Source organism: Mytilus trossulus, chromosome 1 (assembly GCF_036588685.1).
Source record: "Mytilus trossulus isolate FHL-02 chromosome 1, PNRI_Mtr1.1.1.hap1, whole genome shotgun sequence".
NCBI classification, from domain to species: domain Eukaryota; kingdom Metazoa; phylum Mollusca; class Bivalvia; order Mytilida; family Mytilidae; genus Mytilus; species Mytilus trossulus.
This window is the reverse complement of record NC_086373.1, coordinates 70606140-70726664: the sequence shown is the minus strand read 5'-3', so window position 1 is coordinate 70726664 and position 120525 is coordinate 70606140. Positions and strand designations below refer to the sequence as shown.

At 31.3% G+C, this 120525-nt stretch overlaps 4 protein-coding genes across 20 annotated transcripts; 2 read left to right on the top strand and 2 right to left on the bottom strand.

The window, feature by feature from the left end:
- Positions 1 to 11049: 11049 nt before the first annotated feature.
- Positions 11050 to 53926, bottom strand: LOC134683475 (guanine nucleotide exchange factor subunit RIC1-like). 5 transcript variants are annotated; one of them, XM_063542792.1, is made up of 32 exons: positions 53689 to 53926; positions 45892 to 45999; positions 45369 to 45457; positions 43768 to 43875; positions 43031 to 43173; positions 42699 to 42832; positions 41256 to 41347; positions 37956 to 38044; positions 34422 to 34566; positions 33845 to 33893; positions 33333 to 33479; positions 32155 to 32322; positions 31333 to 31443; positions 30654 to 30743; positions 26572 to 26737; positions 25081 to 25188; positions 24412 to 24542; positions 23974 to 24102; positions 23402 to 23498; positions 22441 to 22565; positions 20284 to 20330; positions 19673 to 19797; positions 19017 to 19159; positions 18585 to 18671; positions 17722 to 17806; positions 17122 to 17377; positions 16650 to 16823; positions 15817 to 15935; positions 15254 to 15430; positions 14698 to 14869; positions 14238 to 14426; positions 11050 to 13627 (listed from the first exon to the last, which is right to left on the bottom strand). In XM_063542792.1, exons 1-32 carry the CDS (start codon positions 53827 to 53829, stop codon positions 13396 to 13398), a joined length of 4176 nt encoding a protein of 1391 aa, XP_063398862.1. In that variant the 5' UTR covers positions 53830 to 53926; the 3' UTR covers positions 11050 to 13395. The 5 variants fall into 5 exon arrangements, with proteins under 5 accessions (XP_063398862.1, XP_063398867.1, XP_063398879.1 ...); XM_063542797.1 differs by lacking the exons at positions 42699 to 42832; positions 43031 to 43173; positions 43768 to 43875; ... (1 more) ...; positions 45892 to 45999; positions 53689 to 53926 and adding an exon at positions 42583 to 42686; XM_063542809.1 differs by lacking the exons at positions 42699 to 42832; positions 43031 to 43173; positions 43768 to 43875; ... (1 more) ...; positions 45892 to 45999; positions 53689 to 53926 and adding an exon at positions 42351 to 42474.
- A 293-nt stretch (positions 53927 to 54219) lies between these two features.
- On the top strand, positions 54220 to 74266 carry LOC134683405 (dynein light chain Tctex-type 5-B-like). 13 transcript variants are annotated; one of them, XM_063542724.1, is made up of 6 exons: positions 54234 to 54273; positions 64757 to 64870; positions 66054 to 66068; positions 68909 to 68947; positions 69980 to 70193; positions 71710 to 74266. In XM_063542724.1, exons 2-6 carry the CDS (start codon positions 64773 to 64775, stop codon positions 71911 to 71913), a joined length of 570 nt encoding a protein of 189 aa, XP_063398794.1. In that variant the 5' UTR covers positions 54234 to 54273; positions 64757 to 64772; the 3' UTR covers positions 71914 to 74266. The 13 variants fall into 13 exon arrangements, with proteins under 13 accessions (XP_063398760.1, XP_063398836.1, XP_063398794.1 ...); XM_063542715.1 differs by having other exon boundaries at positions 54260 to 54311; XM_063542713.1 differs by lacking the exon at positions 54234 to 54273 and adding an exon at positions 62925 to 63059.
- A 4437-nt stretch (positions 74267 to 78703) lies between these two features.
- Positions 78704 to 96929, bottom strand: LOC134683384 (sorting nexin-7-like). The gene is made up of 11 exons (XM_063542668.1): positions 96773 to 96929; positions 95285 to 95476; positions 94446 to 94556; positions 93670 to 93831; positions 92339 to 92534; positions 91436 to 91566; positions 90940 to 91008; positions 87310 to 87396; positions 85706 to 85810; positions 84993 to 85145; positions 78704 to 84432 (listed from the first exon to the last, which is right to left on the bottom strand). Exons 1-11 carry the CDS (start codon positions 96896 to 96898, stop codon positions 84331 to 84333), a joined length of 1434 nt encoding a protein of 477 aa, XP_063398738.1. The 5' UTR covers positions 96899 to 96929; the 3' UTR covers positions 78704 to 84330.
- Positions 96930 to 96984: 55 nt separating this feature from the next.
- On the top strand, positions 96985 to 110073 carry LOC134683393 (SOSS complex subunit C homolog). Its single transcript, XM_063542679.1, has 5 exons — positions 96985 to 97126; positions 100195 to 100291; positions 103669 to 103714; positions 104347 to 104403; positions 109666 to 110073. Exons 1-5 carry the CDS (start codon positions 97111 to 97113, stop codon positions 109759 to 109761), a joined length of 312 nt encoding a protein of 103 aa, XP_063398749.1. The 5' UTR covers positions 96985 to 97110; the 3' UTR covers positions 109762 to 110073.
- The last annotated feature ends 10452 nt before the right edge of the window (positions 110074 to 120525 follow it).

The window sequence follows — 120525 nt, the reverse complement described above, 5'->3', positions numbered from 1 at the left end:
TTTTTTACTATCCATACGAGCCCCAAGCTTCTTTTTTCACTTGGGGCTCGTATGGATAGTAAAAAAAATATTGTAATCGACTAGCAATGGATTGTTGAGACTTGATATATGTTTATACATTGTAGAAAATTGTAAATGAATAAAAAAAACGCCAAAATTTTATTTTAGTAAGATCAAAAAAAAAAAGGGGGGTCCATTCCCCAAATACCTGTGCTTTATTCACTATAAAGTATTTCCATTTGCTGTTCTGATATTTTCTTTTTACTATCAATGTGCCACCCGAGACAAAAAATAAAAAATGAAAATATCATCATGAAAACGTTAAATTGTGAATATATAATACAAAGGCATTGTATATTATAGGACTAGGGTTCTTGTCTGGCACATTTGATCATATTTGGTTTTCTTAACTTGATTGTTTTGTGATCTTTTGCTATATAAATTAGGCCGTTAGTTTTCTCAGTATTAACGTCAATGAATATGTTCCTGCTCAGTTCAATTATTTCACATTTTTCATGTATGTATTATATATATCAGCTATTCAAAACTACCTTATACAAAACTCAGGGATTTTCTATACTAACCGCTAGTATAGAAACTTACTGACAAAATTTTCATTTATTTTACAACAGAACACGTCCCCTCTGCTATTGAGTTGTCTCATTGGCACTCGATCACACCACATCTTCCTATATCTATATGTCTCTGGCCATTGTAAACTGACCAAGGTGACATATTTGGTAAAGATATGGGTATCAACACATAATAATGAATTTTTATTGACCATCTCAAATGAATAAAAGGAGATGACAATAGGAAACCCATTGATCCCATCCATCAATATTTTTTTTTTAATAAATCTAATCGAAAAGTACATCTTTGAATATGCTATATGCTTACAGCTAATTCTTGACAATATAGCGAGATACAATAGATTTGAACTATAATCAGATTGACTACTAGTATTTAGTGGCATTTAAATGAATATAAAAGATTGTGGCGTATGTCAAATAGACCGTTGAACACTCCAACGACAAATACAAATATTGGCATTATGGCGGCCGCAATAGAATTCTATAGAGGACAAGTTAACATACGGTTGTCATTTCTCTACAGTATTCCAAGTCATATAATATTGTACATGCATTTGTCTGTAGCTCCAAAATGCCTTCGTTTCTGCCTATTAGCAAATATCTTATCTTCAGCACCATTATCCTAAGTGACAAATGTATTGAGACATAACTACTGAGTAATGGATTACTATCACCAATGAAGTTCCTGACTAGTGACAGTAACACGAACTTGTTGCAACTTCAATTAATTGCATCTCAATCCCCTTTTGATTCTGGTCAGTGTAATATCAAAAGGTACACAGACGAACTTGTAACAAAAATTCGGAAAACTGTCATTGTGGCAATCTGAGATTACGACCCGTTTCCATTCTCAATTTCATTTTTACAGAGTTTGTCGTTAGTGCTGTGTGGAGACAGTAGAGTGTCTCGTGCTTCAGGTTTATGCTCTTATGATATACTAGATTATGGAGTGTGTGTCCGAGCGAGGTTCTCTCTAGTTCATTACTTTAGGAATAGTTATCAAAAAGTAGTATTTAAATATTCAGCCCCATTCTACTATTTAGTCAGCCGTCAGTCGCTACCCTTATATACCCTATCTTTTCCGGGTAATTAATACGAATAGCGTTTGACATTTTTAGCCGAACAGATTTATCTTTTTTACATAACTAAATTCAGTGTATGCTGGTTCATATTCTGGACGCCAGTCTTTGCTCCTTTGTAATATATTTCACAAACAAAAAACAAATATGAAGCTTAGAAATGGAAAAATATTAAATACTAAACTCGTTCAAAGGGTATCTACACGTCTCAATCTTCAAAATCGGTTATCTAAAAATACTACCATCGCTAACATTTTTAACAATAAAAAATCGTGGTTACCCTTCTATCGATAAGTGTCATGCCAAAAAATGACTTACTACATGTCCCCGTCTCTCCACCAAAAATACGGTAAGGTCCACTTTAAATGGTCGCACATTTTCTTTGAATTTTGAAACTGATATAACTTGAAAAACAAACAGTATTATTTATTTACTCACATGAAACAAACCGGGATGTGGTATTCAGTACTCAGGCGCGGATCCAGAGGGGGGGGGGGGGGGGCCGGGGTTGGAATCCCCCCTTTTTTTTACGATCAATGTATTTGGATGGGGACATGTAATTGGAACCCCCCCCCCCCCTTTGTCCTGGGTTAGGAACCCCCCCTTTTAAAATGGCTGGATCCGCCCCTGGTACGTAGGTGAAACTGGACGATATTTATATAAACGCACTCACGAACATCTGTATCGTTTTAAAAGACCCAATAAATTCAAAAGTATCATTTATCAACACCTTAAGAAGCACAATCATCCTATTAAATGTTTATCAGTTCAACCTTAAGAAGTAGTAAATAAGCAGCCTGGTGAATCTCATTCAAAGTTTGTACGATCACGGAAAATAATTGAATTAACCTGTTCGTAAAAACCGTTCTCACGGTCTTAGAAAAAATCGCAATCAAAGAAAATTTCGGACCAATCATACCAATATTTCGGACTTAATTTATATTTCAAAAAACAACGGCAGACATTATCTGTTAACAAAGCTCTGTTCATTACCGGTTAATAGGTTAAATAAAATTTTGGAGGATTGCAACACAATTTCATATTGATCGTCCTGAAGATCATAAAAAACATTTTATTAAAATAAAGTACCGGTATATCAATAAAGGTTTTGCTTTTGTAGATATTGCCTGTATATTTAACGACCATTCTGTTAAAGAACAAATTCCTGGATATTTTGACAATACTGAACTCCCTCTTATTTGTTATATTACCAAGAAATCTACTCGAAAATTCAAGTTGTGGTCAATTATAACCAATTGTGTAAAGATGTTAATATCAGTGAAAATACACCTACTTCATGTAATTGTATTAATTCCGCATACATTTATGGACCCATTTCCCATGTTATAACAGGAGATCTTAACATCGTTCAAGACCGAGAGTTAAAATCATTCCTCAGTAAAGGACCTAAATATCGTCCTCCTTCAGTTATTTATTGGAGTGAGTGTCGTAATATCATCCACGACTCACTCCGTACTTACTGTTTGAAATGGATAAAACAGGAAAAAGCTGACAAAAAATCTTTGGACTCTTTTTTTCAATTCAGTAATGAACAATCCATGTTGATATATGTATTCAACATTTTAAAGAACATTTTATTATTAACAAGAACCACAATAAACCTATTTCTCGTATCAAACATAAACTAAAAGAACTAGCCAAAGAATTTGATTTGTCCCGGCCGATAAAGCTGCTAATAATATTATTATTGTTTGACGAAAATTTCACATTGAGGTTCTGAAAAAAAGAAATGACCAATTCACCAACATTCCAACTGACTCCATTTTCAGAAAACGACATCTGTAACAAACATACACTTTTAGCTTCCGCTTTACAAGCAGAACCAAATACAATGAAAGTCCCAACTATATGTATTGGCTTCCGAAGCTCCACAAAATACCTTACAAATATAGATTTATTTTGTCTTCAAGCCATTGTTCCACAACTAAATTGTCTATTCTTCTTACCAGTACACTTGGTACAATAAAAAACCTGATCATAAATTGTTCAAATAAGGCTTTCGAAAATAGTGGAATTAATTACTTTTGGAGTGTCAAGAACTCGTTGGAAGTACTTGACAAATTGCACATGCTTTTATTGGTGATTTTGAATCTGTTCAAAGTTTTGATGTTTCTACCCTGTATACCACATTGCCTCACATTCTCATTAAGAAAAATTCACCCACCTAATTAATTGGGCATTTAAAAAGTCAGAATGTGAATATATATGTGCAAACTCTTTTAGGTCATTTTTTAGTAGCAATAAACAAAAAACTATGTCAATTGGACAGGTTTTGATACTATATATGCCCTTGAATTTTTACTAGAAAACATTTTTGTTGGCTTTGGAGATTCTGTATATCGCCAGGTTATCGGAATTCCAATGGGGACTAACTGTGCACCACTTATTGCGGACCTGTTTTTGTATTGCTGTGAGTTACAATTTATGACAAAAATCAGCAAAGACCCATCGAAACAACATCTGATAAACAAATTTAATAATACTTTTAGATATTTGGATGACATGTTGGCTCTCAATAATGACGACTTCAGTATGTATACTAAAGAAATTTATCCTGTTGAATTTACTTTAAATAAAGCTAATACTAACAATGACCACTGCCCTTTCCTCGATCTTGATATCTAATATCACTAACGGAAAGCTTAATACTAAAATTTATGATAAAAGAGATAATTTTTTATTTGCTATCGTTAATTATCAATTTTTAGATGGTGACGTTCCCTTGTCACCATCTTACGGTGTTTATATATCTCAACTTGTACGATTCGCTCGTGTATTTAACAATGTTTTAGATTTTAACGAGAGAAATTTATATATAACTGAAAAATTATTACACCAGGGTTTTCGATATCACATACTAGTAAAAACATTTACTAAATTTTATCATCGGTATAAGGACATCATTCGTACATATAGCTCAACATGCAGACTTCTTATACGTTTAGGTATTTCACATCCAATTTTTTATGGAAATATTCTTTAAAAAGCACAAAAATGTCAGTATTCACCGCAGAAACTAACAACACCCTTAAATAGACTTATTAAGAAGGGATATAGTTACGATACTGTTGTCAGGTCATTAAAGAGTGCATATTTTGGCGTTAATATTGATTCACTTATAGGGTCTTTGCATCGGAACTAAACACATTTATTCAAAAACAGTTGTTGGCATGACACGGGTTATGTTCTTCTCATATATGTTATGATGGTATGATACTAAACCCCCAACGAGAACGATTGTGCCTGATATTCATATGATGAAATCATAATCTTTCAATCAGTTTAATTGAAGTCTGGAGCTGGCATGTCAGTTAACTGCTAGTAGTCTGTTGTTATTTATGTATAATTGTTATTTTGTTTATTTTCTTTGGTTACATCTTCTGACATCAGACTCGGACTTCTCTTAAATTGAATTTTAAATGTACGTATTGTTATGCGTTTACTTTTCTACATTGGCTAGAGGTATAGGGGGAGGGTTGAGATCTCATAAACATGTTTAACCCCGCCGCATTTTTGCGCCTGTCCTAAGTCAGGAGCCTCTGGTCTTTGTTAGTCTTGTATTAATTTAATTTTAGTTTCTTGTGTACAATTTGGAAATTAGTATGGCGTTCATTATCACTGGAGTAGTATATATTTGTTTAGGGGCCAGCTGAAGGACGCCTCCGGGTGCGGGAATTTCTCGTTACATTGAAAACCTGTTGGTGACCTTCTGTTGTTGTTTTTTCTATGGTCGGGTTGTTTTCTCTTTGATACATTCCCCATTTCCATTCTTAAATTTTTTATATTGGAAAAAAATTTCTGAGAAAAGTGCCTGTGTTCCACACAGAGGAAGAGTAGAGAAAGCATGCATGCAGTGCCCTTTCGTTGATGCCATTGAACTTGAAAACACATTTACGGAATTGTCAACATTCATGAACTTCCAGTACTAAAACATAAAGTAAAATATATATTTTTTCTTAAGTACATGCAGTTTATTTTCAAAAGTTACTATCATTGTAATTACATTTGAAACACCTATTTCGATGGAACGATGGGTCGTCAAATACACACGCTACTGATTCATCTAACCAGATCTAAACAACAAATGCAATTTTCAAGTTCAGTTAAGCCATAAACACATTTACGTATCTATGTCTCTATAGTTAAATTCTTAAACATAAATCGCTTCACATAAATGCATTTATTGTTTTGTCATTTCCTGCAGAGAAATATATACTAGTATAATATATTATATGTCTCTGCTTCCTGTTCGTTGTGTATTTGTACTTATAAAAAAATCCAAGTCGAGACATCAAGTTAAAATAAATGTTCAGTAAACTTCTAAATCTTACCAAACTCTTAATGGACTGTGAAAAAAAATGACATATAAAAAATATGCCATTCCTGTAAATCTCATCATTCAAGTTATCATAAAAACGCAGGACACTAGCTTTGAAATCCCCTCGGTAACAACTTCCGTCATGTCCAAAGATAACAGGAATTCATTTAAGCTGGTTTAAAAGTAGGAATTCCACAATACAAGAAAGGAATGTGTTTTTATGCCTACAGAAACTGCATAGTACATGTTTAATTTAATTTGTTGCAAATAAAATATTTGTCACTAATATTCGTGACGCCGATAGTTTTATTGTAAGGACAAACAATCTGTTTTAAATTTAACTGATTATAGTTTTATTTTGGTTTTCAATTATTTGTTTATAAATTCCGTGGAACGTTACTATATAGCTTATTTTCAAGTCCAATGTCTAAAGGTTTGAACAAGGTTTCATCATAGCTTTTTATTCACTATAAAAAATGTCGAGAATACATGTTAACCGACAGAGACATGTCTCTGATCTGAGACTACTATGTGTTATAGTAGTCTGAGCTCTGATGTATATAACCAAAAATGATTTGTGTCATAATATTATCTTAGAAGAATTGTTTTCTGCGAAGTTAAAGTCGTAAAATACAAATAAATAATTGTATGTGAAAATCACATCTTCATCATTGTCCTATTCCTTCCTCATCGCTATTATTCTCATCGTCACCATCGTCATCTCATCGTCGCAATCATCATTATCGCCATCTCATCGTCACCATCATCATTATCGTCATCTCATCGTAGTCATCATTATGATCTCATCATCGCCATCATCATTATCGTCATCATTATGATCTCATCGTCGCCATCATCATTATCGCCATTGTCTCAGGCCGCAGTGGCGTTGTTGTCATTTTGGTCGTAATCATTGGCTATTCTGTTTCCACTAAGTTGAATACTTTACATGTCAGGGGTTAAACTGCTGAAACTGTATCAAATACCTTCAATCTTACGGTTACAGAGGACATTCAGAAAGTATTGTATTTTCCAGTGGTGTTCAGCAAGAAAATAAACCAATTTAATATGATATCAAAAGCCTCCTTACAAACGTTTATCTTTTTGCAATAAAAAGGTTCTTTAAAGTTATTTACACTATACTCCAATTTTCGTTTTGTTCATAAACTCAAAATTATATTAAATGTCTAATTATTTTATTGTCTACTTTTGAAAAATCGATTATTATTTAAACATCTCATCTGACTGTTAAAATTCTGAATTGGGAATGGATACATGAAATTAAAAATAAAAACTTTGGATTGAAGCATATTTTAAGGCATGCCAATGCTCCACATGTTAAGAAAGAAATTCTTGTTCCAACTTGGAACTTAGTGTTAAGATGTTTTCAGATATGTCAAGAACTTTCTACACTAAGTTAGCATAGATAGTACCTGGGTATGTGTGCTTGTGTATAAATCATTCATCTTGTTTGGCTAAACAAAAACTCCTCATCCAAACTCGACGTAAATGCTCTTGTACCTTTTAGAAAGCATGGCATACTCAAAAACATATATCAAATTTAACATGCAGAATTCAAGTCTCTGTGCTTTTAAAGTCAGAATATTAAATTAAATTTTCTTACTTAGAAAGATTTTGCCATTAGAAAGGTTTTGCTATTTTACAATATCAATGTGCAAAAATACTTTTCGAAGTTGACAGATCAACAGAGGAAAAATTTAAGCCCATTTTTTAGTATGAAGAAAGTGCTCTTAATAAAAACTATTGTTACCATGTCATTATAGGAATGCATTTCCGTTTTACATGAGCAGACTCTGGAAGAGTTGCTCAGCTTATTATTAGGAAAACTAATTCACTTCAAAAGTGTGACTTTTTGATACGAAAAACTTCTATCAATATGACAGTTGAGAAAAGTTTGATATAAGCATTTTTCTTTGGTTATACATTATGGTTTAAAAGTGTTCTAAATAAAAAAAAAATGAAATTGATTCGTTTTTTAAGTGAATATTAAAACTGAAAACATATCAAAGGGAGACAATTTAAGTTGTGCTTGCATTACAAGTACATATCATTGATCTCCCTTTGATATAAATTCAATAGGAACTACTGCAACTTTGAAAATTCTTTTAGCCTGACTTTTTTGCTTAAAATCTAATAACTATTTGTTTTGAATAGAAAACTATATGGCAAACATCTACCATTTCTATTCAGTTTCAGTCATTCTATAATAGATTTCAAGGTTTAGGTAAAAACTATTAAAATGTGTCAAAATCCTCATAGTAATAACTATCATCGGCAATAACACCTATGGGGAGACAACTCATAAATTTGGTCATGGTGACTTAAGTGTCAATATTGCCTTTCTCTATACTTTATAAAGATTTTAGATCCCATGTAATGCCATACTGACAATAATGAGTAAAAACTCAACATTGAAAGGCATAAACACCTGTATTAAGGAGCAGGTAAATGGTTTTGTTCATATTTCTTTGTACCAGTAGATCTTATTTTTCTGTTTCAAGTATCTCTCCATTAAATATACCATAGTTTTGTACAAAATTGCAAGTTTGGAAAATTATTGTCATTAAATTGCCAACAACTCCTATCTGAATAGACTAGTGTTTTCAGCAATCCTTGTCTTGCTTTCTAATATTTCTCTTTATCGGTTATTGTTATAAAGAATACAGCTAAAGTGATACAAATTTGTCAGTTAATGATAATAACTCCTTTGAGGAGTCTACTTACTCATCATTTTTGTAATTTGCAAAATGTGGTTTAAAGTTAATAATAGCAAGAACACATACAGATGACCATCATCATTAAAGAGAAATAACTCCTTCAAGGTAAAAATAAATGATAGATCTTGATATTATAAATCCTGTTTTCTGCCAGATTTAGTTTTTTAATATTTAAAAGATATCAGCTCTTACTCACATTAAAGCTCTATGTTCTACTGTTATCCTTGGTCACCTTTTTTGTTGTAAGGCATTAGGATTGAACATATTTTAAATACTACATACCTTAAGGATGAGTGTGACCAAGTTCAGTTCCAGTTGGCTAAGTAGTTCATACAAAAATTTTTGTAAAAGTTATAGGTTTGCTCAAAATGAAAAATAGCAAAAGCTCTTGCAGGCATTTCTGCACTTGTTAGATTAAATGAGAATTTTCTCCTATTAACTAGTTATACCAAACTTCATATGTTTTGTCAAAAAGAAAGATGAGTTATGCTAAGATTAAATAATTTTCTGATTTATCTTTTATTTCATACAAGTTCTGTGTCAGATTTTGATAATTTACAAGTGAGAATGTTGACAGGATTGAGTTTGTATTCCGATATTCAGCCAACCTCAGGGTGTGAGATCTTCTCACTGTGTTAAAGACCCATTTGTGGCCTTGTGCTGTTTTCTACTCTTTGATTGCGTTTTTGTCTCTTTGACACATTCCCCATTACCATTCTCAATTTTAGATATAACTGTTTCTATTGAATTATTCAGAACATATGAAGTCAAGATTGGTATCATTACATGTTTGTTCATTGCTACAGGCAGTTGTGATTCTTAAATTTCATAAAGGTTCCATTGAACCCTGCATCTCATCAAAAATTGTAAAAATTGTTAATATTTCATAAGCATAAGACAAACACCTGCAAATTTCATTTTAATGAAATCTGAATATATTTTGATATGTACAATTATTTTACAGAAACACATACATAATCTATCAATAAACACATTTATCTGACAGAAGGATAAACTTTTCATTGTAAATGCAATGTAATGAAATTATCGATTACCCTATGACTGATCATAAAGCTATAATGGGTATGGTTATAAAATAATTTTGAATAGTCTGCAGTGTTCTTTCAGTAAATTAAAATGTTGAAAACCTGAGGTAAAATCCTTGCTGTAAATACATTTGAGGTTTACATGAATAAATTTGAAGGTTTGCGTGCATCGATCATTTCCCAGTGCATTTATGGACATCAATTTACGATAATAATCACTATTTTGATTTGGTGGGGAATGTCTTTCATATTGTGTAAAATGTTGTTGTAATTTATTTTGCAGAAACTGATTTTTTTTATTTATGGTGTTTTTGTGCCATGATAGTTGTTTAGACCACCAAAAACCATTCTGAGGATGCATTTGGATTATGTAAGCAGTTTGTTTCAGTGGTTTCAAATTTTCAAATATGGTTCCAAACTTGGGAGTGTCAACGTAACATGGTGGAAACTTATAACTGAGAGGTGGAGGTGAGGACTTTTTACGGGAATTGGGGATTTGACATTTATTTTCTCAGGAATATGGGATGAGAACACCTCCTACCTTCCCTACTACTAACCTTAAAAATGAGATTTTTACCTTTCCATTAAAATTTGTGCAAACTAGATTTTACACTTTTCGGTTTTTCTTGTTACGAAGTGGTGAGATTTCAACCATTCTCACTCCTAGTTTTGTAATACTGAACATAGGTTAATATCATTTAATGAGAAAGAGATAGATAAAATATACTATAAGGTAATCTTTGCTAAATGCCAATGCCATCATTTCAGATTGCAAATGTTAGTCATATTATTTTGGAATACACTTATCATACTCAGTCAGAAATCAATCAAACAGAAAACTTGATTTGATATTTGAAGCATTATTTTTGTTCTTTGACTACTGACTAAAGTTTTATGACTGAAAAACATAGATAACAAATGAAATTGGCAGATTTTGTTGGACAAAAGTGACATTTGATAAAAATTTAAGAAGTTTATATGATTCTTATAGTTATATTTTACTTCTCAAATACTTAAGTTTTTCTATTCAAAGATTTCATGTTGTAAAATGGAAGGCACTGTAAATTAATTTTGTTTCTTTTGAAAGATAATAGAACACAGTCCTTTGACCAAATTTAATTTTTGAAAGCATTTTGTTTTATCATTTATCTTTTTTTTCAAGTCATAAATATTTGTATTTTATCATGTTACGGTAATCCAATATAATATAAAATTTTGCACAATCTGTAGCTTGAAAACCAGCTCAGAAACATATAGATTTTATAATTTTATTGAGAACAGCACAATACGTGTAGAAATTACATTTTGGCAAAATATATACAAAGTTGACAATGCTTTGTTGATTTTCCTTCCCTACAGTAAGGTAAAAGAAATGAGTAAATGGATAGATAAATAAATAATATTACAAACATAATGCCTTCTTAAAAACACCAGATAACTAGAAAATTTATATGGCAAACTAATGGTTCTAATAATGAATGCATGTACAGCAACTAAGATAAATATTTCACTCAAATTTCAAGCATAAAATATAGGCTATGGTGACCTAATTGATATTTAACTGATTTACACTTAAAAATGAAATATGATTTTTTTGTATAAAACATTTATAAGGGCAAACTATAGAAATAATATTGTGCTTTTAGCTGTCAATTTGGTTCTATTTTGTAAGAATAAGTTCAAAAACATCACAAATGTACTATTGGCTTGCAAATTAATATTTGTTTATGTATTCTGGACTATTTCTTAATTAAAAATTAATGAAATAAATGTTGTAACTTAAAACAAGAATGTGTCCATAGTACACGGATGCCCCACTCACACTATCATTTTCTGTGTTCAGTGGACTGTGAAAATTGGGGACAGAACTTTAATTTGGAATTAAAATTAGAAATTTCATGTCATAGGGAACATGTGTACTAAGTTTCAAGTTGATGTAACTTTAACTTCATCAAAATCTACCTTGACCAAAAACTTTAACCTGAACTTTGCACTATCATTTTCTATGTTCAGTGGACCATGTAATTGGAGTCAAAACTATAATTTGGCATTAAAATTAGAAAGATCATATCATGGGGAACATGTGTACTAAGTTTCAAATTGATTGGACTTCAACTTCCTCAAAAACTACCTCGACCAAAAACTTTAACCTGAAGCGGGACGAACGGACTCACAGACGAACGAACGAACGGAGGCACAGACCAGAAAACATAATGCCCCTCTACTTTCATAGGTGGGGCATAATTAGTAGATAGTACAAAGGGCAAGTTTAATACTGTAGCTGAATACAAAACATCCATGTACACAATTTGTACTGTATAGATCCCTCATAAATAAATGTAAGACTGGCTATATCTGGTCCATTTACTCCTTTACCTGAATTATCATAATGAGCAATTTTAGTGTCATGTTCAATTGATTCTATTTAGTATTGATATCAAGATGGGAAAATTCTAAAAATGAAAACCGGAATCTTACAAAAGAAAAATATCTCAAGTACATTTGTAATTTGATTGATTATAATTCTTTAGTACAAGTATCTTTTGGTTTAGTTAAAAAAACATTTATGTAATAGCTGAAAATATTCATAATATATAAAATTGTGACTTTTATCAAGTGTTAAAACTCCTATTTGGCACATGTTAACAATACCATTACCCTTTTCTAAAGGTTTCATCTTAAATATAATTTTACACATATTAAAATGACAATAAAACCAATACAATATATTTATTTTCATTATTTATACAGAATCCATTGAAAGCCTTAAAAATGTGTGAAAGTTCCAAGTTAATAAAGCACATAATGACTACATTTCTTCATGTAAATGGTTGAAGATTGTATGAACACAACACTTTATTTTGAGTTCTAAAACTTCCTCTTATAAATCATATTTTCTCTCAACACATTGAGATGAAGATTTCCTTATATTTTTTTTTTCAGTTAAAAACTATTAATTTACAACCTTTTGTCTACAGAAATAATTATCCTGCACATAAAAGCTTAAATTCAAATTCCCCATTATAGTAACATTACCCAGTTTAGACCACCACAGATGAGTCTCATATACAGATGAAGCTCACCTCTAGAATCTGGATAAAGCTTGGTATATTTGATGAATTTTCACCAGAGAAATTATTCATCTTATTTATTTGTCATGCAAATGGTCAATACTACAAGTTGTGTGAATAGATAAGTTCTGTGATAAACAAATCTCTATTGTCTATTGTAGGTATTTTCACATTCTCAAAATAACTTTTAATATGAAATCCTATTCATGCAGCTCCATTTGATTACACTTTATCTTATCACATACATATACATTACTAGAGTCACTGAATTGTCCTTATCACAGTTTTTAAATGCATGAGCATTTATCTTCCATTATGAGAATATTTCAACAACAAATTTAATACCATGTATGCAACTTTAAGATAAATGTAGATTTAGAAAAAAAACAAAAGGCATAATAACAATATAAATGTATTAACTTGGAACTTTCTCACTTAATATCACATTTGACTTATTGTCATGGAAGAATGCACTTATTCTGGTCCATAAACCACATAAACAATATACATTTAAAACAATAACAAATAACTATGATACGGCACATTCACTAGGTTTATCTTCCTTTGTTTTCTCCAAGTCCTTTTCTGGTGAATCTTTGTCTAACGTCCGTATTTCCTGTGGTACTGGTGACAACTGTTCCTCACTTATCGGTGACGGATCAATCGGTTCAAGATGTAATGTCGGTGGAGTTTGTTCTACTAGTTTTGTTAACACTTGAATTTGTCCTCTAATGGCATGAAAAAATGGCTTGTATCCAACACTGCAAAAAAGAGAAAATATCTCAATTAGGAAACAAATTATTAGATAACTACAATCTAAAGTAAATAATTTACTTCATACAATATAAACTACTTTCTTGATAATTTGCAACATTATTAGGAATGTAAGATAGATAACTTGTTTTGTTTTTAATAAATGTCCGCTGACAAATTAAGTACATATTCAGGCTGAGAACATGTGAATGTAGTAAGAATAGTAACCTTGCCTAATTCTAAGCCAAACAAAAAGTTGGAAGGAAGATATTTCACCCTACTGGACATATTATTCTAACTCCAAGCTGACTTGCCTTTTATCTTACACCTAATTGTACTGTGCTTATAAGAAAACAGAATAAAATAATTTGGAAGTCCTTGGTTTGACCCATACCTCTTCCATACTTGATGTGAGAACAATAACACGAGACCACTGAAGCTCTGCTAGGAATGAAGAAATTTATGAAATGAAACAGAAAATTTTACATTGAAAAAATGAATAATCATATATAGATATTCATTTAAGTTAGAAAGAATAGGAAGATTAATCATATAAAATTGAAATAAGTCCAGACACTCTTTAAAATTGTATAAAAACAACTAAGATAATACTCTTACCATTCTGTATCTGACCACAACTCTAGATATGAAAGTCCCTCTCTCATTCTTCCTACTATTTCTAATGGTGTGTCCGTCATACTGGCCGTATTTACTGTCCGGACAACAGCTAAAGCATCTCTTATCACAATAGATACTAACAAACCCCATTCCAAACAACCTGCTTCTAACATGATCTGTAGCAAATATCTGAAATGTTAAAGTTACCATATAAATAGAATAAATCCTAGAAAATATCTTTCTAATGATGGATAAAAATATTTCCATTTTTTTTAGACATACTACATTACTGATTTAATTTCTGTACTTTTAATTCTGCAACTCATTTTATTATTGGCATCAGACTTTTTTATGATTGAGTGTTGTCTCATTGATATTGTTTTAAATGGCACTGTATTCTTGAAAGGTTTCAGTGCTCTATTACATTCAAACTAATGAAGTTGCAGAACATTATTCTTACCTGAGTTCCAGCTCAGACTGATGTGGTCCTTTGTTAGCTATTTCTTGTGACAAAAGTTCTAATTCAGGAGAAAGAGATTCTGATTGTGAGCTGTTTTCTATCATGTAATCAAATTCTCCTAACAATGAACTGTTATCTGATATTTCCATGGTGGCTAAACTACTTTCTTCAGCTGAAAAAAATTCACAATTTATTCAAAAATACTAATTAGGAGGTTCAATGCATCCAAAACCACACAGTAAACAAAAAGTCAACAATTGATTTAAAATAAGTTTTTTTTGGTCAGTGTATATAATTTTTTTAATGTATTATTATCCAAAGTCGCAGTTAATGTAAAATTTGGATTAAAATTAACAAAAAAGATTTACATTTGAATATCACAATACCATCTGCAGTAAACATTTAACATTTTTGAATGAAATTTTAACATACGAAGTTATTATTGTAATGTTATTATAAGGAATAAAATAAAACCTATTTTAAGATTTTCTCTTGTGTGCATATTTATCAAAGTTGTATACAACTGTATGTAGAATAATAAAACTTAAAGACTTACTTCTAGACACCTGTGGCTTGAGGAATATATCATCAGTGAGTGATTGTGACATGTTAGGATCACTCATTTGAGATTTTAACCTGCCTGGATGTGAAGTTTGTTCATTTTCCATTGTCTTTGTGGAGTCTAATATATCATCATCTAATAGTGACAAAGATCCTAAACTAGACGTGGAAACTGAAATGTAGAAAAAAATATCATTCCATTTTCTATTTCATCACAACTCTTATAATATAGTAAAATATTTTTATCAGAATGCTTTTATTAACATTAGAAGAGAATATCAAACAATTTTGATACAAAATGTACAAAGCACAGTGTTATTCCAATCTAAATGACATATTGGTTCATATAAATTTCTATTTTATTTCAATTTTTTTTATTAGGTAATCTAGGTAGCAAATTTTACTAAGTAAATATTTACATTAAAATTACAAATTGAAGTAAAAGATCAGAATTTTAATTTATTTGATACAAAGTTAATGTTCTCAATATATGTTTTCTACATACAATAAAACTGCACACTATTTATTAAAAACATAAAGACAAAAATTTCAGCTTACAATTCTTAAACTTCATTTGTTGAAACTGAGCATATGATAATACAGGTAATGGCCACTGAAACTGATGATGTAGATCTCGTAAAGCTGTGACAAAGTCTTCAACTTTTCCACCTTTTAATCTAAAATGGAAATTTCAAAACTTTGATATCATGGTAATGAAAAATCATAAAAGTCATTACTGCAAGCTGAACATCATTAAAACCAAAACACAACATGTGATATTTTTTTTTAAAACCTGCTAAGTTTCAACTTATTTTTTATAGCTGGCACTGTTTAACTAACTGGTAGGTATTGAAATAATTAAATGAAGAATTAAAATAGTTGTATTTCTGTTGAGATCATGACATGAATTGCATCACAATGACATTATACTGTAAATTCAGAAATTATTGCGTGCATTTATTATTGCGATTTTGTCATTTTACACTTGAATGCGATTTTAATTTTTACGATTTTGAAAAAAATCATGCTTAATTCAGTTAAAATATTACAAAATGCAAGTTTTAATTATTGCGTTTACAACTCAGTCGCATTATTCGCAATTATAAAAACCTCGCAATAATTTCTGAATTTACAGTACTTATTTTATTCTGTAAATCAATTAATTAAATATAGAAAATAAACACATATACCTATATCTTTAGTACTAAACATATTAAGTTGTGCTCTTGTTCAATGTTTTGTAATTCAATTAATGCAAGATATTGGAGACCAAATGAGGTTCCAAAAATAATCATGGCTTTATTTCTCTTTAGAAATATATAAACATTATGGACAACAAAAGAGTTTATGTTCACAATAAGACAATTTGCACTGACTTATAACTAACTTACCTTTCCTGTTTCAGCCACGTAACAAAATGAAAGCCCTCCACATTACCAGCAAAGAATCCTAAATCTCTCAATCTATTTTCTTCTAAAAGTTTTCGAGCATGTCTACACAATAAAGCATCTATAAACATCTGATCTGATGGTTGTTCCTCTTTGTTTTTAGATGACTGTCGTATACTGTAAAAAGAAAACAGGAAACTGGTGTTTATATATCCTATACTGACTTTTTTAGTAAACCAAATCTTACTTATGTACTTTCAGGAAATTAATTTGACATGAATGTTTTACAACAGAAATTAGAATTTTACAATTATCAAAACCACTTTCTATTTTTTTGGACATGAGCTGTTGGTCATTTATGATTGTTAGTCCATTTGGTGCTTTCCAAATTACTCAACATAAGTATGTTGGTTGTTCCTATTCCCCTCCAAATTAGCACTTATTCTACTGATCTATATAATCACTAATTTCCTACCTTCTGAACAATGGATTATCTGATTTGGTATGTTTCAGTTTTTCTTTGCCTTTAGGAACATTCTGTACTTCAGATCCTGTCACACTTGAACTTCGAACTCTATTCAAATTACTGACATTACTGACACTACTAAAGCTAAAGCCATCTGTATCGGGAGGTGTGATTGGTGGACTAGAATAACTTGAGGGGTAGGATGAGCCACTGTTGACACGACTTAAAGAACTAGATAGCTGGTAGGACTCAACTTCAGCTGGATCTGAAATACACATACATAAAACCATAATCATATAAAGATGCACAAATTTTCTTTTTATGAAATCTAAGATTTACACTAACTTATACAGGATTGATTGTTTAAAATGTATATAGAGTATTCATTTAGTAAAATTACATACATTTTAAAGAAACCACTTTTTAAAATTTTTATTGAACTCAAAATGTGCAGCATTAGTGCATTTTAATATGACAATCATGATCATCAAATTTTCTACTCCCATTTATTTCAAACAGTAAATTATGGATCATAAGTAGTACACATATCTTAATTAAAGTGCACTAGAGTTGTATACAAATACCAGTACAACATATGTTCTACCTTACCTATAGCTTTAAGGAATCTAATTATATCTCTTGCCAGCTCCCATTTACCATTTTCTAATGAAGAATCCAGTAATAGTGTGGCATGCTAAAAAGGTAAAAGCATCTTTAAATATATTTACAAATTATGAATTAGCAGTAAGCATATAGGTGAATGTATTATTAGTAGGCTGAGTCATATTATTATTTCATTTTAATGGTGTTTAACACTACTCAACTGCTGTGCTCCATTTATATGAACTCTCAAATTGACAACTGATATAATAGAACCTATGCACACATGCATGTTGTCTTTTGAAAAATAATGAAAACAGACAGTCAATTGTTGGAATTGGATGGTAAGAATAGTTTCTATAAACCTGAACTTTTTCTTATATAAATCAAATTATATTATAGGTGGCTGCCAACTTTACAAGAAAAAAATATGAACTTATTGTCTGAGATTTATGGTACATCTTTTTATATTCAAATGTGATAAATGCTAACAATCTAAATGTTTAATACAGCTATAATTCAATAAAACTTTTACCCAATGCAGAAAATAATTTTACATTCAACCAAAATAAAAAGAAATTCAACTGAACTAAATTCTGATGACTAAAAGAGTCAGGAATGCAAAGCAAAGTATGATTACAAAATAGAAAACATCCTTTCTCTTTAATTTCAGACCAGAAATTTAAAACTGATTGCATCTTAAGCACAATGCCTAAATTTTTGTCAATTCTTAAGACTGTAATCACTTTTCCTTTAAATGATTTACAATGATGGAATATATTTGTGATTTTCTAACATTGCAAAAAAGAATTTGTGTATTTTGTGTTCTGTGTAAAATTCATGAATGTGTCAAGTATTTGAAATGAACTTACCTGTTTACTTATAATTGGTCTTTCTAAGTTTTGTAATATTATAAGATAAGAAGCTGCAGTCTCTAACTGGTTATCTACTAAGCATACCTGCAATTATAAAATATTTCAATTATACATAGTACACACGAAAGTTTTATAAGGATAAACATTTGGTTATAAATAAAGTATTATCCTCAAGCTTAATATTCTCACGATTATCCCCCCTAACTAAATAGTTCAAAGGATTATCTCCCCTAAGTTAATTGTAAAGAGGGTTATCTGATACAATTTTGAAAACCAACACTCTGAGATGATTATTGCCAATTTCTTCAAAATATGACAATAGATGTGATTAACTGAAGCACTCACATAAGCCCTTTGGACAAGTAAGATTATGTATGCAGTTCTGTTACATAAAATGAGTGATGAAAAATATGATATTAGCCAACATACTTCAAACAGATCTTTTGGATTACCAACTGTGGAGAAAAGATAAGGCCATAATGCCACTTCTGTCTTCCTGGCACAATGTACAACTGTTTGTAGATATTCTGGGAACTCTTGTATAAATGCTACTACACGTGGCAGTAATGGATCTGTAAAATACACAAAATTGAGTTTTAATGATCATCTGTCTTACTATTTGCAGGTAAACATTTAGCTGTGAAAAGATACTTCATTAAAATATTTACACAAATGTACAATATTTAAACATAAAATGAATGAATAGATTTAAAATGAAATACTCTTCTAAAAAATTTCATTTGAAAACTATGATTTTTTTGTAAAATTATTTGTCTTCTATTACTTTGTGTTTTTTGTTTGTTTTGGGGTCTCAGTATCATTATCTCTCTTCTCAACTTGTTTTGACTAGAAATGATATAAATTAGACACTGCCTAATGTTGACGACCATCTCTAAATGTCCTTGTGTTTATTTTTATATTCCAGTTCTTTTATATACAATTCAATAATTACTTACTTTTGCATTTACATTTATTGTTTTACAAAAAATTATGGTTTCCAAATGCTGATAAAGTATGAATAATATCACCATAAATATTGGTTTAGCTTGTACTATACAACATTATCATATTTAGCTTGTACCTACCAGGTATTGGTTCTTTGGATGTAGCCTCTGCCTCTAGCACTTCATGTAACAATAGCTCTAATACGTGAGGAAAATAAGGAAGCTCTGTACAACATCTGGCTATGTCTAATGCATTTACACCAAGACTGAAATAGAAAGGAAATCTTTACAATGAAAGGAAAACAATTTGACGATAAAAAAAACTAAATATTTTACAAAGTTATAATGCTTTTTGCAATTAAATTATCAAACATAACAACATATTTTTGAGGAAAAGATGCAATTAGACTTCGCCAACATGATTTTTTTCTCCATTTGTCAACAAATATTCAGGATAAGTAATACATGTACTGAAAGCATCACCAAAGGCCTTACTAACAGATTTTTGAAAGCATATGTGGGATATTTAATATTGATGGGACAAAGGATTCAGAAACAGTTTGGCGTTGCTTTATGAATCAAATATTTACTTTCAAATTCCAAAACTGTAAATCGATAACAGAAATCCTGGAGCTAATTGGTGTTAGGGTGTAAACGGAGATGAATGTGGCACTCACCGTACTGTCCTTTTTCCATTTAGTTTGCAGAATTTGTAACAATAATATTGAAAATTAAGAAACACTAAAACTTACTTTCTTCGTAACAACTGTCTTAATATGTGATGTAAATAAATCTGACTCTGAAATAGATAAATATCACAGTTCCTTTAAACATTTTGTTTTTGAATATAATATATATTTTCAACTAGAAAATTTAGAGAATGTATTTATATGTGATGTAATCAGGCATGGTCGCTTTTAATTATGGTCTGAGTACACAGTTAATTTGTAGTGCATTTCCTTTAGACAATAAAGGAAAATAATTTTTACAATGTGTATTACTACTTTTGGGACAAATCATATCAAAATTATAGAAAACTACATCGGCTCTAACTCAAATTATAAACGATTTTATGCTAAGAGGGTCTTGAAATCTTTTGACAGGCTTTTTCAGCTGGACCAATTCACTACTTTACTTAAAATTTCATGAACCAAATTTTTTTACAGTGTCATTTCATCCCCCTTCTTGCTATTTAAGGCATAAAACATTAAACAATACATTTGGAAGGGGTATAAAAACAAGAGGCTCTCAAGAGCCTGAATCGCTCACCTTAATTTTTTTGGTTAAATCTCACATCAATGATTATTTTGGCTTTTCAACTTATTTAAATGTTCTTTGAATCGTCCTATTTTCTTCAAAAGCAAAAAAAAAATCATTTTCTCCTATGTTCTATTTTAGCCATAGGAGCTATGTTTCTTGACATACAAGGAAATAAAATATAAAATTTATACTAGATACTCTGAAACTTATTTAGCCTAAGTTTGGCTGAAATTGATACAGCAGTTTCAAAGGAAATGATTTTTAAGTAAGTCAACATGATGAACAAATTGTGAAAAAAGTCTTTAAAGGGCAATAACTCCTTAAGGGGTCAATTGACAATTTTGGTCAAATTGACTTATTTGTAGATCATACTTTGAGTTACATTTTAGCTATTAACAGTTTATCTGTATCTATAATAATATTCAAGACAATAACCAAAAACTGCAAAATTTCTTTAAAATCATCAATTCAGGGGCATTAAACCTGCAAAACCAGTTACCCGATTTGGCTGAAAATTTCAGGACAGGTAGACCTTGACCTACTAAATACTTTAACTTCTTGTCTTATTTGCTCTAAATGCTGGAGTTTTTGAGATATAAGCCAAAAACTGCATTTTAACCTGTGTTCTATTTTTAGCCATGAAGGCCATGTTTTTTGATGAAATAGAAAATAAAACACAAACTTTATTTTATACACCCTACTGATAATTCAGTTGAAGTTTGGTTGAATTTGGCTGAGTAGTTTTAGAGGAGAAGATTTTTTAAAGTTAGCAAATATGATGAACAAATTGTGAAAAATTGTCATTAAAGGACAATAACCCCTTAAGTTTATCTCTATCTATAATAATATTCAAGATAATGACCAAAAACTGCAAAATTTCCTTAAAATTACCAATTAAGTGGCAGCAACCCAACAATGGGTTGTTTGATTCATCTGAAAATGTCAGGGCTGATAGATCTTGACCTAATGAACATTTTTACCCCGTCAGATTTGCTCTAAATGCTTTAGTTTTTGAGATATAAGCCAAAAACTGCATTTGACCCCTATGTTCTATTTTTAGCAATGGCGACCATGTTTGTTGATAGATCAAAACTTCGGATACAATTTATAAACTAGATACCCTAAGGAACATTCAGTTAAAGTTTGGAAGTATTTGGCCTAGTAGTTTCAGAGGAGAAGATTCTTGAAATAGTTTACGACGACAGACGACGACGACAGACGACGACGGAAGTGATGGCATAAGCTCACATGGCTATGCCAGGTGAGCTAAAAATGGCAAGTAACACAGTGTCCACACTAAGGACTCTATTAGTAGACAATGAAAATCAAAGGACGATAACTTTGTACTCTGACCTCATGACGTTACAAAAGGAAATTAGAAGAAACCAAGAAAATTGATGTAATAATTGAATTTTAACCAATTATTTGCAGAATACAAAGATTTCTCTAGAGATGATTAATATTTTTCTCACACAAATCGAGAAATGTATAAAAAGCATGAAAAGAAGAGATTTTTTTTCCAAGACTAACTATCAGAATGATCGGAAAAAGGTATAAAGGATGTACATAAAGGCTACTATTTAAGTTTGATTTATATTTATAACAACATAAAAGCTTCAGGTAGATTATGGTAATATCTGAATATTTACAGTTCGTTCAATTGTGGAGAAAGGTAGATTATGCATAGCATGTCCTGGTTCTCCAGGTGACTTGTAGTTGTATGTCACAGCATCTGTAGCAGCACCAAGTATCACAGCATCTTCAAATAACACAGCTAAAAAAACATACATAAATACTTGCATTAAATTAAACAGCTCAAAACAACACAAGTTATCTGAATATAATACAGCCACAAGAATGTGTCTATAGTACATGGATGCCCACTCATGCTATCCTTTTCAATGTTCAGTGAACTATAAAATTTGAGGTCAAAACTTTAATTCGACATTTAAATTAGAAAGATCATATCATTAGGAAAATGTGAACTAAGTTTCAAGTAGATTGGACTTCAACTTCATCAAAAATTATCTGACCAAAACTTTAACCAGACAGACAGACAGACGTACGCACAGACGGAAAACATAATGCCCTAGGTGGGGCATAAAAAACACAAATTGTAAACTTACTTTTTGTAAAGAAAGTAATTACAGCAAAATATAAATAAATATACATTGTAACCTGTCTTATCCTATACACTGTGGGGACCAGAAATAAATGTTGGGCTAAGAACGGTGTTGGAATTTTTTTTTTTTTAAATGATTAGCATGTTTTGGGACCATGAAAATGTGTTGTTTCAAGCAGGATGTTTGAATACTCATGTGTCAAATTAGGCAGGTTACACTGAAATACTTGTCATAAGATTGATTAGTTGGTGTTTGCTTTACATAGCCCAAGCATACAAAAGCTATTTAGAGTGACTTTTGTCATAACATTTCTTGATCTTATCATCACTTAAAATATTTGTTAATTAAGAAATTAGTAATTTAGTTATACGTTAAAATTTGTGGTTCCCCTGTTCCCACAAAATTGTTATCCAACAAAGAATAATGAAACAACAATATTTTTTGTGTTTTTTAGTTGCTTCTATCAAGTTGTAACAGTAAAACTTACCTAGGGGATGTATATCTACTCTAAATGGAAGCATAATTCTCTTAGACATGAAGTTATGGTTTTTTGATTCATCTCTTGGGTATAGAGGCAACCAAACCTACAACAAGAAAATAAAACAGAATAAATATGCAGACAGTCAAACCAATTTAAAGATTGATTGATTGTTGGTTGCTTTACGCCGCATTAGCACAAAAAGGCTATATCGCGGCGAACCAATTTAATGTAAAGTGTGACTTCTTTTTTCCTTTAAGTTACATCAAAAGTAAATAACTGTTATCACAGAGGTTTGTCTTGCTTTTTCTGTAAATTCGATAATGCAAATGTTGAAATTTAAATAGCAACGACGCCTGAAACAGCATACTCGTCTCGCTTTTTTACCATTAAATGATACAAAAAGAAATTGTAAGATTTTTTTCCCTTATTTGTTATGAAATTGATAGAAAAAAGGTTTTAGAATTCCTCACCTTAAAGATCTGACAAAAACAGTTTATTTCATCTACTCACCTTCATTCCTTGTGCACCACATAAAGCTTCCATTAACTGAGCCTTTTCTACATTGACTCTAGACTCACCTTCATTCCTTGTGCACCACAACTTAACCATAAAGCTTCCATTAACTGAGCCTTTTCTACATTGACTCTCGATGATGTCCACATGTTTTCAACATTTGTGGCAACCATTGCTGGTGGGCAAAATGGCAACTGTTTAAAAATAAGCAAATCATTCTGATGACAATAACATATCTAGTTTTATTTTAGAAATATGACCATTTATCAAAGACAAGAAGTAAACTAAATTATACCACTTATCACTGTTAAACCATGTGTCCAATGGGTATGTTCATCTTATAAGCCTTATTAGATAAGATAAGATTCCAAGGATTAAAAAATAAGATCTGACACATGTTCACATACTTTTTAAAACGTACAAACTTCAAACAAAATGAGACTGCTAATGATGAATATAAGGATATAACTATAACTATAACTATAACAACTGTGTTAACTTACTGGTTTATTTTTTGGTAGGTTGTTTTCTTTGATTTGAGGACCAGTATTATCACGTGGAAACATTAACAATTTACCAGCAACATTTAACAATAAACTTTCAGCTTCTTTGGCAATATGCTGATTCTTAGCACCTGCAAGAGAAAATCTGTTATTGTGTGCTGCTTCTTAAAATACCAATACAAACCCATTTACTTTCAAGCAGTTGATTCATGTGAGAAACTGATGATGGATGGGATAATGACAAAATTAGCTTTTTAATTAGTTTGTACTACAAGTAGAAAACCATAATGGTAATAAGGTCACAAACACCTCTGTCACATTTAATATGAATACATGGTTGTTTTTTATTCCTTTTTCTGACTTTCCTATTAATTTTCCATCTATAATATTGATACTAAAAAGAAAAGAAAAAAAATCATCCTAACAATCTTTTATTAATCTAGTAAATAAACATAGCTTTTTAAAACTTTCAGCTTATTTTATGAACCACTTTAGTACCAGTGTTCCTTCCATTTTTTTTTTTATATATAGCAACAATTATTTTATCCTATAGAGTATAGAAATACATGTTATTGAGAAATCAGACTTACCATACTCTGTTTTGAGGGAAGAAAGTGCCAACCCTGTGACACAGACAGGATGTGGTACGTAATTGTTAATCAGACTTACCATACTCTGTTTTGAGGGAAGAGAGTGCCAACCCTGTGACACAGACAGGATGTGGTACGTAATTGTTCAATGAGACTTCCTGTCTTTTGTTGATATCTAATGCCGGATCTACAATTAATCAAAAGATAAAGATTTTATTTTAATCACTAACAATTTTAACTATAAATTACCTTTAGATAATCATTTTCAGTTGAAGACAACTTAAAAGTATGCAGACAGATCTTGATGCTAAAGCAGGTAGCCTTTAACCTTGTCATGTGAGAAGATGAAGAAGTTAAAACACAAAACACAATTTTAAAACTAGATACATCAATGATGATTGTGGCAAAGTTTGGTAAAATTTGGCCCAGTAGTTTCAGAGGAGAAGATTTTTGTAAAAGTCAACGACGGACGACAGACCACGGCAACAGACGGCGGACGACGGACGCCAAGTGATGAGAAAAGCTCACTTGGCCTTTTAGTTTTATTTTTACAAAATTTACTTCTGGATACTATCTTATGATCAAAAACAAGCTTCTGTCCAGGTGTGGTAGAAATCCAGTATAGTTTAAAAAAGTTATTAAATTTTCAAAAACTTTAACCACAGAGTGAATATTTGTGGACACTGCTGCCACCGCCACCGCCGACAGAATGTAGGATTGCTTAGTCTCGCTTTTTCGACTCAAGTCGAAGGCTGGACAAAAATGATAGAATTTGTTCATACTTTGCCAAAACGTAGTATCTATTGATATATGTTCAAAAATATAATAAAAGTGATAGGTCAGCGTGTATTTTCTCAAGCTACAGGTTGTGACAAAATGACACATTTTGTATGGATTATACAGCATTTTGTGATTAGAAACTAAACAAAATAATAGAATTGTAAAATATCAAAACAAACCCATTTACTTTCAAGCAGTTGATTCATTTTAGAAACTGATAATGGATGTGATAATGACAAAATTTGCTTTTTAATTAGGAAAAGATAGCTTTCATATAATGCTTTGAGAATATCAAAAGGAAAGGTAGGATCACCATACGTTATTTCACGCTATAATACAAAATAGGAAAATTCAATGTAGATTCCTTCAGAAAATGCCCTGTTTTAGAGTTACCTCCCCTTAAAATGCCAATTTAAAAACATTTAACAACAACCAAAAATAATCTACACTTTAAGTTATATTCTTATAAATTGGTGCTTTTAATTGAAAATTCACATTAAATATCTGCATTCCTGCATCAAATTTCGCTAATTTGATAGAAAATCTGGCTCTTAGGTTCTCCGTTTTTATCAATCCAAGATGGCAAAAGACACCCACCTTAAAATTTGCAAAATTGAAGATAATTAACAAAATCACTGATGATCATGAATCACATTTTATCTCTTTTGAATTTGGATAAAGTAGAAAACACTAATTTTAACAAATTGTTGTCACTGCTGCCAGACACCTTACATAAGAAAATATTTTTGACTCTGTCAAGACGTGACTAAAACAACTACACTATACTTACTAGACTGAGTATTCTTTCTCTCCAAATTAAATAACATTATATGAGAGTCTATGCAGAAAACAATGAGTATATCCCTGAATATATTTAGTAATAAAATCTGTGACGGCACTTTCACTGACATGGAAAATGTATTGTCTAATTTACAACCTCGTGGATAGCACCTTATCTGGAAAATGAAGAAAAAACATAGAAAATGTATTATCTAATTTACAACCTCATGGATAGCACCTTAAGTGTAAAATGAAGAAAAAACATATGTGAATAACTCTTAAACTAACAAAAAACTTTTGATTGTTTTATCTTTTTATTTTCTAGAGTAAAACTGTTGATTTGTTTCAGACTCCAATATGGTATGGAAACTTGTGTATGAAATGTTGAACTCTAGATGTCTTTGTAGTTTTACTGTGTTCTTTCTTCTTGGTGTTTTGCCAAAATTTACCAGATGCTTCGCAGGGCGTAGCTTTATACGACCGCAGAGGTTGAACCCTGAACGGTTGGGGCAAGTATGGACACAACATTCAAGCTGGATTCAGCTCTAAATTTGGATTGTGATTAAATAGTTGACACAGCATAGGTTTCTGACACAGAACGAATGTGTTCTAATGAACTTAAAATTTTTGTTTTCTTTTAGAGCAATTCACTATGCTGTTCAATATTAATCCTCTCAAAATAATGTTGGAAGAAATTTTCTTTTTATTTATGAAATTTCAAATGAGAAAAATTGAACCCAATTTTTTAATCACATCCCCCTTTCCCTTATTCCAAAACTAATCTCAATTAAAATATTCTAATGAAGTTTGCAACAATAACTACTCATTTAAATACATCATAAAATAAACTGTAAATAAAATGTAAAAAAACTGCTTGTTATCACTGAATGGTAAAGATTATTTAAATTTATCAGTTGGTAGTAAAAAGTTAATATACATTGTATATTGTATATAACAAAGATTTAAGTTGATTCTGGACAAAGAAAGATAACTCCAATTAAAAAAAATTCTTGCAATAAGATATTTCTTGCTTACTATTTTGGACAAAGAAAGATAACTCTAATTAAAAAAAAATTTGCTATTTCACAATATTGTGAAATTAGATATTTCTTGCCATTGCACAATACTGTGCAATTGAAAAGACTTGCTATAATCAATACTTAATATAATAATTTTAGATCCTGATTTGGACCAACTTGAAAACTGGGCCCATAATAAAAAATCTAAGTACATGTTTAGATTCAGCATATCAAAGAGGCCCAAGAATTTAATTTTTGTTAAAATCAAACTAGTTTAATTTTGGACTCTTTGGACCTTAATGTAGTCCAATTTGAAAACGGGACCAAAAATGAAGAATCTACATACACAGTTAGATTTGGCATATCAAAGAACCCAATTTATTCAATTTTTGATGAAATCAAAAAAGTTTAATTTTGGACCCCGATTTGGGCCAACTTGAAAACTGGGCCAATAATAAAAAATCTAAGTTCATTTTTAGATTCAGCATATCAAAGAACCCCAAGGATTCAATATTTGTTAAAATCAAACTAAGTGTAATTTTGGACCCTTTGGACCTTAATGTAGACCTATTTGAAAACGGGACCAAAAGTTAAGAATCTACATACACAGTTAGATTCGGCATATCAAAGAACCCCAATTATTCAATTTTGATGAAATCAAACAAAGTTTAATTTTGGACCCTTTGGGCCCCTTTTTCCTAAACTGTTGGGACCAAAACTCCCAAAATCAATACCAATCTTCCTTTTTGTGGTCATAAACATTATGTTTAAATTTCATTGATTTCTATTTACTTAAACTAGGTTATTGTGCGAAAACCCAGAATAATGCTTATTTGGGCCCTTTTTTGGCCCCTAATTCCTAAACTGTTTAAACCAAAACTCCCAAAATCAATCCCAACCTTTCTTTTGTGGTCATCAACCTTGTGTCAAAATTTCATAGATTTCTATTAACTTAAACTAAAGTTATAGTGCGAAAACCAAGAAAATGCTTATTTGGGCCCTTTTTGGCCCCTAATTCCTAAAATGTTAGGATCAAAACTCCCAATATCAGTACCAACCTTCCTTTTATGGTCATAAACCTTGTGTTTAAATTTCATAGATTTCTATTCAGTTTTACTAAAGTTAGAGTGCGAAAACTAAAAGTATTCGGACGACGACGACGACGACGCCGACGACGACGCCGACGACGCCAACGTGATAGCAATATACGACGAAAATTTTTTCAAAATTTGCGGTCGTATAAAAATTGAACCCAATTTTTTATTTACATCCCCCTTTCCCTTATTCCAAAACTAATTTCAATTAAAATATTCTAATGAAGTTTGCAACAATTACTACTCATTTAAAAACATCATAAAATATTAAGATGTAAAAAAACTGCTTGTTATCACTGAATGGTAAAGATTATTTAAATTTATCAGTTGGTAGAAAAAGTGAATATACATTGTATATTGTATATAACAAAGATTTAAGTTGATTCTGGACAAAGAAAGATAACTCCAATTAAAAAAAATTCTTGCAGATATTTCTTGCTTACTATATTGGACAAAGAAAGATAACTCTTAATTAAAAAAAAATTTGCTATTTCACAATATTGTGAAATTAGATATTTCTTGCCATTGCACAATACTGTGCAATTGAAAAGACTTGCTATTGCACAATACTTAATATAATAATTTTAGATCCTGATTTGGACCAACTTGAAAACTGGGCCCATAATCAAAAATCTAAGTACATGTTTAGATTCAGCATATCAAAGAGACCCAAGAATTTAATTTTTGTTAAAATCAAACTTAGTTTAATTTTGGACCCTTTGCACTTTAATTTAAACCAATTTTAAAACTGGACCAAAAATTAAAAAAAATCTACATACACAGTTAGATTTGGCATATCAAAGAACCCCAATTATTCAATTTTTGATGAAATCAAACAATGTTTAATTTTGGACCTCGATTTGGGCCAACTTGAAAACTGGGCCAAAAATCAAAAATCTAAGTACATTTTTAGATTCAGCATATCAAAGAACCCCAAGGTTTCAATTTTTGTTAAAATCAAACTAAGTTTAATTTTGGACCCTTTGGACCTTAATGTAGACCAATTTGAAAACGGGACCAAAAATTAAGAATCTACATACACAGTTAGATTCGGCATATTAAAGAACCCCAATTATTCAATTTTGATGAAATCAAACAAAGTTTAATTTTGGACCCTTTGGGCCCCTTTTTCCTTAACTGTTGGGACCAAAACTCCCAAAATCAATACCAACCTTCCTTTTATAGTCATAAACCTTGTGTTTAAATTTCATAGATTTCTATTAACTTATACTAACGCTATGGTGCGAAAACCAAGAAAAATGCTTATTTGGGTCCCTTTTTGGCCCCTAATTCCTAAACTGTTGGGACCGAAACTCCCAAAATCAATCCCAACCTTTCTTTTGTGGTCATAAACATTGTGTTTAAATTTCATTGATTTCTATTTACTTTAACTAAAGTTATTGTGCGAAAACCAAGAATAATGCTTATTTGGGCCCTTTTTTGGCCCCTAATTCCTAAACTGTTGAAACCAAAACTCCCAAAATCAATCCCAACCTTTCTTTTGTGGTCATAAACCTTGTGTCAAAATTTCATAGATTTCTATTAACTTAAACTAAAGTTATAGTGCGAAAACCAAGAAAATGCTTATTTGGGCCCTTTTTGGCCCCTAATTCCTAAAATGTTGGGACCAACACTCCCAAAATCAATACCAGCCTTCCTTTTATGGTCATAAACATTGTGTTAAAATTTCATAGATTTCTATTCACTTTTACTAAAGTTAGAGTGCGAAAACTAAAAGTATTCGGACGACGACGACGACGACGACGCCAACGTGATAGCAATATACGACGAAAATTTTTTCAAAATTTGCGGTCGTATAATAAATAAGGATGAAAATATTCAACATTCAGAAGAGATAAAGGAGTTTTCACCGGATTCAATGGTAATATAAATGTCTGTTTACAACTATTCCAGAATTCTTGAAAATTAAAATAAAACAACAATCAAATTTTCAAAAAAATGACTATTTGTTAACATACTTCATCTCTTTGTCCCACAATATTGTAACAGGCAACACATATAAAATCTTTCCACCATGACATTCCTCCAGATACTACTAAATCTCTCTCCTGATAATAAAGTAACAGTAGTATATATAATGCAACAATCAATTCTGAATTTATGATTAATTAACTGAACAAAATATATTAAAGGTCAAAAGGAAACTAAACTTTTAGTTCTTTAATTAGAGCATTTTACATTTCAAATGTTGCAATAACAAAAACATAAATTCTTAGTTTAGAAATGATAAAAAAAACCTTCTTTTTTACAAGTAAATAGATGAAACAATTGACTAGACTTCTGATTTAGATTAAGAACTTTATGGTGTGTGCAAGCAAAGTTAAACTGTGTGAAAGCGCACTATCATAGTTCATGATGAACATGTACCACAAAACTTCCAGGGGCCTCAGTGGCCGAGTGGTCTGAGTAGTTACTACTGTAATCACTAGCCAGTCAACACTGAGGTTTGAGTTCGAACCCCAAATATTGTCAGTTATCCAATCAAAGGTGGGTGGTTTTCTCTGGGAAATCCGGAGTGGCTTTTTCCACCAATAAAAACTGGCAACCACAAAATAGCCTAAATGTGATACTTTAAAGTGGCGTTAAACACCACAAAATCAAAATCAAATCACAAAACTTCCACATTTACGCACATACCTGTGTTTCATTACCAAATAACTTCCATTTCCTATTAGAACATGTATAATGTGCCAGCCCTGTCTTCCCTGCTACAGCTACACACTGACCAGTTTTATCTACAGCTGCATACTAAAATATCAAATTAAAAAAATGAAGTTCTTGAACTCCAAAGAAGTTGTCTCCTTCACATATGCTGGCCGCAACTATAGATTTCATCTATGCACGATAAAAGTCATCACAGTAGATGAGTGGCCATTAATAATTACTTGCAAGTACAGTCTCAAAAAATCAATACTGCTAAATTTGATTGTTCTAAGGTGCAATATCTGCACATAAAATGAGAAGGATTTGTATTTAATAACTATCTTCTATTCTCAGTAATGTATTTGCTCCAGTTGTTTCTAAGATCCAGATTTTCTAAAAGTTATTGCATATAAGTCATCTTATGACAATAGCTCACTAGCATTCTGGGCAAGGTAAAATAAACTAGCTGTCTTAGTACTGAACTAAGTTCTCGTTTGAATTGTTTTACATTGTCTTATTGGGGCCTTTTATAGCGGACTATGCAGTATGGGCTTTGCTCATTGTTGAAGGCCGTACAGTTACCTATAGGTGTTAATGTCTGTGTCATTTTGGTGTTTTGTTGATAGTTGTCTCATTGGCAATCATACCACATCTTCTTTTTTATAAGCCAAAAATATGAATAAAGTGACTCAGCTTGCTCTAACATTACATAAAACACAAGTTTTATTGTTAATACCTGAATATACTTACTTTTCAAACAAACTTTTGACATATATGTGCATTATCTTTTCATCTAACTTATAAACCACAACATACCCTAATAGGCCAATTTGAGGCAAGATAGCTGTGTGATATAGGAATCATCTGCCAGAGTTTGTTGCCCACTGACACATGAGATTCTAAATGACTAGGCTTCTGAGAACTATCTCCCATATTTAAATAAATCTTATCTTCTCCTTGTAAAAACACATGTTCATGGTTTGCCTGCAATTATAAAATTAATTAAAATAATTAAAATACAAGTTTTCAAAACATCCCCAGTAATAATCCAGTATCATATAAACAAAAGATGTACTAAACCACAGTTTAAACACCCATGCCATGGCTTTATTTTTTTACAAATATATATTGTAAGTAAAAACAATTGAATCTTTGATCTACTGCTCACTAATATACCCCTGCCCACTATAACAGTATAAGGTAAACAGGAAGTTATTGAGTGATGAATCCGAAAAAGCATCATACAGTAAAGCTGACTCATAGAAACTCTGAAATCCTTGTAATGTTGTTCCTGAGAAAAATGTGACAAAAAATATGCATGGGACAACAGACGGACAGAGGGCAGTAATATTAAAGTTAGAAATTTCGGAATTGTGTATAAAATAATTCAAAATATGCACTAAAACTGCACCATTATTCTTGATTGTTTTATCACTGAGTGTCCAGAAATATTTCACATAACTTCATTAATTTCAGAGGTCTGGTATCAAGTCTAGAGGAGAGTTCTAATGATATATTGACAATTCAATAAAATACATTTTTTTTTTATGAATATTATTATAAAAGAAATTTTCATGAAAAATAATTTTCCAGTTAAGGTGGTACCTAACACTACAGGGAGATAACTCTGTAAAGTCAGCTAAACGTTTTAATTACATTGTGTTGTAAAGGGAATTATAAGCTTCTCAAAGATCAAAATTGGTGTTTGTCAAACTGCTATATAACCAGTGTAGTTTTTCTGACAAAACGGTTGGTTCAAAATTTTCAAAATTTTTATATTTTTGTTTAAGGGTCAAAGTAAATACTTTGTCAAAATTTTATAAAAATAAAACGAGCCAAATTAATTTTAGTGAAAGTGTTAGGTACCACCTTAAAGGAAGATATAATATTTTCTAAACATGTAGTCTCCTTAAAAATTGGCATGGCAATGAAATGTATCCCTTAGTTTACAGTTATATCATATGTTTTTTCAAGCCTCACTAATTGTAACTTACTGAACAAGGATTGACAGTGAGAGCACTTTTGACAAAGTGAAGCTGCATGGCATGTGAACACTGTGTATTATCATTGTAATCAGTCTGATGAGCCTCTTTCTGGTCACCACAAACCATCCACAACTGATAACCCTCTAAACCCCACTCCTGTAAAGTAAACAATATACATGTACTTACAATGGTAATTATAAAACACTCAATTACATTATATCAAATGACAGGGAAAAAAAATCAAATAGATCTACCAATAATAAATGAAGTTAAATTAGGAAATATTGCCAATGTACTGAGTACTAAAGTAGAAATTGTAATAAAAAGACAAACAGACCTCTCAACTCTCAAGACAAGATAGCTATTTTCTAGGCTTTTTCTATAAACCAAAAAAGCAACATGAAACTGCACCTTGGGCTTTAAACAATTTTTTGCAATTCATTGTTACTACATTTTAAAGTTTGAAATCAAAGAACAATATTATTACTGTAAGTCAAAACTTTAATTGACTTAAATCTTACCATAGCTTTGACTGGTGGTGGAAATAAATGCACACTGTCATAGGGAAAACTGTAAAATGAAACATATACTGATATTATATCATGGAGGAAGTCACTTGTCATTCAAAAATGTTATTTTATAGTTACAGCAACTTTTTAACAGGTAACAGATATATTCAAATAATTCTTATGATTTGCAAAACTACAAACACTTGCATTTGATTTGGTCCATTTGCATTTTTCACTTTGTTTACACTTCAGTAGACCATATCACCAAAACTTTTTTTGCCAGCTTCATTGTGATCTATTCTTGAGCAATACAGATGCATGGGATAGAGGGGTTCAAGCAAAAGAAGATAGAAAATTATAAAAAAAATATTGTTATTTCTATTCTTAATGAATAACAAATGGAAAAGAAAAAAAAAATTGTAAAATTTCATCAATGAGCTTGGCACATGAACTTGATGTCATACGAATGAAAACTCTCAAGATGAAGATTATTTTCCTTTTCTTGTATGCTTCAAATTTAAATAATATCTCAACAATGAAAGTTAAATAAATACATCAATTTCTTTTTAAATTATGTCATAACACACACCTATATTCACCAGCTAAAGAACACACTAATAATGAACCAAACACACTCCATAAGGAATAACCACCATTCTGCCAACATAAAGCTAAAGCAGTGCCATCTGGTGTCCATTTCATACAATGAACAGAACCAGCTGTTTGAGCTGCATCTGAAATAAAAATCAACAACATAAAATAAATATATCAAAACTTTTGACTTTTTTAAAATGTTGAAATAAATATAGAAAGCTAACAAAAAAGCTCACAAGTAACTATTTGTTTTTCTGAAACCAAAACATTCATGTATTATTTAACATTAGTTTAACCAATTACTGATAAAACAATTAAGGAGTATTTGACAGGCTCTTCTAGTCACTTCTATGCAGAATTTTATGAAATTTGTCTCAATGGTGAAGAAAGAATAATCTGGTTTTGAATATAAAATGGTTCTAAAAATATGTTCCCTTTGTTTTTGAGCCTCAGTGGACATATGATATGCACCAATCAAGAGGCATTTTTACTCTTTAATGTATTTCTATTTCATTTCAGTAAGGCATTCATTTTGTCTTGTAGTTATAGAGAGAAATGTGAAATTAAGCAATCTAACATATTGATTAAAACATTTATTTTTCTTCAATTCATATTTTCAGAAATTATTCAATAATGTATTTGACTGAATAAATTCAATAGAAAGGTTGGCAATGTTAGATGTAAATAACATTATCATAACTATAATTGGTGGCAACAGTTCCAATGGCCATATAAGTTGTATCTGATACGCATTCAAAACTACAATAATTCATCCAATAAAATCCTTTCAATTACTTCAGTAATGGTTGTATTTAACCAATAATCTGCAGAAAACAGCTGTGCTATATTAATCTGTTATTGTACACACAATTTGTAAAGTTGAAAGAAAAGCAAATTTTGACATCTGCTTGTTAATCAATATATGGTAGTTTTTAAAAAGCATATGTCACAAAATATATATTAACATAAAAAATTTAAGCTTAAAAAAAGAAATTCAAAACAATATCAAACCTTAAAAAAAAAAATTGATAACAAAAATAAGTTGGTTTACAGTAGTCTTTATTAAACACCAATAAATTATATGACACTTTACCTCATTTATCAAAATGTACAAGTCAAACTTACCAGGAAAGTCTTTACTTGACACAGATAATGTGTACAACACTTCTAAAGTACCCTCGACCTCATTAATCACATCTACAACTCAAACTAACCAGGAAAGTCTTTACTTGACACAGATAACTTGTACGACACTTCTAAAGTACCCTTGACCTCATTTATCACATCTACAAGTCAAACTTACCAGGAAAGTCTTTACTTGACACAGATAATGTGTACGACACTTCTAAAGTACCCTTGACCTCATTTATCACATCTACAAGTCAAACTTACCAGGAAAGTCTTTACTTGACACAGATAACTTGTATGACACTTCTAAAGTACCCTTGACCTCATTTATCACATCTACAAGTCAAACTTACCAGGAAAGTCTTTACTTGACACAGATAATGTGTACGACACTTCTAAAGTACCCTTGACCTCATTTATCACATCTACAACTCAAACTTACCAGGATAGTCTTTACTTGACACAGATAATGTGTACGACACTTCTAAAGTACCCTTGACCTCATTTATCACATCTACAAGTCAAACTTACCAGGAAAGTCTTTACTTGACACAGATAACTTGTACGACACTTCTAAAGTACCCTTGACCTCATTTATCACATCTACAAGTCAAACTTACCAGGAAAGTCTTTACTTGACACAGATAACTTGTACGACACTTCTAAAGTACCCTTGACCTCATTTATCACATCTACAAGTCAAACTTACCAGGATAATCTTTACTTGACACAGATAATGTGTACGACACTTCTAAAGTACCCTTGACCTCATTTATCACATCTACAACTCAAACTTACCAGGAAAGTCTTTACTTGACACAGATAACTTGTACGACACTTCTAAAGTACCCTTGACCTCATTTATCACATCTACAAGTCAAACTTACCAGGAAAGTCTTTACTTGACACAGATAACTTGTATGACACTTCTAAAGTACCCTCGACCTCATTTATCACATCTACAAGTCAAACTTACCAGGAAAGTCTTTACTTGACACAGATAACTTGTATGACACTTCTAAAGTACCATTGACCTCATTTATCACATCTACAACTCAAACTTACCAGGATAGTCTTTACTTGACACAGACAACTTGTATAACACTTCTAAAGTACCCTTGACCTCATTTATCACATCTACAACTCAAACTTACCAGGATAGTCTTTACTTGACACAGACAACTTGTATGACACTTCTTAAGTACCCTCGACCTCATTTATCACATCTACAAGTCAAACTTACCAGGAAAGGCTTTACTTGACAAAGATAACTTGTATGACACTTCTAAAGTACCCTTGACCTCATTTATCACATCTACAACTCAAACTTACCAGGATAGTCTTTACTTGACACAGACAACTTGTATAACACTTCTAAAGTACCCTTGACATCATTTATCATATCTACAACTCAAACTTACCAGGATAATCTTTACTTGACACAGACAACTTGTATGACACTTCTAAAGTACCCTCGACCTCATTTATCACATCTACAAGTCAAACTTACCAGGAAAGTCTTTACTTGACACAGATAATGTGTACAACACTTCTAAAGTACCCTTGACCTCATTTATCACATCTACAACTCAAACTTACCAGGATAATCTTTACTTGACAAAGATAATGTGTACGACACTTCTAAAGTACCCGTGACCTCATTTATCACATCTACAACTCAAACTTACCAGGATAATCTTTACTTGACACAGACAACTTGTATGACACTTCTAAAGTACCCTTGACCTCATTTATCCCATCTACAACTCAAACTTACCAGGAAAGTCTTTACTTGACAAAGATAATGTGTACGACACTTCTAAAGTACCCTTGACCTCATTTATCACATCTACAACTCAAACTTACCAGGATAGTCTTTACTTGACACAGACAACTTGTATGACACTTCTAAAGTACCATTGACATCATTTATCACATCTACAACTCAAACTTACCAGGATAATCTTTACTTGACACAGACAACTTGTAGGACACTTCTAAAGTACCCTTGACCTCATTTATCACATCTACAACTCAAACTTACCAGGATAATCTTTACTTGACACAGATAACTTGTATGACACTTCTAAAGTACCCTCGACCTCATTTATCCCAATAAAACAACTCAAACTTACCAGAATAGTGTTCACTTGACACAGATAACTTGTATGACACTTCTTAAGTACCCTTGACCTCATTTATCACATCTACAACTCAAACTTACCAGGATAATCTTTACTTGACACAGATAACTTGTATGACACTTTTAAAGTACCCTTGACATCATTTATCTCATTGACACTTCCAATTACCAGGAAAGTCTTTACTTGACACAGACAATGTGTATGACACTTCTAAAGTACCCTTGACCTCATTTATCCCATCTACAACTCAAACTTACCAGGATAGTCTTTACTTGACACAGATAACTTGTATGACACTTCTAAAGTACCCTCGACTTCATTTATCACATAGACAACTCCAGCACCACTGCAAATAATCATTTTATTAGTAAAACATCACAATATAACAAAATTCAAGAACAGAGCATGTAATAAATAAATGTCCCTGCTTGCATATAGTGTTGTAAAGAGACATAACTCAGAACAGTGAAAGTTATGTCACCCAAATCTAAAGTGATCTTTGTTTTATGGTAAAAAGGATTGTGTTTCAAAACATTTGGTTGAAGCAAACTGAAGTTAGAGAACGAAACGAAAAATTCAATGGTTCCATTTGTAAACATGGTAAAGGAGCATATCATTAGTCAGTAAAAGTGATGCACCCAAATTTAAACTTGATCTGTGTTTTGTGGTAATTGGCACTGTGTACAAGTATCATAACATTTGGTTACGCTAAACTAAAGTTAGAGAACTGAAACTAATTTTGAAATGTATGTGCATACAGACGTACAGACAAACTGACTTACAGACAAGTGTAACACACAATGCCCCTCTGCTTCCTTGGCAGGAACGGAAATAAAAAGTGTTAAATTTAAATCTGTTTTTAATCATACTTTATCCTGTAAATGCATACCTTTTTCCACTTACTGTAAACCAACTTATTTTAGAGGATACTTTATTTCGCGTTTGACCCTTTCTTGACCACTTCACGGCTATTTATTTTCGCAATTATCTGATTTACTCGATGAAATTTATTAAGGAAAGATCAAAGATTGTCATATTCGCGACAATTTATATTTGTGTTAATTTTTTACTGACGAAAGTCGCAAAAATAAATCGCTCGTGAAAATAAGTTGGTTTACAGTATTAAGATGACAATTGTATATCTGAATGATTTATGTTTTAAAATAATGATGTAATCCATCTCATGGTATAATTCAGCTACATGTATTACAAAACCAGATGCTCCGCAGGGCGCAGCTTTATACGACCGCAGAGGTTGAACCCTGAACGGTTGGGGCAAGTATGGACACAACATTCAAGCTGGATTCAGTTCTAAATTTGGATTGTGATTAAATACTTGACACAGCATAGGTTTCTGACACAGAATGAATGTGGTCTAATGAACTTAAAAAAATGTTTTTGCCTTTGAGCAATTCACTATGCTGTTGACTATTAATCCTCTCAAAAAAATGTTTGAAGAAATTTTCTTTTTAATTATGAAATCTGAAATGAAAAAAATTGACCCCCCAATTTTTTTTTCACATCCCCCTTTCCCTTATTTCAAAACTGATCTCAATTCAAATTTCTAATGAAGTTTGCAACAATAACCACTCAATTAAATACATCATAAAATATTAAAATGTAAAAAAAAGTGCTTGACATGTTATCGCTGAATGGTAAAGATTGTTTTAATCTATCAGTTGGTAGTTAAAGTGAATATACATTGTATATTGTATAAAACAATGATTTAAGTTGATTCAACTACTATTCTGGACAAAGAAAGATAACTCCAATTGAAATCCAATTGGAATTTCTTGCTATTGCACAATATTATGCAATTAAATATTTCTTGCTATTGTGCAATACTGTGGAATTGAAAATATTTGCTATTGCACAATACTGTGCAATTGAAGATTTCTTGCTATTGCACAATACTGTGCAATTGAAGATTTCTTGCTATTGCTGAATACTGTGCAATTGAAAATTTCTTGCTTAAGCACAATACTTAATATAATAATTTTGGATCCTAATTTGGACCAACTTGAAAACTGGGCCCATAATCAAAAATCTAAGTACATGTTTAGATTCAGCATATCAAAGAGGCCCAAGAATTCAATTTTTGTTAAAATCAAACTTAGTTTAATTTTGGACCCTTTGGACTTTAATGTAGACCAATTTTAAAACGGGACCAAAAATTAAGAATCTACATACACAGTTAGATTTGGCATATCAAAGAACCCCAATTATTCAATTTTTGATGAAATCAAACAAAGTTTGAATTTGGACCCCGATTTGGACCAACTTGAAAACTGGGCCAATAATAAAAAAATCTATGTACATTTTTAGATTCAGCATATCAAAAAACCCCAAGAATTCAATTTTTGTTAAAATCAAACTAAGTTTAATTTCGGACCCTTTGGACCTTAATGTAGACCAATTTGAAAACGGAACCGAAAATTAAGAATCTACATACACAGTTAGCGTCGGCATATCAAATAACCCAAATTATTCAATTTTTGATGAAATCAAACAAAGTTTAATTTTGGGCCCTTTGGGCCCTTTATTCCTAAACTGTTTGGACCCAAACTCTCAAAATCAATACCAACCTTCCTTTTATGGTCATTAACCTTGTGTTTAAATTTCATAGATTTCTATTTACTTATACTAAAGTTATGGTGTGAAAACCAAGAAAAATGCTTATTTGGGTCCCTTTTTGGCCCCTAATTCCTAAACTGTTGGGACCTCAACTCCCAAAATCAATATCAAAATTCATTTTGTGGTCATAAACATTGTGTTTAAAATTCATTGATTTCTATTTACTTAAACTAAAGTTATTGTGCGAAAACCAAGAATAATGCTTATTTGGGCCCTTTTTTGGCCCCCAATTCCTAAACTGTTGGAACCAAAACTCCCAAAATCAATCCCAACCTTTCTTTTGTGGTCATAAACCATTTGTCAAAATTTCATAGATTTCTATTAACTTAAACTAAGGTTAGAGTGCGAAAACCAAGAAAATGCTTATTTGGGACCTTTTTGGCCCCTAATTCCTAAAATGATGGGACCAAAACTCCCAAAATCAATCCCCACCTTCCTTTTGTGGTCATAAACCTTGTGTTAAAATTTCGTAGATTTCTATTCACTTTTACTAAAGTTAGAGTACGAAAACTAAAAGTATTCGGACGACGACAACGACGACGACGACGACGACGACGACGACGACGACGCCAGCGTGATAGCAATATACGACGAAAATTTTTTCAAAATTTGCGGTCGTATAAAAATGTTGTGAAACATAACTTTTACACAAAACAATGAATTATCTTTATTATACAAGTTTTATAATGATTTTTTATTTATTACAATATAGGCAAACAAGATGTCAAATCCCATCATTTCTCAAAAGTCAGAATGGAACTAAAGTTTGTTGAAGTGTGAAACATGGTCAAAAGCTTTTTGGTACATATGGTCAACTATAATTTCAATTGCTCATCTTTTACATACATAAAGTCTGCACTCTGTTAATAGATTTTTTGTAACTCTTCACTTTCAAATATCACCATCACCAGTCTATATATTACCTTTTACAACCAAATGCCATAAGTCTGTATCTATGGTTAACAGCCAGACAAACTGTATCTTTAAGATCCTTTACCCATACACCTTGAGCAACCTATTAAAACATGATTGATAGATATTTAGTATTCATATATGTAAATTTAAGATAACAGAAGAATGTGTCTGAGAACATGAACGTCCCCACTCAATTTTCCAAGTTAAAAAGGGGCAACTCTAGAATAGTGAAATGAATCACAACCCAATTTTCAACACTGTCTGTGTGTTGTGGTCCTTAGCATTGAGGATGAGTATGAGTTTATAAAATTTAATGACACAAACTTAAGTTTGAGTACAGAAGAAAACTTGGGACAGAAAGAGGGACAGACAGACAGTCAAGAGTAACACTTAATGCCCTATTGGCTACAGCAGGGACACAAATATTCAAATACAATCATGACAGAAGTAAAATTCCAACTATACATTGTAAGACAAACTAAATGTTATGTGAAGTTGATGGAAATTTTCTAGAAGAGGTTTCTTTATACACCTGAATCATTTCTGTATGGATTAACAGTAAGCTAAATGAGAAGTGGTTTGTCATAGTATGCAAAGACCATTTCCAATCATTATTGCATATTGACTTTCTATGCTCATTTGTTATTAAATAAAATCAAAATATTGTCAAACAGGAAGTGACTGCCTGGCAGATCTGTAAAACTTATTAAAATGTTATATAGTGAAAGACCAATGTCAATTCATTATTCAAAAGGAGTAATATGTAATGAAGTTGAGGAGGGACAAATGAACTTTCAAAACTAAAGGATGGGAACATAAACACACAAGTTCATTGCAATATATCCTCCACTAGTAAGGGGTCAAATATATGGAAAATATTCTGTTGAAGAAATTTACCAGCAGACTCCAGTGAGGGTTGAAAATAAAATCACCAAATATTGTAAATTAAATTCAATATTTTAATAACATAATAAGATTAAAACTAGCCCCATTATCTGCTTTGGTAGAAGGTGGTATTACAAACATGGCCCTTCCAGAGGAAAGAACCATAACGTAACCTCCAATGATAGGGCTATATTCCATGTGTACAACATAACACTTACCCCATTATCTGCTTTGGTAGAGGGTTGTATTACAAACATGGCCCTTCCAGAGGAAAGAACCATAACGTAACCTCCAATGATAGGGCTATATTCCATGTGTACAACATAACACTTACCCCATTATCTGCTTTGGTAGAGGGTTGTATTACAAACATGGCCCTTCCAGAGGAAAGAACCATAACGTAACCTCCAATGATAGGGCTATATTCCATGTGTACAACATAACACTTACCCCATTATCTGCTTTGGTAGAGGGTGGTATTACAAACATGGCCCTTTCAGAGGAAAGAACCATAACGTAACCTCCAACAATAGGGCTATTTTCCATGTGTACAACATAACACTTACCCCATTATCTGCTTTGGTAGAGGGTGGTATTACAAACATGGCCCTTCCAGAGGAAAGAACCATAACGTAACCTCCAATGATAGGGCTATATTCCATATGTACAACATAACCATCTGATTCTGTTAGTTTGGCAGCTAAAACAAAAATGTCCAAGCTTTAATAACATATAACAAAATTCTATTTTTTTGTTTTTTACTCTTGATATAAAGTCCACAATGTAATGTTATATATTACTATTTCAAATGTTTTGAAAAATATCAATTAAGCAATTTCATCTTTGATAATATTTTACCATTATTTGGCAATTAGTTTTATCAGTTACTTCCCCTTACCTTTTGTGTTTTGGAAATCCATAGAGACAGGAAAATCTCTGATGAACAATGAATTCTTTTCACTCTTAGTGCCATTCCATTTGATTCTATTTAAATGCCCATCTGATGTAGCAATGACTAGATCTTCACGAACACACAAACAACTATAAAAGTCAAATATGTTAATCAAATCACAAAATACTATAAACAAGAATGTGTCCATAGTACATGGATGCCTCACTCACACTATCATGCTCTAATTACACATGGTTCTTCAAAGTTTTATATGATAACCTCCAATCTACAGAAAAGATTAATTAAACTCCCTGAACCTTTTTACAATTGAAATTTATTCCATCATGTCTAATTGCCCTAATTTGCAGCATAGAAAAATGTAAAGCAATTTTTTTCAATTTTGAGAAATTTCAACAAATTTTCCGTGATAAATTTTTTTTTTTGCAATTGCCTGGAAAGGGGTATTATTTTAAGACATTGTTATCTATAAATCTTTGTAGTGACATAATTAGTTCAAATTTTTGTCTTTTGGGTGTAAGGGCATTAAAACTTTGGTTGTAGAAACATTTAACGATTTCTGTATTACTGTTGTATTATTGACATCAGTAATTTCGGAGAGCAGATCAACTTTGATGTTACTTTTATACCAAGAAACAATGGCCTCTAAATTGAGCTCAGCACACGGTCCATAAACACTGTATATAATTTTAAACGTATATATAATTAGGAAACAGTACCCTTACCATGTTATACTGGCCTCTAAATCAAGCTGAGAACATGGTCCAATTTTTATTGCTGGAACACTGTCACTATCAGGTATTCCATTTAAATCTTTCTTTGTATTATAAAGTCTGAAAATATAAACATCTCAATGGTATGTTTATTTACATTAAATTTACGTTAAGTTTATCTGAGAAACTTATTAAGGTTGTAGTCTTATTTTATAGCATATATTTACAATAATAAGAATACCTGTATATGGTGGTTTAAAACAAAATATATCAAAATTTGATAATTTGACTAACTTTTTTACATACATGTATTCCAAAAATTATACTTTGGGGACAAAATCAGAAAAAAACACATTATTATATTGCTTACAATCAATTAGAAAATAAGGCTTATGAACTTTCAATTTATTTTTTTATCATCGACTGAAATCTTTTTTTACTGATATTTTATAGCAAAAATATTCTGAATTTACAGTCAAAAGCAGGTAAAGCACAAAAAAGAAGCTCAATCATGTCTTAAGTAATCCGTTTAAAACAAACAGATTTATGCTGGTACAGCCTTTGTCTAAGCAATGCTTCACAAGAAAAGAGAACCAAGAATTAACTACAGTATTTTTTTTGTACAGTAAACATATTTTAATCCTCTTATTATGGAACCAATTAGACAACATGATTTGCAAAATAATACATGTAATGATTATGATTATCCTTTAAAACAAACAGGTGTCTATTGATTTTACCAGTGTCTTTATCTGATCAAAACAGCATTAACTACAATCTATAGAAATAATTGTCTAGCAAAGCATTTTAACAACATCATCACACTGTACAATTCTTATATCAGTGCACTAAATTTTACCTGATTCTAATTTTGTTTTTCCTCAGCCTAAAATTAAGAATTTAAATTAGGATACAGATGAACATTTTTATCCAAAAATAATTGATATACAGTGTAACCTGTGTAATGTGACACACTGGGGGATTAAGCAGGGTGTTGGAAATACTCAGGTTTTTTTCTGCAAGGATATGCATATTTTAGGACCATGAATATGTGTAGGTTAAAGCAGTATGTTGGGATACTCAGATCTCTGATTATGCAGGTTACACTGTAATTTTCTTTCTTTAACTATAAAAGTAATAATCAGTTAATAAAATCTTTTCAACAAAGAATTACAGAAACTATTGATTGTCTAGTACTGTTTAATACCTATTATTATATTTTAAGGAGGATAATTTTCGTAGATACAAATTTGGCATTGAATTACTTGTACATGATTTCAAAACACAAACTTCCTAAAAAAAACTTAAATCTAAGCAAAGTTAATTAACCATATGTATGTTAACTTTTATGATCTAATTTTAAAAAGCAACCAGGTCGTTTTAAGATGCACACCATTAACTTTTAGTGCAAAACTAGACAAGCTAATGTCAGTACATAAATATAAAATAGACAAAGTGCACCGCAGCAGCACTATTCTGCACTATAGATACCAGCTAATTGAAGGCTAAGTGATTCAAAGAACACCAAAAGAATTTTTACTGGTAAATGAACAAATGATTATAGCAAGGACAATTCAGTTCCAATTATATGTTATGGATCTGTATATACTTACTTCCCTTCCTGCTGTACATATAGACAGTGATGATTTGGTACAGATATATCTAAATCTACTTTGAAAAATATCACATGATGTTTACTTGTCTGCAAAGAGAGAGCAAAAATACATATCTACCAGACATAATCTAAATCATACATCACAACATCAATATCTTTGTTAAATCACTAATGAACATTTGACACAGAGACAATTCAAAAGCCTTACTTTATGAAACAGGCATCAATAGAAAGTGTGTCAGGATGGAAAAATTCATTTATATTCTATTATAATCCTTTTTTCAACAAAAGTTAACATTAATTAGCTACTGCATTCCTGTTAAACTTTATTCAGATACTACAGTTAATTCTATCTTTATTCAGATACTACAGTTCATCCTATCTTTATTCAGATACTACAGTTTGTCCTATCTTTATTCAGATACTACAGTTTGTCCTATCTTTATTCAGATACTACAGTTTGTCCTATCTTTATTCAGATACTACAGTTTGTCCTATCTTTATTCAGGATTCTTACTTACCATAACAGCTATCATTGAAGAGTCAGGCTTCCATTCTGCTAATGTGTATGCCCCAAATTTGTCTAAATCTCTCTGTGATTGTGTGTAATTTACTATCTGAACTGGTGGCTGAAATTAAAAATACAACTGTAAAAAACATTAGAAAAAAAATCTATTATACTCTTAATGATTTGTTACTATATGACCAGTCAGCAACATTACAAAATGTCCTCTCAAAATGTTTTGATGAAACAAATGTTAAATAGATTTCAACTATTTCTGCAAAATTTTCATTTTCAAACCATTGATGTGTTACGAAATAGTCCCCTTAATATATTCAATCATAGTCTCGTTACAGATTTTCTATTTGGATTTGGTATGATTGCCAATGAGATAATTAACCACCAGAGACCAAATATTGCTGATGTTAGTAACATTAAGTCTTTGTTACCCCTTCAACAATGAGAATTTAATTTAGATTTTTGTAGTTTGATTTACCATCATTAGGGTTTGAAGTATACTTTAATTGCAACTGTTTGATATGGTGACAGTCACAAAACCTGTAGATCTAATGACTGAGATAAAGTTAAGTCAAATTTATGACTATATGGTCAGTGTTGACCCATAGAGATTTCATTTCTTAAATGTTCAGCAGAAAAACACAATTTTATGATTCTAACAATATTCATAATCTTAAAAAGAATCCAAATTAAATTTTCAACAACAATCTTGTCAACAGGGTTTGCACTAGTACAACATTACACATAGGAAGTTAGGATCACCTTTATATAAGTATCAAACTTATTTTTATAATAATATGTAAAGTGTTTGATTCTGTTATATAACTATTCAAATGCATAAACATGAGATATTATGCATGTAAATTAAGTGACATATTTAAGTCAAATCTTGCAATAAGCTGAATATTGAATACCAAATTTTAAAGCTATAAATCATTCTTATTAATGACTGATTCATGTTATTTGCAGATAATTGCTGTTTCCTTTAAAGGTGCATCATATCAGCAACCACGAAATAAACATAAAATCTGACAGAAAATTGCATCGCATTTCATACATGTAGGTCAGGAAAACTTTCTATAGAATATAAGTTATAAAAGGTGAGAGTTCAAACATCATTTCATTCCATGTAAATAAGAATTCTTGAAAGTCTACTTTATCAAGAAGGTATTGTTAATCTATATTGGACAGCACAAGTATAGTTTGATCAGATGGTAACTTCAAACCAAAAAGACCAAGGAATTCAATTTCCTAAACTAATAAATTCAAGCCAATGAAACTTAAGTCATCTAAGTGTTTTGTTGAGCATTGTATTTTGAACACTTTCTTGTCTGAGTACATTATGGATATATACTTCATTAATCAACAGATGAGGAGAACAATTGTTCAGTACCAGGTAATTAAATCCTTAAAATTAGGTTGAACCCATTTGTCCCCCATTAAACAGGACACCAATTTAGTGTCAATATCATTATTTATATACAGATTTTTAGGAAGTAACAATAGACACATAAAACATTGTAGTTGTACCAGTATGCTCATTTCCAAAACCAATATCTATTTCTCACTTTCAACCTCAAAATGTGGTTTTAAATTTTAAACATTTATATGTTTCAAAAGTACAGGTTTATACCTTTTTTTACATAAAACAAATGTATTGTATAATGAAGTATGACAAAGTAACTCCATCTGTCAAAACCGTATGTAAAGACATCAATCATCTACAAAGGGTTTAATGTGGCAATAAATATTGCTAAACATACACCTATAGTAGGTTTGTATGAAAAAAACATGGAACTAAAATAGGGAAATGACAGAATCATAACAAAATATCAAAATAAAAATTTTCTGACCTAAAGTAAACAGATCAGATCCTGAGAACAATTCAATCATATATATATTAATATGATTTTGTTTCTAATACAATTGTGTTAATAATAACATCAATATTTTTGTTTAGATTTTTCTGATTGCATTATTTATATCAGCAAATAAGCCATACACATGAATTTAAAATGTATAAAATAAATGGGTTATCTGTTCTTGCTTATCTAATTATACATTTAATTGTACATGTATGAAAGAACACAATTCTAAAAGAGACAATGCTACCAACTGAATGACCACTTGATGGGAATTGGAACTATGTGTAATTATTTCTCCTGAAGGACACATTTTAAGTGGAACATACATGGTCACTGGTCTCATATTAGAGAAAGACAATTGTATATTTTAATAAAAGAAAATGTTTGGTGTAACTCAAATACCTAGCTCTCCAACAAAATATAAACAGGACACACTTAAATGTCTCACCTACTTTACTGATCATGATTGAAATTATGGTGAATGTCTTAAACAAAAAGAATATACTACAATGTACAAGTATTACATAAAAGGAAACATTGACCAATGAACCAGAAAAAAAGGTCAAGGTCAGATAAACCCTGCCAGTCTGACATGACCCATTACATTCATTCCATACACCAAAATGTATTTTACAAATTGCTTATAGTACAAAAATGTATCTGTAAAATGGACTTAAACACAAAAACTTAACATTGACCAATGAACCTTAAATATGAGGTCAAGGTCATATGAAACCAGCAAGACATATATACACCTTACAATCATTTCATACCAAAAATAGTTGACCTGCTTAAGGTATCTGATATACTACATGTAGTATATAACTTAATACAAAAACTTAACCTTTGGATCATGCCTAACCAGGTCAAGGACAATGCTTATGGACATATGACAGAGGTATACTTTGTAACATAAGACATTGGTATGCAAGTTTAAAGCAGCTTGGTCTTCTACCAAATGAAATATAAAGCTCCTCCAAATAATTTATGACATTTCTGATGTAAGCAACCCTATGTCTCACATTCTGCACGAGAATATTTGATAATAATAAATATTTGGAGGTTAATACAGTCAAAAACAACAAGTACATGTACATGCTGTGGTGTTTTTTTATTTGGTCGGGTTGTTGTCTCTTTGACACATTCTCCATTTCCATTCTCAATTTTATCTGTCTGATTTGTTAGTATCTAGTTTACCTAAAGTCTAAACAATAAATAAAACAGGGAAAACATATTCCAAAAAATACCACTTTAATTTGTTGTACGTATATATTCCCACTGTTACAAATGAAGAGCAAACTCTCTTTAATGTGAATTTTTTTCTTGTATATTATTATACAGAAACAAGACAGAAAACCAAAACAGAATCTGTCTTAATACCTTTAATTTAACATAAAAAAAAACAGACAAAATACTTGTAAATACTATTACCTTAAATATGATAAAAAGCTACAACCATGTAAAGGCAAAACTTCTCGTATCAATTAATTGTAATTCATTTAAGTTTAGGATTGTTATTAGGTTAAAATATAATACTGTTTACTGGAAGTTTTCTTTTTGAAATTATTTCACATTTTATCACCCCATGGCCTTTTATAGTTTATCATGTTTACTGAATATAAGGCTGGTTTTGCATATAATTTTTAATGCTGTATGATGACCAATAGTCGTTATTATAATATCCTTGTACTTTGGTGATCTTTGGTAGATATTTGTCTCTCTAGCAAAAACAACCTCCTTTTGATTTCTTAATATTATTTTTGAGATATCTGTATGTATATACATGTAGGCCAAGGCCTAACTCTAAAAATTCATATAAAATATTTTGCTACAAGATGTTTTTAACAAAGTATTCATGTTTTTACATAAGGCCTTGGATTTTACATATTTGGTTAAAAAATTACATGTAAAATTACTACTTTAGGTCATATGTCAGTGTAGTCAAATTTATATTATCATAGTGACTGGCATAAAATTTGTGAATTTGACCATTTTGCACTTTTTTGTCCGATTTATATATATATTAGCCTGTATATTATCAATAAAAATTACTTTTAAAAGGCTTTGATAACGGATCTTTCCTTGAATTTAAAGGGGGAAACCGCCCTCCCTCAATAGGATTGGTGATTGATTGTTGGTGTTTTAACACCGAATTTGAGCTATTTCATGGCGGCCAAATCTTATTGGTGGAGAATGCCAGACAAAACCACAGACCTTTAATAGGAAAAACTGACAATCCTAGCCAATTAAGATTGGAGTCGAGTGGCCTGCATGTGCAGGTCGGAACTCACAACCTCAGTGTTGATGGCTAGTGATTACAGTAGTGGAACTACTAAGACTCCTTGGCCACAGAGTGGTTGGAAGAAAGGAAAGAATGGACAATAATCTAGAGGTAATATCTAAACATGATTGTATTATATATGTGAAATATTTAGCCTAAAAAATTTACCCGTAAGTTATTGTTAAAATATATCTTGTAAAAGTAAAATAGTCTGAAGCAATATAGTTTCTCAAGAAGGTGATTTTACATCTTTCATGACTTATAATGCCCAGTAATAATAGGTAATCAGGATAAACCTCAGGACTTTATCTCACGTAATCTCCTTAGGCATTTAACTTGTACATACCATAGTATGAAGAGTATCTAAATTACATAACAAAGTAATAACAAAAACATGAAAACTGACTTCTGATGTACAATGTATGTGAATAAAGACTCAAAACAAAAAGACAGCAACCTTTGAAAATTTGAAACAATATTGAAATTCATGAAAAATGCTTGTGTTGGCACCTTTTTAGTCCCTAATTCCTAAACAGTTGGGACCAACATCCCCAAAATCAATCCCAACCTCCCTTTTGTGGTACTGAACCTCCATCTTATATTTCATAGAGATCCTTAAACTAAAGTTATTGTCTGGAAACCAAACGTGTCTACCTACAACGACATCATACATTTTTAGTACCATTATACGATCCCAAATATTTTTTGGAGGTCGCATAAAAATGGGTGTTTGAAAGAAATAAAATATTTTTTGATGCTACAAGTGGTTAGTAGCAAGGTAAAAGAAAATTAGATTTGTGGAATAAAAAACTATCTTATGTGCTTAAAAATGTAGCTTTTACCATTTTCAGATGGAAACTTGCTGCTTCAGATCTGGGTCAGAAATTCTATCATGTATTGTTTTCAATAAACATTTTACATTACACATTGATATTCCATCATGCCATGGCCCCAAATTATTTAGAAATGGCTTTGATTTGCCATAGCAATATCAGACTACAAATTAGGACACCACATAAAACTTTTATCAATGGTCTCAAGAATTTCATATCAATCAACTGCAATTGAAATTGATGGAAACCATGACCTTGCATATAGATCTACACTATCTTAAATTGTACCCTGCACACATCAGTCTTGAATTATACTTAAATTGAACTGTATTGTGATTCTACAATCATCTATCCTGCTGAAACTTGTCATGACGTCAATGATATATTAAAATATCTACAAAATGGTTATAACATGGCAATTTTTGTTGAATTTATAACGTACTAACTTTTGTTGAATTTATGACATGCCAATTTTTGTTGAAATTATAACATTTGTAATGTTAATTGTATTAGGCCTTTTAAGAAGGTCAACAGTAAATGATTCTGTTTTCTGACAGATGACAAAAATTCACAACAAGTGTTCTTTTGTAAAGTACTAGTTGGATTTTATAAGAGCATGAAGGTAAATTTTCAGAGATAAGTGTCTCTAGGTCTGGTAGGTCTTTTCACCCCTGAACACGACTATGTTAGGCAGCAGACAACGGAACACTCCCCCAAATTTTTTTCTTACCTTTTATCGTTATACATGTTATAAATGTGACCTAAATTTAATGTTTAAGTTATTAATCAACAAATAATAAGATTAAAGAGACCAAATATCTACATCCAACTATCAAAATCTAACCAAATGAACAAAGATCGAGGATACTTGAACAGATTTATAATTATGAACATGATGAATATATAATGTATATGCACACCGAAAAATAGGGTGAATCCATTAACAGTACTTAAAAGGATGCACATAAAAATCTAATACATTGTATGATTTGATTTATCTTAACGTTTTGTTGTATAATATCACTGTTTTTCATAGTGATTGGTGGTGTACTGTTCTTCTTCTTCCAGTAAGTAGTCATACTTGAGTGATTAACTTACTCTGCTCCGTATAAAAGGAGTCTTTTTCATTGAATAAAAGTAAATATTAACCAAACATTTAAAACTATTATACATAGTACAATTTGGCGAGGTGTTTTTTTTACGTTCGGCGGTTTTAGTAAGTATGTGGTTGATTTCTGTAGTGTAAAGACCCACCTGTCTTTGTAGCCACAATAGTCGCCAATTAACAATTTGATTCTAATATTATACACTTTTTAAACGATTTACCTCCCTTTGTCAATCATAAGACTGGTTCTATACGGGACAAAATTGGCTATTGTGTTAATGCAAAGCATGCTGAATTGAAAGTGATATATCGGCGGTTCAAATAGTTTTCATGAAAAATAATTTCTGATGTCAAAGGTATTAATCAGAACAACAAATTAATGTAATTAAAAGATTTGAAAACCTTAAAGATTACTCAGATTACGCACAGGTAAATTCGCTCCTTCTGCTTGCTCCCCATTATAAATAAAAATTTATATACGTCATAAGAGAGCCAACTGAAAAAGGGATCTCTAAATATACACATGTAGGGTCAAAACGGGAATTGGCAAATGGACGATTCATGAGGGGGATAGGACCTTTATTAGGACTCTGGGATCAGGTGTGTTTAAGCTCGGGATTTCGGGATTGACCCTTTCGGGATTTACCTTTTTGAGATCCGGAAATTCTTTATTCGAATTTCAGGAACCTCGGAATTTCATGTTTTTAAGTCTGGGATTTAGGGATTTCATGTTTTTAAGCCCTGGATTTCGGGATCAGGACCCCTCCTATCCTTCCTCATTCATGTGTTAAAAGGAATGGGTATCGGGATTGTTCGCCCTGATTACATGTTCGCCCTAGGTTTGTTCACACTGAGTTGGTTCGCCCTGATAGTCCGATAGCCCTGGGTTCGTTCGCCCTATATTCATTTATGATATGTATATGTTACATCAATGAAAGAAATATACATACATATTAAAATTTATGTATATCTATTTAGAGTTAAATACAAAATATTTGCCAAATTTATATTAATTAAATAAAATTCTTGGCTGCATTGTTACACTTTATTCTATAATTACTTTTAATTACTGTTGATTGAATTTTGATTGCTGATTAGGTTTCATTTGAAACCTTTGATATCACTGATTGTTATAAAAATTGTCTTTGATTGATTGATAATGAGAATAACATTTTTCTCAAATAAAATAGTCAGCTTGGATGAGTAAAATTCAGTTTGAAATATAAAAAATAAAAAAAAGGATGGGTAAAAACACTGATATATTTCCTAGTAATGTAATTACATACAGATACAAACTTAGTCCTCAATACCTTGAAGTCACAATATCTTGTAGTCCTGAAATGTTCTGAAACTTATAACTTAGTGTAGCAGCTAGCTTTTATAGACAAGTTAACACGAAACATCGTAAATATTCGGCGAAATTGTAGACTGACTTCAACACATTCAATTATATTCACACAACGCAACACTATACTATAAAATAAAATCAAGGTGAACGGACTCAGGGCAAACAGGTATAAGGGCGAACAGAAACTAGGGCGAACCAGAATCAGGGCGGACGCAAAATGCAGTACACCCAACTGGATATTCATTGATATATACACAAAAGTATCCATGTATCTGGTTTTTTAATTTGACAAAAATAAAGGTTACAAATAAAAGTTCAAAGTTTTAGGATTTGACACCTTCTGACGCATTTTAAAAATGTATTTACCTTACAGTACCATATACTGATGGTGTCTTCGCACAGAATGGCAAACAACATTCTATCGCAGCTACTAATAATATACTGCAGTGGTGGGGAATCATGTTGTGTTTCTTTAAGATATTTTGGCCAGCCTACTGGAAAATACATAATGTTTTCTCAATATTTTGACATTTAAGTTATCAACGTCACTTTTTAGATGCCATCTTGATAATTCTAAATCGGTAAGATAAAAGTAAACTGATTGGATGAAATGGAAACCCTATGTCCAATGAAAAATTATCTTACTGTCATATTTCATAAATAGTACAAAGGTATTTTCCCAAAAATGTGATTCGGATGGCCATTTAAAATCAATTCCGATTTCAAAAGAAGGACTACTTTCACTTTTTTGTAATGAGAATAATAGAAATAAAAAAATAAAATATATTTTGAAATAAACTTTTAAACGATTTCAAAGAGTTTTATAGTATGATTTAACAAATTTTGAAACAAAATTGCTTCAACGGGCACCTGCTCGGAACTAATTGGTAATTTTTACCATAAAGTGCACAAAAAAAGCATTATAGTCACCTGGCAACTACATTTGCACATGTAAGACGAAATTTCTTTTTAAATACAAAATAGTTGAGGTAAGAACTTCATAAACAGGATATAACTAAATCATGTATTCCTCTCTTTAATGATATAAGATAAAAAGATTTTTCAGAACTACAAAAAAATGTAGCTGTCAACACTGCAGTGCAATATTATCATACTTGAAACACCCTCAGGTATAACCGATGGACCATCTCTAGTAAATTTAAGTTATTGGTGGCCAAGTTTGTTATATACTGAAACTATATATAGCTACTTATGGTTGTCTCAGTGGTATTGATAGTTTTACGCCTCAAACCGAGCCGACCCCAAGGTGATCCACCGTCATAATTATCCTCGTGTCATATGTTTTCGAATTTACCACATTTCGTCGGTTCCGACTGCATACGTGTACGTTGGGGCCTGTTTTACGTTGTTTATATTTAGAACAACAATCCCACTACAACTTGACAAAACTCGAACATATTCAACGTCGCTTTTTTAAGACGTTAGAACAGATTTAATAAAACTGACCTATTTAGCCATTTTTATTTTATGTCAAAAATATGCATCACTAGAATTGTTGTGAAAACAAATTCTGAAGGGTTAAAAAAAAAAGTCCAGATATGTTTTTTTGCCTTTAAGACACCCGATCTTCAAGACATCTGACTGTCATGGTGTTTTTTGGCCGTTTTAATTACAAACCAGCAGGTTAAAATTAACCTGGGTTCTTAAATAAAATGGTTATTCAAAATCCAATTGTTCAATATTTTATTGTCAGTTTTTTGTATATACATCCTTGATATGTGAAGATGAAAACAGTCTTAACTTTTGATATTTAATCATAAATTTTGAAAACTGCATTTTATTTTAGAAAAAAATAATGTATTTTGTACAAACCAGGTGCAAATCTGAAATTAATCAAAACCTAACAATTTCAGCACATGAAACACCAATCTGAAACTATTTACTAGTAACTATTTTCATTTCTGAAAAGTATTAAATAACTTTTTTTATGATTCAAGCGATCACCAGAACCATAACTTTAGAAAATATTGATTTACGGATTTTATAGTCATTCCTTTCCGTTTAAAGATCTTATTTTTATTTCATACAGAAACATATGACGCCCTTTTTTTTACATACAAAAATTGCAAAGTAATCAGAAACAGTCAAAAATCATAGTAAGCCTTGACAAAAAACTAGATACATAAAATCAATCTACAGGACATGCTTTTTAAACTTGAGTTATCACCTGAATTAAAACTCAACAGTGAAAACTGAAAGCAGTGAAAATTGTTATTAGTACGAAAACACATTACATGATGATAAGCTTATCATGGGGTATGATCCCTGAGCTTTTGAGACGCAACTACCATATTTCCATGACGGCCCTAGGATGTGTCAGCCATACATTCACATGGGAACAAGCCAAATCTGCTCCTGGTCAAATCAACACCCATAGAAAAAGTCAATTGGCCCCTGGTTGAATCGGCATTTGGTCAAATCAGCACCTATTTAAAGTCAATTCGGCATCCACTTATTTATCAATATAATATATGTATAAATAATTTCAAAAAATGTGTAAATTCATGACCTATTTTGGGGGTTGGATATGTGCATTATATCGTTGAAAAGCATCAAGCAGTGAAGCAGATAGAAAAAATAAGTTAATTATTTAAAGTTTTCCCAACATTCTATGACTGATGTTTTGATAAGTTTTCTTTTCAATCAACTTTAATCAAGTACATTGTACATAGTTAATATGTTTGTTGTTATAACTCAACAGTATACAGGAAGTTTTTGATGTTTTATTCTTCAAAAACTTCACAAGAAACAACGAAGCCCTTATACAACCTGTTGTTTAAGATCGTTTAACAAAAAGATAATTAGAAGCAATAAAATGGAAAACTATAAGTCCTTTTCAAAAATTCAAACTTTCATGCAAAATATAAAGGTTTTTTTTTTTTCAGGGAAAGTTTAAACAGCATTAAATCAACAATCCTGCAAAATGCTCAACTTTAAAATAATGCATAAACAATATCCAATACTTCATATATATATATATATATAACTAAAAATACACATTTAGTTGAGAGAAAAAATACATGTATATACATCAACTCCAAAAAATGTGAATAAAATGAAGTGAATATTTCTGGACAACCCCTTCCTTATTTAACTCTTATTACTCAAATACTGAAACTAAATTACTGATAAAAACTGTATATTAACATATCTATCATGGACATGCCAAATTGACTATTCATTGTATCAAGTGCCGATATAACCAGATGCCAATTTGACTAGGTGGCGATTTGACTATACCGTATGGCCGTTTTTGTCCTATGGCCGTCACGTCCTGCATCGATCCCTGATGCAATTTTCTGTGTCCTGCCTAACTTGGTTTCTCCGTTTTCATGCTAAATTATATGACTTTTATGTTTCATGTTAAAAAAAGGCTAATATCCTGCATCATGCTAAGACCCCAATGAGACCCACTATCAGGTTAAAGTTGATCCTTCCCACGTCAATACGGTCCCATCATTAAATGAACAATTTATTTAAACTTCAGAGGATTTGGTTAAATATTTGAATCAGGGTAAATGGAATTTGTTAAAAATATCAATGATTAATGACATGTGACAGCAGAGATAAATTATTTCAAATTGATATGAAAATGAGTATTCTTGGAACTGGTTAAAGCATCATCAGCATATGAAGTTATTTTCCATGAAACCTTGGGAAATCATTGGGGATTTTTTTGTTCACACATGAATTAAAGAGATGAATAGATATTTACAATCCAATGGAACATATAATTATGACTTGTTTAAAAATGAAATCAGTATAGTCTATTATTGGATTGATTAGTCAACAGATGTAATGATCAGGCTATTTATTCTGTTTTCTTTAGAAAATTGACATGCAACTATGATTAGTATAGTGTCTATGAATAAAATTGCAAATGAAATATTCACTGAAGTGACAATGATGGAAGTAAATGGGAGTTGGCTAGTTTACTGGACCTGTGCTTACCATGTCATTTGCATGTCAGGGTATCAGAGTCCACCAAGATGTTAACCATGTTGAAGATGAATTAAAAATTTAAATCTTGTCACAAGAAAGAGGCAAATCAAAATTTATGCAACTGGTGTATACCTAGTTTGTGTAATCAACCCCTCTAACAGTTTAACCCAGATCCCTGAAACTCCCCAGGAAGATTGAACATATCTTGAAGTTGTGCCCTTTCAATAATTCAATTGTTTGAGGATTCTTTTTGCATTTTTCCAGATTTGGAAACTAAGTATTGTTTTCCATAAAAAATGATTATAGAGGGTAAAAGTTTTGTGTAATAAAGGTACATGTTTTGATCCAGATCGCTGAAACTTCACAGTTTTGCATTGAAGTTCTGGACCTGCTAGTCATGTATTATGGAATTGTTTGAGGATTTTTTCTGTTTTTGTTTCAATTTTCAAACATTTTCTACATACTCAGTATAGAAGTTTCCCCTAATGTTGTTTAAAAAACATTCTGCATAATCTGGCCATTTTGAACCAGCTTTTTATACCCCCGCTTTAAATTATACCCCCGCTTTAAAAAAGGGGGGTATACTGTTTTACCTCTGTCTGTCCATCAGTCCTTCAGTCCGTCCGTCAGTCCTTCAGTCCGTCCGTCAGTCAGTCCGTCCCATGAAACTTTCATCACATTTTTCTCAGGAACTACAATACAAGGATTTCTGAAATTTGGTTTCATGGTTTATCTGAGTCAGCTATACCGTGTGATGCGTTTTCAGATTGATCACTTGACTACTTCCTGTTTACCGAACACTTGTATGATTTTACACATGATAGCCAAGTTGAAAATTTTCGTCACATTTTTCTCAGGAACTACAATACAAGGATTTCTGAAATTTGGTTTCAGGGTTTATCTAAGTCAGCTATACCGTGTGATGCGTTTTCAGATTGATCACTTGACTACTTCCTGTTTACCGAACACTTGTATGATTTTACACATGATAGCCAAGTTGAAAATTTTCGTCACATTTTTCTCAGGAACTACAATACAAGGATTTCTGAAATTTGGTTTCAGGGTTTATCTAAGTCAGCTATACGGTGTGATGCGTTTTCAGATTGATCACTTGACAACTTCCTGTTTACCGAACACTTGTACGATTTTACACATGATAGCCAAGTTGAAAATTTTCGTCACATTTTACTCAGGAACTACAATACAAGGATTTCTGAAATTTTGTTTCAGGATTTATATAAGTCAGCTATACCGTGTGATGCGTTTTCAGATTGATCACTTGACAACTTCCTGTTTACCGAACACTTGCATATTTTTACACTATTAATATTATCGCATATTTTTACACTATTAATATTATCCACTTGCGGCGGGGGTATCATCAGTGAGCAGTAGCTCGCAGTTTACTTGTTTATATTGATTATTTTAAGAATTGATGATTTTCCATAATTAATACCCAATGTATGTTACTTAAATTGTTGAAAAAAATACACATATGGTCTGATATAAATATAGTTTGCATATCGTTTCTTCACAAATTTGTAATTTTTTTCACAACATGTCATGCTTATTATAATACCATAATATGGTGTCAAAAATTTTTAAAATCTGAAGATTTTTGGAATTATCATACCAGAGGTCATTGGATTATTTTTTTCAAATACAGACAGTTTCTTGTTTATCTTTTGCAATGCCTAGTTATTTTTGCCTTATCCTGTAAATTGTATACCAGTCTAATAACCTGTCAATGATACTTTCCTGATACTTAATTTATTGTCTCTCCTGCGATTTTAGGAGACTTAGAGATCACAATACGGCAATGTATCAAGCTTTAGATTACAGAAGTTTCTGCCTGTCATATTTATTTGTCCTTGACCTCATTTTCATGGTTCAACACTGTTGCAATAAAAGTTTTTTTTTGTTATTATGTGTCAGGCAGGGTTCATCTGACCTTGACCTCATTTCATAGAAAGGAAATCAAGGTTCAGTTTACATGATAGGTCTGTTTCTCAGATACTGATATATAGCAGTATATCAACGGTGTTTCACTTTGGTGTATGAATTGATTGTACATGTCAGCTTGCCAGGTTAATCTGAATTTGACCTCATTTTCACAGTTCATTTTGTTTCAGATTTGTGTATTGGTCTATTAACTATAAGCAATAGGTCAACTATAATTGGTGTATGAAATGATTGTATTAGGGGTACATTTCTGTCTGCAGCATTCATCTTACCTTGACCCCATTTTCATGAATCGTTGGTCAATGTTAACTTTTCCAAGTTAAGTATCTTTCTCATGTATACTATAAGTCTCAAGGTCAACTATGTTTATATTGTAAGATGTACATGTCTGTTTTGGCAGATTTCATTTGACCTTGAAAAGTGTTTTTTTTTTCAAATTTTGCCTTGGCTCTGTCAGTTGTGTTCAACTCACAAGTTTGAATGTTCCTTTTTTCATCTTTTGACTCTCTTTTGTAGTAAAATTCTATCTATTATAATTAGAAAACAGGCAAGACATTTGAGTATGTGCACTCTTGATTTACAGACATATTGTGTGGATTTATCAGACATAAATGGCTTTAAAAAAAGGGGGTTTAGTGGGGGGGGGGGGGGGGGGGGGGGGGGGTTGAAGTGATCATGGTGCAGCTGTTCATTAGAATATAAATAAAGAGTCACATTTGAGAGAATTCTATAAAGTTTGTTCTATGTTGTAGTATTTAAACATTGTAAAATAAATGTAAATTTTGATTCAATTTTTTGAAAATCTGTGTGAAAACTTGCCATGCTTATAGTATCTTTTATAAAAGTTGATTTGATAAATGTAAATTAAATCAGATTAGAGTCTTACTGTCTTTATCCTGTAGAATATATGTCATTTATCTGTCGATACAGCATGATCAAAGATTTAGCATGATGTTCATATAGAATCTACAAGTAATATAGATTTCATAACCATATATGGTCACATAGAAACCATAGCTTATTTATTTAAAAAACATGTCAAAAATTCAATGTAACGTGCCAGATTATAGATACAGGACTTGATAAACAGGATTTGTATAAAATGATGTTTCATTATAGATACAAAAAAATACATTTGCTTTAAACTAGTTATTTCCTAGTTAGTGATAACACTACTCATGCTACTTGTACTTATATTGTCATATTGATATTATATTGAGTACTGTGTAGCTAAAAAATGTTTAGAGGCGGATTTAGGTGGGCCCCCTCCTGGTTGATTATATAGGGAATCAATGAAGCATGATGGGAGCAGGCCCCTCTTAGGCAGCCAGTGGGCCCCCAATTATGAAAATTTCTAGATCAGCCACTGATGTTCTTTTTTCAAAATAAGTGACAATAAAATTTCCCACTAAAACCAGCATTTTTAACATGTTTCACCCTGCCACATTATTTATGTATGTGCCTGTCCAAAGTCAGGAGCCTGTAATTCAGTGGTTGTCGTTTGTTTATGTGTTACATATTTGTTTTCCGTTCATTATTTTACATAAATAAGGCCGTTAGTTTTCTCGCTTGAATTGTTTTACATTGTCTTATCGGAGCCTTTTATAGCTGAATATATGTGGTATGGGCTTTGCTCATTGTTGAAGGCCGTACGGTGACCTATAATTAACAGTCTATTATTTGAACTTGGAATTATTTTTAAATATGGAATTTGCTTGATTTCTTGTTATTGAATTTTTTAATAAATTCCATGCTTATTCAGTACTGAAATGTTCTGTGCTGCGCACAACACTTTCTATTATAAAGAAAATAGCATATTTTCAATAGAATGTACTGTGCCGCGCACAACACTATCTAACCAAAATACATTATATGGAAAGTGTTATTAACCGCTCAAAAGATCATAATACCAAATAAACATGAAATTTATTAAAAAATTTAAACACAAGAAATTATGCAAATTCCATAATTAAAAATAATTCCAAGTTCAAATAATAGCCTGTTAATTGTTAATGTTTGTGTCATTTTGGTCTTTTGTGGATAGTTGTCTCATTGGCAATCATACCACATCTTCTTTTTTATATTTATCTTTTTTGTTAGACTTTACTTTATTGCCTTGTTTTGTCCTCTGTTAATCTTTATTTTTATTCACCATTTATTATAAAAATGTAACAATATTAGTTCACTTTGATCTATATCTTATACTTTATTGACAATTAAGTTTTATGTCCTACTATATATAGCTAGTGTACCTTTAAAAAAGTTAAATAGTGCATTTAAGATATCAAAACAAAAACAAAAAAGTTGGCCACCCTGCCCCACATGCATAGCATTTTGATATTTTTTAACAGTTTAAAATTAGAGTAAGTTATTTGGATGCATAGATCTACAATGTATTGCTTGTAGTCGGCTTACATTCCATCAGATCTATTCTTTCCATCTTACATTAAGTCCTTTACATTTTGAAGTGAAATGTATCTTACATGTATAAAGTTATTTTAAACAAAACATAACATTATTAAATGCAGGTGGAGAAACTATGTTAAGTAATCAGAAATTAAGGGGGAAAAAGAAATAAACATGTTTTTTTTTACAATTTACATGTGCTTGATCACTTGTATTGATATTTTAAAGGGAACTTATTAAATCTGTTTTTCTCTGGAAATAGATTGTTGTCAATGAGAAAGATACATCAAGTCCATTCTGAGACTGTCATTGTTATACCATTTTTATCAAACCAAATATTTACCTTGTCAGTTTTATCTACCTGTAAAATTCTTTGAAGTATTTTAGGTGTTCCTTAGTACATGTATTTAAATTGTCAATTAAATCAGGTGATAAAAGTAATGAAAAATATCTCCTGCAAAGCTGCAAATATAAAGCTTTAGTGTTGTATGGATAATTTTGTTTCATTGTTTGAGAACCCCTTGTCTTATGTTTAAACCTTACCTAATGATCATATACTGAATAGCACAAATAACACAACACTTCTGTCAATTTGTATTTGTCTAGTTGCATTATCTGCACAATACTCACGTTATTTGCTCAGTTGAGAATATTTGAAGAGGATTAATTGCTATAATAAATATATTTTTATGTTATCATTTCCCTTGCCTGGATGATTTTTACTTCAATACAATTTTTTTTTCATTCATGGTCTCATCTACTTTGATAAAAAGAATAAACTAATATTGAAAATTGAAAACTGAAAACTAAACACTAGGAAATCTTATTCTCTATGAAAAAGAAGATTTACTTGATAAGAAAACAATCTTATATTCATTATGAGAAATTTGTTTATATGGTTTGTAAATCTATGCAATATTTCCAGTCTTGAGTATATACATGTATAGCTGAGTATCTGAATAAACTTTGAATAATCTCAATATGTCATAAGTGACTTGCTAGTAAGGCTTTTTGGTCATAAAAGGAGGTAGTTATTTATAGGAGATGCAGTTATTTATAGATAATGAATGTAGACATAAAATTTTAATTAAATATATTTTACATACAAATTGTTTCAATTAAATTCTTACTAAAAAAACACATTTTCTTCTAGGTTACTATGTAAAAGATAGTTTTGAATGACATAAAATTTGTAATAGGGATTTTATAGTTTTCTTATCGATCATAAAAATTCTTTTAAAAAGTTTTAATCGGATGATTTAAAACCCACTTTCATCAAGTCATTAAGCTTGAAAATTTAATACACTTGGTAGCAAGTAGAAACCTATTTATAATAGTTTAAGGTATACTTTCCACACCATTTGAATAAAGGATTCTCTCTATATCAACTGCATTTTATCTAGGAGGTAAGGATTTTTTTTATCTTTGATTTTAAATTTCACAGTTCTAAGTATATATTCCAAAACTAGAAAAATAATGTAACTTTCTGACTTATTAAATAATGATAACAATGGAAAAGATTCTAGACTTCTAGTAATTACTTGATTTTGAATAAAAATTATGTTGTCCCTAGAACATAGTTGTAATGCAGATCATGATGAAATGTATATTCTTATTACTTGCCATATATTTTCTTTTAATGTTTCAAGTGTATGTTTTAAGAATTAATATGAATTTAAAAGATTTAAAAAAAAACCTATCAATGTTGTATATGTTTTGCTTTAAGGGCTCTTTTCAGATATATTTATACGACCGCAAAATTGTGTTGGGGTTCGTATAATGCTATGATAATACTGATGTCTTTAACATCCTCTGCGTCGTCTTCCCAAGACACATTTTGTTTCAGGACAATAACTTTAGTTAATGAGAATGGATCTCTTATAATGAAATTTAAGGTTTAAACAATCAACTAGGATTAATCTACAGCATTTAGAAATAGGCCCCTCCCCCCCTTAACCCTTAAACTGACAGTATAATGTGTTGGAATCTAGACCGGATTCAGAACAGATGCAGAATAGCATCTGACCTACTCTGCTCGGAATGCAGTCTAAAAACCAGTGAATCCAGTTGGGTACTAGTAAAACAAACACATGTTTGGGAAAAGAACCACAGTTTAATGCTTAGTTTTTCATATTAATAAAACCACAAACAACAGTACAGTTTTCAAACAATACACAAATTAATAAAATTTTCTAACTGCAAAAATATAATGCTTCTGCTTCATGCAACTGAATTAGCTTGAATGCCTATAAAGACGCGCAATTGTTAGAACAAAGACCCAACATTAATTAATGAACTATCTGATTAGACATTTTTGAAATGAGCGCTCTATTTTGATTGGTTCTCTTACTAAATCTCACTAAACAATTAGGGAACGAGATTTCAACCGCAGCAACTAAGAAACCCCATCTTCTCATTGGTCTAAAAGTTTGCATTAACATACAAAGCTAGGGGTACACTCATTTCCATAAATGACCGTATCCTGATATAAAGTAACTTAATATGTTGTAGATAAACGGCAATGCAATCTCAAGGATGAATTACATTTCACTATACTGTGTATTAATACTCAATTTTTTATTTAACAAAAATACCACGTTTAAAAGTATTATGAATAAGGTCAGGTATGTGATTTAAAATATTTAGAGAAAAATCAGTTTTACCTTAAGTGTATATGTATTTGTTCAGTTTAAATATGGTAATGTTGGGTTTACAAAACGAGACAGCAACCCAATAAAACAAATAACAAAAAGATAAGTGACATTAGTGCAAGAATCAAAGTTTTTTTAGTTAATGATACAACTCTCATCAGTCACTGGTAAACTCAAGGCTGTACTTCTATTCTAATTTGCAGTAAGTGGAATGCACCTAAGGAATTTCCTGTCATAGCAGTGATAGTCTGAAGTGTTTGGTTATATATGTCAGGATTAAAAACACTGTCAAACTGTATGTCATAAACGTCATGAACATATACTGAAAGTTAAAATAATTGAAACATTGTAACCATATTAACATTTTAGTTATGAAAGCTTTTAAAATTATAAACATCATTTTAAAACATGAACTTTGTAAATAATTATCCTATTTTTATATATTTTTACAGCTATTCAAACTTGACAATGACAGACGCTCAATCAAAAGCAGCCAGACTGCTGAGAAAACAGGGATCAGTGTCATCACTGTCCAGTAGTGATGTGTACAAAGTCCATAAAGTTGGGTAAGATCCTTTATAACTCAGTTATACTGTATTAATGCCTTTTGTGAAGTAATGTTTATTTAGAAGGAGAACATGTTATTAAAATACGTTGACCTAACTGTAACTACATAAAATTATTATTTACCAAAAGTCCTGTATTGTATGAGAATAGAGAAAGGTATTATTAAGGTATAGATAATTATATAGAGAAAAACACTTTTACATAAAGATATAGAGATAACATAGTCATAATGTATTATTATAGATTTAAATACATCCATATTGAACTTTTTTAAATTGGCCAAAAACATAATGAGACATGTGGATAAAGCCCAATTGTATTCATTGTAATACCTACATCAAGTGATTAGGATGAAATATGTTCCTGTATATATCACATAATTGTCAAGGCCTTAATGATAATATTTGAAAAATTACACACATTTATTAATTTGCCTTGAAGAGGATATGGTGCAGTCAATTTAAGTTAAAGTTTGTTTTTGCTAATTTGTGTAAAAATCTACGCATGACCATTTATAACAATCAGCACAAATATTTTGTTTGTTCCAGTGTTAATGGCGGGGACGATACATGTCTATAATTATAAAAGTTTTGAACTTTGTAGTCCATACCCAGAACTTCTGCTTAGCAGGAGAAATAGTGAACTGAAGGAGGATGAGGGGAGGTAGAAAGTTTTCAGTACTGTTATGACCACAACAACTTTCACATGTAGTGCTTCTCCTTAAAACACTGAGAGGTTCAAAAAGTTAAATGGGTTGACAGTTGATTGTGTTTCTCTTTTATAATTGTTTTAAGTTGCTGGCAGTCTGAAAATGTTCCTTAGCATCATTAAAAATTGAGCTAAAAGAACTGAAAAATAGTTTTGCAAATTTGTTTAGGAGACACTACATGTATCTTTTCTTTTTATAGATTTTGGGTGTACATGTTGTATTTATTTATTTTATAATTCAACCCTATAAAGTATGATAGAGTATACAGGCTTTTCATCATATTTGTTCAATTGGTATTACTTAGAAAAGATTTTTGCATTCTGAAATATACCAGGAACATTTATGTACATTTATGTATCACTTTAAAGGGTTGAATATGAGTGATTTTTTTGTCCTTTCAAATTGAACAGCATGTGGTCTAGATATTCTTTTTTATTTTATCTACTTTCTTAAAAGGAAATGTTCTTTTCTAGTCGTCATTCACAGAGGTAACAATAAATCACAAAATATCAGACAAAATATATCCTGCATGTACATTAGTCTTATAAATACATATAAAAACAAGGCTTAAGGGTTTACACATTGCACCGCAATAGCTTTCGCATGTTTTTTCAAGCTTAGATTTTTCCTGTTCAAAATTTATATTTGAAATGAACAATATTTGACTTTATATCTGTCAATTATTCCAGCTGATTGTAAGTTGGATATTTTATACAGAAATGAACTAAGATAGGTTTGTTGGCATCTTGTGTGATTTTTTTAATATTTTATTTGTTTTGAAGTTAGTATTGCTGAAAATGCTTGGTAACATCAATGTGAGAGTGTTTGTAGAAATGATAGTTGATACGGTACTTACAATTTACAAAAAAAGCAATGTCTATGAAGTTTTGAGTTGATGTGAAAGAAACCTAATATGTTAGTGTCTCTGACAATAATACGAAAATGCTTTTTAAGTTAACTGTTTGAGGCTTTTGAATATATATAGAAATGTGCAACATCAAGATTTGGCTGAAATGATAGAGGGACAAAGGTAGGCTTTGCCAGTTTGGGATTTGAAGCAATTTTTTTTTACGTTTAAATATTAGAATGATAGTTTTGTTGTGCTTGTATTGTGACTTGTTATGAAGATATTTATGAAATTTTCAAAGCATTTATTGTATGCATTACAGCAGGAATTGTACTAGTACATACAAAAGTTTTTTTGTTTTGAAATTTTTAAATAAAACCATGGTCCAATCACAATAACTTTAGATGTTTTAAAAAGTTATGACATTTCAACCCATATTAAAAGTTTAACCACATTTATTTACCAGATCATCTGTAAAAATGAGCATTGTGACGTCAAACTCTATTGACATAAGGGATGGTTTAGAAGTGAATTTTATTAAATTAAACATGTGCAGCATTATAATAGTACTATCTACAGTGCTTATATTAAGATGTGAGGCCTGATGTCCTTTATCACTTTTTCATTTCAGTGCTGCCTAAATTGAGGAATTTTAATGTAAACAGGGGACTTTTATAGCTGACTATGCCGCATTGGCTTTGCTCATTGTTAAAGGCTATACAGTGACTGATAGTTGTTAATTTCTGTGTCATTTGTTTTCATGTAAAGAAATTTCTCATTGGCAATCATACCACATCTTCTTTTTTTATATAAAATTTATATTAGATAATAACGTACCAGTAGATATAAATATTGCCTACAAATGGTAAAAAGATTATGAAACCCTTGATATACATAAACCACTTGAAACATGTATTACTAAATTGTTTTTTAATAACCAGTACTTGTTTTAAAAAGGAATTGTATGGTATAGAAATATATAAGCTATTGTAAAGAGACTTTAAAATATTTGTTTTCTTCAAACTAAGTGTAAAGCAGGGGTTCAAATAAGTCATTTTAGAAAATGTACTTTTAAAATTTAATTTTGCACAAATAATTTGCATAGGAGGCAGAAAGCCAACTATGTAGACAAAACAAATTGTGAAATTATATACCGTACAACAATAAACAAATATTTCATTTTTTTGAATTGAGTTTGGTTAGAAGTAGTTCTTTAACTCCAGTCTGCAGATTTATTTGTAACAGATATTGATATTTGTATCAAATTAAGGCTTTCAGATATGGTTTTCTGGAAATTTTATTAGTTTCCATGGATATCTTCAAAAGACACACATAAGCAGAACAAAACTATCAGTCAAATACAGCAAGCTAGTGTTAATTGTTTTTTAAATGTAGCATACAGTTCTTTTTGAATTTGACTTTTCACAAGATAATTATATTTCTAGTGGTGATGTAGGGACAAAGAGGTCTAAGGAGTTTTTAAAGCCAGGGTAAAACATGGTTTAATGGCATGGTGTGGTTACTAATTACAAATAGAGTAGTAGACTTAAATAAAACATCAAAATATGATGATTCATTTTAGATTCTCATTTCAAACAACTAGCATGATTAATGAAATTTGTTGCATGATCTTAAACTAAAACTTTAAAATGATTGAAATAATAGAATGTAAATTGTAATGACACTTGTAATAAGAATCTAAAATGTATAAAACTTTGATCTAAGTTTCATACAAGATAAAACCAAGAGTATTGTGATATTGGTGTGGGAACTTTGTGTAGTAATTTTTCTATTGAACGTTGGGCTAGTCTGTTCTTAAATACTATACTATATTAATCTATGGTTTATATTTTTTGTAAAATTTTGAATACATTTTCAGATGCACACATTTTGAAATTGATTATATTACATTGGAACCATTCAAAAATTCTTCTTCATTTTCATTATTTATCTGTGTTACAGACATTTTGGCATTTTTAAGAAATATTTATCTTAATATTTTAATGATAAATCTATTTAAAGAGATAGGCAAACCAGGAAATCAAATACCCACGCAAAATTAAAGTTTTCCACAATCCACAAAATTGATATCGAAAAATATACAAAGTAAAAGTTATCCATTTTTTTTTAAGGGAAAATTAATAAAGCAAATGTGTCAAAGGTGGCTTTGAAATGATGCAAAATAACCTCATTTCGAAAAATACAAAATCTCAATTTCCTGGTTACGAATTGATCTGTCTGATACTGCTGTTTACCATTACCAGTAGTTTTGAGGTTGTGTTATTAGCAGATAAAATTTTGAAAATTACATAATATTTCCTTGGTAAATGATATATTAAGGTCTGAAGTCGATGATAAAGGTATTAGGTAAGTGATACAGGCAGTCGATAATTTCTATTTTACAGAATAATTTCCAACGTGTATCAGGAATTGAATCCTTGTAATATTAATGTTCTTTAAAAAAATTAGTTTTATTTACAGGTCAGCAGATGGATTAAAAAAAAATCAAAATTCAGTTTTGTATGTTGATTTCCCCCCTAAAATATAATTGGTTTTGCTAGTGTAGATGAGAGTAGACTTGATTGGAGTTGAGAAACTGCTAGAAACCCTGTCTTCCCATCATTTACCTCGACAATCCTGTCCATGTCACCTATGGGGTCAGCTTTGCTTTCATAATTATTTTTTCAAATACTCAGTACTTACTTACTGTTTATATATTTATTTTACCACTAGCTTTTTCAATAATTGACATGTTTTGAAACCAATAAGGCTCAGGTAGATCGCAGGTAAATTTAAGGTAAAAAAATCACCAAATTAAGTTGTTTCATATGTTTTTATTTCAACATACATCAGTCCATTAAATTGACCTTGGTATCATTTAAATTTGAAACGATTCATTTCAAGAAAACTTGATAAGATGAATCGTAAATGGTTTTTGCAGTAATTTAATTTTTTTTGTTAAATTCACACTGAATCTTATAGACCCTGGGTGATCTAAAGGCTTTCATGTTGTATTTGCACTTTACCATCATTGAAACCCACAAGATTGTGTCAGTTCTTTAAGTCTTCTGTATAAATTGGCTTAACTCAACTTATTTTTCATTTATCAGTATATAAATTTGGCTTCTAACCTTCAACTTTTAGCAAATGTATAATCTGAGAAACAATATTATTGTTACAGCATTTATTTTGCACAATTTTCATCTCTTTTTATTGGCTGTATATATTCCTCACTTGATCAGTGAATTCATAGTTAGACTTAGATTTTCCATCAGCCAGTAGTTGTATATAAAGTGCTAGTCTGAATTTGAATTATTCACATATGTATATATAGTAAATTTTAACATGAACCATGAGATCTTTCAATTTTAAGATTATCTATTACACTGTTCATTTAAAATTCTTCTAAAAATATAAAATTTTCTTCATTTAAGACAAACCATACATCTTGTCATATAATTTATGGTCATCTACTAAATATATGAATTATAGAAAGCAAACAAATAATTTATCAGTGTAAACATTTTTATCATTAACAATTGTATTTAACAGGTCGATGAGTACAGTATCATTTATGGATGACCCTGGACATGATGACCATTTCAGACCAGCCATGAAATTTGAAAACAGTTACCAAATGACACCAGGCAGAAAATTTCCCTCTGGAAAAGTCAAAAATATCATTAAAGATGTTTTAGAAGGGTACCTTGCTGAAGAGAAATATGAACCAGAACTATGCAAACAAATGTCTAAGACAATATCTGAAGTGAGTCTAGAATAAGTACCCTAATCAATTTGTCCATAGAATCTCTGCCAGACAAGGATTAATTGAGGCAAAAAACAAAAAAGAAAGTTTCACTTTTTGTTGATACATTTGTATTACCCCCATCTGTGAGCTTCAATACACAGATGGTGCATTTGCAACATTCAACAAAGATTAGTTGACTTAAGGTGGTACCCAACACTTTAATTTAATTAAATTTGGCTCATTTAATTTTCTTAAAATTTTGACAAAGTATTTACTTTGACCCTTTGACAAAAATATAAAAATTTCAAAAAATTTGAACCAACCGTTTCATCAGAAAAATTACACTGGTTATATAGCAGTTTGACAAACAATTATTTTGATCTTTGAGAAGCTTAATATTCCCTTAACAACACAACGTAATTAAAATGTTTAGCTGATTTTACAGAGTTATCTCTCTGTAGTGTAAGGTACCACCCTAAACTTGTAAAAGCCTTTAAAACTAGAAATCAGTGTTTAAAGGAATGTAATACATTGATTCAGTGATTTTCGAGATAATAATACCCAGTAAAGAAGAAGTGTGAAAATGCTGTATGAAATTAGCATACCTGTCAACTCACCCGTTTTTTGCGGGTGACACCCGTTATTTTCACCTCTCACCCGGGAGTTTTTCTTTACCCGGCGGGTCCCGGGAATTTCTAACATTACCCGTTTCACCCGGATTTCTGACCGGAATTGTTTCTGGTATTTAGAAGTAATACGACCTTCGGTTTTATCGGTCTTTTTCAATGTAACCAAAAGTCAAAATGTAGGACTGTTTACCTGAGCTACGTAACGATATTTTCAACAAGCTACAAGATGAGTTCAGTGACTATTATCAGTTGACCCCATTAGATGAACTTCCACTTTGCACTTCCCCTGAAACTGACATTGGTACATTTTGGGGAGAAATGTCCAAGTTGCATGACATTTTTCTTAACAAGCCAAGATTTTTTGTTTTGTCAAAACTTGCTAAAACATTACTGGTTTTGCCAAACAGCAATGCAGACAGTGAGAGGGCATTTTCTTTAGTAAAGAAAATAGCTACAGAGTTTAGGGCTGATCTTAATAAGGATACACTGTGTGCTCTTCTTTCTTGTAAAATGAATACACATTTGCATTGCTATGAACTGAAACCAAGTGCAGTTCTTTTAAAGAATGCCAAGTCTGCTACTATGGAATATAACAATAGTCTGAAATAAACTTGTATACATGTTCTAACTGTTTCATATACATATTGACTATATAAATTATATGTAAACATATTTTTGTTCTTCAATTGAGCCCGCAAAATGTCGTACGCGTTATGACCTGAGATTTTTTTTCTCAATGCAGGTCATGACCTGACTTTTCATTTTCAGAGGTTGACAGGTATGAATTAGTTATGTTGCATGTCAATATTCCATTAATGACAAACATATCTGTTTAACCAGATGATTGAAATATATATGATATGTTGAAGTGTAACTAATTATTTCTTTCTTTTTTCCATTTATAGGTGATCAAAGCTAGAGTTAAAGAATTGATGATTCCCCGATTTAAGATCATCTGTATTGTAGATATCGGACAATCTAATAATCAAGCCTTGTTAATGGGCAGTCGATGTTTGTGGGATTCGGCCAATGATACATACTCCTCAGCAGAATTCAGGAACAATTCCTTGTTTGCTATAGCCCAAGTCTATGGTGTTTATTATGAATAAATATTATATATAAGTATTGTTATCATCATGTGTATGTTTCAACCAATGTCAGATATATCTTATGTTTGTTTCAAAAGATATCATGACGAAGAGAATAATTGTTATTGGTTTTGAAATTTATTGTTATTGTTTAGATATAAGTCGGAACCATTTTCATTATAAAGGGGCTTGTCTAAAAAAGGTTAAATTAATAAGGTTTGATAAAAACCTAAAACTCTGCTTGGTGTTTGAGTTAAAAAAATGTGGCCTTATAGTTCTTTGTTTCGCTTACATATTACAAGCTTTTGTTTTGAAAAAAGATATCTGTGATTTTAACAACATTGATCATTTATGTTAAGCAATAAGTGAGTTACTTTGTATGTCTTTGAATGCATAACACAAAGAAAATAATATTCAGAAATAATGAATAATCATTTAATTTCACAAATACATATATTTTGTCTTAAAAAATTCACTTTACATTTTTACCGTGACAAAAATATTGTCTTGAGAATAATAAACATCATGCACATTTCTTGTAGATAAAGTACTGTTTACCATGTATTTATAAACTGTATATTTGTAGAAGAGTATAATTGGATTTATAATTACTTTTCAAATTGGATGTAGAAAAAAAAACAGAATTTATTAGTCTTTAGATTAATATGATTTTGACATACAAGAATTTTGGAGATTTAAGGTCATTTTCTTGTGGTTTCAAATTGCATAGATGATTAAATTTACTACCTACATTCAAATATTAAATGATGGAAGAGATTAATAAAATGTGTAAGGAAATTATACATACTTTCATTTTCAATGTAGATATTATAAAATATGCTGCAATAATGCATGACAATCTCTATATCATATTCTGTATATGTTTGGCCTTATCACTTTGCACTAGTCTTGCATTTATACATAATTTATACAATATATTGTTTATATTATGTAGTTGTTTAGTGGGATCCATTTTGAAGAGAGTTGTGCAATGTCCACATGTTTACAACTTTACATGTATCTTTTCATTATATTTACTCACCTAGAATAGAATATGTTTTTATCACTGGTGAAAAAATGGAGCTATTGTTTTGTTATTAAATGCTTTTTTGATGATATTTAATTATTAAAAATAAAACATTTTGTAACTGTAAACCTGAAATTATTTATTGAATTTAAGTTTTGATATATGATATTTCCATTTGTGAAATTCTGCTTTAAGATAGAATAAATGAACATGAAAATTATTTCAAAGCACAAGAAGATGAAAATATTACTAAGAAAACCTTTTTTTTTTTTTTTTTATAGTTTATTACAAAACGTTTGTGTACTGCAATCTTGAAAATACTTGAAAAAAATCTTGTGTTATGTTTTTTAATCATACAGTTTTGTTGTTGTTCAAAAATTACACTCAGAAATTTTTGTAAAAAAAATATGTAAGCTGTCCAAGTAACTGATATCTACTCATGCTTAGTTTGCATTGTTTTTATAAATTTATATTATCATTATTTTGAATCCGTCCAGATTTTTTGAAATGCCTTTATTGAGACACTGCTGACCTGTTATTTGCAATACTTTTTTGATGTTATTTATTCCATATTTTGTATTTGTCTTATATTATATATATATAGTTAAGTATAACATTTTTGACTGCTATGTTCTATAGGTGCTAAAATCTTCTCTTTTAAGGCCATAATAAACATATTTCTAGGTTGTCATCTGTATCTCCAAATATATTATCTACTGTATCTTTCTTCCCCCCCCCCCCCCCCTCCCCATTTTATATACCTGAACAAGAAAAATGTTATGGAAGTTTATTCTATAAAAAAAGTATCAGATTTAAAAAAGTAACTGACCCAATAGAATTAAAATGAATAGATGATTATCAATGAATAATTTTATTATGGCCTTAGTATGAAAGAAAACTGATTGTGCTGCTGACTAAAATTTTAGACCAAAAAGCTGCGACCAAATCTGCTTTAGGTTATTTTTCTTTAAAGTGATCATCTTGAGAGAAAAACCATTCAGGACAAACAAAGTTCTAAGTGAAAAGAGGACATTATTGAAAATTGATTTAGAAAAAAGAAATTTGGGCCATAGAATAGATTAAGACTTATTTTTGGTTTGATATTTCTTTAAGATTACTTCAAATTTCCAAATAGAGATGAATATAGAAATCCCAATCCTTGTTTTAGAATAATTACCAAATATTTTGGATATTTGTTTGTAATCTGTGTTTCAATATTTGGGTTGTAAAAAGTTAAATACCTGGTAAATTTAATGCAGTATAAGTTTCTATCTCAATATTTTCCTGACTTAATATTTTTTCTAATTTCTTTCAAATGTCATTTATTTTAAAGAAATAGTTCTCTTTTCTTTAATAAAACACAGAAAATTCTTAATTGTATTGTAATCTTTTGCCCATATTCCATCAAGACTTTTCAGTTTTACTGATATAGGAAGTTTGAACATTAACTACAGCAGCATAGGACAAAAGGAAGACATTTAATGGAAACATAGAAGAACCAGAACTTTCAGTTACAATTAAAGATTACTAATTGAATACAGGGCATGGTGATCTATGGACAAATTTTTGTTTCATTTTGTGACAACTACTTTTGTCTAGTGTGATTAGGGCATGGTGATCTATGGACAAATTTTTGTTTCATTTTGTGACAACTACTATAGTCTTGTGTGTACAGGGCATGGTATTATATGGACAAATTCTTTTTTTCATTTTATGACAGCTACTATTAGTAGTGTGAACAGGGCATGATGTTCTATTGAAACAATCTTGTTTTATTTTATGACAACTACCGTAGCAGTGTGAACAGGGCATTGTGTTCTATGGACAAATTCTTGTTTCATTTTGTGACAACTACTTTTGTCTAGTGTGATTAGGGCATGGTGTTCTATGGACAAATTTTGTTTTATTTTATGACAGCTACTATAGTCTTGTGTGTACAGGGCATGGTATTATATGGACAAATTCTTTTTTTCATTTTATGACAGCTACTATTAGTAGTGTGAACAGGGCATGATGTTCTATTGAAACAATCTTGTTTTATTTTATGACAACTACCGTAGCAGTGTGAACAGGGCATTGTGTTCTATGGACAAATTCTTGTTTCATTTTGTGACAACTACTTTTGTCTAGTGTGATTAGGGCATGGTGTTCTATGGACAAATTTTGTTTTATTTTATGACAGCTACTATAGTCTTGTGTGTACAGGGCATGGTATTATATGGACAAATTCTTTTTTTCATTTTATGACAGCTACTATTAGTAGTGTGAACAGGGCATGATGTTCTATTGAAACAATCTTGTTTTATTTTATGACAACTACCGTAGCAGTGTGAACAGGGCATTGTGTTCTATGGACAAATTCTTGTTTCATTTTGTGACAACTACTTTTGTCTAGTGTGATTAGTGCATGGTGTTCTATGGACAAATTCTTGTTTCATTTTGTGACAACTACTTTTGTCTAGTGTGATTAGGGCATGGTGTTCTATGGACAAATTCTTGTTTCATTTTGTGACAACTACTTTTGTCTAGTGTGATTAGGGCATGGTGTTCTATGGACAAATTCTTGTTTCATTTTGTGACAACTACTTTTGTCTAGTGTGATTAGGGCATGGTGTTCTATGGACAAATTCTTGTTTCATTTTGTGACAACTACTTTTGTCTAGTGTGATTAGGGCATGGTGTTCTGTGGACAAATTCTTGTTTCATTTTGTGACAACTACTTTTGTCTAGTGTGATTAGGGCATGGTGTTCTATGGACAAATTCTTGTTTCATTTTGTGACAACTACTTTTGTCTAGTGTGATTAGGGCATGGTGTTCTATGGACAAATTATTATTTTATTTTGTGACAACTACTTTTGTCTAGTGTGATTAGGGCATGGTGTTCTATGGACAAATTATTATTTTATTTTGTGACAACTACTTTAGTCTAGTGTGATTAGGGCATGGTGTTCTATGGACAAATTATTATTTTATTTTGTGACAACTACTTTAGTCTAGTGTGATTAGGGCATGGTGTTCTATGGACAAATTATTATTTTATTTTGTGACAACTACTTTTGTCTAGTGTCATTAGGGCATGGTGTTCTATGGACAAATTCTTATTTTATTTTGTGACAACTACTTTTGTCTAGTGTCATTAGGGCATGGTGTTCTATGGACAAATTATTATTTTATTTTGTGACAACTACTTTTGTCTAGTGTCATTAGGGCATGGTGTTCTATGGACAAATTCTTGTTTCATTTTGTGACAACTACTTTTGTCTAGTGTGATTAGGGCATGGTGTTCTATGGACAAATTATTATTTTATTTTGTGACAACTACTTTTGTCTAGTGTCATTAGGGCATGGTGTTCTATGGACAAATTATTATTTTATTTTGTGACAACTACTTTAGTCTAGTGTGATTAGGGCATGGTGTTCTATGGACAAATTATTATTTTATTTTGTGACAACTACTTTAGTCTAGTGTCATTAGGGCATGGTGTTCTATGGACAAATTCTTGTTTCATTTCATGACAGTTACAATAAGTTAGTGTGAAGAGGCATGTTTTTTTTATGGACAAGATGCTTTTTATGACAGTTACTGTAGTAGTGTGAACAGGGATGGTGTTCTATGGACAAATTCTTGTTCCTTATTATGACAGTTACTGTAGTAGTGTGAACATGACATGGTTTTCTATGAACAAATTCTTGTTTCAATTTGTGACAGCTACTGGAGAATTGTGTGGGTAGAGCATGGGATTCCATGAACACATATTCTAGTTTCATTATGTGATACTGATTTTGTAGTCTAGTGTGAGCAGGGCAAGGAGTTCTATAAACACATATTTTTGTTTCATTCATAGTCTAGAGTTGTCAAGGCAAGATGTTTAATGGACATATTTTGGTTTCATTTCGTGACCACATTGTAGTCTAGTGTGAGCAGGACACCATGGTGTTCTAGGGACACATATTCTGTAAAGTTCTAGTTGACTTATTGCTTATAGCATCTGATAAACTGCCAAAAGTGTTGAAGATTAATGAACCATAAAAATGAGGTCACTGTTATATAACTGACATATGTACATCTCACAATTATTCATTACAACAGATATAATTGATCTATTGGGATACTATCTGAGAAATAATCTTTCCACAGCTTATAGTATCTGGGATATGGTCTTGACCACATAACTTCAACCTTGATCACTGGTCCATAGAATAAGGTTGAGGATGGCTGAACCATACCTTAAGAACTTGTAGATGTTGGAAGTAACATATGCATCAAATGTAGTTATCCTATTTCTATTTAACAAAATAAATATTTTCCAAGCAGTCACTGAACCGGGAAAATGAGATAAAAAAAACCATGGACACATGACAGAAGGAAACTTCATGACATAAGGTATCTTCACACAAGGTATAAAGATCCAGGTCTTCTACATTCAGAAACACATAGTTTTATACCCTTTGCACCTGATGAGCTAAAATTTATAAACATAATTCTGTATATTGTCCGTATTTCATTGGCATAATTAGAAAGAAGCAATATTTATAGATTATTGGTGATTATCTCAACGAGATTGATTTTCTCGCTTGAGCCAGGACGGCGAAAGCGAGAAAGGCAATCGAGTTGAGATGAACAATGTCAATTTCATGTCAATTTTGTTATCAATGCCAGGTGCATGCTTAGTTTCTAGCGATAATTTTCCATCTCAAGCAAGTAGCCTGATGTGAAAATTATCACAAAAAAATAGTACGGTCAAAATAGCGATACGAATGTTTATCACTCACATTCATTATCAATTTCTTTGTATGGAGCACAGGAGGGTAAAAATGCTGAAAAGAAAATAGTGTTATTCAAAATCAAATTCACTGCCATGCCCTTAGTGCATAAATGAAGGATTGGCAGGCACACCAGTAGCTGCCCTTCTTCAATGCACTTGTTGAAGGCCGTACTTTAACCTATAATGGTTTACTTTTTAAATTGTTATTTGGATGGAGAGTTGTCTCATTGGCACTCACACCACATCTTCCTATATCTACTTCTCTTGTGGACGGAATAAACTTGTCACACGTTGATGTAAAACGAAGGCAGCGCTCCTCTCTTGGCGATAGTTTTTTGTGGTCTACAAGATTTCGACCTATCCTGTGCAGTTGCAATTTGTCGATATCTGTTTGTTAGTCTCTAAACTGTTGAGTTATGCACATTAAATCAAGCCACGACATCAGCAACACTCTTGTCGCCGTCAATAATTCCAAGACCTTTCTGACAATCAATTTTTCGGGGATGCCTAGTAGACGGCTAATGCATTTTTTTCTTACCAATAGTGTGTGTCTGAACGTTAGTGAAAAAAGAAATTTAGATTTCGTTTTAAAAGTACAGGTACAGAAGGTAAAACATCAATTTCACGTACGAAGCTGAAATGGCACAAAACCAATCGATAAAAAAGTACAGCTGTCTAAAATAACAGGTCCACCTCAGGATTATATCAATGATGTTTAAATATTTTTTTGGCAAAAACAACCAAATTTTTTTTTTTTAAAGTGTTGCTAAACTTTTGACTCAGTATATATATCCTCATGACATGAAAACTTGCAATATTTTTTTATGGATATATTTAGTTGATACAAGTACATTTGTACATAATTATTCATATGAGTGTTTCCCACAACTCCCAATTTATAGCAACTGATATTGAAGCTTTCCAGTGCGTCCTGTCTTATTTTCTGAGTATCCAGTAATTGAGACAAATGTTAGTCTAAATCAAAATGCTGTGGCAATATTATTAAGACAAATCAAAACAAATTCTGACATTTTATTGAATAATTTATTCAAAGTCAAACATCATTGACAGGTGAACAGTTGGTTCTTGTTTTCAGACTACATGTACAAATAAGATTCACATATAATTTTTCAAACAAACTCACAAGAATATTTAAATTGGTAGTTAACTTAAAAGCTTTACACCAATTTTTAAGAAAACGTGATGAAAAAGTTCCTTATGGGGGATTTAGCACCCTTGACTTGCTATAAGGGTAACTCCTATGTTTTTTTTTAAAAAATATCCCGGGTAACTCCTATGCTTTTTTTTTTAAAGAATATCCCGAATAATTATTAGAAAACTTTTACCAGGTTCTTTTAATCTCTTCATAGTCCTCATAGTTATGGATTCACAGAAATTCAAATTTCTGCTTCAAAGGGGAGATAACAAAGATAATTTGTTATGATGTATGATGTAATGAAAACATTTGGTGACCCCATATTTTTTTTTAATGTTCAAAAGAATTATCTTCTCACATTTAATTTCAATATACATATTTTTGTTTTCTGTTTTCACATAATAATTCATAATTCTGATGGAATATGTCTTTTTATGCACAACCTTAGCTTGGAAACAATATAGGTGAACTACTTTTTATATGTTTTTGATTGAGTATAAAAAAAATATCACTTTTTGTTAATACCTAGATTTACTTATAGCATGTGTAAAATAAATAATATAAACATTTGTGAGCAAGTAATAAAAATAAATAAATAAAAATTGAATTTCATTTTGGCAGACACTAGCATAACATGAGGAAAGTGGCATTTCTTATTTTCATACAAGTATTATAAATGTTTATGTGAAAAATATGCAGGATTTTAATGAAAGCATGTGAACAAAAAACCTGATGAGGGTTCAAGTTGGAACTTAGCATACAAAAAAAAAAGTTGATTACTTTTGAAACTAATCCTTTTAACTTTTGCAGTAACAAATCTAGCTGTAATATATCTGTACTTAAATTACTTGTTACTTTAAAAATAACTCCAATATGAAAGAATCAATTAATACAGGCCAACTAATCTACAAAAAACTTTATGCATATGTAAATTGGTAGGCATAAAATGTATGATATCTGTCAGATAAGAGAGTCTTGTTTTGTGTTTGAAGAAAAATATTTTATAGCTACATTACAACATTTCTTTTACTAACCAATTGAATATATAATTTGTATGAACCAAATAATAATTTTAAATATGCATATCTCAGAATATATTATGTCTATAAGGACTTCATGGGAGGAAGATGCATACATTCACATAAAATTCCTGTCAACCCTTTTTCAACAAACCTACAACCTCATTAAACATTTTAATTTAAAATGGAAAATAGAAGTAAATAAATGGATACTTGTGAGTTATCTCCCCTATTTTGGAGTTATTTTTAATTTTTAAATATATTTCATAGTTTGTTTTTCAGTGATGTTATATAGGTAGTTAGAATGCATTCTTGTTTGGTCACTTGCCAGCATACTGAAAATATACATAAGACATTGTTGGACTATATTGGAATCTTGTGTTCATGCTTGTTTCTGTCTTAAATAAAGTAACAAATAAATTAAAATTACAAAAATGACAAGACATAAACAGACAAAATAAATAAAATTAAACAACTGGTCCCATAAACATAACAAAAATATTCATAAAAAAATAAATTCAGTGTCAAACATTGCCTAAAACTTTTATAATGATCATTCATAAACAAGAACTTTAAATCTTGAATTACATTCAACATATTAATTCAAAAGACAGAATGGACTAAACATGTAGTTATAACTGTAACACAATCAATTGCACTTTGCCCTTTTATATATACATTGTATTTGAAATACTGTCTAACCAATGAAAATTTAAGACTTTCTATTAAAAGATAACTGGCATTTATCAAATTGCTAAAGAAAATGCAGGATCTTAGATTAAGCAAAATACTGCAAGAGTAGGGATTCATCAAAGTGCTAGTCAGCACTGAATGGTAAAGATTGCTTTAATTTATCAGTGGGAAGTAAAATTAATACTAAAGCGTTGGCAATAGTTGATTCAACTACAATTCTGGACAATGGGAGATAACTCCAATTTTTAAAGATGGCTTTAATAATGATATCATTTATATTTTTGGAACAGATATTAGATTCCTGCCCCTTGCAAAAGTTATGTAGTTTTCTTAATAGGTGTAGCATTATTTTGTGACTGGAGTATATGATCATATATTACAGTGATTAATTACTGAAAATGTTCATGGATAGGATGTAAAGAATGTTACAATCAATGCACTATATTTTGTGTATCAAAAAGGTAGTGATAAGCCTTGGAAGATTTAAATATAAAGTCAGTAACATAGGGTTTTGATTGCATTTCATGCAATCTTTACACAAAAACACTTATCAATGTAAGTATCAGTATAAAATTGGAAACTAAACTTATGCTAGGGATGTAGAAAATACACACACTTTTCTGCATCACATCATTTTACTGACTATAAGCACTGTAGATGCAATAGGTAAAACAGATCAAAATCACTATTACATACACTGTATTTGAATTGCAATGAAAATATAGCTGACAAATTAAAACAAACTAGATTTATCTTAATATGTCCTTTAAGTGTCTATTTGGGTAATAGTAACACATAAAGGAAGGCAAGCCAGTTTTCACACAGCTAAAAGAAGACAATTTATTGCTATATTTAACTTATGAAAATGTCAGGTTCCCAGCATAACACATGGGAACTTTAAACAAATAAATGTGCATGTTTAACATTTCGCTATAAAAGTATAAATATGTATGATATGTGAATACAATAACAATAGTTTCTAATGACAACACAACCTAGTAGCTTTGATATTATTCATACATGTACTCACATATCCCTAACATTTAGATATAGCAACACATATGACAGTAACATATACATGAAAATGAATGTGATGTGAATGATATTTGAAGTATTATACAAGAATATGTCATGACTTAGTTTTTTGGTTGGTTTTATAACACATGATATATAGAGAATTTCAATTTATAACATTTAATTTTCTATTCAAGGGTCATTATTTTGAGATTTAATGTATCTTTTATACAATACAAATACCATGAAGTTCAGGAAACAACAGAGCTATTTACTTAATTTTGAGTAAAAAGTAAAGTATAAATTTATAAATATTACATTTTGTGAACCACAAAAGAAGTTATCACTAACAAATAAATTATTCCTTTACAACCTTCAAGAAATAATCATACAATTTTTGACATTTACTTTTAGACTACTATAATGAAATGTGTCACTTGATATACAGCTTTAACTTCAAACATTGCTGAAAATTTCATACTTTATAGCAATAAATATAGTATCAATGCATTATATTTAATTCCAATAAAACACATAGAATTACATCAATACAATGTAATTAATTTGTTTTGAGTATTGTGTATCTTATCATGATCAAATGCCCTTGAATTCAATATGACATCAAAAAGGGTACATTTCCTGCATCAATTAATCATTTTTATACAGAAATTGACACACTTACCACTGACAAAATCAGATGGCTTGCATACAAATGGAATGTTAGCAAATATCCAAGAAATTGATATAATATATTATTTTGATTTCTAAATGCCTTTTTAAAATTAAAATAAACTTTCCATCCTACTGAGGTATGCTAACAAAATCTGAATTGGAACTTTATAAATATCTCTGGCTTTGTATCAAAGTTTGGAACTACATAAAACTTCAAGTGAAAATTTTCAATCAATAAATTATGTATCCAATTCAATTTTGTATGACACATACTATTTTTAAGTTTAGTTTACTTTCAGGCTCTCATTAAAAGATCACTTTTGGTGTTTTATTGTCAGGTACAAAATTTGGAACAAATTTAATATTGATTATGACCTCTATGTGCCACTATTTTCTCTTTCACTAGAGTAACCAAGAGTTACATTGAAACATAAAACTAGAGGCTCTAAAGAGCCTGTGTCGCTCACCTTGGTATATGTAAATTAAACAAAGGAAGCAGGCAGTTCATGACAAAATTGTGTTTAGGTGATTGTGATGTGTTTGTACATCTTACTTTACTGAACATTCTTGCTGCTTACAATTATCTCTATCTATAATGAACTTGTCCGTGTAGTTTCAGTGGAAAATGTTCGTAAAAATTTACAAATTTTATGAAAATTGTTAAAAAATGATTATAAAGGACAATAACTTCTGAGGGGGTCAATTGACCATTTTGATCATTTTGACTTATTTTTGAGTCTTAAATTGCTGTACATTAATTTATTGCTGTTTACAGTTTATCTCTATCGATAATAATATTCAAGATTATAACCCGAAACAGCAAAATTTCCTTAAAATTACCAATTTAGGGGCAGCAACCAATTTTATCAGGGCAGATAGATCTTGACAAGATAAACATTTTAACCTTGTCAGATTTGCTCTAAATGCTTTGGTTTTTGAGTTATAAGGCAAAAACTGCGTTTTCCCCCTATGTTCTGTTTTTAGCTGTAGCGGCCATCTTGGTTGGTTTGTCCGGTCACAAAACACAATTTTTAAACTAGATAGCCTAATAATGATTCTGGCTATGTTTGGTAAAATTTGGCCCAGTAGTTTCAGAGGAGAAGATTTTTGTAAAAGTTAACTAAGATTTACGAAAAATGGTTAAAAATTGACTATAAAGAGCAATAACTCCTAAAGGGGTCAACTGACCATTTTGGTCCTGTTGACTTATTTGTAAATCTTACTTTGCTGAACATTATTGCTGTTTACAGTTTATCTCTATCCATAAAAATATTCAAGATAATAACCAAAAACAGCAAAATTTCCTTAAAATTACCAATTTAGGGGCAGCAACCCAACAATGGGTTGTCTGATTCATCTGAAAATTTCAGGGCAGATGGATCTTGACCTGATAAACAATTTTACCCCATGTCAGATTTGCTCTAAATGCTTTGGTTTTTGAGTTATAAGCCAAAAACTGCATTTTACCCCTATGTACTTTTTTTAGCCATGGCGGCTATGTTTTTTAATGAAATGGGAATTAAAACACAAACTTTATTCTAGATACCCTAGGAATCAATCAGGTGAAGTTTGGTTTGAATTGGTTCAGTAGTTTAAGAGGAGAAGATTTTTGTAAAAGTTAACGACGACGGACGACGGACGCCAAGTGATGAGAAAAGCTCACTTGGCCTTTTGGCCAGGTAGGCTAAAAATTCCTTGACTTTTACTGTTAATTCAGATATAATTGCATTTGTTTAATGGGAAAGAATCATATAAATATTTTTTTTATCCATTTAACATGTTTTAAATCATTTCTAAAATAACTTTCCTATTTAAGTAGAAATGTAGGAAAGGTTCATATATTCACTTACAAATTTGCAGTAATTGAAAGTGCATTCTGACTTACTGTGTTTAACAAAGCTTTGATAAAGACATACATAAGGTGCGTAACAAAACAACAGATGCGTTTGAATGAATAAATGCAATAATAATGGTCACCTAGATAGGTTTCATTTGATTGTACTTCATATCAACAATGGTTTCTGAGTAATGTTTTATATCACAAGTCTTGAAATGAATAACATGTACAATGGCATGACTAGATACTGTGACTAGGAATCTGGTTGAGTCGGCTCTTCTGGAACTTCTGTAGTTATATATTCTAAATCTTTTGCTTGTATTTTCCTTATTGCACCTTCCCATGATTTTAAACACTAAAATAACAAGTAGAGATATTTTTCATGACTTATTCTACAAAATGTTTTATGGTAAAAAAAATTCTGCTTCATTGATAAAAATAATTGCTTTATAATAAACACAAGATAATACTTCAACAATTTAACACAACTAACTGATCACAGATTTTATTTGTGATTCATCAATGAAGTATGTCTGAAGTTTTTATTTGTCTGGATTTATCAAGAGATCCTCAGTTAGTCCTTAAATTCTAAATAAAGTATACTTTGTCTTAATTCTGATTGACTTAGTAAAAAGTTGGAATAGCTAACAGATACAATTCAAACTCCACTTAAAGCCAAATAAAATGCAATAAAATACAATGCAATGCAATATGTGTTTATTCCAATTAAGGTACACCAAGAGAAAATATGAAGATACAATCATTATTCAGTAATACAAAAAATACTGACTATGTTTGCATTAGTGTGACCCAAGGGGAGACAAACTATTTTGGTATATTAATTGATGCTGCTGATTGTCTATACCAGTTCATCCCTTTTGAATTGGACAATAAAACAAAATAAAAATATTTTACCTTTTCATAATATTTAATTTGTCTATCAGCTTGAGACATAAATAATTCCTTGAGATCTTTTTGTTTATTTTTATGCCATCTTTCCATATCAGCCCTGAGATCAGTGTCTGCACATACGGTTTTATCATTTAATTCTTCCATTTGCTTTGTTAGCTGTAACATAAAATAGAACACCTTTGATAACCAAATTATTGTCATTCAACATTATTACAAAGACAATTTTATCTGATGAAATATATTTTTCAGCTAAGTGTTTTTCATAAATTGAAAAATCATTGTTATTCAGTTTTATATATGAGTTATGTTTTATACTGTTACTTCTCCATTTTATCTCCCCAAAATCTCAGCTTTAAGTTGAGATCTAAATCTACCTTTGAAAAGCATACTTTTACATATATTAATCCTTTATCTTGATAGCCTCTGTTGTAAATTATTTTCTTATAATAAATAAAAATCTGGATGTTGTTTAGAACACTATTTATGTAACAACAAATACTTAGCGATGATATTTGTGATCATATGTAGTTTAGATAAAGAAGACGTTCTTCATTATATCATTTAAAATATGTGATAGCCTGTTTACTACTGTATATAAAACATATAAGCTAAGATAATAGTATGCTAATGCATGGAAAGCATAATGAGAAACCTAAAAAAAAAAATTTAATGGAGTATTTCTACTGCATGTACCAAGTTTAAAAAAAAATGTGTACCTCCTCTATATTATGTTCTAATTTGTCTTGTTTCTGTTGTTTAACATCTTCTGGATCTTTGCCAAGGAATGCACCAATAGAATAAGTCTGATCAGAGATCTTTAACTGCAATAAAAAAACAAGTGAAACTGCGAGCTACTGCTCACTGATGATACCCCCGCCGCAAGTGGATAATATTAATAGTGTAAAAATATGCAAGTGTTCGGTAAACAGGAAGTTGTCAAGTGATCAATCTGAAAACGCATCACATGGTATAGCTGACTTATATAAATCCTGAAACCAAATTTCAGAAATCCTTGTACTGTAGTTCCCGAGAAAAATGTGACGAAAATTTTCAACTTGGCTATCATGTGTAAAATCATACAAGTGTTTGGTAATCAGGAAGTTGTCAAGTGATCAATCTGAAAACGCATCACACGGTATAGCTGACTTAGATAAACCCTGAAACCAAATTTCAGAAATCCTTGTACTGTAGTTCCTGAGAAAAATGTGACGAAAATTTTCAACTTGGTTATCATGTGTAAAATCATACAAGTGTTTGGTAAACAGGAAGTTGTCAAGTGATGAATATGAAAATGCATCACACAGTATGGCTGACATATATAAATATTGATACCAAATTACAGAAAGGGTGGATGTGTAGTTCCTGAGAAAAATGTGACGAAAGTTTCATGGGACGGACTGACTGACGGACGGACTGACGGACGGACTGACAGAGGTAAAACAGTATACCCCCCTTTTTTAAAGCGGGGGTATAAAAAGACCTTTTAATTAGTACATGAGACATTACAGGTCTAAATAAAAGCAGTTCTAAAGGTAGATGCACACAAAAATGAAGCATTCTGTTTCAGGGCCAAGTTCTAAATCACATTTTCAAATAATTACTTGTTTCAAAGTTCATGCTTATAGACTTATGGAAACCTTTGGTCAACCCTTTGTAAGAAAAATTGATTTTAAACAGTTTTAAGGGGAGACAATTCATATAGTTTTTTTATAGACATCAGTAGCAGGAAATTTTCAAGAAAGATATAAATGACAATTGAGAAAGGTAGGTTACATTTCATATTTATGCTTATACATTTTGTTTTGAAGTACATTTAACAAACAAAAATAATCATTAAGCCTTTACATGAACAACTAAAAACAATTTGATAGAGAAAATTATGGCCATATTTATAACAAAGCAATTTATGAAAAACAATTATGAGTTTATGACAGACATCAACAAACAACATATGCTGTCTTTACTGTACATAATGTGTCAACAAAAACCAAACTCATACTTTTGTTCTCTGAATTGTCTCCCTTTGAACAACTATAGTAATTTTTGTTCCGATTTCCAATGGTGTAATCGTTCTTTGATTTGAATATAAGTGTAATCTTCGGGCTTGTAGTTCAACTTATTAACACATTTTTAAAGATGCTTTATACTTATCTCAATTGGCAAAGTTACATCAAAGAAATTTCAGTATTTATCACACATAAACGATAAAGAGAGTTTGCTTGAAAGAAATTTATTCTGTATATTCCAAATCCATGTGATAAAGTTTTAAAAGCTACAATCATTGTTAGAAATCTGTTTTAGCACTTATGGTTTTATATACCTGTTCCCTTTCATCTTTTTTTCTATTGAGCTCATCAACAGTAGCATCAAATTCCATTTGTATAGCATCACGTCTTCGTAAAACAGCCTAAAAGAAAGTTAGAAATTGGTTAAATCTAGTCATTATTGAAAAGTTATCTTTCTCTCATTTTTTTAATGACTTTTTATTAACTATTTATCTAATAATTGTGGGAATAGAACAACTATCTGTCATGATCACTGAGTGGAAGGGCATTAGTAGACTAATACTTATAATGCAGTGTTTTGAATGGAATAAAATTGAGAATGGAAATGGGGAATGTGTCAAAGAGACAACAACCCGACCAAAATAAAAAAAACACAACAGCAGAAGGTCACCAACAGGTCTTCAATGTAGCGAGAAATTCCCGCACCCGGAGGCGTCCTTCAGCTGGCCCCTAAACAAATATATACTAGTTCAGTGATAATGAACGCCATACTAATTTCCAAATTGTACACAAGAAACTAAAATTTAAATAATACAAGACTAACAAAGGCCAGAGGCTCCTGACTTGGGACAGGCGCAAAAATGCGGCGGGGTTAAACATGTTTGTGAGATCTCAACCCTCCCCCTATACCTCTAACCAGTGTAGAAAAGTAAAAGCATAACAATACGCACATTAAAATTCAGTTCAAGAGAAGTCCGAGTCTGATGTCAGAAGATGTAACCAAAGAAAATAAACAAAATGACAATAATACATAAATAACAACAGACTACTAGCAGTTAACTGACATGCCAGCTCCAGACTTCAATTAAACTGACTGAAAGATTATGATTTCATCATATGAACATCAGGCACAATCCTTCCCGTAAGGGGTTTAGTATCATACCATCATAACATATATGAGAAGAACATAACCCGTGTCATGCCAACAACTGTTTTTAGAATAAATGTGTTTAGTTCCGACGCAAAGACCTTATCAGTGACTCAATATTAACGCCAAAATATGCAATCTTTAATGACTTGACAACAGTATCGTAATTATATCCCTTCTTAATAAGTCTATTCAAAGGTTTTGTAAGTTTATGAGGTGAATACTGACACCTTTGTGCTTTATAAAGAATATTTCCATAAAAAATTGGATGTGAAATACCTGAACGTATAAAAAGTCTGCATGTTGAGCTATATTTACGAATGATGTCTTTATACCGATGATAAAATTTAGAAAATGTTTTGACTAGTTTGTGATATCGAAAACCCTGGTGTAATAATTTTTCAGTAATACATAAATTTCTCTCGTTAAAATCTAAAACATTGTTACATACACGAGCGAATCGTACAAGTTGAGATATATAAACACCGTAAGATGGTGACAAGGGAACGTCACCATCTAAAAACGGATAATTAACGATAGGAAATGAAAAATCATCCCTTTTATCATAAATTTTAGTATTCAGCTTTCCGTTAGTGATATAGATATCAAGATCGAGGAAAGGGCAGTGGTCATTGTTAGTATTAGCTTTATTTAAAGTGAGTTCACCAGGATAAATTTCATTAATATACATACTGAAGTCGTCATTATTGAGAGCCAAAATATCATCCAAATATCTAAAAGTATTATTAAATTTGTTTATCAGATGTTGTTTTGATGGGTCTTTGCTTATTTTTGTCATAAATTGTAACTCGTAACAATACAAAAAGAGGTCCGCAATAAGTGGTGCACAGTTAGTCCCCATTGGAATTCCGATAATCTGACGATATACGGAATCCCCAAAGCGAACAAAAAAGCATTGTTTAGGATCTTGTAGTTCAACTCATTTACACAATTTTGGGGAATGCTTCATACTTTTCTGCATTTGCAAAGGGTAAAGGCAACCATATGACCTTACACAATGAGAAATCCTATACTGTAGGTTATAAAAGGCCCCTACATGAAAAATATGAAACAATTCAATTGAGAAAACTAATGATCTAATTTAGAAAATAGTCAAAATTTGATCTTCCCTTTCTAAATTGACTTTACAAATATGTGTGGTGTGTTGCTAATGACATTTCTAAGCACCATAGTTATTCATTTTTTTCCCTAAATGTCTATTTTAAACTGAGTTTCCCAATTTGTTAAAAATTAAATCTCACTGCCTACCCCAGAAAACTAAAAATAACCACATCTTCCAGGGCTCACGCTACCAGGCGAAGTGGGCAAAGAAGTCGCTTTCCCGACTGTCACTTCACTTTCCCCGACCCCCAAAAGCGAAAAGAAGTCTCCCTGTTCTTGACAATACATGCTTTCAGTCGCTTCCGTCATTGGACATTTTCAATTTTTACCAAGTTGATGAAACATCAACTTTTTATTGATATTAAAGAAATTTAGACATAAACGATTCATTATCTTAAGAAAAGAGGTTGAAGCATTGTCTTTGAAGTCTGTAGCAGGTTATTTGATAAAAATACAACTTGTTATCACTTCGTGCATTTCCGCTTGTTCCGGTGCTTGTTACTCGAAAACGTACATCAACCTATATTTCAGCGGCAAAATAAGTTTGTTTCTTCATTTAAACATGATACAAGTTGCCTCCAGTAAGTGTTTAATCCATTTATTGCATTATAAACGTAATGTTCCCTTCCAAATAACTTGTCAAACATCGTTTATTTTTGTAAATTTTCTTGCATTCGTCCGCCATTGACCGATTTCTAAACTACGGATCTCAACCGGACCAGCTATGACTGAAATCCATACTTTTACAATAATTACTACGGACGCACGGATGGAACAGCTGACAGAAGAATATTGATGCCAAAGGGGAAAATTACGTATTCCACACGAATTAAAAGACTTTTGGTTACATCTAATTGATTGGTGTATATAGTTCTCTATATTTTTATGGATTGTTTCAAACTATTGATTAAAGTTGTTTAACTCTGAGACTATCATGACTATTATACTATTATCAATATATTATGGCCCAGCTTGATAACTTTTATTTTTTTTTATGAAAAACACTGATTTTCATACACAAGATAGTTTTGAATTAAATTGTAATTGAAATATTATAATTTCTTTACCTTTTTAAGATAACAAATTTTTTTTTTTAGTGCTAGATACTAAATATTTAATTGGTAGTTTCTCACAAGAACCTGAGTAAAACTTAACAACTTTTAATTTGAAATGTTGCTTTAATTGTATACTCAGATATGAATTGAACATTATAAAAAGAACATTATTTACATATGACCCTTTATACTATACATGCTATAGTATAATCCAAACATTGTAGCGCACCGCGCGAAAGAGCACTTCTCTTTCAAATCTCACCACTTCTCCCTATCAGTTTCAAAAAGAGAAGTCACTTCTCCCTATAATTCTGAAGTAGTGTGAGCCCTGATCTTCGAAAATGGCTAAGCTTCATAAGAAGACATCATACATATCCAAGTTTAGGTTATTGACAGGAAAATAGAGGAAAGGCAACAGTTGTTGTCTATCTCAAATGAATTGAGTATCTTGACCCCCAAATATAAAGAGTTGTATTTTTAATAAAGAAGTGGTATTACAGTTTATGGTCATTAAAGCTGTTTTTCATTTGTGGGATAGATGTTTCTTTCGATAGTTGTGTCCTTTTCAATAGGTTGTCATTCTGTTGCAATATAAATAACCCAAGTAATAAGATAGATACCTTAATTGCATCTGTAAATAATATATATTCTTTTAATGGTTGGGCAAAATCATCATCATTTGCATCAATCTAAAATGTATAAAGATTAAAAATCATAATGATATAAAAATGCTAGAATGTGTATGAAAAACACAAATGCTGATTTACACTATTTATGGAAAAGTCCTTGATTTCAGGAATCCTTCAAATGTGAGTCAATAGTTTATCTATAGAAATGGTCATTTTGTTCTGTTTAAAAATAATAGGGGGAATAATGCCCCATGTTTCGCCCAATTCTATGAAAATTTTAAGGAAAATGTATATAACATTATATTTCTCTAATATGACAAAAGTTAAAGTATTTCAGAAAATAAAAACAATTTTCAAATTCGATGAGTTACCATGGCAACCAAATTTGAATCACTTTACAGAGAACTAGGAATTTAAATATTCAAGTTAAATATCAATGATGAGAATTTTGTAAAAAAAGCTTTATAAAAATGACATTGATACATACCACTTCCCTCATATACTGACAACATTTGTCTACTGCATCTGACATGGCAAGCAAAGAGGGAACCAGTTCTTCTTCAGAATTAGACCAAAGTGTGTATATTGGACCCCATTCACTTAGTTCTATTAAATGCTCTGGAAAAAAACCATTTCAGTAAATCATTCAATCTTCAAAATTTCAGAAAATAAAAATATGGACCACTAAATATACAATATTAATGCCTACTTTTTTATAGACAGAGCATTAAATTTGTTACTGATCCTAGACTGAGTATTCTCTCATCTTATTCACTGACATTTGGGAATATTTCTACTCCTATCACAGTGTTAGTCATTAGAATAGATTTAAGATTCGCACAGTAAAATGCAATACCAAATACATCTTAAAAAGCAAGAATATTATAATTCACAAACACAAAGAAAAATAAACATTTTTATTAAATCTTGAACATGAAAAGAGTAACAATCAGTATTAATTCATTATCAAAGTCAATAACTCTGATCAATTGATCAGCAATATTGACCTGTTTAACCTGTAGATCATAATGGTATGGTAATTTTTACTATGTAAAGTTTCTTTTATAACAGATTCAAGGCAATAATAAAACAACATGATTATTCACTTTTTCAGGACTTTAAAACAGGTTGCCATATTTTTCTGTGAAGGTCATTGGAGATATTTACCTTAACATGCTAACATCATCAATTGTGCTTAAACTGCTTTAGTTTTGAGATATGAGCTAAAATCCACATATCTATTTCAAACTAGATTCCCTTATAAACATTCAAGTCAAGATTTTATAACATTTGGCCAAAAAGTTTCAGAGGGGAGATCTTGGAAAAGGTTTATGAAGACAGGCAGAAAGGGCTAGCTAAGTTAAAATGTTTTCTTAACAATAAATGTTACCTGCTTGTTCTTTTGAAACCCTCTGACATATCCTGTCCATAACATTAATCTTTTCTGACAAGGCATGTATATAGTCATACATGATAACAAATTCTGGAGGTCTGTTCTTATTCATGTATGAAGCACTTATGTTATGTAATGAATCTGTCACTCTGCCTAATAAACCTGTTCCTTGTTTCTTATATGCTTGGAATTCCTGAAACAAAAAACAGAAGACTTGTAAATTGCTATACATAAATGTACATGTATTATTCATATTGAAAATGAATCAACAGTAATTTCATTTAAGTGAAAAAGGTAAATATCTGACTACTAGTTTCTTATTTTCAGAAGTTATTAAAAAAGTATGAAGTAAATAATGAACTGTAATTCAGTGGTTGTCGTTTGTTTATGTGTTACATATTTGTTTTTAGTCCATTTTTTTACATAAATAATGCCGTTAGTTTTCTCGTTTGAATTGTTTTACATTGTCTTATCGGGGCCTTTTATAGCTGACTATATGCGGTATGGGCTTTGCTCATTGTTGAAGGCTGTGCAGTGACCTCTAATTGTTAATGTTTGTGTCATTTTGGTCTTTTGTGGATAGTTGTCTCATTGGCAATCATACCACATCTTCTTTTTTATATGGTTATAATAAACTAGATCTGCTGTATAATCAGTAATATCTCAAAAATTGAGAATATCACCCTGGTAACAAAACTGCTGTTATGAATAGTCATACAATTATAATAAACATAATGCATTCTATAATTCATATTTTTTTCATTTAGAGCCATGGTGTTGTTAGTTTTCCTCCCAATTTATGATCATGAGTTTGAATGTCCTTCTGGTATCTTCCTGCCCTCTTTTACTTCAATTTGTAAATGGTGTGGTTTTTTTTCTTTTTCCAATTGGGAAATATCATATACATGTATAATATTAGTTACACAGTGTGCAATTGTCCTAATACAAGAATTCATCGGGTCAATAAAATTCATATCGGGTGAGGTGAAGCCAAACCCGATATGAATTTTATTGACACAATAAATTCCGTATTAGGACAATTGCACACTGTGTAACGAATTTATCCTTATTTTGTTATATTACAAATTAATATATTCAACTTCAATAATTAGGACAATATCAACCAAATATAATTATACATTAATCTAAAACTGTGAAAAATATTTAGACTATAAAGCAACTAAAAAAAAAATATTATTAAGTCAACGTTATAAGGGAGATAATTCCAACTGACATAATGAAAATTGGTATTGAAATTTATTACATCAATATTAGTCAATCAAATTGCGAGAAATAAATAGGGATAAGATGATTTATCATACACATACCCATGCTTTTGCTGTAAGAAATACTTGAAAACTCTTATCAAAGGACAAAACAGGATGGTCAGCTATGCGTTTCAGAAATTTCTGTAATGCTGCTTGTCTAACTCTTAGAAATTCTGGGCTGAAACGGTCCAATCTTCTCAAACTATGCTTCTCAGGAAGTGGCTACAACATTCAAATCAATTATATATATCAATGTAAAGTTATAAACCATAAAACTTGGGACTGCAATTTCCAAATCATTAATGTGCATTATTAATTTAAAAATAAAATCATTGTGGGTGAAATATCCAAATCATTTTAATATGTTCACCAAAGTAAACCAGAATACTAGTGACTACAATATTCAAATCAATTATGTACACCAATTCAAACCACATTTCATTTTTATTTTTTTAAATGGTCGTACCATAGTAAACTGTATACAGAACTATCTAATTTTGCATCAAACATGTACAATTAATATCTTTTGTAAAACACTACATTTGTACATAATAGTCAATGATAAAACACTACAGAGAGTTCATTATCTGTGTAGAAAGAATGTCTGAAAAATAAATTTGTCATTTGCAATACAATCACTCTGATAAACAAATAAAGACATGCATTTAAACTCTTATTTCTTGCATGTAATTTGAAAAATTCTGTTTTTGTTTTTTACATCTCATTACAGTAAATAAAGATAATTTTCAAGTGAGCCTTAAACATGAGATACAGTGTGTATTGCCATTATATAAGTAAATTAAATGAAGCTTCACACAATCAGACAAAAATCTTACAGGAACTAAATGTGTTGGGTATGTTTCTTCCAGTCTCTGTCTCAGCCATAAAAAGTCATTATATCGTCTTCTTACTGAATATTCACTGTCATCATATTCACTTCGAGTTGTCTGCAAATCAAACATTAACCAATTTACTTTATACAGATATTTTAAAATTGATAAATTATCATATTGTTGGGACTTATAAAAGTACAGCTAAAATTCTGAATCCCTCATGGAACTAAAAAGTAAACTAAATCAATAGAATTTCCAAATTTCACTAATTTTGTATGTAATTACCTAACAGACCTTGTTTGAGTCCCACATAAACATTTCACTAAACTCAATTATTGTTAATAATCTATATCAACATGATCAACTAATGATTATACATGTACACTTTATAAGCAATTTACAGACTTGTCTATTTTAAGTTGACATCTTGTTTCATTTGAAATCTCTTAAGAGTTTTTTAAGCATAGTTCATCTATCTAGTGCAAGATAATATCTGCAATACAGGCAAGGTGCATTTAAATATTAATTTACAATAATATTAAATGTGAACCTGCTAGATAACTCTGAAGAAACTACATGTACAACATAAACATGATACAGGAGTTCTTTTGTTTCATAAATTTGCATGATTCAAGAACAGAGAAAATGTATCATGAATTATTCCTGGGTTATATTCCACTGTTTATAGCTAGATACTAACAAAGAATAAAGAACACATTGATGATATTTAATGTAATGCCAGTAAAAATAATGATGATATTTAAAAGAAGATTTATTTTACCCTTAAACTATATATTTTCATTGCGTTCAAAGGGAGATTTTGTATAAAATTCTACACCTACTTTAGCATTAACTCTAAATGTAACATAGGATTCCATAGTACCAGTATGCTTTTCTGGGTCATCAACATTAACAAATAGGTCGTGTGTGTCATCCTCTGCATCTTCAAAATGACTCAAATTGGCTATTAGACTAGAACTTCTGGAAATACTGAGGTCTGACTTTCCAGATGCATCCAAACTTAAACTCTCCATCTGGAAAACAAAAGACAGATTGTGTAATATTATGAAGAGAGTGGAAACTGGCTAAATACAAACACATATTTAAAAATCAAATAATAAATTAGCATGATTAGTGAAGTAACTGTCAATATTTTCATCAAATGATATCAAATAAAAGTCAATATACATAACAAAGGACCTAAAAACAATAAATATAACTGAGTTATGGCCCTTTTTATGCAATGTACAAAAATTGTGCAGCAAACCTTTGGACTTTTTTTTGGTAGATTTTGCAATTGTTGTGGGTGTAAAATGTCTTTCTCAAAATTTGTGTTCACATAAAACCAAAAGTTACCATATTTTGGAAATCATGATTTACTGTAAACTATTAAAGGCACTTGCCTTTTATTTAAAACCTATGTAATGTCTAGATGTTTTTTTTTTTTTTTCTTGTTTCATTGAGTTGCTGTTTTATTTGACATGGAATAATAACTGTTTTTTTAAACGCAGTCACCCCCAAAAACTAACAGGTGAAGGCAACATTGGACACCTTCTGTAAGAACCATATTTTTTCGAACAATAATTCAGCATCACATATATATATATAATGCATGTAACTTTTATATATCTTATTCCAGCTATGCTCAAATATAGGTGCATATACATATTCTAATTTCAGCCATACATGTATTTGTCAATAGTCATGTAAGGACATTTACAAATAATTATAATGTCTTGGCAGTCGATGTAAGGTGTCAAAGAAAAAAATATAATAATATTTCATTATGTCATAATTATTTTGACTAAACTGACATAAGTGTAATAGTCAGATACAAATTTAGGAATTATAGTTATCTTTTACCATTGCAAACTTGTACCTATGTCAACTCCTACCATAGTAAACTATTTCTTATAACGATTTCAATTCTTTTTTATAAAGCATTTGTATATTGTATATATTTTTAATGGTAAGAGTTCTGACTAGTTTGTTTTCGCAGTGGAGTGTTTACTTAATATAGTAGTACTAGTTGGCATGGTACAAGTTTGCAATGGTACAAATTTACAATGGTAGGAGTTAACTTCCTTTGCAAATTTAGAAGCTATAACTTAAGAGAATCATATCTGACATAAGTTAAATAGATACAAATTAAGACAGTGGCAACTATAATTTGTCCATGACATACATAACTTCTTATATATTTTTCAATTGGGATATAATTTATTTAAACATTAAGCTAGAGTAAACATCCTAGTTAGTAAATATCCGCCCATCATTTATTAACATAAATTATGTTTGATGAAAACAGTAAAGTCTGAGAAGTAACAAACATCAGCATCATCTGTGATATCTAGACCACTGATCAAAGGGTCTTTAAAAGCTCTTTTTTCTTCTGATTTTGTAGGAGAGTCGTTTTCCTCATCTTTGGAGCCTGAACTGTAGCCTGTATCTGCCATATTTTTCTAATATCTCTTACGATATTATAAATATGCCATAATTTGACAAAATGTTAAGTTATCTCTGATTGGACTATTTTGGTAGAACAGCCAATCATTTTCGTTTTAACAGGAGCAAACAAATATTTTTCAATGGTGTAAGCGGTACTTAATTATTTGTTTGTACATCTTCCAAAAAAGAGCCCAAAAGGCAGTGCTATCAGATCCTTACAATGTCTATGGGACAAGGTGATCTTAATATAGAAATAAGCTTACGTTTTCCACAATAGTATAAGAGAAAAGTTGAAAAGGGAGAGAAGAAAGTTGCAAATGATAGTACTAGAATAGAAAAGAATATTTTTTATTTTCCAAATTACATGGCCCTATAAAGGTCATAAATTCAGATACAATAGACTACTTCGAGTTCATCTGTCGCAATAAAAAAATTAGTCAATTATGCATGCCTTTATAATGTCATTTACCAGATAGAGGGACCGCCTGTATCCCTGCAATGTAGTCGAAAACAATTTTTTTCTTTCAATTTTAGCAAATTACTTACATGTATAGTAGCAGCTGAGGGTAAAACTAACATTTTTTTTGTCCTCAGGCTCAAACACAAATTATTTTTTTCTCCAAAAACTGGAAACAAACTTTTTTTTCTGAAAAAATTCCATAACCCCCCTGAAATCAAATGGTTGCTGCCTTAGTGATCGTCTTTGTGCAAGATAAACTAGAATTAATATTTGTTCTATAGGTACTTAATCATGTGTACAACTTCCTAATGACAGAAGTGTCGAAAGACAACTACATGTATGATAATTCAGTTTGCCAAATAATTTGGGCAATGTAGCTTTATAGATTTCCAACCTATCGCACAACATTGGAACAGAAGTGACAATGCCCCTTAATTAAATGCACAAATGATGTTCACTAAAACTAAAGTATTTGACAGAAATGCATGGAGGTCCAAAGTGGTCTATTGATTGAGATAATTGGTAATTGCAACAATAGACATCACAATGTACATGAAAATATATATTTAATATATAAGAATTTGTCAGAATCAGAGCCAATTTAACAAAATATATATTATGAATAAAAAAATAAAATTACTCAAATATGCATTCATTCTAAAACTATTATATACAAACCTGCTCTCCTTAATTCAAAACAGTGACCAACATAACAGCCCATTTTTATACGGCCGCAAAAATTGAAAATGTTTTTGGTCGTATATTGGTATGACGTCATCGTCGTAGCCATCGTCCGAAAACATTTGGTTTTTGCACTATAATTACTTTAGTGTAAGTTTGTAGAAATTTTTGAAATTTAAACACAAGGTTTATGACCATAAAAGGAAGGTTGGGATTGATTCTGGGAGTTTTTGGTTCAACAGTTTAGGAATTAGGGGCCAAAAAGGTCCCAAATAAGCATTTTTCTTGGTTTTTGCATAATAACTTAAGTATTTATATAGTAAATAGGAATCTATGAAATTTTAACTAAATTTAAGTAAATTCTTAATTTTTGGTCCTGATTTCAAATTGGTCTACATTAAGGTCCAAAGGGTCTCAAATTAAACTTAGTTTGATTTTGACAAAAACTGCATTCTTGGGGTTCTTTGATATATGCTGAATCTAAACATGTACTTAGATTTTTGATTATGGGCACAGTTTTCAAGTTGGTCCAAATCTGGGTCCAAAATTGAACTATGTTTGATTTCAACAAAATATGGGGTTCTTCAATTTGTTGAATATAGCTATGTATTTAGATTTTTAATATTTGGGCCCGGTTATCAAATTGATCCACATTCAAATGACATTGAGGTCTAAAGGATCTAAAATTGAACTTTGTTTGATTTTATCAAAAAATGAATTCTTGGGGTTCTATGATATGCTGAATCTGATCATGTATTTAGATTTTGGATATTGGACTATAATAAGTTAAATGTCCAATTTAAAGTTCTTAAGTTTAAGTTCTTAGACCACATTCATTCTATGTCAGAAACCCTATGTTGTGTCAACTATTTAATCACAATCCAAATTCGGAGCTGTATCTAGCTTAAATATTATGTCCATACTTGCCCTAACTGTTCATGGTTCGACCTCTGTGGTCATATAAAGCCTACCCTGCGGAGCATCTGATTCCATGAGAAAAACATTTTCTTGGGTCAGTAGCTTTGATAGCTTTTACGACATGCCAACTGCTTTGAATGAAACATTTGTAAAGAAATGATTTATATGCAAGGAAAAAATACTTTTGTTGTCAAGTCAGATTAGCTGGTTTATGGATTTGATGGTGCTTTTATTTTGTTTAAAATGATATTAAAGTAAGATGTTATATTATCATAATAATAGGTATTCAAATCTATAAAAAAAAAACCACAAATAAAACAATCTATCATTCCACTATACATTTAACAGTTAATTTCTCTTCCTTTTCGATTCTTCATCTCTGATTATATAATGTATACAAAAAAACTTCAACTGGCTGGTGAGTGGTGATTTCTTTCTGGTGCGCTTGCCTGGTTTAACAGTGTACAATGTCTTGATAATTACAATTTTTTTTTTTTTAATTTCATAATAACTTTCAATTCTTATATTTTTTAATTGTTGATACAGTGTATAAGATTAAAATAAGATACAGATTACGAATGTAGGTATTTGTAAGGATCAAGGAGAATTTCTCTGGCGAGTTTCTCAGTTTCTCTTTAAACAGTGTTGAAACACTCAGTTGTGGTGTTGCAGGCTATTGTTTGAAACAATAAAGGTAGACTATATTGGATTTTGTTGAAAATCAGATCAGTAAATTCATTTTAAGGTTCTTTCTACATTTAAGATGGGGAGGTGTCTCTGTTTGCTTTAACACTAAATTGCATAGATTTCTGTTTGCAGTAATTCACTTATCTGTTCATTTTGATGTGGTTGATTTATTGATTATAAAATCCTGTGGTTAAATCAGGAAAGAATCCTGCTAGCATAAAGTACTGTATAAAAACAAGATGATAAAGGTTCTGCCATGTAATACTCATTGTATTGGTTTATATACATGTATATTATACAGTGAACTGTTATACAATGTATCCACAATCACTTAAATATGTTGAAATCAGTCAATTATTTAGTGTATTTGTGTAATGTTTTAATTTCTAATAAATGTACATGAAAAGACAATATTTGAAATCGAATCATCTCGGTGGATTGGTTTTCTACACTCTATCATCAACTTGCATATTCTTTAGAAACAAAAGGGAGGAAAAGAACATGTAATTGGTACATTGCATTGTACCTTACCATTATATCAATATATATTTTTTTTAGAACAAAAGAACAGAAAAATTCTTGAACAGTTAGAAGAACAAAAGAAAAGATTGAGGATGGGAGGACATCCAGGTCCTGCTAATCCTATAGCCATCAGGTTAGACATGTTATAGGGTAACTAATTTATGAAAATAGAATAAAACTGAATGTTGGTTTATCTTTCTGTGGATTGTTACTTTTTTGGCTAGAATGTCAAGATATGTCCTAGTCTAGAATGAAGTGTGATTCATATTACATGATATTATTCGTATCCTAAAAAAAGGATGATAGATTGTAATCTACTGGTTGTTTAAAAAAAATCATCCATCAAAACAAGCAATGTTTGAAAACATTCTATTTAGAATAGTATATTCAAACATTATGTACAATTTGGAGTTAAGTATGGTATTCATTATCACTGAACTAGTATATATTTGTTTAGGGGCCAGCTGAAGGAGGCCTCTGTGTGCAGGAATTTTTCGCTACATTGAAGACCTGATGGTGATCTTCTGCTGTTGTTTTTTCTATGGTCGGGTTGTTGTCTCTTTGACACATTCACCATTTTCATTCTCAATTTTATTATGACCAAAATGTTTGCTCAATCCTACAGTTAAGTAAAAAAATATTTATTGTGAGGTCTGTACTCTGAGGTAATGCGAATAATACAATAAATTAGTAAGTATTACAATAATAAAAACTGGTAAGCAAAATTAGAAATTGCAATAACTAATCAAGCAGTTTTGACCATTCTTCAAACATGCTATGATAAAGGCATTCAATTATTTCTAAATTTTACAGATACGAAATTGAACTTTAAAGATTCTTTATATGAAATGTATGAGCATTATTATTTAAATCCTCATTTTATTTTTTTTTCATATTCCTTGTTATATGGAAACACTGCAAGATGAATATAAATGAGCTAATACAAAAGTTTAGTGATGAGCCATATGATTCCTGTTATATTAGTCTTAAAGTTAACTGGGCAAAAAATGACACTGTTTCACAAAGAGCTTCTAACTAATTTCACTGAAGGTTCATTACTATATTTGACCGACAGTGCAAGGGCTGTATAACAAGTCGATGTCGTTACAAACTTACATCATCATTTATACTATAATTTAGTTTCCTTCATCTTGTGTAGTAAGATTAAGAATTATCACTGTTCGTAACTACATGTACCATTAAGATATAAAGTACATCATAAGTAATTTCATCAACATAGTGTGTAGTATTGTATATTCATATAATATACCAGTTCTGTACACCATCTCATTTTTTGCTAGTTGTTAAATTACACAAATATAAATCATTTCAAATATGTAAAACTGGAATATTCTGTTGTTTAAATACATCAAGTGAATTTTCAATCATGAAATTAAATCAGCTAGAAAGGACTAAACAAGAAATAAAGCATGCACGAAAAAAGTTGATTAACAGAATTTTATTAATTAGTTGACCTCTAATAGTTATTGACTGGTCATTTGATCAAGGATTTGTGACGGAGGACTACATTCACAGGTTGTTATAAATTTATGATGATATTAACGGACTTGTGACTAAATCTAAGACTCTAGGTAAGAAGCATACTACATGACTTCAGTTTTTATACGACCGCAAAATTTGAAAAAAATTTCGTCGTATATTGCTATCACGTTGGCGTCGTCGTCGTGGTCGTCGTCGTCCGAATACTTTTAGTTTTCGCACTCTAAGTTTAGTAAAAGTGAATAGAAATCTATGAAATTTTAACACAAGGTTTATGACCACAAAAGGAAGGTTGGGATTGATTTTGGGAGTTTTGGTCCCAACATTTTAGGAATTAGGGGCCAAAAAGGGCCCAAATAAGCATTTTCTTGGTTTTCGCACTATAACTTTAGTTTATGTTAATAGAAATCTATGAAATTTTGACACAAGGTTTATGACCACAAAAGAAAGGTTGGGATTGATTTTGGGAGTTTTGGTTTCAACAGTTTAGGAATTAGGGGCCAAAAAAGGGCCCAAATAAGCATTATTCTTGGTTTTCGCACAATAACTTTAGTTTAAGTAAATAGAAATCAATGAAATTTAAACACAATGTTTATGATCATAAAAGGAAGGTTGGTTTTGATTTTGGGAGTTTTGGTCCCAACAGTTTAGGAATAAGGGGCCCAAAGGGTCCAAAATTAAACTTTGTTTGATTTCATCAAAATTGAATAATCGGGGTTCTTTGATATGCCGAATCTAACTGTGTATGTAGATTTTTAACTTTTGATCCCGTTTTCTTATTGGTCTACATTAAGGTCCAAAGGGTCCAAAATTAAACTTAGTTTGATTTTGACAAAAAATGAATTGGTTGGGTTCTTTGATATGCTGAATCTAAAAATGTACTTAGATTCTTGATTTTTGGCCCAGTTTTCATGTTGGTCCAAATCGGGGTCCAAAATTAAACTTTGTTTGATTTCATCAAAAATTGAATAAATGGGGTTCTTTGATATGCCAAATCTAACTGTGTATGTAGATTCTTCATTTTTGGTCATGTTTTCAAATTGGTCTACATTAAAGTCCAAAGGGTCCAAAATTAAACTTAGTTTGATTTTAACAAAAATTGAAATCTTGGGGTTCTTTGATATGCTGAATCCAAACATGTACTTAGATTTTTGATTATGGGCCCAGTTTTCAAGTTGGTCCAAATCAGGATCTAAAATTATTATATTTTAGTATTGTACAATAGCAAGTCTTTTCAATTGCAAAGTATTGCACAATGGCAAGAAATAACTTATTGCACAATATTGTGAAATAGCAATTTTTTTTTTAATTAGAGTTATCTTTCTTTGTCCAGAATAGTAAGCAATAAATATCTAATTGCAAAATATTGTGCAATAGCAAGATTTTTTTTAATTAGAGATATCTTTCTTTGTCCAGAATCAACTTAAATCTTTGTTATATACAATATACAATGTATGTTCACTTTTTACTACCAACTGATAAATTAAAATAATCTTTACCATTCAGTGATAACAAGCATTTTTTTTACATCTTAATATTTTATGATGCATTTAAATGAGTAGTTATTGTTGCAAACTCCATTAGAAATTTTAATTGAGATTAGTTTTGGAATAAGGGAAAGGGGGATGTGATTAAAAAAATTGGGTTCAATTTTTCTCATTTGAAATTTCATAAATAAAAAGAAAATTTCTTCAAACAAATTTTTTGAGAGGATTAATATTCAACAGCATAGTGAATTGCTCTAAGAGAAAACAAAAATTTTAAATTCATTAGAACACATTCATTCTGTGTCAGAAACCTATGCTGTGTCAACTATTTAATCACAATCCAAATTTAGAGTTGAATCCAGCTTGAATGTTGTGTCCATGCTTGCCCCAACCGTTCAGGGTTCAACCTCTGCGGTCGTATAAAGCTACGCCCTGCGGAGCATCTGGTTTGACATTACATATATTTTAAGCCTTACATCCTACATTTGATATCTTACTTATGATAGCCCTGACTTTATTTTAGTACTCCTCCTGCAGTTCAGCAGCCAGCCTTACCAGCCAATCCTTCTGTGAGTAAAACCCTTTGCACTCTTCATATAAGTCAGAAAGTGATTACTTTTTCATTCTGGCAAAGATTGGATAAAATTTAGTCCTTTTCTTTATGTCTGATATTCAAGGCAATTTAAGGTTAAAACCTTTATATTTTTTTTAGTAATTAGTATATTTTTTTTAAAAATCAAAAAGAAAAAACAAATTATATCAAAACATTGTACAAAAGTTTAAGGGAATGTCTCTATTTTAAAGATTAAATCAGTAATTGAGAAAAAAAAATAACCTGCGTTATATGACACACTGGATGGACCCGGAAAAAAAAATCAGGTCAAGCAAGGTGTAGGAATACTTAGGTATTTTCTGCAAGAATAATCATATTTTAGGACCATGAAAATGTGTCGGTTAAAGCAGGATGTTGGAATACTCAATTGTTGGATAAGGCAGGATACACTGTATATGGTAAAAACTTAATGTATACAAGACAACCTCAGATAATAAGTAATGATAAAAGCAGAGCAAAATAGCTACTTCTATTATAAGATAGGAAATGTGAAATGATACAAATATCCATAAAGACAAAAGTATAATAATATGTTAATTTAATGCTGTTTAAGTCAAATAACTAATATTCTGACATTGTTTATTCTAGTCAACACTTGTAATGGAGACTCACAACATGACACCAGCTCAAAGGGCAGCATTACAGGTACAATACACTTAATTAATTTTATTGCAAAAGAAATTTTCCACAAAATCATTTGCATCTTACCTGTCAATTTAAGCTTTAATGATTTTTTTTTGTCCAATTGAACAAATACAATAGCTTTTGTTCTCTATGTTTTTGTTTCCATCACTCATTCATTTATTTACACACAAATTTGTTTTTAAGATGAAAATACTTGTATCAGCCCACCAAACTGCAAATAATGTTGTATTTTTATACGACCGCAAAATTTCAATTTTTTTGTCGTATATTGCTATCACGTTGGCGTCGTCGTCGTCGTCGTCATCGTCCGAATACTTTTAGTTTTCGCACTCTAACTTTAGTAAAAGTGAATTGAAATCTTTGAAATTTAAACACAAGGTTTATGACCACAAAATGAAGGTTGGTATTGATTTTGGGAGTTTTGGTCCCAACATTTTAGGAATTAGGGGCCAAAAAGGGCCCAAATAAGCATTTTCTTGGTTTTCGCACTATAACTTTAGTTTAAGTGAATAGAAATCTATGAAATTTTGACACAAGGTTTATGACCACAAAAGAAAGGTGGGGATTGATTTTGGGAGTTTTGGTTTCATCAGTTTAGGAATCAGGGGCCAAAAAAGGGCCCAAATAAGCATTATTCTTGGGTTTTGCACAATAACTTTAGTTTAAGTAAATAGAAATCAATGAAATTTAAACACAATGTTTATGACCACAAAAGGAAGGTTGGTATTGATTTTGGGAGTTTAGGTCCCAACAGTTAAGGAATTAGGGGCCAAAAAGGGACCCAAATAAGCATTTTTCTTGGTTTTCGCACCATAACGTTAGTATAAGTAAATAGAAATCTATGAAATTTAAACACAAGGTTTATGACCATAAAAGGAAGGTTGGTATTGATTTTGGGAGTTTTGGTCCCAACAGAATAAGGGGCCCAAAGGGTCCAAAATTAAACTTTGTTTGATTTCATCAAAATTGAATAATTGGGGTTCTTTGATATGCCGAATCTAACTGTGTATGTAGATTCTTACCTTTTGGTCCCGTTTTCAAATTAGTCTACATTAAGGTCCAAAGGGTCCAAAATTAAACTTAGTTTGATTTTGACAAAAAATGAATGGGTTGGGTTCTTTGATATACTGAATCTAAAAATGTACTTAGATTCTTGATTATTGGCCCAGTTTTCAAGTTGGTTAAAATCAGGGTCCAAAATTAAACTTTGTTTGATTTCATCAAAAATTGAATAAATGGGGTTCTTTGATATGCCAAATCTAACTGTGTATGTAGATTCTTTATTTTTGGTCCTGTTTTCAAATTGGTCTACATTAAAGTCCAAAGGGTCCAAAATTAAACTTAGTTTGATTTTAACAAAAATTGAAATCTTGGGGTTCTTTGATATGCTGAATCCAAACATGTACTTTTTTTGTAATTATTTTATTTTTGATGATGAAACATGTGAAATTACATACTACAGTATTCGATACACATTTTAAAATAAAGTAATACTTGATAAATCAATTAAGTCATATGGATATAATAAGATATAGATATGAATATTACAAAAAGATTTTGTTAATTAATCAAATAAATTAAATAAAAGCTGCTTCTAACAAATGCCATTTCTGATCATTTTTACTTTTTGTACAGGGGTTAAGAAACATACAGAGTATTTTTCTATATTAATCCAATATTTTAAATATTCTACCCCACCACATTTTGTGGGGAATATGTTCTTACATCTACATTTGTATATATAATATTTGAAATACAACAAAATATTGTTAACTATTTTACTGTTGACAAAATCTTCAGACACACCTAAAATGACTTCTTTTGCACTGAAAGGCAGGAGAATGCCATAATTTTTAATCCAATCTTTAACGGATAGCCAGAAGTTTTGTGATACATTACATTCCCAAAAAATGTGAAAAATATTTTCTTTAATTTCTGAACAAAAAGTACAAAGTTCAGTTTCTTTTAATTTACACTTCAATAAAAATGAATTACATGGTAGAATCCTATGAACAATCTTAGATTGGAAGTTTTGCAAAAAAGAGTTTCTGGTTATGATGAAGGGCATGGAATAAATAGCATTCCAATCCTCAATCTGCATATCTAAATCTCTATCCCATTTTTCACGGGAAGATAAAGATAACACTTTATTATCCTCCAAAAATAATGTATAGAAAAATTTACAACATTTTGGTTCCTTTTTAACTTTATCTATTAATTTATTTTCAATAATTTCCAGTTTTGAACTACCTTCTATTATACTTTTCCATCTCTTTGGAATCGCACTTAAAATACTATAAAATTCTACAAAGTTAGTATTGATATCATACTTTTTTTAAAATTCATCATATGAGAATAATGTATTATTATCTGACATAAGATCATTAATGAAGAATATACTATTTTCAACATATTTGAACCTCAAAATCATCTTGCCATCTATTTTGATGTTTGGATTCAGCCATATGGACTGGGTCAAAATTTCAGTATTGTTTTCAGCTTTAAGCTTATTTTTTAACTTGGAAAAATTTACCAGGATATCATGCCAAAATGGATTAACTTTTTCTGCTAAATAAAGTAAACCTTCCTGACTTAAGTGTAAAATCTTGTCCCCCCCAAATTTTTGTATATAACTAAGTAGCAAGACTTTCCAAGGAGAGTAGTTTTGGGGATCTAATAATTTATACAGCCAAGACATTTTTACACTATAGCAAAAATAATAAATATTGGGCATCTTAAGACCACCATCACAGTGTTCGGACATTATCACTGCCCTTTTCACTTTATCAGGTTTTCCTTTCCATAAAAAGTTAAAAAATATATTCTGAATCTCCCTCAAAACCCCTTCTGGGGGGTTAGGAAGGACAGTCAGAACTTGGACCAAAATGGGAAGTGCTAAAGTCTTAATAACTACAACCCTCCCAATATATGTCAGTTCTCTATAAGCCCAAGTATTGAGTAATGACTTGATACTGTTTATCTTGGCTGTAAAATTACATAGAGTTTTATCCATTTTAGCAAGTTCAAACCATATACCTAGTAGTTTAAACATGTACTTAGATTTTTGATTATGGGCCCAGTTTTCAAGTTGGTCCAAATCAGGATCTAAAATTATTATATTAAGTATTGTGCAATAGCAAGTCTTTTCAATTGCACAGTATTGCGCAATGTCAAGAAATATCTAATTGCACAATATTGTGAAATAGCTAAATTTTTTTTAATTATAGTTATCTTTCTTTGTCCAGAATAGTAAGCAAGAAATATCTAATTGCACAATATTGTGCAATAGCAAGAATTTTTTTTAATTGGAGTTATCTTTCTTTGTCCAGAATCAACTTAAATCTTTGTTATATACAATATACAATGTATATTCACTTTTCACTACCAACTGATAAATTAAAATAATCTTTACCATTCAGTGATAACAAGCAGTTTTTTTTACATCTTAATATTTTATGATGTATTTAAATGAGTAGTTATTGTTGCAAACTCCATTAGAAATTTTAATTGAGATTAGTTTTGGAATAAGGGAAAGGGGGATGTGATTAAAAAAAATGGGTTCAATTTTTCTCATTTGAAATTTCATAAATAAAAAGAAAATTTCTTTAAACATTTTTTTGAGAGGATTAATATTCAACAGCATAGTGAGTTGCTCTAAGAGAAAATAAAATTTTTAAAATCATTAGAACACATTCATTCTGTGTCAGAAACCTATGCTGTGTCAACTATTTAATCACAATGCAAATTTAGAGCTGAATCCAGCTTGAATGTTGTGTCCATACTTGCCCCAACCGTTCAGGGTTCAACCTCTGCGGTCGTATAAAGCTACGCCCTGCGGAGCATCTGGTTCAATATTATATTTCAATATTTCAACAAATATTTAATAAATTTTGCAATTAAGAGAAAAAAGTAATGGATCATTATGCTTGACTTACAATACATATATATGTTATGTATGTAATTTCCGACAATAGCAACAACAAAGTTATAGTTTGTGATTTGGTCAGTTTGTGGGGAGCCACTAGTGGTCGGTCAATGATATATGATATGCAGTTGTATCAGCATTGGCACATCTCATTTCAATTGAGATTATTTTCCCTGCTCTCTCAGTCATGTTTTATTGACTTTGAAACTTGTGCTTAGTTTACATGCATCAGTTTCTGATTAGGTATGTTTATGGGGAACCACTTGCCGCAGGTCAATGATATTTGGTATGCAATAGCATTGGCACATCTCATTTCTATGGATATTTTTGACTCAGCACCCTCAGTTTATTGACTTTGAAACTTTTGTCTAGTTTTCATGTATTAGTTTGATTTTATCAGTTTATAGGAAACCATTAGTGGAAGGTTAACAATATTGGTATACATATATATATATATATATATATGCATTGGCCCTTTTCTCATTTCCAAGGAGATTCTTTGTCCTGTAACTTCAGACACCATTTATTAACTTTGAAAAATGCATAAATGCATAACTTACATGTAAAAGTATTGCAATTTTAATTTAAACAATTGCGCTTTACTATGAAAAGAAAATAAAGAAAACTCTACTAAGATATATATCTCAGTGTTAACAGTTTACAATGGTTTATTAATGCTGTTTTCATATCATGTCAATTAAGTTGGATTTCTCATGTATTTTAGGCAACTTTATTTTGTTGATTATTGCTAAATGAACATATCTGTTTAACTGAGGTTACATAATGTTTGTCTCATTTGCAAGGTTTATAGAAGTTCGAGGATATTTGTTTTTATGCCCCACTTATACCCCACCTACGATATTAGAGGGGCATTAGGTTTTCTGATCTGCGTCCGTTTGTCTGTCTGTTCATTTGTCCATCTGTCCATCTGTCCCGTTTCAGGTTAAAGTTTTTGGTCAAGGTAGTTTTTGATGAAATTGAAGTCTGAACAACTTGAAACTTAGTACACAAGTTCCTTATGATATGATCTTTATAATTTTAATGCCAAATAAGAGTTTTTACCTCAATTTCACAGTCCACTGAATATAGAAAATGATAATGCGAGTGGGGCATCCATGCACTGAGGACACATTCTTGTTACTAGTAATTATGCTTTATCTGAAGCATGCAATGACAATTAACTTTTTTCATTTTGAAACATGAAGTTTGACCTTGATCTCATAGATTTTTACACATTATTCAGTTTAAATTTGTTTAAATAGATTATGCAAATGAGTTCATTTGAATATTTAATCATCATGTGAAAAATTTATACTTCATGTCATTATTTTTTTCAGCATGCAAATGCAAATTCGTTTGGATATTTCATCACACAAGATTCGTCTTTTGGAAATCTGATACTGCCAGTGATACCACGGTTCAAAGATGTATGAATATGATCTCAACTCTCAACTCTAGACTTAAATACATCAAAAGATAGCTGGAAATTTGCAATGGCAAAACAGATTTTTGTGCTTGCGTTATCAGATTCAATCAGATATGAACAATTAATGAAGTTGAATAAAAACACAGGAAAGAAGAAAATAAAAGCCTGTTCCCCATTTAAATGACATTTTACATGATATGAAACTGTTTGTGAACTATTGTTATGTATTTTTACTTTGGGATTACTGTAAGTTTGTTTCATAATTGATTTCTATGTTTATAAAGATGTACATGTATGAAATATTGAATATTGAATTTTTAATTCACTCTTTCAGTTCACTTTTAATTAAGCATCCAACCAAAATGACTGCACTTTGATAAGAGCCTATGGCAAATATGGAAAAATCTTAATGAAATCCAGTTTGCAAACTGTAACCAGATAAACCATTACTGTTCTTGGTTACACTTTGAGTACTACTAGTAGACTTATCAGCCCCTAAGGATAAAATCAGCTCTGTTGTCAGTGCTTTGGTACTGGTATAATTTGGATGATACATTTTGTCTGTATCAACTCTATTAACATTCTCAAGGAAAGATAACATAAGACTGTTTTAGTTGTTTTGTCTACACCTTTAGGGTTTTTGTAATCTCACACTTTTTTTTATCCAAATGTATGAGGTTTTCTATCATAGAAATGATCTTACTACAGAACTAAATGATATACAAGATCATATTTTTGTGGCTCTTACTTCTGTTTTCCTAATTGACATTGTCCTTTGAAATAGCTCATAAAACTCATGTTTGGGTCATCTTTAATATGCACCTTAAGGGAATACGATACAGTTACAGGCAAGGTAATGACGTTGCTAACGTTAAATGTTATTTTCGCGACGTCAAACTATGACATATCGGGAAAAGATGCATTTTTCGACTGATTTTTATCATTCAAACTGATTTAATTTGAAAACGAGTACATGGACCCCTATTTTTTAAAACAGCAATTTCTTTCATTTTGCAAGGAGATTATGTGACCCAAATTCTATGAAACTGTAAATAGCTCATTTTTTTAATTTGGTTAAACATGCAGCAAAAAATGATGTTTTTTCCTCTATTCATGAACATTTGATAAATATAGAGTTATTTTGGAATAAAAATTACATAATTTTTAATGATTCTTATAAAATACAGGAATTACCGATTATTTAACAAAAAAACAATTTGTGTTTATCTTTTAAAACAAAAAAGTTATGTCTTTCTTTGAAAAAGAAAATACAGACTCAAATCTGATTTTTGAGCAAATATACAAAATTTCGACCTCATTTTACTTAAAAAGTAGCACATAAAGGTATATTTTTTATTACATATTTGATTTAATCAGGTAAAAAATAGGCTATATGCAAATTTTCATCAACTTGTAAATACAGGTTCAAAACTGTATTGTATGCCCTTAACTGTAAGTCTGTTATGTGGATAGATTTTTGTCATAGCTTATTTGTTTCTCTTTCTCCTTTGTGTTTTGTTAAAATCAGGGACTTACATGTGATAATATTGCCTATAATCAGTAATTGATTGACTAACACACCAAGAGTCTAATCTCTTCGACTGATTGACTAACACACCAAGAGTCTAATCTCGTCGACTGATTGACCAACACACCAAGAGTCTAATCTTGTTGACTGATTGACTAACACACCAAGAGTCTAATCTTGTGGACTGATTGACTAACACACCAAGAGTCTATTATCGTTAACTGATTGACTAACACACCAAGAGTCTAATCTTGTTGACTGATTGACTAACACACCAAGAGTCTAATCTTGTTGACTGATTGACTAACACACCAAGAGTCTAATCTCACTGACTCATTGGCCAACCCATCAAGAGTCAATATCCCCGATTCATTGGCTAACCCATCAAGAGGCTGTACTCTGTAACTGATTGACTATCACATCAAGAGTAAAATCTTGGCGACTGGTTGACTAACACACAAAGAGTCTAATATCGGCGACTGATTGACTAAGCACACAAAGAGTCTAATCTTGACGACTGATTGACTAACACACAAAGAGTCTAATCTCGGCGACTGATTGACTAACCACACCAAGAGTCTTATCTCGACGACTGGTTGACTAACACACCAAGAGTCTAATCTCGGCGACTGATTGACTAACCCGTCAAGAGTCTAATCTCGGCGAATGATTGAATAACACACAAAAAGTCTAATCTTGGCAACTGATTGACTAGCACACTAAGAGTCTTATCTCGACGACTGATTGACTAACACACCAAGAGTCAGATATCGCTGAATAATTGGCTAACCCATCAAGAGTATATACTCCGTAACTGATTGACTTACACATCAAGAGTCTAATCTCGGTGACTGATTGACTAACCACACCAAGAGTTTAACCTCGGCGACTGGTTGACTTACCACACCAAGAGTCTAAACGTGACGACTGGTTGACTAACAAACCAAGAGTCTAATCTCGGCGACTTATAGACTAACAAACCAAGAGTCCAATATCTCTTACTCATTTGCTAACCCATCAAGAGTATTACTCCGTAACTGATTGACTTACACATCAAGAGTCTAATCTCGGTGATTGATTGACTATTAACCGAACCAAGAGTCTAATCTGGACGACTGATTGACTAACACACCAAGGGTCTAATCTCGGTGACTGATTGACTAACACACCAAGAGTCTAATTTCGGCGACTGATTGACTAACCACACCAAGAGTCTAATCTCGATGACTGATTGACTAACACACCAAGAGTCCAATATCGCTGACTCATTGGCTAACCCATAAAGGGTATGTACTCCTTTAACGTGTAACCAGGCGTTTATATCTCAAACGTCCGTTCCAGTAAATACTTGGATCCAAGTTGTCCACAAACAATACGGTAATACTAAAAACTACAACTATCTACGTTATGCACAATGAACTAAAATATACACACTGACTCTTTGTCGAAATAAAGTAACAACGGACAATTATATATATACAACTATAATACAATAAACCAGCCTGTCCTCAAGATGGGACGATGTGTCACTTAGAGACAGTATAGCTGGTACAGCTTGTCCTCCGAATGGGACAGTCTGTCATACAAGACAGAGTGGTCTGGTACAACTTGTCCTCCGAGTGGGACAACCTGTCACTACCAGACAGTGCGGGCTGGAACAACTTGTCCTCCGAGTGGGACAACCTGTCACTACTAGACAGTGCGGGCTGGTACAGCCTGTCCTCCGAGTGGGACAGTCTGCCTTGTCACTCCGTTCAACTTGTACGTTTACTTTGTACCCGGTACAAGGTGTCCTTTTAATATTAAGGCTCTTACTAGCGCTTAATATACCAACGTACGCTTGTTGACCCGAGACGGCTCATCGACAGCCAACCAACAGCCTCGAGTGCCGTTTCTCACTCTCTTATATACCACAGGGCGACCATACTATTTCTGTGATAGGGGTGTTCTCTAAATGTTACCCTTACGGAGCATAGAGAGTCCTTTACGATCACCCCTATAACTTTCGACCCTGCCACTAATTTCCCCGCCAAACGTCTAAATCTGCGTAACTCTTTCTCGAGCGTAAACCATACATTGTTACACTAAGATTCTACTTGATTTATAACCATAACGACCAATAAACATTACACTCCGTAACTGATTGACTTACACATCAAGAGTCTCATCTCGGTGACTGATTTACTAACCACACCAAGAGCCTAATCTCGGCGACTAGTTGACTAACACACCAAGAGAAAAATCTCGGCGACTAATTGACTAACACAAAAAGAGCCTAATCTCGGCGACTGATTGACTAGCACACCAAAAGTCTAATCTCGGCGACTGATTGACTAACACACCAAGAGTCCAACATCGCTTACTCATTGGCTATCCCATCCAGAGTATTACTCCGTAACTGATTGACTTACACACCAAGAGTCTAATCTCGGTGACTGATTGACTAACCGCACCAAGAGTCTAATCTCGGCAACTGGTTGACTATCACACCAAGAGTTCAATCTCGGCGACTGATTGACTAACACACCAAGAGTCTAATCTCGGCGACTGATTGACTAACCACACCAAGAGTCTAATCTCTACGACTGATTGACTAACACACCAAGAGTCCAATATCGCTGACTCATTGGCTAACCCATGAAGAGTATGTACTTCGTAACTGATTGACTAACACACAAAGAGTCTAATATCGGCGACTGATTGACTAACACACCAAGGGTATAATCTCGGTGACTGATTGACTAACACACCAAAAGTCTAATCTCGGCGACTGATTGACTAACCACATCAACAGTCTTATCTCGATGACTGATTGCCTAACACACCAAGAGTCTTATCTCGGCGACTGGTTGACTAACACACCAAGAGTCTAATCTCGGCGACTGATTGACTAGCACACCAAAAGTCTAATCTCGGCGACTGATTGACTAACACACCAAGAGTCCAACATCGCTTACTCATTGGCTATCCCATCCAGAGTATAACTCCGTAAATGATTGACTTACACACCAAGAGTCTAATCTTGGTGACTGATTGACTAACCGCACCAAGAGTCTAATCTCGGCAACTGGTTGACTATCACACCAAGAGTTCAATCTCGGCGACTGATTGACTAACACACCAAGAGTCCAATATCGCTGACTCATTGGCTAACCCATGAAGAGTATGTACTCCGTAACTGATTGACTAACACCATAGAGTCTAATCTCGGCGACTGATTGACTAACACACCAATAGTCTAATCTCGGCGACTGATTGACTAACCACATCAACAGTCTATCTCGATGACTGATTGCCTAACACACCAAGAGTCTTATCTCGGCGACTGGATGACTAACACACCAAGAGTCTAATCTCGGCGACTGATTGACTAACCACACCAAGAGTCTAATCTCACCGACTCATTGGTTAACCCATCAAGAGTCAGTACTCCGTAACTGATTGAATAACCCATCACGATTCTGTTCTCCGCGACTGATTGACTAACCACACCAAGAGTCTAATCTAGGCGACTGATTGACCAACCACACCGAGTCTCATCTCGGCGACTGATTGACTAACACACCAAGAATCTAATCTTGTTGACTGATTGACTAACACACCAAGAGTCTAATCTTGTTGACTGATTGACTAACACACCAAGAGTCTAATCTCACTGACTCATTGGCTAACCCATCAAGAGTCAATACCGCCGATTCATTGGCTAACCCATCAAGAGGCTGTACTCCGTAACTGATTGACTATCACATCAAGAGTAAAATTTTGGTGACTGGTTGACTAACACACAAAGAGTCTAATATCGGCGACTGATTGACTAACCACACAAAGAGTCTAATCTCGACGACTGATTGACTAACACACAAAGAGTCTAATCTCGGCGACTGATTGACTAACCACACCAAGAGTCTTATCTCGACGACTGGTTGACTAACACACCAAGAGTCTAATCTCGGCGACTGATTAAATAACACACAAAAAGTCTAATCTTGGCGACTGATTAACTAACACAACAAGAGTCTTATCTCGACGACTGATTGACTAACACACCAAGAGTCCAATATCGCTGAATAATTGGCTAACCCATCAAGAGTATGTACTCCGTAACTGATTGACTTACACATCAAGAGTCTAATCTCGGTGACTGATTGACTAACCACACCAAGAGTTTAACCTCGGCGACTGGTTGACTTACCACACCAGGAGTCTAATCTCGGCGATTTATTGACTAACACACCAAGAGTCCAATATCGCTTACTCATTTGCTAACCCATCAAGAGTATTACTCCGTAACTGATTGACTTACACATCAAGAGTCTAATCTCGGTGATTGATTGACTATTAACCGAACCAAGAGTCTAATCTCGGCGACTGATTGACTAACACACCAAGGGCCTAATCTCGGTGACTGATTGACTAACACACCAAGAGTCTAATTTCGGCGACTGATTGACTAACCACACCAAGAGTCTAATCTCGATGACTGATTGACTAACACACCAAGAGTCCAATATCGCTGACTCATTGGCTAACCCATCAAGGGTATATACTCCGTAACTGATTGACTTACACATCAAGAGTCTCATCTCGGTGACTGATTTACTAACCACACCAAGAGTCTAATCTCGGCGACTAGTTGACTAACGCACCAAGAGAAAAATCTCGGCGACTGAATGAATGAATCTTTATTGCATTAGCAACAACATTGCTTTAGCATAAAACAAGGTATATACAAATATGACAGATATGACAGAATACAGAGAACAATTAAATAGGTTAAATAATGCAGAGATAACTTATAATAATATGAATAATCATATATTAACTGATAATTTGCAATCTTAGTTTCCATGCAGCTTTAAGATAATTACATATAGATTTTTTGTTAAGCTTTTTGACCCAGCTTGTAACAGAAAAGTTCGCTTTCGTGTATTTGGCCATGAACAATAATACTTTGGCAAAAAATTACATCTTAGTGATCTATATGCAGGACAAATCAACACAAAATGATATTCATCTTCAATATTATTCATTTTACAACATTTACAAATACGATTGTCTCTAGGTATATTGTCATAGCGACCTGTTTCTAAATATAATTTTAAGCTTCCACTACATAGTTTTGTAAGTATATTGGTATTAAAATCATATTGTAAATAATTCTCCATACAAAAATCTAGTTTGAAACATTTATAGATAGACAGTTTTTCACAGGCATTAATATTAGCATACCAGCTTTGATAATATTGATCGTTGATACGTGATTTAATAAGGTCAAATGACACATTTATGTGATCCTGGTTAATCCATATATAATTCAAACCTAAACTAAACAAAAGGTCTCTTACATTGGATGCCCAATTTGTTTTGCCATTAGTAGCATCAATACATAAAACTTTATATACATCATACACAATATTTGGTTGGTCCTTAATTAAATGCAACCAATATTTAACAATTCTATATTTTCTTGAAATACACATCGGAAAGTGTCCGAGTTCACCACATAAAAACAAGATTGGAACAGTTTTACCCAAGTTGAGTATATATCGACAAAAACGATTATGAACATATTCTACTTCGTTGGCCCGATGAAATCCCCACACCTCGGATGCATAGTTCAGAACGGATCCAACCATACTATTGAATAAAAAACACTGTTGAATTGGACCAATGAATACTCTTTTCATAGAGTTGATTAAAGATGATAGAGCTCTAGCTCCCTGTTGTGCCATTCTTTTTTGAGTTTGAACAAATTTGCCATTGAAATGTAGCAGCATACCAAGGTATATATATGATTTGACGATTTCAAGTTCTTGGCCTTCGAAATAAAAATGGTCAGTTACGGGCTTCCAACCATTGCGAAAAACAACAATTTTTGTTTTGTCCGTATTTACAGTTGTATTCCATCTCCTGCAGTAGAATGAAAGTTTATCTAACAAAATTTGCAATGCATCGGGAGACTTTGCTAGCAGAACTGTATCGTCAGCAAATAATATCAAATATATGAGGTAACCATTAAGTTCGAATATGTCACCATTGTTATCAACTTGTATATCACTGATTATATCATTTATGAAAAATAGGAACAAGAGAGAGAGAGAGTGGTTCCCCTTGTTTCACTCCAAGAAAGTTTACAAACGCATCAGATAAGCCATCTTTCGTTCTAATTCGTAGACGCACGGTTTCATATACTGCTTTAATAATTGTTATAAACTTTCCACTAACTCCACTTTTTAATAACTTGTACCAGAGAATTCTCCGAATCACCTTATCAAAGGCTTTGCGGAAATCGACAAAAGCACAATAAACTTTAGACTTCTGGTGGAATATGTGTGATATGATTCCATGTAAAATGAATATGGCATCAATTGTCGACCGGTTTGGTCGAAATCCGAACTAGTTGTCGATAAGCTTTTCTTCGTCATCGACCCAATTGATTAATCTGTTAGTCAAAATAGATGTAAACATTTTGGACATCACACTAACTAAAATTATAGGACGGTAATTATTTGGGTCGGATAAGTCTCCACTTTTTGGAACTGTTATAAGGATTCCTTCTGTCCAAAAATCAGGAAAAATTCCCCTTTTGAATATGAAATTAAATAGCATTTTCAAAATCGGAGCAAAAAATTTCGGCCCGGCAATAAACATTTCATTAATAATACTGTCACTTCCCACACTTTTTCCAGTTTTAAGTTTTGAAATGGACTGCAAAATTTCATCTTCGGATATTTCAGTATCCAGCGAATCTATAACAATGTCATTTAAAAACGAGTTAGATTCAATCAAATTCATAACTTCTTCGCAGATATCAGGAGGGTTTCCACCAAGTAACTGTTCGAAATGTTTAATAAGTAAGTCACTGTCAGCAAGACATTTATTTTTGTTCATTGGTTTGAATGCCGACCAAAATTTTCGAGGGTCAGATTTGGCAAATTCGCAGAGTTCCTGACCTTTAGCTCGCTTATAGTTGGTCACCGCCAACCGTTTTGTTCGGTTGTACTTGTTTCGAGCTAAAATAAAATGCTGGCGATTAGCATCAGTTGGATGACGTTGATAAAAATTTCTAGCAGAGTTAAAGTCTCGTCTTGCAGAAGCACAGTTTTGGTTAAACCAATCGTTGTCATGACGTTTCACATATGTTGCGCTACGTTTATGTACAGTTTTACCAAACACAGCAAAAGCACTGTCATATAAAATACGGTTTATCTTCTTTACTGCATTATTAACATCATCGGCACTATTCATGTTTCTAACCAACGAACTAAGTATCTCATTATGTTGTGATAGCAGTTGAATATAGTCTTGGTTTTTACTAGAGTCCCATTTAAGGTATTTGTGATCACTTGGCAAACTGTTGCCCTTAATATTGTTATTTAGACCTATCTCGTATGATAAAGGAGCATAATCAGAAAATTCATTGAAGTCTATTACACCAAAGTTCTTGATAATATCATAATTTTCGGGACAAACCAGCAAGTAATCATTTACACTTTGACCCCTAGATGTACAAAAAGTATAAGATCCAAGAGAATCATTACCGAGACGACCATTCGCAATAGTTAGTCCTGTATTGTAACATAGTTGTATTAACTTTCGTCCGTATGCGTTTATTACTTTGTCCATCGAGCATCGTGTTGAAATTATAGGAGATACATCGGGCTCAACGCAGTCGATATACTTATCTAAATTATCAGTCTCAAGAATATCATTTAGCTCGCCAGTGCGGCTATTCATATCACCACAAATAATAACTGAACCTTTATATTTATATTCTAGAAAAATATTTTCTATATCATCATGAAAATCATTATCACAAATTCGATTAAAATTAGACTTTTCGTGAGGTATATAAACAAAACATATATATAAATCATCATTCAAATTAAAATATAACTTAGAAAACTTTATAAGCACAATACCATGATCATATTCTTTTTCAATAGAAATACCTTCAAAAATATTATTTTTTACAAAAAACAGCAATACCTCCTTCTTCTCTTTGGCCTATATTTTTCCTTCTATTAACAGAAGTTACCATAGTGAAACCTTCAATATTTATCAAAATGTCTTTTTTTAACCATGTTTCACATAAAAATAACACATCATAACTATTTATTAAGTTCAAGAAATCATTCACTGGGGTAAAGCTGATGACCGTAACTGCATTCACGGTCATCCCAAGATGTCGGACGAAAAATTAGGTCAGTATTTGTATTGTCTGTTAAGGTGTTTCTACCTCATTTTTTTACAAAGTATACATTGGTACGATGTAAATTGATAAAAGATTCACATGGAAGTCACAAATCTCTACCGAGGAACGTGTATAGAACGGGAAATTGGATTTGAAAAATTCGCTAAGATGACCGTAAATCATCTTTAAAATATTTTCAAGATGACCGTAACATATAATAAGGATGACCGTAATTGGTAAAATGATGACCGTAATTTCGAAAGGATGACCGTAATTTATAAAGGATGACCGTACCTTTCATAGTATAACCGTCATTTCTAAGAAATATCCGTATTTGTATTAACTTTTTTGTATCAAATAATTAATCGTGTTGGTGTAAGACGTATTTATAAGACAACATTATCCTAAAGGTAGACAAATAAAAGACGTGCTTCAAATACATGGTTCGTCATTTGTAGCATCCAACTACAAGCCAACGGATTTTTTGCATGAACCTCGGGTTCATGCTTATATATTGGTGAGTTTTGGATGTGTCTATGGGCCACTCGATATCTCTCGGCCGGAAGTCAGAATAAAATTCTCGGAACGTCTCGAAAGTTTTCGGTCATTTATACAGGTCTTAACAGGTTGTTATCTACGTCTTTGATATGGTCCCTTGATGACCCATGACGACGCAATTATATTTGTTTTAAAACGACCATTGTACACTGTTTGTATCTGGGTCAATTATAACGTGGTACTGTATGTTGTCTCGATAACATGTGAATAGACCACTTTCGAATTCATCCGTCACCGGAAAAAACTCGTCAATTATACGCGCCTTTATCATCGTCATTTGTGCGTTTAGGGGCGTCGTCACTTCCTTCCAATGTTGAGCGAGTGGTTGGAAAACTATAATTCTATATTGTACGAATTATTCGGCAAATTGAATTCTCAAAATTGACAATCAACACTGCTGTCATTAGGGAAATGTCAGTAAGTACCTACAGAACAACCATTATTTCTAGTTTATCCTGCACAAAGACGATCACTAAGACGCTTGATGAACG

Coding starts and splice junctions, on each gene's coding strand:
- LOC134683475 (XM_063542792.1), bottom strand. CDS start 53,829: ATGTATTTTCCAGTAGGCTGGCCAAAATATCTTAAAGAAACACAACAT. Junction 16,824..17,121: donor GATAATCCATTGTTCAGAAG/GTAGGAAATTAG, acceptor TTCTTTTTACAG/TATACGACAGTCATCTAAAA. Junction 15,936..16,649: donor ACGTGGCTGAAACAGGAAAG/GTAAGTTAGTTA, acceptor TTTCCATTTTAG/ATTAAAAGGTGGAAAAGTTG.
- LOC134683405 (XM_063542706.1), top strand. CDS start 64,773: ATGACAGACGCTCAATCAAAAGCAGCCAGACTGCTGAGAAAACAGGGA. Junction 64,871..65,474: donor TACAAAGTCCATAAAGTTGG/GTAAGATCCTTT, acceptor TGAACTTTGTAG/TCCATACCCAGAACTTCTGC. Junction 65,535..69,979: donor CTGAAGGAGGATGAGGGGAG/GTAGAAAGTTTT, acceptor TGTATTTAACAG/GTCGATGAGTACAGTATCAT.
- LOC134683384 (XM_063542668.1), bottom strand. CDS start 96,898: ATGGCAGATACAGGCTACAGTTCAGGCTCCAAAGATGAGGAAAACGAC. Junction 91,567..92,338: donor GGTTTCAAAAGAACAAGCAG/GTAACATTTATT, acceptor GTTTTTTTCCAG/AGCATTTAATAGAACTAAGT. Junction 85,811..87,309: donor AAAAAGATGAAAGGGAACAG/GTATATAAAACC, acceptor TTTTTATTGCAG/TTAAAGATCTCTGATCAGAC.
- LOC134683393 (XM_063542679.1), top strand. Junction 100,292..103,668: donor GCTAATCCTATAGCCATCAG/GTTAGACATGTT, acceptor ACTTTATTTTAG/TACTCCTCCTGCAGTTCAGC. Junction 104,404..109,665: donor CTCAAAGGGCAGCATTACAG/GTACAATACACT, acceptor TATTTTTTTCAG/CATGCAAATGCAAATTCGTT.